Source organism: Heptranchias perlo, chromosome 7 (assembly GCF_035084215.1).
Source record: "Heptranchias perlo isolate sHepPer1 chromosome 7, sHepPer1.hap1, whole genome shotgun sequence".
Classification (NCBI taxonomy): domain Eukaryota; kingdom Metazoa; phylum Chordata; class Chondrichthyes; order Hexanchiformes; family Hexanchidae; genus Heptranchias; species Heptranchias perlo.
In genome coordinates, this window is record NC_090331.1 from 3,466,248 (window position 1) to 3,610,426 (window position 144,179).

The following is a 144,179-nucleotide window of genomic DNA, read 5'->3' on the forward strand; positions in this document are numbered from 1 at the left end:
TGGTGAGAAGATGGGTAGGTGGGATTGAGGGATATGGTGAGAAGGTGGGTAGGTGGGATTGAGGGATAAGGTGAGAAGGTGGGTAGGTGGGATTGAGGGATATGAGGAGAAGGTGAGTAGGTGGGGTTGAGTGATTTGGTGAGAATGTGGAATTGATGTATTAAAACAGGAACCAGTTGCAGCTGTGCTACTCAGAGCAAGGCCTGGGCCTCTCGAGAGGGGCCTGCAGGGGCTTCCGTTGTTCTGTCAGTGCTCTTGTGGTTAAACAGCCCCATCCAGTGGTTTCAGTCGAGCACATAGAGGAAGCTCAGGGTCGAGGCAACACTGATACAGCATACTGACACTCCTCCAATATCTCATTCTTGGCACTGATTCACATTCAACATTTCAGCCACACAGAAAAAAAGCAGTTTCAAAATGGACGTTTCCTTTTACTGGGAGCGGACATTTTGTCACCTCATGAGATGTCATAGCCCCTGTTGTTGCCCCGAGACTGGGAGTGTTTGAAGAGGAGGGAGTTTATGGTAATATATCATTTTTTTTAAACTGGTGATTAATCAAAGACAAGCAGCAACCAAAAAGGTTTAGGAATTGAGATGAAGGGCTGAGGTCACAGTTCCATACACCACCAAGGATGGAGAGATTAGATGAGGCCAAGTTTGCGATTTTAAAAGCCTGCAGATGGTAGGAGGAATGAAAGACTGAGGGAGGGGAGGAGTCCCACAGTTTGAGGGGTGACTGAGGGAGGGGAGGAGTTCCACAGTTTATGGGGAGACTGAGGGAGGAGAGGAGACCCACAGTTTGAGGGGAGACTGAGGGAGGGGAGGAGTCCCACAGTTTGAGGGGAGACTGAGGGAGGGGAGGAGTTCCACAGTTTATGGGGAGACTGAGGGAGGAGAGGAGACCCACAGTTTGAGGGGAGACTGAGGGAGGGGAGGAGTCCCACAGTTTGAGGGGCGACTGAGGGAGGGGAGGAGTCCCACAGTTTGAGGGGAGACTGAGGGAGGGGAGGAGTCCCACAGTTTGAGGGGCGACTGAGGGAGGGGAGGAGTTCCACAGTTTATGGGGAGACTGAGGGAGGAGAGGAGACCCACAGTTTGAGGGGAGACTGAGGGAGGGGAGGAGTCCTACAGTTTGAGGGGAGACTGAGGGAGGGGAGGAGACCGACAGTTTGAGGGGAGACTGAGGGAGGGGAGGAGACCGACAGTTTGAGGGGAGACTGAGGGAATAAATTTGCGATCAGCACCAACAGAACAGGGAGGTTAATAGTAATGTTTTATACAGAGGGAAGGAGAATCTATAATAACTTTTAAAAGGAAAGTGGATAAATCTTTGAAAAATAAAAATTAAAAAGTGTTTGCGGAATGGGCAGGGGAACGGGACTGAGGGGAGAGCACATCAATGAGAACAGAAGAAGAGATTCACAGAAAGAGATTGTGAGCTGCAAGTGTTAATTTCTTACTAAACTGGACAGGGTTTGACTGCTCGCAATCGCCAACCTGTGGGCTTCATTGGCACTGCAGCCCTGACAGCTCAAGGCTGCCCACGCTGGGAGGCCACACTCGATCACTGGGGTCAATTATAATTCTCGGGAAGCGGGAGGGGAAGGAAACCCATGCGTGGGGAGCTCAGCGCGAGACCCCGGCCATTTTAATCCCCGGGCCATAGGGCGGGGGCCGAAATCAAGCTGGGTGCCTCGAGACGCCTGGGACCAAAGGAACGGTCACCAGACACGGTTAATGCTGGGGTGAAGGGCTTTCTCGGGACTGGGAGGGAGAAGGACAAGGCCGGGAGGGGCTGGGGAGGTCCAAGGACTCCCCGCGGGACCAGGGCTGAGCATTCCCGCTCCTCCTTAGCCACAAGGAATCTGCAGAGAAACTAATTCATGCACTATAACGAGGGGGCATAGATTTAAGGTGAGAGGGGAGAGATACAAAAGGGTCCAGAGGGGCAATTTTTTCACTCAAAGGGTGGTGAGTGTCTGGAACGAGCTGCCAGAGGCAGTAGTAGAGGCGGGTACAATTTTGTCTTTTAAAAAGCATTTGGACAGTTACATGGGTAAGATGGGTGTAGAGGGATATGGGCCAAGTGCGGGCAATTGGGACTAGCTTAGTGGTATAAACTGGGCGACATGGACATGTTGGGCCGAAGGGCCTGTTTCCGTGTTGTAACTTCTATGATTCTATGATTCACTTACCTTCACCTCTTCCATAACTCCCCACCATGGTGCAATTGGCGGGATTGGCACCAGATATGGGCCTCCCGATTTCAGCAGCCAAAATTGCATTGCGGCACAGGTGACATCATCAGCTTGTGATTTCTGATTGCAAAGTAGGCCGCCGCTTGCCCGGGGCAGGCGGCCAGCCCGTGCCTATTCTGGAGTAAGATGGCGGGAGATCTGTTTCCTTCCCCTTTGTGCTGTTTGTGGTGAGTTCGCTGATCCCAGCTGGGAGCAGAGTTGGACCCTGGAACAGGCCCTTGAAATTGGGAGGTGGGGGGAGTCACGATCAGCTAGGGTTCCCCACTGCCGATCACGATGCGCAGGCCCCTTCTGGATAGTGTACGTGAGGGGAAGTCGGGGTGAGGACAGGATCAGGCTCGTTTGTGAGGCTTCGGTAGTCGAATATTTGGTCAGCCCGCAATGTCTGGGCTCGCACGTGACGAAGGGACCGTAGGCTGCCGTAGCACCACTGGAGATGAGGGGCTGGAGCTGGAAAAATAACATAAAACCAGCCCCACAGCTTGTATGCAATCTGCGCAGTGATCATAAGCCCATCAACTGCCCTCTCAGCCCCCTCCCCTCAGGAGAATCGGAGCGGCAGGTCAGCTATGAACAGTTGGGGAACAATCTTCTGTTGATTTATATTTCTCCCTTTCAGTTCTGGTTAATGATTTACCTGCTTCAAGCCTCAGTTACCAATTAATCCGGCCATCAATGATTTATTAATTCACTTGTTTTGATAAAACAAATCAGAAGTCTGTAAGAGTACAGAGTGTGGCTCCCTCTCACCCTACCCCAACCCCCCTCACCCTACCCCAACCCCCCTCACCCTACCCCAACCCCCTTCACCCTACCCCAACCCCCTTCACCCTACCCCAACCCCCCTCACCCTACCCCAACCCCTCTCACCCTACCTCAACCCCCCTCACCCTGCCCCAACCCCCCTCACACTGCCCCAACCCCCCTCACCCTACCCCAACCCCTCTCACCCTACCCCAACCCCCCTCACCCTACCCCAACCCCCCTCACCCTACCCCGCCCCCCTTCACCCTACCCCAACCCCCCTCACCCTACCCCAACCCCCCTCACCCTAACCCAACCCCCCTCACCCTACCCCAACCCCCCTCACCCTACCCCAACCCCCCTCACCCTACCCCAACCCCCCTCACCCTACCCCAACCCCCCTCACCCTACCCCAACCCCCCTCACCCTACCCCAACCCCCCTCACCCTACCCCAACCCCCCTCACCCTACCCCACCCCCCTCACCCTACCCCAACCCCCCTCACCCTACCCCAACCCCCCTCACCCTACCCCAACCCCCCTTCACCCTACCCCAACCCCCCTCACCCTACCCCAACCCCCCTCACCCTACCCCAACCCCCCTCACCCTACCCCAACCCCCTTCACCCTACCCCAACCCCCCTCACCCTACCCCAACCCCCTTCACCCTACCCCAACCCCCCTCACCCTACCCCAACCCCCCTCACCCTACCCCAACCCCCTTCACCCTACCCCAACCCCCCTCACCCTACCCCAACCCCTCTCACCCTACCCCAACCCCCTTCACCCTACCCCAACCCCCCTCACCCTACCCCAACCCCCCTCACCCTACCCCAACCCCCCTCACCCTACCCCAACCCCTCACCCTACCCCAACCCCCCTCACCCTACCACAACCCCCTTCACCCTACCCCAACCCCCTTCACCCTACCCCAACCCCCTTCACCCTACCCCAACCCCCCTCACCCTACCCCAACCCCCTTCACCCTACCCCAACCCCCCTCACCCTACCCCAACCCCCCTCACCCTACCCCAATCCCCCACACCCTACTCCAACCCCCCTCACCCTAGCCCAACACCTCTCCCCCTCCCCAACCCCCCTCACCCTGCCCCATCCCCCTTCACCCTACCCCAACCCCCCTCACCCGACCCCACCCCCCTCACCCTACTCCAACCCCCCTCACCCTACCCCAATCCCCTTCACCCTACCCCAACCCCCCTCACCCTACCCCAACCCCCCTCACCCTACCCCAACCCCCCTCACCCTACCCCAACCCCCCTCACCCTACCCCAACACCTCTCCCCCTCCCCAAGCCCCCTTCACCCGACCCCAACCCCCCTCACCCTACCCCAAACCCTCTCCCCTTCCCCCAACCCCTCTCCCCATCCGCCTGCCCTAAACCCCCCTCACCCTACCCCAACCCCACTCCACCTCCCCTGCCCCAAACCCCCTTCACTCTACCCCAACCACCCTCACCCTACCCCAACCCCACTCCCCCCTCCCCCAAATCCTCCTCACCCTAAGCCAACCACCCTCACCCTATCCCAAATCCCCTCCCCCTCCCCAAGCCCCCAATCCCTCAATCTACCCCAACCCCTCTCCCCCTCCCTCTGCTCCAAACCCCCCTCACCCTATCCCAACCCCTCTCACGCTACCCCAACCCCACTCCCCCTCCCCACCACAAAACCCCCTCACCCTAACCCGACCCTCCTCACCCTCCCACTCCCCCAAGCCCCCCTCTCCACCCCAAACCCCCTTCAACCCCTCCTCCTACACCAATCCCCTCCCCTACCCCAAGCTACCCAACCCCTACCTCAAACCCACCACCCCCTTCCCCAACCCCCCATAACCTACCCCAACCCTCCTCCCCCATGCCAAACTCCCTCCTCCCCTGCTCTCCTATGCTCTCCCTTCGCTCTCCCACTGCCCCAACCCCCACTCCTCACCCTCCCCCTACCCCAACCCCGCCCCCTGCCCCAATCCACACCCTTCCTCCTGCACCACCCCCACTTCTCCCCTGTCCCACCCCCCACCCCACTCCCTGCCCCATCTCCCACCCTCCTGCCTCACCCAAGCCTTGTTAGAATGGACAAATCAAACAGGGGTGCAGGATCTCTTGCCCGGGTCCCAGTCGAACTGAGACAGAGCATCCAACCTGTGCTGTACATGCCCTGGGAGTGTTTGATGGGACAGTGTAGAGGGAGCTTTACTCTGTATCTAACCCGTGCTGTACCTGCCCTGGGAGTGTTTGATGGGTCAGTGTAGAGGGAGCTTTACTCTGTATCTAACCTGTGCTGTACCTGCCCTGGGAGTGTTTGATGGGACAGTGTAGAGGGAGCTTTACTCTGTATCCAACCTATGCTGTACCTGCCCTGGGAGTGATTGATGGGTCAGTGTAGAGGGAGCTTTACTCTGTATCCAACCTGTGCTGTACCTGCCCTGGGAGTGTTTGATGGGACAGTGTAGAGGGAGCTTTACTCTGTATCTAACCTGTGCTGTACCTGCCCTGGGAGTCTTTGATGGGACAGTGTAGGGTGTGGCCTGGTGTGTGTGTAGAGTGAGGCCTGGTGTGTGTGTAGAGTGAGGCCTGGTGTGTGTCTACTGTGAGGCCTGGTGTGTATGTGTGGAGTGAGGCCTTTATTAGAGTTCTTTGAGGAAGTAACGAGCAGGGTGGATAAAGGGGAACCAATGGATGCAGTATATTTGGATTTTCAAAAGGCATTCGATAAGGTGCCACATAAAAGATTACTGCACAAGATAAGAGCTCATGGTGTTGGGGGCAATATACTGGCATGGATAGAGGATTGGCTAACTAACAGAAAACAAAGAGTCGGGATAAAAGGGTCATTTTCAAAATGGCAATCTGTAACTAGTGGGGTGCTGCAGGGCTCAGTGCTGGGGCCTCAACTATTTACAATATATATCAATGACTTGGATGAAGGAACAGAATGTCTTGTGGCCAAATTTGCTGATGATACAAAGATAGGTGGAAAAACAAGTTGTGATGAGGACACGAAGTGTCTGCAAAGGGATATTGACAGGTTAAGCGAATGGGCAAAAATTTGGCAGATGGAATATAATGTGGGAAAATGTGAAGTCATCCACTTTGGGAGGAAAAATAAAAAAGCAAAATATTATTTAAATGGAGAAATACTACAAAATGCTGCGGTACAGAGGGATCTGGGTGTCCCCTACATGAAACACAAAAAGTCAACATACAGGTGCAGCAGGTAATCCGGAAGGCAAAAGGAATATTGGCCTTTATTTCTAGGGGGATGGAGTATAAAAGCATGGAAGTCATGCTACAACTGTACAGGGTGCTGGTGAGACCACACCTGGAGTACTGCGTACAGTTCTGCTGCCCTTATTTAAGCAAGGATATAACTGCATTGGAGGCAGTTCAGAGAAGGTTCACTCGGTTGATTCCGGGTATGGAAGGGTTGTCTTATGAGGAAAGACTGAACAGGTTGGGTCTATACTCATTGGAGTTTAGAAGAATGAGAGGAGATCTTATTGATACGTATAAGATTCTGAGGAGATGCTGAGAGGATGTTACCCCTCATGGGGGAATCTAAAATTAGGGGGCGTAGTCTCAGAATAAGGGGTCGCCCGTTTAAGACGGAAATGAGGAGGAATTTCTTCTCCCAGAGGGTCATGAATCTTTGGAATTCTTTACCCCAAAAAGCTGTGGAGGCTGAGTCATTGAACACATTCAAGGCTGAGTTAGACAAATTTTTGATCAGCAAGGGAATCAAAGGATATGGGGAAAGGTGGGAAAGTGGATTTGAAGTAAAAATCAGATCAGCCATGATCTCATTAAATGGGGGAGCAGGCTCGAAGGGCCAAATGGCCTACTCCTGCTCCTATCTCTTATGGTCTTATGGTGTGTGTGTGTAGAGTGAGACCTGGTGTGTGTGTGTAGAGTGAGGCCTGGTGTGTGTGTGTAGAGTGAGACCTGGTGTGTGTGTGTAGAGTGAGGCCTGGTGTGTGTGTGTAGAGTGAGGCCTGGTGTGTGTGTGTAGAGTGAGGCCTGGTGTGTGTGTGTAGAGTGAGGCCTGGTGTGTGTGTGTAGAGTGAGACCTGGTGTGTGTGTGTAGAGTGAGACCTGGTGTGTGTGTGTGTAGAGTGAGGCCTTGTGTGTGTGTGTGTAGAGTGAGGCCTTGTGTGTGTGTGTGTAGAGTGAGACCTGGTGTGTGTGTGTAGAGTGAGACCTGGTGTGTGTGTGTGTAGAGTGAGGCCTTGTGTGTGTGTGTAGAGTGAGGCCTTGTGTGTGTGTGTGTAGAGTGAGGCCTGGTGTGTGTTTGTAGAGTGAGGCCTGGTGTGTGTGTGTAGAGTGAGGCCTTGTGTGTGTGTGTGTAGAGTGAGGCCTTGTGTGTGTGTGTGTAGAGTGAGGCCTTGTGTGTGTGTGTGTGTAGAGTGAGACCTGGTGTGTGTGTGTAGAGTGAGGCCTGGTGTGTGTGTGTGTAGAGTGAGGCCTTGTGTGTGTTTGTAGTGTGAGACCTGGTGTGTGTGTGTAGAGTGAGGCCTGGTGTGTGTGTGTGTAGAGTGAGACCTGGTGTGTGTGTGTGTAGAGTGAGGCCTGGTGTGTGTGTGTGTAGAGTGAGGCCTTGTGTGTGTTTGTAGTGTGAGACCTGGTGTGTGTGTGTGTGTAGAGTGAGACCTGGTGTGTGTTTGTAGTGTGAGACCTGGTGTGTGTTTGTAGTGTGAGACCTGGTGTGTGTGTGTGTAGAGTGAGGCCTTGTGTGTGTAGAGTGAGACCTGGTGTGTGTGTGTGTAGAGTGAGGCCTTGTGTGTGTGTGTGTAGAGTGAGGCCTGGTGTGTGTGTGTAGAGTGAGACCTGGTGTGTGTGTGTAGAGTGAGACCTGGTGTGTGTGTGTGTAGTGTGAGACCTGGTGTGTGTTTGTAGAGTGAGGCCTGGTGTGTGTGTGTAGAGTGAGACCTGGTGTGTGTGTGTGTAGAGTGAGGCCTGGTGTGTGTGTGTAGAGTGAGGCCTGGTGTGTGTGTAGAGTGAGGCCTGGTGTGTGTGTGTGTAGAGTGAGGCCTTGTGTGTGTTTGTAGTGTGAGGCCTGGTGTGTGTTTGTAGTGTGAGGCCTGGTGTGTGTGTGTGTAGAGTGAGGCCTGGTGTGTGTTTGTAGAGTGAGGCCTGGTGTGTGTGTGTAGAGTGAGGCCTGGTGTGTGTGTGTGTAGAGTGAGGCCTGGTGTGTGTGTGTAGAGTGAGGCCTGGTGTGTGTGTGTGTAGAGTGAGGCCTGGTGTGTGTGTGTAGAGTGAGGCCTGGTGTGTGTGTGTGTAGAGTGAGGCCTGGTGTGTGTGTGTAGAGTGAGGCCTGGTGTGTGTGTGTGTAGAGTGAGGCCTGGTGTGTGTTTGTAGAGTGAGGCCTGGTGTGTGTGTGTAGAGTGAGGCCTGGTGTGTGTGTGTAGAGTGAGGCCTGGTGTGTGTGTGTGTAGAGTGAGGCCTTGTGTGTGTGTGTGTAGAGTGAGGCCTGGTGTGTGTTTGTAGTGTGAGGCCTGGTGTGTGTGTGTGTGTAGAGTGAGACCTGGTGTGTGTTTGTAGAGTGAGGCCTTGTGTGTGTGTGTGTGTAGAGTGAGACCTGGTGTGTGTTTGTAGAGTGAGACCTGGTGTGTGTTTGTAGTGTGAGGCCTGGTGTGTGTGTGTGTAGAGTGAGACCTGGTGTGTGTTTGTAGTGTGAGGCCTGGTGTGTGTTTGTAGTGTGAGGCCTGGTGTGTGTGTGTGTGTAGAGTGAGACCTGGTGTGTGTTTGTAGTGTGAGGCCTGGTGTGTGTGTGTGTGTAGAGTGAGACCTGGTGTGTGTTTGTAGTGTGAGGCCTGGTGTGTGTGTGTGTGTAGAGTGAGACCTGGTGTGTGTTTGTAGAGTGAGACCTGGTGTGTGTTTGTAGTGTGAGGCCTGGTGTGTGTGTGTGTAGAGTGAGACCTGGTGTGTGTTTGTAGAGTGAGGCCTTGTGTGTGTGTGTGTAGAGTGAGGCCTGGTGTGTGTGTGTGTAGAGTGAGGCCTTGTGTGTGTGTGTGTAGAGTGAGGCCTGGTGTGTGTGTGTAGAGTGAGGCCTTGTGTGTGTGTGTGTAGAGTGAGGCCTTGTGTGTGTGTGTGTAGAGTGAGGCCTGGTGTGTGTGTGTAGAGTGAGGCCTTGTGTGTGTGTGTGTAGAGTGAGACCTGGTGTGTGTTTGTAGAGTGAGGCCTTGTGTGTGTGTGTGTGTGTAGAGTGAGGCCTGGTGTGTGTGTGTGTAGAGTGAGGCCTTGTGTGTGTGTGTGTGTGTAGAGTGAGACCTGGTGTGTGTTTGTAGTGTGAGGCCTTGTGTGTGTGTGTGTAGAGTGAGACCTGGTGTGTGTTTGTAGAGTGAGGCCTTGTGTGTGTGTGTGTAGAGTGAGACCTGGTGTGTGTTTGTAGTGTGAGGCCTTGTGTGTGTGTGTGTAGAGTGAGACCTGGTGTGTGTTTGTAGAGTGAGGCCTGGTGTGTGTGTGTGTAGAGTGAGACCTGATGTGTGTTTGTAGAGTGAGGCCTTGTGTGTGTGTGTGTAGAGTGAGGCCTGGTGTGTGTGTGTGTAGAGTGAGGCCTGGTGTGTGTGTGTAGAGTGAGGCCTGGTGTGTGTGTGTGTAGAGTGAGGCCTGGTGTGTGTGTGTAGAGTGAGGCCTGGTGTGTGTGTGTGTAGAGTGAGGCCTGGTGTGTGTGTGTGTAGAGTGAGGCCTGGTGTGTGTGTGTAGAGTGAGGCCTGGTGTGTGTGTGTGTAGAGTGAGGCCTGGTGTGTGTTTGTAGTGTGAGGCCTGGTGTGTGTGTGTGTGTGTAGAGTGAGACCTGGTGTGTGTTTGTAGAGTGAGACCTGGTGTGTGTTTGTAGTGTGAGGCCTGGTGTGTGTGTGTGTAGAGTGAGGCCTGGTGTGTGTGTGTAGAGTGAGGCCTGGTGTGTGTGTGTGTAGAGTGAGGCCTGTCATTGTTCTACAGTTTGGCTTTAAGACTCTCCCCTCTCTTGTTCTGATCATAGAATCATAGAAAGTTACTGCACAGAAGGAGGCCGTTCGGCCGATCGTGTCCGCGCCGGCTGAAAAAGAGTTATCCAGTTTAATCCTACTTTCCAGGCTCCTGTCCCTGCAGACCACACTCAGTCTCCTTTCAAACACTGATAGTAATCGTGTAGGAGATTCTACTGCACCCTCTCACTCTCTGTACCCTTGCCAAAGGTTGTTCCTTCCCTTTCTGTTACAGGGCGTGCCGTGGTGTGACGATATCTGGATAGGCTGGGCCCACCCAGGCAGGTGCAACTCGATATGAAAAGAAATTTAAAGGGACACTCCACTGAAATGGACTGGACTCAGTCAACATAACAAGCGAGCTGGTTCTACAGGAAGTCTTCGCCACCCAGAGATCTCACTCAGAGAAGGATGGGTCTCTCCTCAGAGGCCCGGTGATAAAGAGCGTCTCACCACCAGGGCCCGTATCGCTGCAACATGATCACCAACCATTTCACTGTTCGGTGAGAGGTGAGTGTGAAAATCCTAAAGGACCTTCACAAGAGACGGGATTGAACATGGATGATGTTCCCCTCTCCGTCACGCGCAGCATACCACGGCATAAGCCAATAAACCCCATAACCACCGTGCTGCCAAGGAGAGGCCAACAGCTGTTGGTAGAAAGTGGCAACCATTCCATGGTCACTGGGACAGATGCTGAACCAGTTTAGTGACCAGACCTGGCCTGAACGGACACTGTGTGAAACCTGCCGGGCGTCTCCTGTTTCTCTAAGTGTCTTATTAGGAGCAGTGGGGGGATCCATGTTGTGTTAGCTGCTCTCAGCCATTGGAGTAGGGGCTACAACTGGGCTGGAGAGGCGAAATCAGCCAGGGTTCCTGCTCCTGATCACTGTCCAGTGACCCCTGGGTTAGAGAGAGGGGAATTCAGCCAGGGTTCCTGCTCCTGATCACTGTCCAGTGACCCCTGGGTTAGAGAGAGGGGAATTCAGCCAGGGTTCCTGCTCCTGATCACTGTCCAGTGACCCCTGGGTTAGAGAGAGGGGAATTCAGCCAGGGTTCCTGCTCCTGATCACTGTCCAGTGACCCCTGAGTTAGAGAGAGGGGAAATCAGCCAGGGTTCCTGCTCCTAATCACTGTCCAGTGACCCCTGGGTTAGAGAGAGGGGAATTCAGCCAGGGTTCCTGCTCCTGATCACTGTCCAGTGACCCCTGGGTTAGAGAGAGGGGAAATCAGCCAGGGTTCCTGCTCCTGATCACTGACCAGTGACCCCTGGGTTAGAGAGAGGGGAATTCAGCCAGGGTTCCTGCTCCTGATCACTGTCCAGTGACCCCTGGGTTAGAGAGAGGGGAATTCAGCCAGGGTTCCTGCTCCTGATCACTGTCCAGTGACCCCTGGGTTAGAGAGAGGGGAATTCAGCCAGGGTTCCTGCTCCTAATCACTGTCCAGTGACCCTTGGGTTAGAGAGAGGGGAATTCAGCCAGGGTTCCTGCTCCTAATCACTGTCCAGTGACCCTTGGGTTAGAGAGAGGGGAATTCAGCCAGAGTTCCTGCTCCTGATCATTGTCCAGTGACCCCTGCTGGAACGTCTACGTGTGCATACTGCATAAAGACAGGATCGAGCTTGGCTGTGATGCTTTTGACGGCCCAATAGTCCATGGACATTCACAAATGAAGACTGGCCCTTGTGTGAGGTACATAAGAACATCAGAACATGGGAACATAAGAAATAGGAGCAGGAGTAGACCATATGGCCTCTCGAGCCTGCTGTGCCATTCAATCAGATCATGGCTGATCTTCGACCTCAACTCCACTTTCCCACCCGATCCCCATATCCCTTGATTCCCCTAGAGTCCAAAAATCTATCGATCTCAGGTACGGGTGAGCTGTTTCTACCACACCCCAGCAAGATTCAGTGTACTTGGGTTGGAGGGGGAACATAGAATTACATAGAATGTAGAGCACAGAAATAGGCCATTCAGCCCAACACATGCTTATGCTCAACACGAGCCTCCTCCCTCCCTACTTCATCTCACCTAATCAGCATATCCTTCTATTCCTTTCTCCCTCATGTGTTTATCTAACTTCCCCTTAAAAGCATCTATGCTAGTCGCCTCAAATACTCCTTGTGGGAGCGAGTTCCACATTCTATCCACTCTCGGGGTAAAGAAGTTTCTCCTGAATTCCCTATTGGATTTATTAGTGACTATCTTATATTTATAGCCTCTAGTTCTGGTCTCAAGTGGAAACATCTTCTCTACGTCTACCCTATCAAACCCTTTCATAATCTTAAAGACATCTTTCAGGTCGTCCCTCAGTCTTCTCTTTTCTAGAGAAAACAGCCATAGCCTGTTCAATCTTTCCTGATTGGTATAACCTCTCAGTTCTTGTATCATCCTAGTAAATCTTTTTTTCACCTTCTCCAGTGCCTCTATATCTTCTATATAATATGGAGACCAGAACTGTTCACCGTACTCTAAGTGTGGACTAACCAAGGTTCTATACAAGTTTAACGTAACTTCTCTGCTTTTCAATTCTATCCCTCTAGCAAGGAACCCCAGTGCTTGGTTTGCGAGGAAAAAAGTGACCCCAGAATTATTCCTCTACACATCGTTGTTTCTCTGCGGCCTGTTGGTGACGGGATGGAGGAAGCATTGTTGGACTATTGATGCCCACAGTCCAGGCCTAAGGCACTGACACTACAACAGGAGACTGCAGGGTGGGAAGGGTTAATGGACTGCGGGCGGATGTTCTTTCAAATTGGAACACTTCCTGTGTCTGTACACGACTTCTGCAAACATACAGGAGCAGCGAGTGAAGCCTGATGAGATCTCCGGTCACCAGACTGTCGCATTCAACCAATCCCCCATCACTGCCACAGCACCAGGTAGAAGGTAGGAAGCTGTGTCTGAGGTGGGACACACACCAAGTGAAGAGGAGGTAAAGAGACTCTGTCCTCAGCCTCTGCGACTGCGCAAAAACAGCACAGTGTGAGTGGTGGATTAAGGCAAGGTGAAGATAAAAGAACTCACAGACAGACTGAGAATCAGACACAGACAGACAGACTATCAGATAGAGAGAGACAGACTATCAGACACAGACAGACAATCAGATAGAGAGAGATAGACAATCAGACACAGACAGACAATCAGATAGAGAGAGACAAACAATCAGACAGAGAAGAGAGAATCAGACACAGACAGACTGAGAATCAGACACAGACAGACTGAGAATCAGGTACAGACAGACTGAAGATCAGATACAGACAGACTGAAGATCAGATACAGACAGACAGATAGAAAGAGACAGAGAGAGACAGACATTCAGACAGAGAGAGAGAAACAGACAATCAGATAGAGAGAGACAGACAAAGACAGAGAGAGACAGCCACAGGGATTGACTTGGAGTGCCCTCACCTGGCATTAACGGGGTGGTAACGGCCTCAAAACAGGGATAGTAACCATACTGCCACGTTAAGTAACTAGAAGAAAGAACTTGCATTTATATAACATCTTTCAGGACGTCCCAAATCACTTTACAGCCAATGAAGTACTTTCAAAGTGTAGTCACTGTTGTAATGTAGGAAACACGGCAGCCAATTTGCGCACAGCAAGATCCCACAAACAGCAATGTGATAAATGACCAGATAATCTGTTTTAGTGACATTGGTTAAAAGATAGATATTGGCCCCAGGACACTGGGAAGAACTCCCCTGCTCTTGTTCAAAATAGTGCCATGGGATCTTTTAGATCAACCTGAGAGGGCAGTCGAGGCCTCAGTTTAACGTCTCATCCAAAAGTTGTTACCTCCAACAATGCAGCACTCCCTCAGTACTGATCGTCCGACAGTACAGCACTCCCTCAGTACTGACCCTCCGACAGTACAGCGCTCCCTCAGTACTGACCCTCCGACAGTGCAGCGCTCCCTCAGTACTGACCCTCCGACAGTACAGCGCTCCCTCAGTACTGACCCTCCGACAGTGCAGTACTCCCTCAGTACTGACCCTCCGACAGTGCAGCGCTCCCTCAGTACTGACCCTCCGACAGTGCAGCACTCCCTCAGTACTGACCCTCCGACAGTGCAGCACTCCCTCAGTACTGACCCTCCGACAGTGCAGCATTCCCTCAGTACTGACCCTCTGACGACAGTGCAGCGCTCCCTCAGTACTGACCCTCCGACAGTGCAGCACTCCCTCAGTACTGACCCTCCGACAGTGCAGCACTCCCTCAGTACTGACCCTCCGACAGTGCAGCGCTCCCTCAGTACTGACCCTCCGACAGTGCGGCGCTCCCTCAGTACTGACCCTCCGACAGTGCAGCACTCCCTCAGTACTCCCTCTGGAGTGAGACTTGAACCCACAACCTTCTGACTCAGAGACGAGAGTGCTACCACTCGGGGAGGGGGATGGAATCGATAGTGCGGATACGAAGTTTGTGGCACAGAGTTCTGTACCAATACCCATGCTGGCATTGAATTCTACACCAATATCAACATTGAATTCTACATCAATATCAACGCCGGCTTTGAATTCTACATCAATATCAACGCCGGCATTGAATTCTACATCAATATCAACGCCGGCATTGAATTCTACATCAATATCAACGCCGGCATTGAATTCTACATCAATATCAACGCCGGCATTGAATTCTACATCAATATCAACGGCGGCATTGAATTCTACATTCGCACCAAGTCACGTTCACCCATTATTCCTGTGCTCACTGACCTACATTGTCTCCCGGTCCGGGAATGCCTTGATTTTAAAATTCTCATCCTCGTGTTCAAATCCCTCCATGGTCTCGCCCCTCCCTATCTCTGTAACCTCCTTCTGCCCTACGACCCTCCGAGATCTCTGCACTGCTCCAATTCTCGCCTTTTGTGCATCCTTGATTTTAACCGCTCCACCATTGGCGGCCGAGCCTTCAGCTGCCTAGGCCCTAACTCCAGAATTCCCTCCCTAAATCTCTACCTCTCTCTCCACCTTTTAGACACTCCTTAAAACCTACCTCTTAGACTAAGCTTTTGGTCACCTGTCCAAATATCTCCTTATGTGGCTCAGTGTTAAATTTTGTTTGATGATTGCTCCTGTGAAGCATACGTTAAAAGTGGTGTATAAATGCAATTTGTTGTTGTACACTGGTCGCAGAGCCATCATTGAGTTCAATATTGACACAGATAGAGTCGAAATGTTCTGCCAATTTGTTTTTAAAAAGCAACATTACAGCTTAGGTTCAGTGAAAAGCCTGGAGGCTTTATCCTGTCAGAATATCAAGCTCACAACCAGAAATTCCTGTTTATGAAGCTAGCAGTCCAAATTGTGAGGGAGATGAAAGAGGTAGGAGGAGAGCCAGAAATGAACGTAGCATTGAAGTATTTGTCCATTTGTACTGATCTCTTGTACTGATGGGCTTCTTTCTGAAATTCTTTTCTTATTCATCTATCAAAATACTAATCTCAATCCTAACCAGATCTTCAACCAGCTCCCTTCTTAAAGCTATAAATTAACATAGCTTCAACTGCTTTAGCTTGGAGTCAATGCCATAAAGATGGTGTCCCTTAAATTATTCTTGTGCTCCAACTGATTGACCTGACAGGTACAACCGCAGACAGTAATCAGTGCTAACACTGTACAAATTCACAGTGGGTGTAAGGTGTTTATAGTATAAATACAATCGGAGGTATCGTCTATGCTGAGACATTAAACCGAGGCCCCATCTGCCATCTCAGGTGGATGTATTAATTTTTCAAAATTCCCTAGATTCTGGAAGGGTCCCACCAGATTGGAAAATAGTGAATGTAACTCCTCCATTCAAGAAAGGAGGGAGACAGAAAGCAGGAAACTACAGGCCAGTAGTGGTTGTTGGAGGCCAATCATCTCAGCCCCAGGACATTGCTGCAGGAGTTCCTCAGGGCAGTGTCCGAGGCCCAACCATCTTCAGCTGCTTCATCAATGACCTTCCCGGCATCATAAGGTCAGAAATGGGGATGCTCGTTGATGACTGCACAGTGTTCAGTTCCATTCGCAACCCCTCAGATAATGAAGCAGTCCGTGCCTGCATGCAGCAAGACCTGGACAACATCCAGGCTTGGGCTCATAAGTGGTAAGTAACATTCGCACCAGACAAGTGCCAGGCAATGACCATCACCAACAAGAGAGAGTCTAACCACCTCCCCTTGACATTCAACGGCATTACCATCGCCGAATCCCCCACCATCAACATCCTGGGGGTCACCATTGACCAGAAACTTAACTGGACCAGCCACATAAATACTGTGGCTACAAGAGCAAGTCAGAGGCTAGGTATTCTGCAGTGAGTGACTCACCTCCTGACTCCCAAAAACCTTTCCACCATCTACAAGGCACAAGTCAGGAGTGTGATGGAATATTCTCCACTTGCCTGGATGAGTGCAGCTCCAACAACATTCAAGAAGCTCGACACCATCCAAGATAAAGCAGCCCACTTGATTGGCACCCCATCCACCACCCTAAACATTCACTCCCTTCACCACCGGCGCACAGTGGCTGCAGTGTGTACCATCCAAGGGATGCACTGCAGCAACTCGCCAAGGCTTCTTCGACAGCACCTCGCAAACCCGTAACCTCTACCACCTAGAAGGACAAGAGCAGCAGGCACATGGGAACAACACCACCTGCACGTTCCCCTCCAAGTCACACACCATCCCGACTTGGAAATATATCGCCGTTCCTTCATCGTCGCTGGGTCAAAATCCTGGAACTCCCTTCCTAACAGCACTGTGGGAGAACCTTCACCACATGGACCGCAGCGGTTCAAGAAGACAGCTCACCACCACCTTGTCAAGGGCAATTAGGGATGGGCAATAAATGCTGGCCTTGCCAGCGACGCCCACATCCCATGAACGAACAAAAAAAAGTTTGCTTAACACCTGTCATAGGGAAAATGCTAGAATCTATTATTAAGGAGGTTATAACAGGGCGCTTGGAGTCAACACGGCTTTGTGAAAGGGAAATCTTGTTTGATTAATTTATTCGAGTTCTTTGAGGAAGTAACAAGCAAAGTGGATAAAGGGGATCTAATGGATGTGGTGTACTTGGATTTCCAGAAGGCTTTTGACAAGATGCCACATCAAAGGCTACTACACAAAATAAGAGCTCATGGTGTAGGGGGTAACATATTAGCATGGATAAAGGATTGGTTAGCTAACAGGAAACAGACAGTAGGCATAAATGGGTCATTTTCAGGTTGGCAAGATGTAATGAGTGGAGTGCCACAGGGATCAGTGCTTGGGCCTCAACTATTTACAATCTATATCAATGACTTGAATGAAGGGACCGAATGTATGGTTGCTAAATTTGCTGATGACACAAAGGTAGGTAAGAAAGTAAGTTGTGAAGAGGACATGAGGAGTCTGCAAAGGGATATAGATAGGTTAAGTGAGTGGGCAAAAATTTGGCAGATGGAGTATAATGTGGGAAAATGTGAACTTGTCCACTTTGGCAAGAGGAATAGAAAACCAGTATATTATTTAAATGGAAAGAGATTGCAGAACTCTGAGGTACAGAGGGATCTGGGTGTCCCAGTACACGAATCACAAAAAGTTAGTATGCAGGTACAGCAAGTGATTAGAAAGACAAATGGAATGTTGTCATTTATTGCAAGGGGAATGGAATATAAAAGTAGAGATGTTTTGCTCCAGTTGTACAGGGCATTGGTGAGACCACGTCTAGAATACTGTGTGCAGTTTTGGTCTCCTTATTTAAGAAAGGACACGATTGCTTTGGAGGCAGTTCAGAGAAGGTTCACTCGACTGATTCCTGGGATGAGGGGGTTATCTTATGAGGAAAGGTTGGACAAGTTGGGCCTGTATACACTGGAGTTTAGAAGAATGAGAGGTGATCTTATTGAAACATATAAGATCCTGAGGGGACTAGAAGGGGTAGATGCTGAGGGGATGTTTCCCCTTGTGGGAGAGACTAGAAATAGGGGCCACAATTTAAAAATAAGAGGTCTCCCATTTAAGACGGAGATGAGGAGAAATTTTTTCTCTCAGTGCGTCATGAGTCTGTGGAACTCCCTTCCCCAGAGAGCGGTGGAGGCAGGGTCATTGAATATTTTTAAGGCTGAGTTAAATAGTTTCCTGATTAACAAGGGAGTCAAAGGTTGTAGTAGATAGACGGGAAAGGAGGGTTGAGGTCACAATCAGCTCAGCCATGATCTTATCAAATGGCAGAGCAGGCCCGAGAGGCCAAATGGCCTACTCCTGCTCTTAATTCGTGTGTTCATATGTTCGTATCCCATGGCACTATTTGAAGAAGAGCAGGGGAATTCTCCCTGGTGTCCTGGTCAATATTTATCCCTCAACCAACATCACTACAAAACAGATGATCTGATCGTTATCACATTGCTGTTTGTGAGACCTTGCTGTGCGCAAATTGGCAGCCACGTTTCCTACATTACAACAGTGACTACACTTCAAAAAAGTATGTCATTGGCTGTAAAGTATTTTGGGACATCCTGGAGTCGTGAAAGGTGCTATAGAAATGTAGGTTTCTTCTTTCTTTCTTGCTGAGTGAGTGCACAGCAGCAGGGAAATGGCAAGAGCTGGTACAGATGATGGAGATGGTTTGTTGCCTCCCTGGTGCCAGGGTCATGGATGTCACTGAGCGGCTACAGGGCATTCTCAAGGGGGAGGGTGAGCAGGCAGAGGTCGTGGTCCACATTGGGACTAACGACATAGGTAGGAAGGGAGATGAGGTCCTGCATCAAGAATTTAGGGAGCTAGGTAGCAGATTAAAGAGCAGGACCTCAAAGGTTGTAATCTCTGGATTACTCCCAGTGCCACGGGCTAGTGAGTATAGAAATAGGAGGATAGAACAGATGAATGCGTGGCTAAAGAGTTGGTGCAGGAGGGAGGGTTTCAGTTTCCTGGATCACTGGGCCTGCTTCTGGGGAAGGTGGGACTTGTACAAGTCGGACGGGTTGCACCTGAACCAGAGCGGGACAAATATCCTTGCGGGGAGGTTTGCTAGCACTGTTGGGGGGGGTTTAAAGTAACTTGGCAGGGGGATGGGATACAGAGTGGAGCTACAATAGGGGGTGATGTGCAGCCAAATATAGAGAAAAAAACAAGTCAGCTTGGAAGACAGGGCAAATATGTGAGGGCAAGGCTGGATGGCATCTATTTTAATGCAAGGAGTCTTGCGAATAAGGTGGATGAACTGAAGGTGTTGATAAACACATGGGAGTATGATATTGTTGCTGTCACAGAGACATGGTTGAGGGAGGGGCAAGACTGGCAGCTCAATATTCCGGGGTACAGAATCTTCAGGCGAGACAGAGGGGGAGGTATTAGAGGAGGGGGGGTCGCAATATTAATTAAAGAATCAATTACTGCCATAAGGAGGGATGATATATTAGCAGGTTCCTCTAATGAGGCCATATGGGTGGAGCTTAAAAACAAAAAGGGGGCAAGCACTTTGATGGGAGTGTACTATAGGCCCCCAAACAGTCAGGGGGAGATAGAGGAACAGATATGTAGGCAAATCTCAGAAAATTGTGCAAATAATAGGGTAATAATAGTGGGGGATTTCAACTTCCCCAATATTAACTGGGATACTCAGAGTGTAAAAGGCTTAGAGGGTACAAAATTCTTAACGTGCATCCAGGAGAGCTTTTTGAGCCAGCATGTAGAAAGTCCTACAAGAGAGGGGGCGGTACTGGACCTAATTCTAGGGAATGTGGCCGGCCAAGTGGAAGAAGTGCTAGTAGGTGAGCACTTTGGTGACAGTGACCATAATTCGGTGAGATTTAAGGTGGTCATGGAAAAGGATAGGGAGGGGCCGAAAATAAAGGTTTTAAATTGGGGGAAGGCCAATTTTAATAGGATAAGGCAGGATCTGGCCAAAATGGACTGGGATCAGCTGCTTGTAGGAAAATCCGCATCGGAGCAATGGGAGTCTTTCAGAAGGGAGATTGAGACCATACAATGGCAACATGTTCCCGTAAAGGTCAAGGGTGGTTCCAAGAACTTCAGGGAACCTTGGATGTCAGGGGATATACGAGAATGGATTAGGAAAAAAAGGAGGGCTTTTGGCAGATACAAAAGGCTAAAGACGGAGGAAGCCCTAGAGGAGTACAAAAAGTGCAGGGGGATACTTAAAAAAGAAATTAGGAGATCAAGGAGGGGCCATGAAATAACACTGGCGAGCAAAATAAAGGAAAATCCTAAGATGTTTTATAAGTATATTAAGGGTAAGAGGATGACTAGGGAAAAAATAGGGCCCATTAGGGACAAAAATGGCAATCTGTGTGTGGAGCCGGCAGATGTAGGAGGGGTTCGAAATGAATTTTTTGCATCTGTTTTCACTATGGAGAAGGACGATGTAGACATAGAAATACGGCAGGGGGACTGTGATATACTCGAACATATTAACATCGAGCGGGAGGAGGTATTGGCGGTTTTAGCAGGCCTAAAAATGGATAAATCCCCAGGCCCGGACGAAATGTATCCCAGGCTACTGTGTGAGGCAAAGGAGGAGATTGCGGGGGCTCTAACACATATATTCAGAACCTCTCTGGCCACAGGGGATGTGCCAGAGGACTGGAGAACCGCTAATGTAATACCATTATTCAAGAAGGGGAGTAGGGAAAAACCGGGGAACTACAGGCCAGTGAGCCTAACATCAGTGGTAGGAAAATTATTGGAAAAAATTCTGAAGGACAAAATTAGTCTCCACTTGGAGAAGCAAGGATTAATCAGGGATAGTCAACATGGCTTTGTCAAGGGAAGATCATGTCTGACTAATTTGATTGAATTTTTTGAGGGGGTGACTAGGCGTGTGGATGAGGGTAACGCAGTGGATGTGGTATACATGGATTTCAGTAAGGCCTTCGATAAAGTCCCCCACAGGAGACTGGTCAAGAAGGTACGAGCCCATGGAATCCAGGGTGCCTTGGCACTTTGGATACAAAACTGGCTTAGTGGCAGAAGGCAGAGGGTGATGGTCGAAGGTTGTTTTTGTGACTGGAAGCCTGTGGCCAGTGGGGTACCACAGGGATCGGTGCTGGGTCCCTTGCTGTTTGTGGTCTACATTAATGACTTGGATATGAATGTAAAAGGTATGATCAGTAAGTTCGCTGATGATACAAAAATTGGTAGGGTGGTAAATAGCGAGGAGGATAGCCTCAGTCTGCAGGACGATATGGATGGGTTGGTCAGATGGGCGGAACAGTGGCAAATGGAATTTAACCCGGAAAAGTGCGAGGTGATGCACTTTGGAGGGACTAACAAGGCAAGGGAATACACAATGAATGGGAGGACCCTAGGCAAGACAGAGGGTCAGAGGGACCTTGGTGTGCAAGTTCACAGATCCCTGAAGGCGGCGGAACAGGTAGATAAGGTGGTAAAGAAGGCATATGGGATACTTGCCTTTATTAGCCTAGGCATAGAATATAAGAGCAAGGAGGTTATGATGGAGCTGTATAAAACACTGGTTAGGCCGCAGCTGGAGTACTGTGTGCAGTTCTGGTCGCCACACTACAGGAAGGATGTGATCGCTTTGGAGAGGGTGCAGAGGAGATTCACCAGGATGTTACCAGGGCTGGAGCGCTTCAGCTATGAAGAGAGACTGGGAAGATTGGGTTTGTTTTCCTTGGAGCAGAGGAGGCTGAGGGGGGACATGATTGAGGTGTACAAAATTATGAGGGGCACAGATAGGATGGATACTAAGGAGCTTTTTCCCTTCATTGAGGGTTCTATAACAAGGGGGCATAGATTCAAGGTAAAAGGCGGGAGGTTTAGAGGGGATTTAAGAAAGAACTTTTTCACCCAGAGGGTGGTTGGAGTCTGGAACTCACTGCCTGAAAGGGTTGTGGAGGCAGGAACCCTCACAACATTCAAGAAGCATTTGGATGAGCACTTGAAATGCCATAGCATACAAGGCTACGGACCAAATGCTGGAATATGGGATTAGAGTAGACAGGGCTTGATGGCCGGCGCGGACACGATGGGCCGAAGGGCCTCTATCCGTGCTGTATAACTCTATGACTCTATGACTCTAACTCTATGAGATGTTTCTCAGGGTCATGACACATCCATAACATCAAACTGGTTATTGCAGACAGACATAGCCAGGCAGCCAATACAGGGCTCCTGTGATTACATCGAAAATAGAAAATAGGAGCAGGAGTAGGCCATTCAGCCCTTTGAGGCTGCTCCGCCATTCAATATGATCATGGCTGATCCTCTGTCTCAATAACATATTCCCGCTCTCTCCCCATACCCCTTGATGCCTTTTGTGTCCAGAAATTAATCTATCTCCTTCTTAAATATATTCAGTGACTTGGCCTCCACAGCCTTCTGGGGTAGAGAATTCCACAGGTTCACCATCCTCTGAGTGAAGAAATTTCTCCTCATCTTAGTCCTAAATGTCCTACCCCGTATCCTGAGACTGTGACCCCTCATTCTAGACCCCCCAGGCAGGGGAAACATCCTCCCTGCATCCAGTCTGTCTCGCCCTGTCAGAATTTTATACTTTTCAATGAGATCCCCTCTCATTCTTCTAAACTCGAGTGAATACTGGCCTAGTCAACCCAATCTCTCCTCATACGACAGTCCTGCCATCCCAGGAATCAGGCTGGTGAACCTTTGCTGCACTCCCTCAATGGCAAGTATATCCTTTCTTAGGTAAGGAGACCAAAACTGCACACAATACTCCAGGTGTGGTCTCACCAAGGTCCTGTATAACTGCAGTAAGACATCCTTGCTCCTGCACTCAAATCCTCATGCAGTGAAGGCCAACATACCATTTGCCTTCCTAACTGCTTGCTGCACCTGCATGTTTGATTTCGGTGACTGGTGTACAAGGACATCCAGGTCCCTTTGTACATCAACATTTCCCAATCTATCACCATTTAAATAATACTTTGCCTTTCTGTTTTTCTTTTCGAAGTGGATAACTTCATTTATAGGACATTACACTGCATCTGCCATGTATTTGCCCACTCACTCAACTTGTCTAAATCGCCTTGAAGCCTCTTTGCATCTTCCTCACAACTCACAATCCCACCTAGTTTTGTGTCATCAGCAAACTTGGAAATATTACATTTGGTTCCCTCATTCAAATTATTGATATATATTGTGAATAGCTGGGGCCCAAGCACTGATCCCTGCGGTACCCCACTAGTCACTGCCTGCCACCCCGAAAAAGATCCATTTATCCCTACTCTCTATTTCCTGTCTGTTAACCAATTTTCAATCCATGGCAGTATATTACCCCCAATCCCATGTGCTTTAATTTTGCACACTAACCTTTTATGTGGGACTTTATCAAAGGCCTTCTGAAAATCCAAATACACCACATCCACTGGTTCTCCCTTATCTATTCTACCAGTTACATCCTCAAAAAACTCCAGTAGGTTTGTCAAACATGATTTCCCTTTCATAAATCCACGTTGACTTTGTCTAATCCTGTTGATATTTTCTAAGTGTCCTGTTATCACATCCTTTACAATAGACTCTAGCATTTTCCCTACTACTGATATTAGGCTAACCGGTCTGTAGTTCCCTGTTTTCTCTCTCCTTCCTTTTTTAAATAGTAGGGTTACATTTGCCACCCTCCAATCTGCAGGAACTGTTCCATAATCTATAGAATTTTGGAAGATGACAACCAATGCATCCACTATTTCCATGGCTACCTCTTTTAGTACTCTGGGATGCAGATTATCAGGCCCCGGGGATTTATGAGCTTTCAGTCCCATTAATTTCTCCAGCACTATTTTTTTACTAATACTAATTTCCTTTAATTCCTCCTTCTCACTGGTCCCTTGGTTTCCTAGCATTTCTGGGAAGTTATTTGTGTCCTCTTCCGTGAAGACAGAACCAAAGTATTTGTTTAATTGCTCTGCTATTTCCTTATTCCCCATTATAAATCTCCCATTTCTGACTGTAAGGGACCTACATTTGTCTTCACTAATCTTTTTCTTTTTACATAATTGTAGAAGCTTTTACAGTTCGCTTTTATGTTCCTTGCAAGTTTACTCTCATATTCTATTTTTCCTCTCTTAATCAATCTCTTGGTCCTTTTTTGCTGAATTCTAAACTGCTCCCAATCCTCAGGCTTGCTACTTTTTCTGGCAACTTTATATGACTTCTCTTTGGATCTAATACTATCCTTAATTTCTTTTGTTAGCCATGGTTGGGCTGCTTTTCCTTTTGTGTTTTTGCGCCAGAAAGGAATGTATAACTGTTGCAATTCATGCATTCATTCCTTAAATGTTAGCTATTGCCTATCCACCATCATGCCTTTTAGTGAAGCTTCCCAATCTATCATAGCCAACTCACTCCTCATACCTTCGTAGTTTCCTTTGTCTAGATTTAGGACCCTAGTTTCAGATTGGACTACTTCACTTTCCATCTTAATGAAGAATTGCAGGATCACCTACTGCCCCAACACAAGGAGGTACTGCAACACCTCCGTCGCCACTGTCAATCACTGATAACGAATACCCATTTACCTCACTTTCTCTTCCCCTTAGATGAAGCATATGGTTAGTAAGTAGAATTGGCACAAAATGGAGTCGATTTTATCCCCAAACGGGAGACACGTTGAGTATGAACCTCACTCGCTGGCCTAAATTTCAGGCCCAGGATATTTTAACTCTCAGGCCTCGTTTAATTCCATCTTGCAGATAAATGGCGGGGAGGGGATTTTGGAAGGGTCTCACGGGAGGGAAGGGGGAGGGGGGAGTCCAGGGCAGAGGAGGCCAGAGGCGCCCACCTTTCCAAAAAGGAAATGTTCTCTCTACCTGCAGGGCCTCTTCATCCTTCCCACCAGCTGCTGACCTCTTCCCCTCTCAGGCCCCGGTTAAAATTCCCATCACCCCCTGTGCTCACTGACCTGCATTGGCTCCCAGTCCAGCAATGCCTCGATTTTAAAATTCTCATCCTTGTTTTCAAATCCCTCCATTGCCCTGCCCCCTCCCTATCTCTATAACCTCCTCCAGCCCTGCAACCCTCTGAAATCTCTGCACTCCTCTTCTGACCTCTTGCACATCCCCAATTTCCTTCACTCCATCATTGGCAGCCGTGCCTTCAGAGGCCTAGACCTAAGCTCTTGAATTCCCTCCCTAAACCTCTCCGCCTCTCCACCTCTCTCTCCTCCTTTAAAACACTCCTTAAAACCTACCTCTTTGACCAACTTGTGGTCACCTGTCCTAATATCTCCTTATGTGGCTGGGTGTCAAATTTTGTTTGACAATCGCTCCTGTGAAGCGCTCTGGGACATTTTACTACATTAAAGGTGCTACATAAATGCAAGTAGTAGTAGTAGTGGTAGTAGTAGTAGTTGTTGTTGTTGTAAATGCCATCGGGGTCCTATTGACATCATAAGGCATGAGGCCCCCGCCTGAGACCAGCGTGCACCTCATCCACCGCCAAAATCAACGGAATTAAAATCAGAGACCGACGGGAATGGAGCTGGATAGGGAACCGTTCCAGTTAACTGCTTCCCCGCTCTGTTCCCGCCCAACGGGGGAAATTAAAATTCCCCCCAAGTGTCACAAAGGGGAAACATCAGGATCTAAAAAAAAACTGAAAACCCTGAACCTCACACACTGGTAAAGTGATTAAATCTGGGTCAATCGACACTGTGGCGTATGATGAAAGTTTGAGTGGGATGGGGCAGAATTTGGGTCTTGAGGTAATACCAAGGATTATCGATAGGATAGATATAGAGAACATGTTTCTGCTCGTGGGGAGTCCAAAACTAGCACTATAAATATAAGATAGTCACTAATAAATCCAATAGGGAATTCAGGAGAAACCTCTTTACCCAAAGAGTGGTGAGAATGTGGAACTTGCTACCACAAGAAGCATGGACCAGTTGGGCTGAATGGCCTGTTTCTGTGCTTAAATGCTACGTAATTCTATCTTGTAGGATATACATAAGAATGGGAGGTGACGTGTAGCCAACTGGTTCAGGAGCAGCGAGGAGGGTGAGGGGATTCTGGGGTATACATCAGTGATGGGGGCTGGGCCTTGGTAGCAACGGGACTGGTTCTCAGGTTTGGCCACCCTTTGGAGGAGGAAGGCCATGTTTAACTGCACTGGGGGAATTCGTGAGGTGGAGTGATAGTCGGGAGGGGGGATAGTCTCGGGATGTGGCAGGACTGGGGATGGTATCAGGGTCTATAAGAACTCCAGTGTGGGGAGAGTGAGCTCCTGTGGTTTGTAAATACTTGGGGGGGTTGTCTGAGGTGCAGTAGCAGTAGAGAGGGAGGCTCCCAGATTCGGGGTACGCTGGGCATCAGAAATCAAGGTACTGAAAATCCCTGGCCCTTTTACTTCAACCCTGGATACACCTGATCCTGGCCCTGATATCAAAGTTCCTGCCCTTGGGGCCTTGTAAGTGAAAGAGTCCCTTATATCAATAGCAGTGTCAGAGGGGGCGGGGCTGGAGGTGGGGTATTCCCAAAATTGGGAATTCCCACCATTCCAGCAAGATTGGCGGCCGGATTGCGTATTCGGAAGAGGCGGAGCGGTTAGATGTGGGCCCCACTTTGGGGTTCAAGCTGCGATTTTAGCCTTGACCCTCAAAGAGGAACATTTTTTAAAGCGTGGTCCCCATACTAAGGGGGCTACTGGGGACACTTAATAATTATTTTGTAGGGGAGGGGTACCATCAACCCCTCTGCCCTAATCCAGGCACAGAATATCATATAGTATGACCCCTAAAGGGGCCAGCAAGGCCCGAGTGGTCCCATTAAACTCCATTACAACTGACCGGGCGCAGGGTCCCAGTGGGCACAGTCCCGACATAATTTGTTGGATTTCGGTGCTGGGGATTTTCTGGGCTCTGGTGTTTGGTAGCACTGGAGTTGGGTTGTGGGGTTTGCTTTTTTAGGTATCTGGCAGTAGCAGGGGGGGGGCAGGATTTAGGAGCAGTGGGAAGGGAAGTGTTCAAAATTATGAGGGGTTTTGATGGAGTAAATAAGGAGAGACTGTTTCCAGTGGCAGGAGGTCACTAACCAGAGGACACAGACTGAAGATAATTGGCAAAAGAAGCAGAGTGGAGATGAGAAGAATTTATTTTATGCAGCAAGTTGTTATGATCTGGAATGCACTGCCTGAAAGAGAGTGGAAGCAGTTTCAATCCTAACTTTCAAAAAGGAATTGGATATATACTTGAAAGTGAAAAATTTGCAGGGCAATGGGGAAAGAGCGGGGGAGTGGGACCAATTGGATAGCCCTTTGAAAGCTGTATCATAACAGTAGGGCCAGTTGTCTCCTTATCGTCTTGTAAGGAACGGGTTAATCAGACTGTCTTGAAATCTGTTAATGTTATACTGCTATTGATTATTCTGTATATTGTAGTAATGTTAGATTTTAGCTTTTGCCTGCTCAGTGAGGAAGTATGAGTCAATTTAGATGTAGTGACCACTGAACTGTTGAGTTAAAACTGACCTGAAAGCAATGGTCAGTTTAGACAATAAACTTAATTAAAAGATATTCCAGTTAGAGATCATTAGTTGATAACAAGTTCTGCAGAAGGGAACATCTGTGAGAACAGAACAGGCAGAAAAGCTTCCTTTGTTAGGAAGGCCTTGAGCCTTAATTGAAAATAAGGACCTGCCTGAGAAAGTTAGGGAGTGTATTGGCCTATGGCAAAAGAACTTGTTGAAACTAAAGTTATTGATAAGGGAAAAGGAAAGTAGCTAATTGTATTAGGTAATCCAGCAATGTGTGGTCTGTCACATACAAGTGGTGAAAATGGGTCTAAAAAGTGAGTGTTAGGTCAGATGCTTTGGAATTCGATTAAGGTCTGATCAGCCTAATATACACTGAGCTCAGAACTGTAAAACTTCGAATTTCCTGGCTAAAACATGCAAGGTTTTGTCATAAGTGATGCTGTTAAATGTATGTTTAATTATTGTTAATATTGTATGCTTAATAAATCTGTGAACATGTGACATCTAATGCTGTGAACTCTATTATTGTGAGAAGTAAGTTATAAGTAAGAACACCCATATTCTAACAGTCTGATCACTAACACTGGTAAGTCCTTCCGTCAGGTCACAGAGGGTTCTGGTGAACAGATTACTGCCCAGGGATGGCAGGAAACACTGACATTCAGCTCCTGAAGGTCATCAAAGATCTACAAAGTAAGACAACTTCATTCACCCTGAATTCTCCTTCGCTGTCTTTCTGTGTTCCCTTTACAGTCACTGACGCTGTTCTGGGGCATTGGGACCAGTTCTGGGGGAGGTGGGACCTGTACAAGCTGGACGGATTGGACCTCAACAGGGCCAGGACCAATATCATTGCGGGGAGGTTTACTAGTGCTGTTGGGGAGGGTTTAAAGGAGCTTGACAGGGGGGTGGGAACCTGAGCGTAGATTCAGATGGGACAGAATTTATAACTGGACATAGAAGGCAGAAAATTAGTGAGTGACTTAGGAAGGCAGAGGAAAAAAAGGCTAGAAAATAAACTCCAAGGGAATTTGGCAGTGCTTCAAGGTATATACCTCAATGCAAGGGTATATACCTCAGTGAATAAGGCAGATGAGCTGAGGGCACAGATAGACACGTGGCAGTACGATATCTTAGCTATTACAGAAACATGGCTTAAAGAGGGACAGGAATGGCAGCTGAACGTTCCTGGTTACAGGGTTTTCAGACGAGATAGAGAGGGGGATAAAAAAGGAGGGAGGTGGCAAATTCGGTTAAAGAAACAATTACAGCTGTGAGGAGGAATGATATGTTAGAAGGATCATCAAATGAGGCCATATGGGTTGAGCTAAGGAACAAAAAAGGGGCAGTCACACTGCTGGGAGTGTACTATAGACCCCCAAACAGTCAGAGGGAGATAGAAGAGCAAATATGTAGGCAAATTTCTGAGAAGTGCAAAGACAATAGGGCAGTAATAGTGGGAGATTTCAACTTCCCAAATATTAACAGGGATAAAAGGGTGTGAAGGGTAGAGAGGGACCAAAATTCTTAAATTGCATTCAGGAAAACTTTTTTAGCCAGTACGTAGCAAGCCCAACAAGAGAGGGGGCAGTTCTGGATTTAGTTTTATGAAATGAGAATGGGCAGATGGAAGGAGTATCAATGTGAGAGCATTTTGGTGGTAGCTATCAAAATTCAGTTAGTTTTAGCATAGTTATGGAAAAGGACAAAGATAGAACAGGAGTTAAAGTTCTCAACTGGGGAAAGGCCAATTTTACTAAGCTAAGAAGTGATTTAGCAAAAGTGGACTGGAAACAGCTACTCGAAGGTAAATCAGTGTCAGAGCAGTGGGAGGCAGTCAAGGGGGAGATTCAAGGGTGCAGAGTAAACATGTTCCCACAAAGAAAACGGGTGGGACTGCCAAATCTAGAGCCCCCTGGATGTTGAGGAGCATACAGGGTAAGATAAGGCAAAAAAGGGAAGCTTATGTCAGACACTGAGAACTCAATACTACAGAAAGCCTAGAGGAGTATAAAAAGTCAGGGGTGAAATTAAAAAGGAAATTAGGAAAGCAAAAGAAGGCATGAAAAAATATTGGCAAGTAAAATCAAGGAAAACCCAAAGATGTTTTATAAATACATTAAGAGCAAGAGGATAACTAAGGAAAGAGTAGGGCCAATGAGAGACCAAAAAGGTAACCTATGTGTGGAGGCGGAAGATGTGGGTATGGTTCTTAATGAATACTTTGCGTCCGTCTTCACAAAAGAGAGGGACGATGTAGACATTGTAGTTAAGGAGGAGGAGTGTGAAATATTGGATGGGATAAACTTAGTGAGAGAGGAAGTATTAAGGGGTTTAGCATCTTTGAAAGTAGATGAATCACCAGGGCCGGATGAAATGTATACCTGGCTGTTAAAAGAAGCAAGGGAGGAAATAACGGAGGCTCTGACCATCATTTTCCAATCCTCGCTGGATACAGGCGTGGTGCTGGAGGATTGGAGAACTGCTAACGTTGTGCCATTGTTTAAAAAGGGAGAGAGGGATAGACCAGCCCTCTGAGGTGGGCAAATTATTGGAATCAATTCTGAGGGACAGGATAAACCGTCACTTAGAAAGGCACAGAGTAATCAAGGACAGTCAGTATATTCAAGCCCACGGAATCTAAGGGAGAATGGCAATTTGGATCTAAAATTGGCTCAGTGGCAGGAAGCAAAGGGTAATGGTCGACCGGTGTTTTTGTGACTGGAAGGCTGTTTCCAGTGGGGTGCCGCAGGGCTCAGTACTCGGTCCCTTGCTTTTTGTAATATATATTAATGATTTGGACTTAAATGTAGGGGGCTTGATTAAGAAGTTTGCAGATGATACAAAAATTGGCCGTGTGGTTGATAGTGAGGAGGAAAGCTGTAGACTGCAGGAAGTTATCAATGGACTGATCAGGTGGGCAGAAAAGTGGCAAATGGAATTCAATCTGGAGAAGTGTGAGGTAATGCATTTGGGGAGGGCAAACAAGGCAAGGGGTTACACAATGAATGGGAGGATACTGAGAGGTGTAGAGGAAGGGAGGGACCTTGGAGTGCATGTCCACAGATCCCTGAAGGTAGCAAGACAGGTAGATAATGTGGTTAAGAAGGCATATGGAATACTTCCCTTATTAGCTGAGGCATAGAATATAAGAGCAGGGAGGTTATGCTGGAACTGTATAAAACATTGGTTAGGCCACAGCTTGAGCACTGTGTACAGTTCTGGTCACCACATTACAGGAAAGATGTAATTGCATTAGAGAGGGTACAGAGGAGATTTACGAGAATGTTGCCAGGACTGGAGAATTTTAGCTATGAGGAAAGATTGGATAGGCTGGGGTTGTTCTCTTTGGAACAGAGGAGGCTGAGGGGTGATTTAACTGAGGTGTACAAAATTATGAGGGGCCTAGATAGAGTGGATAGGAAGAATCTATTTCCCTTAGCAGAGAGGTCAATAACCAGGGGGCATAGATTTAAAGTGATTGGTCGAAGGGTTAGAGGGGAGCTGAGGAAAAATGTTTTCACTCAGAGGGTGGTGGGGGTCTGGAATTCACTGCCTGAAAGGGTGGTAGAGGCAGAAACCCTCAACTCATTTAAAAATTATCTGGATGACCAAGTGCTGAAAAGTGGGATTAGGCTGGGTGGCTCATTTTCGGCTGGCACGGACACGATGGGCCGAATGGCCTCCTTCTGTGCTGTAAAGTTTCTATGATTCTATGATTCTGTCTCCATGTTCCCATTACAGTCACTGACCCTGTTTTGCTTCTATATGTTCCTAATAGTCATTATCCCTGTTCTGTCTCTATGTTCCCTTAACAGTCACTCTCCCTGTACTGTCTCTGTGTTCCCTTTATAGTCACTGACCCTGTACTGTCTCTGTGTTCCCTTTACAGTCACTTACCCTGTACTGTCTCTGCATGATTCCTTTGCAGTCACTGACCCTATTCTGTCTCTATGTTCCCTTTACAGTCACTGACCCTGTGCTGTCTCTGTGTTCCCTTTGCAGTCACTGATCCTGTTCTGTCTCTATGTTCCCTTTACAGTCACTCTCCCTGTTCTGTCTCTATGTTCCCTTTACAGCCACTTACCCTGTTCTGTCTCTATGTTCCCTTTACAGTCACTGATCCTGTACTGTCTCTGTGTTCCCATTACAGTCACTGACCCTGTTCTCTCTCTATGTTCCCTTTACAGCCACTTACCCTGTTCTGTCTCTATGTTCCCTTTACAGTCACTGATCCTGTACTGTCTCTGTGTTCCCTTTACAGTCACTGACCCTGTTCTCTCTCTATGTTCCCTTTACAGTCACTTACCCTGTACAGTCTCTGTGTGATTCCTTAACAGTCACTGATCCCATTCTATTTCACAGGTTCGATCCAAGAGCTTTGCGAAGACCATGAAAGGAATCAGCTACCAATCACTGACGCCAGCCCTGCCCTCCACAGGCTGTGTACCAGGCTCGAATACCTGCTACAGGTAGGAGACCTCACTCTCCAGCGCTCTCCCAATCCGAATGACATTTTCAATTGTATCTTTTCTGTTTGTGAATTCTTGTACATAAGGGTGACAGGTATTAATGCTGAGAAATGAAAACCATCCATTTTAGGGACCCAGTATCTGCATCAATGTGTGTGTGTGTGTGTGTGCCTCTGACTCTCTGAATCTCTGTCTCTAATTACCTCTCTGTCTCTTTCTGTCTCTCTCTATCTCACTATCTCTCTGTCTGTATCTCTGTCTCTGTTTATCTTTCTCTGTGTCTCTACCTCACTCTGTCTCCCTGTGTCTGTCTCTCTGTCTGTCTTTACCTCACTTTGTCTCTCTGTGTCTACCTCTATCTCTACTTACCACGATGTGGAGATGCCGGTGATGGACTGGGGTTGACAATTGTAAACAATTTTACAACACCAAGTTATAGTCCAGCAATTTTATTTTAAATTCACAAGCTTTCGGAGATTTTCTCCTTCCTCAGGCAAATGTTTCAAGATCTCCTTGAAGCCTACGCATTTATACATATTGAACAATACATGGTGTTTACAGACTGCCCCTGCAACTGCCCGTTGCCAAGGCAATCACCGTGTTCAGACAGAGAGGTGTTACCTGCAGAACCCCCGAATACACATTCAACAAAAAAACAAACAGGGAAAAAAAACAGAGAAAAAAAAACACAGAGAGAGGCAGAAACATCCGGAAGGCAGAGAGAGCCAGCAAATGACCCATTATATTAAAAACAGATAACATTTGTTCGCTGGTGGGGTAACGTGTAGCGTGACATGAACCCAAGATCCCGGTTGAGGCCGTCCTCATGGGTGCGGAACTTGGCTATCAATTTCTGCTCGACGATTTTGCGTTGTCGTGTGTCTCGAAGGCCGCCTTGGAGTACGCTTACCCGAAGGTCGGTGGATGAATGTCCATGACTGCTGAAGTGTTCCCCGACTGGGAGGGAACCCTCCTGTTTGGCGATTGTTGCGCGGTGTCCGTTCATCCGTTGTCGCAGCGTCTGCATGGTCTCGCCAATGTACCATGCTCTGGGGCATCCTTTCCTGCAACGTATGAGGTAGACAACGTTGGCTGAGTCACAGGAGTATGAACCATGCACCTGGTGGGTGGTGTCATCTCGTGTGATGGTGGTATCTGTGTCGATGATCTGGCATGTCTTGCAGAGGTTACCGTGGCAGGGTTGTGTGGCGTCGTGGACGCTGTTCTCTTGAAAGCTAGGTAGTTTGCTGCGAACGATGGTCTGTTTGAGGTTGGGTGGCTGTTTAAAGGCGAGTAGTGGAGGTGTGGGGATGGCCATAGCGAGGTGTTTGTCCTCATTGATGACATGTTGAAGGCTGCGGAGAACATGGCGTAGTTTCTCCGCTCCGGGGAAGTACTGGACGACAAAGGGTACTCTGTTGGTTGCGTCCCGTGTTAGTCTCCTGAGGAGGTCTATGCGATTTTTTGCTGTGGCCCGTCGGAACTGTCGATCGATGAGTCGAGCGTCATATCCCGTTCTTACTAGGGCGTCTTTCAGCGTCTGTAGGTGTCCATCGCGTTCCTCCTCGTCTGAGCAGACCCTGTGTATTCGCAGGGCCTGTCCATAGGGGATGGCCTCTTTGACGTGGTTAGGGTGGAAGCTGGAAAAGTGGAGCATCGTGAGGTTGTCCGTGGGCTTGCGGTAGAGTGAGGTGCTGAGGTGCCCGTCTTTGATGGAGATTCGTGTGTCCAAGAAAGAAACTGATTCTGAGGAGTAGTCCATGGTGAGCTTGATGGTGGGATGGAACTTGTTGATGTTATCGTGTAGTCTCTTTAGTGATTCCTTGCCGTGGGTCCATAGAAAGAAAATGTCGTCGATGTATCTGGTGTATAGTGTTGGTTGGAGGTCTTGTGCAGTGAAGAAGTCCTGCTCGAACTTGTGCATGAAAATGTTGGCGTATTGGGGTGCGAATTTGGTCCCCATGGCTGTTCCACATTCTCTATTCTCTGTCTCTCTATATCTCTGTCTCTACCTCACAGTCTCTCTCTCTCCCTCACACTGTCTATCTCTGCCTCTGTCTCTGTTTCTACTTATCTCTGTCTCTATTCTCTCTATCTGTCCGTCATTTTCACTTTATCTGTCTTTCTATCTCTTTTTCTGTTTATATTTCTCTCTCTAGCTCAATGTTTCTTTCTCAATCTGTCTCTCTCTGTCTGTCTTTCCTTTTCAGGTGAATTTATTCCTATTTCTCTCTCCCCAGTATGATCAGAAGGAAAAGAAAACTATTTTTGGGAGTCGGAAGGATTACTGGGATTATTTCTGTATGTGCCTGAACAGTCACAAGTGTGGAACAGATGGCCTGAAATTTATTAACTATACACCAAGAGTAAGTACTGATGGAATATGTTTCATTGAAACTTTCTGGCTGGAGTTTCCTGTCTGGGAACTCTACAAACATAAAATATATACGAAAACATACGGAAAAGGGCAGGAGACCAACTGTTCATTGAACCTGTCCCATCCTGACATATTGTAACCTGTTCACATCACCATATCCATCTGACCCCCACCCGACCCCTGCGGTCTACTGGGGGAGACAGAAAAAGAGAAAATAAACCATCAGCCAAAATAACTGCGAAATTCCTCTCTGACCCCCGCAAGTGATAAAGCAAGTTCCAGGAGACCCTGGTGACTGGTTTCATTAGTTCCCATTAACCTGTCGTGATGGAGTCTGGGCCTTCCTGCACTGTATAGCTCACCACACCAGGTGAGATCAGCTAACTCAGCACAGGCCAGGGATGGAGCCTGGGTTTTTGGCTCAGTTACATGTTGCCTTTAACACCTGATGCATCACAGAAAGCTAGATGTGTATTTCTATACACTGAATATCAGAGTAAGTAGCAGCACCTGTTTACTATAGTAACCAGCTGGTATAACCCTCTGCCCTCTCTCTTCGTGACCTGCAGCTGAACACCTCACTGGGGAAAGGACGAGCTTTCATCCGATACTGTCTGGTGCAACAGCAGCTGGCGGACTCCCTGCAGCTCTGCTTCCTCAATCAGCAGCTGGCCAGGTAAGGTGAAGGTGGTGGGGGTTAGTAATGAAGGGCCTGAGAGACAAATCACAGACTCAAAACAAACTCATCTTCCTCTATCTGTGGCATGTATTCACTGCAGCCGCTGTCAGTCTGTAACTGAGTCCCCCATTCACTGCACTGGGTGCCAGTCAATCCTTTAGTGTCTCTACCCCTCCATCTCCAATCTCTCAGTGTCTCTATCCCTCCATCCCAATCCTTTAATGTCTCTATCCCTCCATCCCCAATCGTTCAGTGTGTCTAACTATGTTAGATCCTTCAACATGATCCCTCCAATGTGATCCCTCCATCTCCAACCTAACTAACTTCCTCTCTGGGCGAACAGTATTTGTCCTCCTGTTCTCTGGTTAACCATTTTATTGAGCAAATGGTTAAACCTTCACACTCTCTCTGGCTTAGATTTCCGCTCAGTCGCTACACTGGCCGACACACAAGGTTCTGCCCGCAAGACAAATATCATTCCTGGTGGGGTTCCCCAGTCTCTGCCCGGGAGACTCCTGGGGAGAGGCTGAGGTGGGTCTCAGATTCCTTCTGTAGTGTCGTGTGTCAGATGGCCTCAGGGCTAGGTGCACGGTGCAAATTTATAAATTTAGTTTTAATAAAAAGCCCATACAATCTGTCACCCTGAGATACGATGTGGAGATGCCGGTGATGGACTGGGGTGGACAAATGTAAGGAATCTTACAACACCAGGTTATAGTCCAACAAATTTATTTTAAAATCACAAGCTTTCGGAGATTATCTCCTTCGTCAGATGAATGAATGAAAAAGTTCTCAAATCGCATATCTTATACTATGTTGGGACAGCATCACACCAATCAAAAGGTGTCGTTGTTATTCAAACAGGCCAGTCACGGAGAACAGCACGTCCCAGTACACTCGATATACATTGTGTCTATTACACAGGCAGGCAGAAAGAAACTCAAAATGGCAGAGAGAGAGAGAGAGAGAATTTTAAAAAACATATAAATTTTTTCCCCCTTTTTGCTGGTGGGGTTACGTGTAGTGTGACATGAACCCAAGATCCCGGTTGAGGCCGTCCTCATGGGTGCGGAACTTGGCTATCAACTTCTGCTCGACGATTTTGCGTTGTCGTGTGTCTCGAAGGCCGCCTTGGAGAACGCTTACCCGAAGATCGGTGGCTGATACATTAGGGCTTCCCGGCCCTTTATTTGTTAACCCTCTCTGCAACGCCCATAGCAACACTGGACAACAGGCCTATACTGGAGCTCCTTGTGCCCGGCGTTGCTGTGGCACCAATGACGGTTACGTATTCGGTTAAGTCCGACTTATATTTCATGGGACATATTATAGGCCCAAAAGAAAATATGGTAAGTGGTGGGGGTGAGCGAGCAAGGAGCTGTCAAAGTGCTTCCCAGAGAATGTTCGGGCCCACTCCTCTCAAATTACGTCAGAGAGCTGGAGTAACTCAAGCCTAAAGCCTAAACCTCCGTGTCTCCCTGACACTGCAGTACCTGTAAATATCAGTAGGTAGCAGTGCGTAGCCTATTGGCTCAACAAAGCCCCGAGCAGGTTGTTAATAGATTGCATGCCATTCTCAGCTTTAAGGAAGAGGATGACAGTAGTTATGTGGAGAGACTGGAGAAGCTGGGTTTGTTCTCCGTGGAGCAAGAAGAAGGTTAAGGGAGATGTCATAGAGATAGAGGTGTTCAAAATTATGAGGTTTTTTGATAAAGTAAATAAGGAGAAACTGTTTTCACTGGCAGAAGGGTCGGTAACGAGAGGACACAGATTTAAGGTAATTGGGAAAAGAACCAGGGGGGAGATGAGGAGAAATGATTTTACACAGTGAGTTGTTATGATTTGGAATGCACAGCCTGAAAGGGTGGTGGAAGCAGATTCAATAATAACTTTTTACATAGAATTACATAGAATGTGCAGCACAGGAACAGGCCATTTGGCCCAACTGGTCTATGCCGGTGTTAATGCTCCACACGAGCCTCCTCCCACCTTTCTTCATCTCACCGTATCAGCATATCCTTCTATTCCTTTCTCCCTCATGTGTTTATTTAGCTTCCCCTTAAATGCATCTATGCTACTTGCCTCAACTACTCCTTATGGTAGCAAGTTCCACATTCTCACCACTCTCGTGGCAAAGAAGTTTCTCCTGAATTGCCTATTGGGTTTATTAGTGACTATTTTATATTTATGGCCCTTGTTCTGGTCTCCCCCACAAGTGGAAACCATCTTCTCTATATCTACCCTATAAAACCGTTTCATAATCTTAAAGACCTCTATCAGGTCACCTCTCAGTCTTGTCTTTTCTAGAGAAAAGAGCCCCAGCCTGTTCAATCTTTCCTGATAGGTATAACCTCTCAGTTCTGGTATCATCCTAATAAATCTTTTTTGCACCTTCTCCAGTGCCTTTACATCCTTTTTACAACATGGAGACCAGAACTGTGCTTAGTACTCCTAGTGTGGTCTAACCAAGGTTCTATACAAGTTTAACATTACTTCCCTGCTTTTCAATTCAATCCCTCTAGAAATGAAACCCAGTGATTTGTTTGTCTTTTTTATGGCCTTATTAAGTGATTTCTGTATCTGTACCCTGACTTTCAAAAGGGAATTGGATATATTCTTGAAAAGGAGAAATTTGCAGGGCTATGGGGAAAGAGCAAGGGGAGTGGGACTAATTGGATAGCTCTTTCAAAGAGGCACCACAGGCACGATGGGCCGAATGGCCTTCCTCTGTGCTGTACGATTTTATGAATCTATGGAGTGTGAGCTGGGATAGTGTTGGAGCTTATGGGCCCACAGTTCTCTGCATTGCGTCATGAGTGTTGGGGGTTTTACCAGCGCCTTCCGCTGCAGACAGGCTGATTCAGATTAATCCGGCTCAGATATGCGAGGAACACCCACAGCCGTGCCCACTGACACCCTCTGACGGGCAGGCTGTGGGTGTTCCTCGCATATCTGAGCCGGATTAATCTGAATCAGCCTGTCTGCAGCGGAAGGCGCTGGAAGGTGTTGCACGAGATGTCACAATTTGTCATGCCGTTACTTTGACAAGCATTACATGGACTGCTCTCTTTCAGCGACTGGTACTATGCCAGCAGCCCCTTCCTGTCAGAAAGGCTCAGGTCTGACATCACGGCACACTTGTACTCGTTGAACGGAATAACCTTTGACCTGGCTATAAAGGGTGTTGACCTGGATACATCGTGGCCATCAGGCAGAGGGTAAGGAGATAGAGAGAATGACGGAATAAAAGTTATAGAAACCATCTGATTTGCATTTCCATTGAAATCTCACTGGGGTACAGTTCCACAGGCACTGACTCTCACTGGGGTACAGTTCCACAGGCACTGACTCTCACTGGAGTACAGTTCCACAGACATTGACTCTCACCGGGGTACAGTTCCACAGGCACTGACTCTCACTGGGGTACAATTCCACAGGCACTGACTCTCACTGGAGTACAGTTCCACAGACATTGACTCTCACCGGGGTACAGTTCCACAGGCACTGACTCTCACTGGGGTACAGATTCCGTCCAGGTCAGCTTCCCTCCGATACCTCACTCAAACGGCCAGTCTTCCTGTACAGCTCTAGACTATCAGAACTGGCAGGCTATTCAGCCACGTGGAACCTCACAGATAAGCTGTATCTTGTGCTCAGCCAATGTTCACACTTGCTAGCAGGAGTCACAGGGCAGTGATCAGGAGTGGGGACCCTGTCTCACTTTCCCCTTCGCACACCTAGGACACTGAGGTGAATTGTGACTCTCCTAATGCCTTATTAGGTGAGATCAGCTAACTGAGTGTAGATCAGACAATGGACCTGAGGCCTTCCGGGATCAGGGGAAGCAACATCAACATCTTTCAACTATTTAATAAAAAATTAAATGTTTTGTGCCTCATCAAGCAATTATTCTTAAGGAAACCATTTTTCGCTTTAAAATGGGAAACAAAACCATCGACACAGAGAGAACTGAGCTCATTCAGTCACACAGAACCCGGAGTACGGGAGGCAATCAACAGCCCAATAAAAGAGAAACAACACCAAACAAAGTGAGTCATTAACCAAATAAAACTCACCCCCAGGTATAAGAACAAAAGAAATAGGAGCAGGAGTAGGCCACACGGCCCCTCGAGCCTGCTCCGCCATTCAATCAGATCATGGCTGATCTTCGACCTTAACTCCACTTTCCCACCCGATCCCCATATCCCTTGATTCCCCTAGAGTCCAAAAATCTATTGATCTCAGTCTTGAATATACATTTCCCTTTAAAAAGGGAAACAAAACCATTGATACAGAGAAAGCTGAGCTCATTCAGTCACATGGAACCCAGAGTACGGGAGGGAAACCAGAACAAAAAGGCAATCAACAGCCCAATAAAAGAGAAACAACCAGAAACAAAGTGAGTCATTAACCAGATAAAACTCTGCTCTGTGTATGTTACTCTATATATATATATATATATATATATATATACATACATATCATCCGAACCCCTTGATTAGATTCCAGTCTGTAACTCACTCCCGGGTATCTGTTATTCTTTATATAACCCCCCCGAACCCCTCGATTAGATTCCAGCCTGTAACTCACTCCTGGGTATCTGTCATTCTATATATAAAGCCCCCGAACCCCTCGATTAGATTCCAGCCTGTAACTCACTCCTGGGTATCTGTTATTCTATATATAACCCCCCTGAACCCCTCGATTAGATTCCAGCCTGTAACTCACTCCTGGGTATCTGTCATTCTATATATAAACCCCCCGAACCCCTCGATTAGATTCCAGCCTGTAACTCACTCCCGGGTATCTGTTATTCTATATATCATCCCCCCGAACCCCTTGATTAGATTCCAGCCTGTAACTCACTCCTGGGTATCTGTTATTCTATATATAACCCCCCGAACCCCTCGATTAGATTCCAGCCTGTAATTCACTCCTGGGTATCTGTTATTCTATATATAACCCCCCCGAACCCCTCGATTAGATTCCAGCCTGTAACTCACTCCTGGGTATCTGTCATTCTATATATAAACCCCCCGAACCCCTCGATTAGATTCCAGCCTGTAACTCACTCCCGGGTATCTGTTATTCTATATATAACCCCCCCGAACCCCTCGATTAGATTCCAGCCTGTAACTCACTCCCGGGTATCTGTTATTCTATATATAACCCCCCCGAACCCCTCGATTAGATTCCAGCCTGTAACTCACTCAGGCCTTGAGATCCTTCCTAACGTGCGGTGCCCATAATTCGACACCATACTCCAGCTGAGGCCTAACCAGTGATTTATAAAGGTTTAGCATAACTTCCTTGCTTTTGTACTCCATGCCTCTATTAATAAAGATCTTCACACATAGTAGCACGGTCCCTGATACTAAGAATGTTTATAAGAACAGCCAGGAGTATTAAGCTATTTGTATAATTAACTTTTAATATGCAAATATATTAATAAGTAACTTATTGTACCATAACTTTCTTCACTGTTTTGTTGACTGTAGTGAATTTAAAACTCCTAGAAGGACATCGGGGAGTGAAGCTCCATCCAACAAACCCTTAAAGGTATCGTACACCTTCAAAACGGTTTCTGGTGCAATGAATTTTGGTGCTGTTTGAGGCGGAGGGAACAGTGCAAAACTCCATTTCTGGTCCTTAGTGTCAGGTACAGTAAGGGTTAGATACAGAGTAAAGCTCCCTCTACACTGTCCCATCAAACACACCCGGGGCAGGAACAGCATGAGTTAGATACAGAGTAAAGCTCCCTCTACACTGTCCCATCAAACACTCCCAGGGCAGGAACAGCATGGGTTAGATACAGAGTAAAGCTCCCTCTACACTGTCCCATCAAACACACCCGGGGCAGGAACAGCATGGGTTAGATACAGAGTAAAGCTCCCTCTACACTGTCCCACATCAGACACTCCCAGAGCAGGTACAGCACGGGTTAGATACAGAGTAAAGCTCCCTCTACACTGTCCCATCAAACACTCCCAGGCAGGTACAGCACGGGTTAGATACAGAGTAAAGCTCCCTCTACACTGTCGCATCAAACACACTCCCAGGGCAGGAACAGCATGGGTTAGATACAGACTAAAACTTCCTCTACACTGTCCCATCAAACACTCCCAGCTAGGCTTAGATGCAGAGTAATTGCTTAATGTGTAGATACAAATGCTGATTGATGACCTTCCTGTCGATCACTCCTCATTTTACTTCTGATTTTTGGCCTCCCATGTTAGATAATGTGGAGGTAGTAACCTCCCAAGGATATTGCTTAATGTCTGATTCTATTGAGTAGAATGGGCCTATATTCTCTGGAGTTTAGAAGAATGAGAAGTGATCTCATTGAAACATATAAGATTCTAAGAGGGCTTGACAGGGTAGATGCTGAGACGCTGTTTCCCCTGGCTGGAGAGTCTAGAACTAGGGGTCATAGTCTCAGGATAAGGGGTTGGCCATTTAGGACTGAGATGAGGTGGAATTTCTTCACTCTGGGGGTCATGAATATTTGGAATTCTCTACCCCAGAGGGCTGTGGATGCTGAGTCGTTAAATATATTCAAGGTTGAGATCAATAGATTTTTGGACTCTAAGGGAATCAAGGGATATGGTGATCAGGCGGGAAAGTGGAGTTGAGGTCAAAGATCAGCCATGATCTTAATGAATGGTGGAGCAGGCTCGAGGGGCCGTATGGCCTACACCTGCTCCTATTTCTTATGTTCTTATGTCTGATGTTTAACCCTTGTGCCAATCAATTCATACTTAGGAAAAGTACAAGAATACAAATAATGGGCCAGAGAAGAACACGAAGAACCAAAAGCCAGTGATCATCAGAGGAATAAAGGAATCTATGAAGTCCGTTGTACAAGGAATACCATCAGGTGCATCAGCATCACATGGTGCTTCACAGAGTAGCAGTAAGCTACGAGTGAGCGAAGAACCAATTCTTGGAATGTCTGCTGAGTCCGATGGCTCCAGGTCAATTCCAGGTCAACTGGTGCAATCTGAACAGGACGTGCCAATGTTGCAACATGAAAAAAAGAATGTAGGATTGGTGAGCAACTTGGAACAAGTGTCTAACGGGTCAGCGCAGCCAAGAGAGAGAGGCCAAGTTGACGCTCAGAGGTGTGAGGAATTTGTGACCACCTTGACTGCAGGTGAGAAGAGAGAGATTGAACTGAAGGTAAAAGCAGAGCAGCAATCTCTAATAGAGAAACTCAACAGGGATCTAAAGGAGAAAGAGCATGTCATTGAGGAATTCAAGGGTCTTCTCAAAGAGAAAGAGAAGATCCATAGGGAGGAGTCCTCCAAACTTCAGCAAGAGGTCTCAAACCTGAGGGAGATGCAGAGGAAAAGTGAGGAACAATCCAACAGGGTTGGGCTGCTGGAGGACAGTAATAAGTTCTTGAACGAAACCATCGAGGAAATGGATAGTATCCTTGATGGTGTGAAACAAGCAATGGTCGAAAAAGATCACGAGAATATGTTACTGAAAAAGGAGCAGGAGGAGAAGATGTCAGAGGCACAACAAGTACACAAGGAAGAGTTGGAAAAACTGAAGCTCGAGCTCAGAGAACATCAAAAGGAACATGATGAAATGAAACAGGATACTGATGAAAGGCAGAAGAAAGTGATGGAGCAGCTAAAAAGCAAAGAGTCAACCCTGGCTGCGGTTCAGAGTGAGAAAGAGCAGGAGCAAGACAAGCTGTTGGCCGAGATGGAAAAACAACGGTCCAAGCTGCAATGCCTGGAGTCTCTCAACAATTCACTAGAAGAGAAACACAAGGAGAGCCAACAGAAGGTCAAAGATTTACAAGTGTCTGTCATCTCACTTCAATCAGAAGTCAGCAGGCTCCAAGCTTCTGAGAAACAGCTGCTTCAACAGAGCAGTGATGCCATCCTCTCTCCTGATGGAAAGGAACTAAAGCTGAGGGAGGACAATGGGACTCTTGAAGAAGACCCGAGGAAGGTCCAAATGCAGAATGAGTTGGTCAATCAAAAGCTGGAGAAGTGTCAGCTGGAAAGGGATGAACGTGCACAAGGGAAGACTATGTGCTCAGATTCTCTCACTGCTTTGAAGCAGGAATACCAGCAGGCCCAGGTGCAAATTTCTGACCTTGGTCAACAGCTGGCAAAATACAAAGAACAAGAGTTGACCTCCAAAAGCCCCGTTGAAGAAAACGCAAACACTGTAGCAAAGAAAGGGCAAGATCTAAAGGTCTTGATGGACAAACTTGAAGAAATTACTCAGAAATTAGAGTCATCAAATGCAGAGAAGTCAGAAACTGAACGGAAACTAGAGGAAACCATTGCCCAACTCCATATATTAACAGCAGAACGGTCAAGTACAGAAAACTGGTCAACAGAATTGAAAGGCCAATATGAGGTTCTTGCAGAGGAGACGAAGACTAAGCTGGCAACATTTGAGAGTAGCCAGGTGGAAATGGCCAAGGTACAGAATGAAAACGCTGAACTGAAATGCAGTTTACAAGAGATTTCCAAGGAGAACGAATCCGCCCAGAGGAAACTGACATCTGTGCTTTCTGCTCTGGAGGAGTCTACTCAGGAACTTGCCAGAGTCGAGAAGCAAATGGAAGAGCTGGAGAACAGCCGTGGTTCAGAGGTTCAAAGAATGAAAGAAAGAATTGAGGCCATACGAGCTGAGACAGAAACATTGGAGCAACAGAAGGAAGAGCTGAAGCAAAAGGCTTCCACTCTGGATGAGGAACTTCTGCAATTGAAGGAGAGTGCTGCAAAACTGGTGCTGGGCAACACCAAGGCAAAAGCTGAGATGGAGAGGGCACAGGCCGAGGTGGAGCAGTTACGCACACAAATGGTACACCTGTCATCCGAGAAGGTTGCACTGGAGCAAAAAGTTGCGACGATGGGACAGCAGCAACAGGACGACGAGAGGCAGTCTCAAGTCGTTTTGCAGTCCGAGCTGGAGAGTGCACGGGAAGGGAAGGAGAGAGCACAAGGGCAGCTGTCTTCCCTCGCAAAGGAGAACGAGGAACTTCACGCCGAGCTGCAGGCCACGCGGGAGCAAGTGAGCTCACTGCAGCGATTGATGGCGCAGGAGAGCTCTGACTTCGAACAAGGGATGGCCAAGAAAACAGCTGAACATGACAGGCTAACAGAGGTACCAAATCAACCCTGGAATGGCTGTGTCAAACAGTTATTTTTAATTTGTCGAAAATTTTTCCGTTTTTCTTTCTTGGCTTGGTCCGTGATCAAAAGGCAAAACCTGCATTCACATTGCTCGGAGTATTTCAAATATTGTGAAATACCTTGAACTGCAGGGACTGTTGTGCAGCCAAACACAGCAACTATTTTGCACAAAGCAAGAGCCCACAATTGGTTAGAATCATAGAATCAAACAAGGAGACCATTCGGTCCATCGTGGCTCTTTGAAGAGCTATCCAATTATCTTTTGCTCTTTCCCCATAGTCCTGTAATTTTTTCCTTTCCAAGTATTTATCTAATTCCCTTTTGAAAGTTATTATTGAATCTGCTTCCACCGCCCTTTCAGGCGGCGCATTCCAGATCATAACAGCTCGCTGCGTAAAAAAATATTCTCCTCATCTCCCCTCTGCTTCTTTTGCCAATTATCTTAAATCTGTGTCTTCTGGTTACCGACCCTCCTGCCAGTGGAAGCAGTTTCTCCTTATTTACTCTATCAAAACCCCTCATAATTTTGAACACCTCTATTAAATCTCCCATTAACCTTCTCTGCTCCAAGGAGAACAATCCCTGGATGAGGGAGGAATGTTGGCCAGGAGACCAAGAAAACCCACTGCTCTTCTTTAAAACAGTGCCTTGGGATGTTTAACCAACATCTGAGCCACTGGCAGGCACTGACCGCAGTTTTACAACTCATCCAAAAGACAGCACCTCCGACAGTGCAGCATTCCCTCAGTACTGCACTGAAGCGATGGCCTAGATTATGTGCTCAAACCTCTGGAGTGGGACTTGAACCCGCGACCTTCTGAAAGACAGAGCCAAGCTGACACTGCCAGATGGACAACTTGTTCCTTGGCCTTTGCCGATGTCACTCTGTACCTGGCTCCTGTCAGATGTTTGAGAATGGTCCCAGGGTGAAGTTTCTCTCCAATCTCCCTCTCTGGGTCAAAGTGCCTCGTCACTGTTTATTACCTCGTTGCCAAAGCATGGCTGATGCACGCCATTCGGGGAATCACAGGCTTGGATTTGCGTCCTGTCGCTGCATGATGCAATAATTGAGCGTGCAAGGTAAGAGTAAGTGTGCAAAGATAGAGCGAATATATGAGGAGAGTGAGTGTGAGATAAGAGTGAATGTACGAGGAGAGATTGAGTGTGAAGATAGAATGAGGGGACAGTGGATGAGAGGTAAGAGTGAGTGTGCAAGAAGAGAGTGAATATATGAGGAGAGTGAGTGTATGAGGTAAGAGTGAATGTGTGAAGTAAGAGTGGAAAGTGAGGAAAGAGTGTGTGAGGAAAGTGTGAGTGTGTGAAGTAAGAGTGAGAATGTGAGGAGAGAGTGAATAATTATGAATGAATAATCAAGTGTGTTGTGAAAATGTACATGTGCGGGGAGAATGTGAGTGTTACCAACTGACTTTGGGTTTGAGTTAATCTCCTTGTTTGTTGCCAGTTTTCTCCCCTTTTTTGCTCCATGCCCCTCCCCCTCCTGAATGTGGCTGGGTTAAGGTTGGGCCCCTGCTGGAAAGTAATTGCATGAGGACAGGATCAGGCTCAGATGTGATGCCTCGCAGTTGAATATCCAGGTGACACTTGCTGCCTAGGCTCACCCATTAGGAATGGGTACTTGGGTGAGTTACTGGAGGGATACCAGTGCCCTTGAAGCCTGTACCCAGTGAGAGTCAGCACCTTCAGGGGAAAGGCTTGTTGTGTATCAAGTGAGATTTGATAGTGAGCTGTGAGTTCCCCTTTGTGATGAATTCCTCTTTATTTTCTGCCCATCGCCAGGCCCTAAATGAAGATTTACTGACTGGCAGGAAGGACATCCAATACAAGGCGGACGAACTAAAGTCCAAAGATGCTGAGCTGCTGTCATTAGCTGAATCGCTAGCACAGTAAGGAACTCTCAGTCCCACTCCAAACATTCCGCGTCGGTCTTTCTAATTGTCTTTTACCACCTGCAATATTTTACAACTTCCATGCTTAACACGTTCACTGGAGCGAGTCTTTCATAGTGGCAGCATTCCCGCCTCTGAATCAGAAGGTGTAGGGTTCGAACCCCACTTCAGACAGTCCCAGTGAGTGGAGACCAGAGCTCCAGACAGTCCCGGTGAATGGAGACCGGAGCTCCAGACAGAACCGATGAGTGGAGACTGGAGTTCCAGATAGTCCCTGGGGAGTGGAGACCAGAGCTCCAGACAGTCCCGGTGAATGGAGACCGGAGCTCCAGACAGAACCGATGAGTGGAGACTGGAGCTCCAGATAGTCCCCGGGGAGTGGAGAAAGGAGCTCCAGACAGTCCCGGGGAGTGGAGACCAGAGCTCCAGACAGTCCCGGTGAGTGGAGACCAGAGCTCCAGACAGTCCCGGTGAGTGGAGACCAGAGCTCCAGACAGTCCCGGTGAGTGGAGACCAGAGCTCCAGACAGTCCCGGTGAGTGGAGACCAGAGCTCCAGACAGTCCCGGTGAGTGGAGACCAGAGCTCCAGACAGTCCCGGTGAGTGGAGACCGGAGCTCCAGACAGTCCCGGTGAATGGAGACCGGAGCTCCAGACAGAACCGATGAGTGGAGACTGGAGTTCCAGATAGTCCCCGGGGAGTGGGGAAAGGAGCTCCAGACAGTCCCGGGGAGTGGAGACCGGAGCTCCAGACAGTCCCGGGGAGTGGAGACCGGAGCTCTGGCTCTGAATGCTGGGTTGATATCCAGCAGGAGACTCATGTCTGGTGGGTGTGGTTGGCCCCCCCCTCATCATACAGGTTGTGGGAGCCCATACAACAATCCCGCCGTTTAAGACTAACCCCCCTATCGGCTGGTATAAAGATGATTACGGCCGTGGAAGAAGCGTTCATGTCATGGCCTGTCAGACTGAAAATCAGCCTGCGAATCCTTGCACTACTTCATATTATTCTCCAAGGGAAGAGTGTGAAGATAAGAAAAACAAACAAGTCCAGTTCTCTGGAGCATTAGGAAAGCCAGGCCCAGGTTACACTCACACTCCTGACTGCTATGGAATCTGCAATGTGTTGTAAAGGTGGAATGGGGCAAGTGTTTTTCTGCAGATTCAGCAATGCCAAACTTAACAACTAAACCATGACGGGAGTTTAGAGTCAGTACTTGATACTGGAAAGAGCTATGCCCTGTCTGTAGGTAAGACAGTGAGCATCATCTCCCTCATACAGTCTCCTACTGTTAAATATCAGCTACTCCTTGACGAGTATACAGAGCATGTACAGGAGCTGACACTGAGACACACACGGGCCATACAGTACCAGACAGGAGTGAATCGTTCCCTTTTACCCGCCGTGTACTACACACTATATACAGGAGCTGACACTGAGACACATACGGGCCGTACAGTACCAGACGGGAGTGAATCATTCCCTTTTACCCACTATGTACTGTACATGTACAGGAGCTGGCACTGAGACACACACAGTCTGTACAGTACCAGAACATAGGACCATTTCTGTCACCAGGTCCAGAAGTCATGGAGTGGTTCTGGTCCCAGACTAGCAGCCCGGAGGTTGTGAGTTCAAATCCAACTGTGGCAAGTTGTGAAACTGAATTCAATAAATCTGGTTATTTGTGGGCCAGAACCAGATACAGTGACCATGAAGCTGTTGAATTGTTGTAAAAATCCAACTGGTTCACTGATGTCTTTCAGGGAAGGGAACCTACTGTCCTTACCCGGTCTGGCCTACGCGTGACTCCACTCCCACACTGCAGAGGCCTAAACCCAGGCTGTCCACTGCTTCACTTGTACGGTGTTGCTGGGCTGCCCTTTAAGGTGGGAATAGTGCCAACGTCTCATTCTGACCACGTTAAATCTCCTCGTGATACAGCTGCCTCCTTCCTCTGTGTGGCATCGAGAGGTGTAGAACTGTGTTCCATTCACTCGTTGAATAAACAAAACCAGAAACAGGGGCGGGGCACTGAGGAGTCCTTCAGTCTGACATGAATCTGCTCCCTTTCAACATTTTAATAGTTTCATTCTCCATCATCCAATTACGCCAAAAGGCCCAGACACAATTGGCATGACGCCACAATGAGGCTAATCACTATTACAGTGCATGTGAAGGTCGTTCTCACCATATCCCCTCCACAAGTGGGCATGCGACACATTGAGACAGCGCGTCTGGTGGAGCAGGGCATTCGGATCCGACATTTCAGGGCTAAGTATCCCGAATGTGCAGATTATCTGATTATCTCACGCCAATCCAACAATCCAGATAAGCTCTCTGGTGTTACTGCAATTGCTGTGACTTTATTTTACATTAAGCATGAGGTCAGTTTCACCACCACAACAACAACTTACAACAACGTGCATTTATATAGTGCCTTTAACGTAGTAAAATGTCCCAAAGCACTTCACAGGAGTGTAATCAGACAGAAATTGACACCGAGCCACGTGAGGAGATTTTAGGACGGGTGGCCAAATGCTTTGTCAAAGATGTAGGTTTTAAGGAACGTCTTAAAGGAGGAGAGATAGAGTGACAGAGAGGTTTTGGGAGGGAATTGCTGAGCCTAGGGCCTAGGCAGCCGAAGGCATGGCCGCCAATGGTGGGGCGAAGAAAGTGGGGGATATGCAAGAGGCGAGAATTGGAGAAGCACAAAGATCTCGGAGGGTTGTAGGGCTGGAGGCGGTTACAGAGATAGGGAGGGGCGAGGCCATGGAGGGATTTGAACACAAGGATAAGTATTTTGAAAGTTACTATTGAATCTGTTTCCACCACCCTTTCAGGCAGTGCATTCCAGATCATACAATTCGCTGCGTAAAAAAAATTTCTGCTCATCTCTCCCCTGGTTCTTTTGCTAATTACCTTAAATCTGTTCCCTCTGGTTATCGAACCTCCTGCCAGTGGAAACAGTTTCTCCCTATCTACTCCATCAAAACTCCTCATGATTTTGAACACCTCTATTAAATCTCCCCTTCACCTTCTCTGCTGTAAGGAGAACAATCTCAGCTTCTCCAGTCTCTCCACATAACTGAAGTCCCTCATCCCTGGTACCATTGTAGTCAATCTCTTCTGCACGCTCCCCAAGGCATTTACAACCTTCCTGAAGTGTGGGGCCCAGAAATGGACACAATACTGCAGCTGAGGCCTAACTAGTGAATTATAAACGTTTACCATAACTTCCTTGCTTTTGTACTCTATGCCTTATTTATAAAGCCAAGGATTCCACACGCTTTTTTTTTTAACAGCCTTCTCGACTTGTCCTGCCACCTTCAAAGATTAGTTTCTCTCCCTCCTTCCTTTCCCACTCTCTTCTCTCTCTCTGCCTCCTTTCTTTCCCACTCTCCCCTCCTCTCCCACTCAATTTCTCTATCTCTCCCTCATTTTTTTCCCATTCTCTCACTCTCTCTCCCTCCCCACTCTCTGTCCCCCCTCTCCCACTTTCTGTCTCTTCCTCCTTTCTCCCACCTCTCTCCCTCTCCCTCCTTTTTCTCCCACTCTCTCTGTCACCCCTCTCTCCCACTAACTCTGTCTCTCCCACTCTCTCCCTCCTTTCTTCCCTCCCCCACTCTGTCCCTCTCTCCCACTCACACTCTCTGTCTCTTCCTGCTTTCTCCCCCCTCTCCCTCCTTTCTCTCCTACTCTCTCTGTCACGCTTCTCTCCCACTAACTCTGTCTCTCCTGCTCTCTCCCTCCTTTCTTCCCCCCCCACTCTGTCCCCCTCTCCCATTCACACTCTCTGTCTCTTCCTGCTTTCCCCCCCCTCTCCCTCTACCTCCTTTCTCTCCCACTCTCTCTGTCACCCCTCTCTCCCACTCACTCTGTCTCTCCCACTCTCTCCCTCCTTTCTTTCCCTCCCCCACTCTGTCCCCCTCTCCCACTCACCCTCTCTGTCTCTTCCTCCTTTCTTCCCATCTCTCTCCTCTCTCCCACTCACTCTCCCTCCTTTCTCTCCCACTCTCTCTGTTCCCCCTCTCTCTGTCTCTCCCACCTTCTCTCCCTCCCCCACTCTGTCCCCCTCTCCCACTCACACTCTGTCTCTTCCTCCTTTCTCCCCATCTCTCTCCACTCTCCCTCCTTTCTCTCCCACCCTCTCTGCCCCCCCACCTCTCCAACTCAATCTGTCTCTCCCACTCTCTCTCCCCCCCTCTCCCGTTCTCTCTCTCTCCCTCCTTTCTCTCCCCCGCTCTCATCCATTCGCATTCACTGTCTCTTCCTCCTTTCTCTCCCCTCCTCTCTCTGTCTCTCTATGTATCTCTGCCAGCCTCTGTACATCTCAATCTCACGTCTCGTCTCTACTGCTGGATGAGGTTCAATGGGTCGAGGGGTATATTGGGGCGGGGATTAAAAATCTTGGTGAGAAACTAACATAAAATGAACAGTGGCTACAGCTCTGTTTAATCACCAGTATCTGTGATGTTTACTCTTCTCATTCTCAGAGCCAAGAGAGTTGAAGAAGATTTGAAAGAGACATTGAAAAAGGCACAAAAAGATGCGAAAAGCAGGGAGGAGGAATTTCACCATGAAATCCAGGATCTCAGGGAGATGGTCAGGTCACTGAAGGAGAAGACAGTGGAACTGCTCAGGTGAGGGTCTGAGAAGCAAGAATCACTGAACCGAGAGCAGTGAGTAATCACCTGAAGAGGGCAGCATCTAAGTCTTATTATTGTAATTATGAGTGTGATGAGATCTGTGTGTAGTAAGTGTGACAGGCTGTGTGTAGTGTGTGATGAAATAAGTGTGTAGTGAGTGTGACAAGATCTATGTGGTGAGTGTGATGAGATATGTGTGTAGTGTGTGACAGGATCTGTGTAGTGAATGTAATGAAATCTGTGTGTAGTGGATGTGATGAGGTGTGTGCAGTGTGTGACAAGATTTGTATGTAGTAGGTGTGACAGGAATTGTGTGTAGTGAGTGTGATGAAATTTGTGTGTAGTGAGTGTGATGGGATTTGTGTAGTGAGTGTGATGGGATTTGTGTAGTGAGTGTGATGGGATTTGCGTAGTGAGTGTGATGGCCAGGTTCATGGCACCGTGGCTGGCTCTGCTGCACAGGAGGGCAGGAAAAAGAGTGGCAGAGCTATAGTGATAGGGGACTCGATTGTAAGGGGAATAGACAGGCGTTTCTGCGGACGCAACCGAGACTCCAGGATGGTATGTTGCCTCCCTGGTGCAAGGGTCAAGGATGTCTCGGAGCGGCTGCAGGACATTCTGGAGGGGGAGGGTGAACAGCCAGTTGTCGTGGTGCATATAGGCACCAACGATATAGGTAAAAAACAGGATGAGGTCCTACAAGCTGAATTTAGGGAGTTAGGAGTTAAACTAAAGAGTAGGACCTCAAAGGTAGTAATCTCAGGATTGCTACCAGTGCCACGGGCAAGTCAGAGTAGGAATGACAGGATAGCTAAGATGAATACGTGGCTTGAGAGATGGTGCAAGAGGGAGGGATTCAAATTCCTGGGCCATTGGAACCGGTTCTGGGGGAGGTGGGACCAGTACAAATTGGACGGTCTGCATCTGGGCAGGACTGGAACCAATGTCCTAGGGGAAGTGTTTGCCAGTGCTGTTGGGGAGGGTTTAAACTAATGTGGCAGGGGGATGGGAACCGATGCAGGAAGTCAGTGGGAAATAAAATGGTGACAGAAACAAAAGGCAGTAAGGGAGAGTGTACAGAACATGACCGGACAGATGGTCTGAGAAAGCAGGGCAAAGACCAAGGGAAGTCTAGATTAAACTGCATTTATTTCAATGCAAGAAGTCTGATGGGCAAGGCAGATGAACTCAGGGCATGGATGGGTACATGGGACTGGGATGTTATAGCTATTACTGAAACATGGATAAGGGAGGGGCAGGACTGGCAGCTCAATGTTCCAGGGTACAGATGCTATAGGAAAGATAGAGCAGGAGGTAAGAGAGGAGGGGGAGTTGCGTTCTTGATTAGGGAGAACATCACGGCAGTAGTGAGAGGGGATATATCCGAGGGTTCGCCCACTGAGTCTATATGGGTAGAACTGAAAAATAAGAAGGGAGAGATCACTTTGATAGGATTGTACTACAGACCCCCAAATAGTCAACGGGAAATTGAGGAGCAAATATGTAAGGAGATTACAGACAGCTGCAAGAAAAATAGGGTGGTAATAGTAGGGGACTTTAACTTTCCCAACATTGACTGGGACAGCCATAGTATTAGGGGCTTGGATGGAGAGAAATTTGTTGAGTGTATTCAGGAGGAATTTCTCATTCAGTATGTGGATGGCCCGACGAGAGAGGGGGCAAAACTTGACCTCCTCTTGGGAAATAAGGAAGGGCAGGTGACAGAAGTGTTGGTGAGGGATCAATTTGGGACAAGTGATCATAATTCCATTAGTTTTAAGATAGCTATGGAGAAGGATAGGTTTGGCCCAAAAGTTAAAATTCTAAATTGGGGAAAGGCCAATTTTGATGGTATTAGACAGGAACTTTCAGAAGTTGATTGGGAGAGTCTGTTGGCAGGCAAAGGGACGTCTGGTAAGTGGGAAGCTTTCAAAAGTGTGTTAACCAGGGTTCAGGGTAAGCACATTCCTTATAAAGTGAAGGGCAAGGCTGGTAGAAGTAGGGAACCTTGGATGACTCGGGAGATTGAGGCACTAGTCAAAAAGGAGGAGGCATATGACATGCATAGGCAGCTGGGATCAAGTGGATCCCTTGAAGAGTATAGAGATTGCCGGAGTAGAGTTAAGAGAGAAATCAGGAGGGCAAAAAGGGGATATGAGATTGCTTTGGCAGATCAGGCAAAGGTGAATCCAAAGAGCTTCTACAAATACATAAAGGGCAAAAGGGTAACCAGGGAGAGAGTAGGGCCTCTTAAGGATCAACAAGGTCATCTATGTGCGGAACCACAAGAAATGGGTGAGATCCTGAATGAATATTTCACATCGGTATTTACGTTTGAGAAAGGCATGGATGTTAGGGAACTTGGGGAAATAAATAGTGATGTCTTGAGGAGTGTACATATTACAGAGAGGGAGGTGCTGGAAGTCTTAACGCGCATCAAGGTAGATAAATCTCAGGGACCTGATGAAATGTATCCCAGGACGTTATGGGAGGTTAGGGAGGAAATTGCGGGTCCCCTAGCAGAGATATTTGAATCATCCACCGCTACAGGTGAGGTGCCTGAAGATTGGAGGGTAGCAAATGTTGTGCCTTTGTTTAAGAAGGGCGGCAGGGAAAAGCCTGGGAACTACAGACCAGTGAGCCTGACATCTGTAGTGGGTAAGTTGTTAGAGGGTATTCTGAGGGACAGGATCTACAGGCATTTGGAGAGGCAGGGACTAATTAGGAACAGTCAGCATGGTTTTGTGAGAGGAAAATCATGTCTCACGAATTTGATTGAGTTTTTTGAAGGGGTAACCAAGAAGATAGATGAGGGCTGTGCAGTAGACGTGGTCTACATGGACTTCAGCAAAGCATTTGACAAGGTACCGCATGGTAGGTAGTTACATAAGGTTAAATCTCATGGGATCCAAGGTGAGGTAGCCAATTGGATACAAAATTGGCTTGACGACAGAAGACAGAGGGTGGTTGTAGAGGGTTGTTTTTCAAACTGGATGCCTGTGTCCAGCGGTGTGCCTCAGGGATCGGTGCTGGGTCCGCTGTTATTTGTTATTTATATTAATGATTTGGATGAGAATTTAGGAGGCATGGTTAGTAAGTTTGCAGATGACACCAAGATTGGTGGCATTGTGGACAGTGAAGAAGGTTATCTGGGATTGCAACGGGATCTTGATCAATTGGGCCAGTGGGCCGATGAATGGCAGACGGAGTTTAATTTAGATAAATGTGAGGTGATGCATTTTGGTCGATCGAATCGGGCCAGGACCTACTCCGTTAATGGTAGGGCGTTGGGGAGAGTTATAGAACAAAGAGATCTAGGAGTACAGATTCATAGCTCCTTGAAAGTGGAGTCACAGGTGGATAGGGTGGTGAAGAAGGCATTCGGCATGCTTGGTTTCATTGGTCAGAACATTGAATGCAGGAGTTGGGATGTCTTGTTGAAGTTGTACAGGGCATTGGTGAGGCCACACTTGGAGTACTGTGTACAGTTCTGGTCACCCTATTATAGAAAGGATATTATTAAACTAGAAAGAGTGCAGAAAAGATTTACTAGGATGCTACCGGGACTTGATGGTTTGACTTACAGGGAGAGGTTAGACAGACTGGGACTTTTTTCCCTGGAGAGTAGGAGGTTAAGGGGTGATCTTATAGAAGTCTATAAAATAATGAGGGGCATAGATAAGGTCGATCGTCAAAATCTTTTCCCAAAGGTAGGGGAGTCTATAACGAGGGGGCATAGATTTAAGGTGAGAGGGGAGAGATACAAAAGGGTCCAGAGGGGCAATTTTTTCACTCAAAGGGTGGTGAGTGTCTGGAACGAGCTGCCAGAGGCAGTAGTAGAGGCGGGTACAATTTTGTCTTTTAAAAAGCATTTGGACAGTTACATGGGTAAGATGGGTATAGAGGGATATGGGCCAAGTGCAGGCAATTGGGACTAGCTTAGTGGTATAAACTGGGCGACATGGACATGTTGGGCCGAAGGGCCTGTTTCCATGTTGTAACTTCTATGATTCTATGATATGTGTGTAGTGAGATTGACAAAATTTGTGTGTAGAATCTTTGTGTGACAAGATATGTGTGTAGTGTGACAGGATGTGTTTGTGGTATGATGAGATTTGTTTGTATTGAGTGTGACGAGATCTGTCTATAGAGCGCCAGGATGTGTGCAGTGAGTAAGAGGATATGTGTGTAGTGTGACAAGATGTATGTAGTGACAGGAAATGTGTGTAGTAAGTGTGACAGGATATGTGTAGTGAGTGTGACGGGATCTGTTCACTGTGACTGAATCTGTTTGTTGTGTCTCACAGGGAGAAGGACGTTCTATGGCAGAAATCAGATGAGTTGGAGTTTAATCAGCGGCAATCGGATCATAAACGTTCGTCAAGAAGAGATCGATTCAGCAGCAAGAAGGGACTTTAATAACTGAGCTGCCGAACCAGATAAATATTCAAAGGGCATATGTTTTGGAGGAGCCTGAGTGGGTGGAATTCTCGATTTGTGGGATGTTAGTGATGGGGATTCTGCTTTGGATACCCAAGGGTGGAATTTCCATAACCGATGTAAATATTCAGGAGCAGTGGTGGAGATCTGTGTCACACCAGATCCCACTATTTTGTATCCAAGTTTACAGCTGCAATTTCCAAGCCAGCGACGAGCCTGCCAATGGATTCATGCAAATGTTGGCAACATGACCTCAACTACTTGTGCCCATTTTCAGGGGACTTGATCCCTCCATAGCCAAAATCAGCGTGGCAATATTCAGTGTCTGCTCCTAAATGCATTTACCTAACTAGCGCCGCACGCTCCTGCAGTGATCGATTCCTGTCGGATGGCATTGCATTTCTTCTGTAAACCTCTCTGGGTACGGTGCCATTTTGTCCTTCGATAAACACTGTAGATACTGAATAAAACCCATATGTGAATGTGAAGGAGGGCACTTCACACAGGGTTTAAACCCTGTCTAAGGTGTAGACATCTTGAGATGATTCTGCTTTGCACAAAATACAATAGAGAAAGAGAAAGAAATCTCCAAATTGTTGAGTGCCCCAACTGCTGACAATGGGGAAATAAGCTGGCAGGTCAGGGAACCATCTTTGCGTTGCTAAAAGTTTGGATGGGCTCCCTCTTAAAGTAAGAATTCCAACTCTTCTGTTCAGCTAAGTTTTCTCATCACATCTAATTCTTCTTAAAATTAGCAGGTTTACTGGATTTTTTAATATCCTCAGTGGACCATCTCTTGTGTGGTCTTCGTTTTATTTTGACAGATTAAATACCCTGGAACTATTAAATAATGAATTTTTAGTCGTCTCTGGTCCTTGTCCCGTTTCCCACTCTCTTCACCTCACCCCCCGACTCTGCAGCCCCTCGGACGCCCCTTTCTCTCTCGGCTCGCGCCCTGACAAGTTTCCAGGCGCCCCGCTCTCACTGAGCGCCTCCCCGGGCTCGCGCCCTGAGAAGTTTCCAGGCGCCCCGCTCTCGACTGAGCGCCTCCCCGGGCTCGCGCCCTGAGAAGTTTCCAGGCGCCCCGCTCTCACTGAGCGCCTCCCCGGGCTCGCGCCCTGACAAGTTTCCAGGCGCCCCGCTCTCGACTGAGCGCCTCCCCGGGCTCGCGCCCTGAGAAGTTTCCAGGCGCCCCGCTCTCGACTGAGAAGTTTCCAGGCGCCCCGCTCTCGACTGAGCACTTTTCATCCTTCCGTTCGAATTTGAAACTAACGGCCATTTCTAACGAATGATTCGAAGGTCCCGGGAATGAGCAGCTTCCCCAGTCAGCGTTAGTCCAACTGAGGATAATAATATGGGCATATGGATTTAGAGAGGGAAATGTTCGGAGTGATATTCGAGAACAGCAGCAAAGCATAGTTTATAGAAGCATAGAAAGATTGCAACACGGAAGGAGGCCATTTGGCCCATCGAGTCTGTGCAAGGGCAGTCCAGCGAGCCCCACTGCCTCCTCCTATCCTGGTAACCCTGCAGTTTATTTTTCTTTCAAGTACTTACCCAGTTCCCTTTTGAAGGCCACGATTGAATCTGCATCCACCACCCCCTCGGGCAGCACATGCCAGATCATAACCACTCGCTGTGTAAAAAAAGTTTTTCCTCATGGCACATTTGAATTAAGAGCAGGAGTAGGCCATTCGGCCCCTCAAGCCTTCTCTGCCATTTGATAGGATCATGTCTGATCTGATTGCGACCTCAACCTACTTTCCCGTCTACCTACTATAACCTTTGACTCCCTCGTTAATCAGGAATCTATCTAACTCAGCCTTAAAAATATTCAATGACCCTGCCTCCACCGCTCTCTGGGGAAGGGAGTTCCACAGACTCACGACGCACTGAGAGAAAAAATTTCTCCTCCATCTTAAATGGGAGACCCCTTATTTTTAAACTGTGGCCTCTAGTTCTAGAGTCTCACACAAGGGGAAGCATCCTCTCAGCATCTTCTAGTCCCTTCAGGATCTTATATGTTTCAATAAGATCACCTCTCATTCTTCTAAACTTCAGTGTATACAGGCCCAACTTGTCCAACCTTTCCTCATAAGATAACCCCCTCATCCCAGGAATTAGTCGAGTGAACTTTCTCTGAACTGCCTCCAAAGCAATTATGTCCTTTCTTAAATAAGGAGACTAAAACTGCACACAGTATTCTAGACATGGTCTCACCAATGCCCTGTACAACTGGAGCAAAACATCTCTACTTTTATATTCCATTCCCCTTGCAATAAATGACAGCATTCCATTTGCCTTCCTAATCACTTGCTGTACCTGCATATTAACATTTTGTGATTCATGTATTAGGACACCCAGATCCCTCTGTACCTCAGAGTTCTGCAATCTCTCTCCATTTAAATACTATACTGCTTTTCTATTCCTCCTGCCAAAGTGGACAAGTTCACATCTTCTCACATGATACTCCATCTGTCATATTTTTGCCCACTCACATCACCTATCCATAACCCTTTGCAGACTCCTTGGGCGCTAAATTGGGCCGTGTAACGCCCGTTATTTCGGCGCTACATGGCCTCTCCGACATCTAAGATGGTATCATGTAAAGTAGGGAGAAAATGGCTTCAATCAGTGTACAACGCTGATTTAAAGTGATACACACGATTTTGGGACTTAACGCTCAACTCAACGCACAATCTTAACCCCGACCATCTGAACGTGTCTTAGAGTGCCTGGAGGACCCCTACCAGCGCTATTTAAAGGGACTATGCAGGATTTACAGGTTAGTGGCTGGATTATTACTTCTGGCTGCCCACACATTTACAACTGTTTTTGGAGGTCTCCTACACTTGAATATGAGGACGCAGGGACATAGCCTAATATTTAGAGCCAGGACGTGCAGGAGTGAAGTTAGGAAATGCTTCTACATGAAAAGGTTGGGAGAAGTTTGGGAAGCTCTTCTGCAAACGGCAGTTGATGCTAGCTCAATTGTGAACTCTAAATCTGAGATTGATAGATTTCTGTGAACCAAGGATATTAAGGGATATGGGGCTAAGGCGGGAATATGGAATTAGGTCACAGCTCCACCATGATCTCATTGAATGGCGGAACATGCTCGAGGGGCTGAATACCACTACCACTTGTTGCCTACTGATATGCGCTACCTTCTCCTGCAAGAAAGCGGGACGTGGGTCTGGGCAATGTGCCTGTCATTTATGAAGAGCTGCCAGTGTGTGTGGCCTGTGAGTTGTGATTCGGCGGCTTGCAGCAGTAGCAATGTGTGAGGGTGAGAGGAAGCATCTGATTTGAGTTCCGATGGAAAGAATTTGTTGGTAGGTGGGTGTTGGGGGGTTTAGTGCGTGGAGGAGTGGAGGCGGCTCATGGTGCAGTTGGTAGGAGACGCCACTTAACAGTTGACCTCACACACTTTGACCACTCGTCAAAACATTGAACTTCTTCCTGTACTGCATTCATGTTCATGATGCTGTGCGCCTGGCATTCATTTAATCCCCTACTGCCTCCCACTGCCTTTTGGGTGTATGTCTGGAGGGCCTCTTGCTCCCCCCGCCCCCCAGCGGATATAGCATGCCCCTCCTTCTGTCCACCTCTTGCACCATGGCCTCTGGTGCATTAGCAGTGAACCTTGCTGTACGGACTCTCAGATCGGCAGATTGGTGAGGTCTGGCGAGCAGATTGGGGATGTGGGATTTTTGTTGCGCACAACCTTTATTCAATGTTTTAACATAACTCATCAGTATGTAAACATAGGAATGGGATCTGTGCTTTACGTGTACAATGTCTCCGTTCAGACTCCGTGCAGACAGCAGGCTGTTATATTCAGTAAATAGCAGGTACCAGCTCCCTTTAAGAGATTTCCAACAGACAGCCTGCCTTTAAGAGATTGGAGCTCCCCCTGCTGGTGGAAAGTGCGAATTGCATGGAATGCTCGTTCAACGCTGATTTCCAACGCAGATTGCAGGTGAGTCCTAAGGCCTGACGAAAATCTCGTCCTGCCTGCGCAGGGACCATTGCACGCGGGGTAAGAGTGGATTGTGCTGCTCCCGCCCAAAAACAGGCCCGAGCCAATTTTCCCCCCCTTATATCCTCTTCACAACTTATTTTCTGACTTACCTTTGTATCATCAGCAAATTTAGCAACCATACATTCGGTCCCTTCATCCAAGTCATTGATATAGATTGTAAATAGTTGAGGCCCCAGCACTGATCCCTGTGGCACTCCACTCATTACATCTTGCCAACCTGAAAATGACCCATTTATGCCTACTCTCTGTTTCCTGTCAGTTAACCAATCCTTTATCCATGCTAATATGTTACCCCCTACACCATGAGCTCTTATTTTGTGTAGTAGCCTTTGATGTGGCACCTTGTCAAAAGCCTTCTGGAAATCCAAGTACACCACATCCACAGGATCCCCTTTATCCGCTTTGCTTGTTACTTCCTCAAAGAACTCTAATAAATCAGTCAAACATGATTTCCCTTTCACAAAGCTGTCTTGACTCTGCCTGATTGCATTGAGATTTTCTAAGTGCCCTGTTATAACCTCCTTAATAATAGATTCAAGCATTTTCCCTATGACAGATGTTAAGCGAACTGGCCTGTAGTTTCCTGCGTTCTGTCTCCCTCCTTTCTTGAATAGAGGGTTATATTCGCTATTTTACAATCTGATTTTAGGGAATTTTGGGAATTTTGGAAAATTAATACCAATGCATCTACTATCTCTGCAGCCACTTCTTTTAAGACCCTAGGATGAAGTCTGTCAGGACCTGGGGACTTGTCAGCTTTTAGTTCTGGTATTTTTTCAGAACCCTTTCCCTGGTGATTGTAAATGTTTTAAGTTCCTCCCTCCCTTTAACCCCTTGATTCACAATTATTTCTGGCATGTAATTTGTATCCTCTACAGTGAAGAAGGATGCAAAATATCTGTTCAATTCATCCGCCATTTCCTTGTTCTTCATTATTAATTCCCCAGACTCATCTCTAGAGAACCAACACTCACTTTACTTACTCTTTTCCTTTTCAAAAACTTGTAGAAACTCTTATTATCTGTTTTTATATTTCAAGCTAGCTTTCTCTCGTACTCTAATTTCTCCCTCTTTATTATTCTTTCAGTCATTCTTTGCTGTATTTTATATTCTGTCCAATCTTCTGGCCTGCCACTAATCTTCGCGGAATTGTATGCTTTTTCTTTCAATTTGATTCTATCTTTAACTTCCTTAGTTAGCCACGGATGGTACGCCCTTCCCCTAGAGTCTTTCTTTCTAAGTGGAATGCACCTTTGCTGAGTGTTATGAAATATCTCATTAACTGTCTGCCACTGCATCTCTACTGCACCCTACTGATTGGAGGGTGGCAAATGTAACCCCACTATTTAAAAAAGGAGGGAGAGAAAAAACAGGGAATTACAGACCAGTTAGCCTAACATCAGTAGTGGGGAAAATGCTAGAGTCTATTATAAAAGATGTGATAACAGAACACTTGGAGGGCATTAACGGGATTGGACAAAGTCGGCATGGGTTTATGAAAGGGAAATCATGCTTAACAAATCTACTGGAGTTTTTTGAGGATGTAACTAGTAGAATAGATTGGGGAGAATCAGTAGATGTGATGTATTTGGATTTTCAGAAGGCTTTTAATAAGGTCCCACACAAGAGGTTAGTGTGCAAAATTAAAGCACATGGGATTGGGGGGAATATACTGGCATGGATTGAGAATTGGTTGACAGACAGGAAACAGAGAGTAGGAATAAACAGGTCTTTTTCCGGGTGGCAGGCAGTGACTAGTGGGGTACCGCAGGGATCAGTGCTTGGGCCCCAGCTATTCACAATATATATCAATGATTTGGATGAGGGAACTAAATGTAACATTTCCAAGTTTGCAGACGACACAAAGCTGGGGTGGAATGTGAGCTGTGAGGAGGATGCAAAGAGGCTCCAATGTGATTTAGACAAGTTGGGTGAATGGGCAAGAACATGGCAGATGCAGTATAACGTGGATAAATGTGAGGTTATCCACTTTGGTTGTAAAAACAGAAAGGCAGATTATTAACTGAATGGTGAATTGGGAAAAGGGGAGGTGCAACGAGACCTGGGTGTCCTTGTACACCAGTCATTGAAAGCGAACATTCGGGTGCAACAAGCAGTCAGGAAGGCGAATGGTATGTTGGCCTTCATTGCAAGTGGTTTTGAGTACAGGAGCAGGGACGTCTTACTGCAGTTATACAGGGCCTTGGTGAGACCACATCTGGAGTATTGTGTGCAGTTTTGGTCTCCGTATCTGAGGAAGGATGTCCTTGCCACGGAGGATTGCAACAAAGGTTTACCAGACTGATTCCTGGGATGGCAGGACTGACGTATGAGGAGAGATTGGGTGAACTAGGCCTATATTCACTCGCGTTTAGAAGAATGAGAGGTGATCTCATCGAAACATATAAAATTCTAACAGGACTAGACAGACTAGATGCAGGGAGGATGTTCCCGATGGCTGCGGAGTTCAGAACCAGGGGTCACAGTCTCAGGATACGGGGTATGCCATTTAGAACCGAGATGAGGAGAAATTTCTTCACTCAGAGGGTGGTGAACCTGTGGAATTCTTTACCACAGAAGGCAGTGGAGGCCAAGTCATTAGATGTATTCAAGAAGGAGATAGATATATTTCTTAATGCTAAAGGGATCAAGGGATATGGGCAAAAAGCAGGAACAGGGTACTGAGTTAGATGATCAGCCATGATCATTTTGAATGGCGGAGCTGGCCCGAAGAGCTGAATGGCCTACTCTTGCTCCTATTTTCTATGTTTCTATGTTTCTATAACCTATCCCTTAACCTAATTTCCCAGTTCACTTTAGCCAGCTCTGTCTTCATGCCCTCATAATTGCCCTTATTTAAGTTTAATACACTAGTCCTAGACTTTTCTCTCCCTCAAACTGAATGCAAAATTCAATCATATTGTGATCACTGCTACCTAGAGGCTGCTTTACAATGTGGACATTAATTAATCCTGTCACATTACACATTACCAGATCTAGAATACCCTGCTCTCTGGTTGGCTTTCGAACGTGATGCTCTAAGAAACTGTCCCGAAAGCATTCTATGAACTCATCTTCCAGGCTACCTTTGCCAATCAGATTCTTCCAATCTATATGTGGATTAAAATCACCCATGATTTTCGCTGTTCCTGTCTCACAAGACCCCATTATTTCTTCCTGTATACCCTATCCTACAGTGTGGTTACTGTTAGGGGGCCTATAAACTACTCCCACAAGTGACTTCTTTCCTTTTCTATTTCTTGTCTCCACCCAAACTGATTTTACATCTTGGTCTTTCTAACTAAGGTCATTTCTCTCTATTATACACGTCATTCTTAATTAACAGAGCTACCCCTCCACCTTTTCCTAGCTTCCTGTCCTTTCGAAATGTCAAGTACCCTTGAATATTCAGGTTCCAGCCTTTGTCATCTTGCAGCCATGTCTCTGTAATGGCTATCAGATCGTACATATTTATTTCTATTTGAGCTGTCAGTTCATTCATTTTGTTATGAATGTTACAAAGCCTTTACTGCTGTCTTTTTACTATCTTTGCAACCTCTAGCCTTATCTGCTGGCGCAGTCTTAAGTTTGCATGCTCTGTCCCTTACTGCCACTCTATGATTATCATTTCCCTTATTGCTACCTGGCTCTCTTGCCTTGTTTTCTTTCTTTAATTTATCACATCATCCCTTACTTGATCCCTCGCCCCCACTATTTAGTTTAAAGCCCTCTCTACCGCCCTAGTTATACGATTCGCCAGAACAGTGGCCCCAGCATGGTTCAGGTGAAGCCCGTCCCAACGGTACAGCCCCCACTTTCCCCAGTACTGGTGCCAGTGCCTCATGAATTGAAACCCATTTCTCCCACACCAATCTTTGAGCCACGAATTTAACTCTCTATTCTTATTTACCCTGTGCCAATTTGCTTGTGGCTCAGAGATTATTACCCTTGAGGTTCTGTTTTTTAATTTAGCCCCTTGCTGCTCATACTCTCATAAGAACATAAGAACATAAGAAATTGGAGCAGGAGTAGGCCAATCGGCCCCTCGAGCCTGCTCCGCCATTCAATAAGATCATGGCTGATCTGATCCCAACCACAAATCTAAAGAACACAAGAAGTCGGAGCAGGACCCGGCCACATAGCCCCTGGGCCCTCTCCGCCACCCACAGGGCATTGACCGATCCGAACTCAGCTTCATGTCCAATTTCCTGCCCGCTCCCCATAACCCCTAATTCCCTTTACTTCTAGGAAACTGTCTATTTCTGTTTTAAATTTATCTAATGATGTAGCAGAACCTCTTCCCTCATCCTACCTATGTCGTTGGTACCTACGTGGACCACGACTACTGGATCCTCCCCCTCCCACTGCAAGTTCCTCTCCAGCCCAGAGCAGATGGCCCGAACCCTGGCACCGGGCAGGCAACACAGCCTTCTGGACACTCATTCTCGGCTGCAAAGAACTGTGTCTATCCTGCTGACTATACTGTCCCCTACTACCACTATATTCCTACTAACTCCCCCCGCTTGAACGGCTTCCTGTACCACGGTGCCACGGTCAGTTTGCTCATCCACCCTGCAGCCCCCGCTTTCGTCCATACAGGCTGCAAGCACCTCATACCTGTTGGACAATTGCAAAGGCTGAGGCTCCTCCACTTCTACCTTCTCGATCCCCTTACCTGCCTTGCTCTCAGTCACATCCTCCTGTCCCTGACCACTGACCAATTCAGACAACCCTATCCTTAGGGGTGTGACCGCCTCCTGGAACCGAATGTCCAGGTATTTTTCTCCCTCCCTGATGTGTTGCAGTGTCTGCAGCTCAACAAGAGCAGAAGGACAAGAGCAGCAGGTACATGGGAACAACACCACCTGTGTGAGACTGAACCAGACCATTCGCAACCTTGGCGTCCTGTTTGACCCTGAGATGAGCTTCCAACCACATATCCATTCCATCACCAAGACCGCCTATTTCCACCTCTGTAACATCGCCCATCTCTGCCCCTGTTTCAGCTCATCTGCTGGTGAAACCCTCATCCATGCCTTGGTTACCTTTAGACTCAACTATTCCAATGCTCTCCTGGACGGCCTCCCATCTTTCACTCTCCATAAATTTGAGCTCATCCAAAACTCTGCTGCCCATATCCTAACTCGCACCAAGTCCCATTCTCCCATCACCCCTGTGCTCGCTGACCTACATCGGCTCCCGGTCCGGCAACGCCTCAATTTTAAAATTCTCATCCTTGTTTTCAAATCCCTCCATGGCCTCACCCCTCCCTATTTCTGTAACCTCCTCCAGCCCTACAACCCTCCGAGATCTCTGCACTCCTCCAATTCTTGCCTCTTGCGCATTCCCCGATTTTAATCGCTCCATTGGCGGTGTGCCTTCAGCTGCCTAGGCCTTAAGCTCTGGAATTCCCTCCCTAAACCTCTCCACCTCTCACTCCTCCTTTAAGATGCTCCTTAAAACCTATCTCTTTGACCAAGCTTTTGGTCACCTCCTAATATCTCATTATGTGGCTCGGTGTCAAATTTTGTCTGATAACGGCCCTGATGCTTTATTATGTTAAAGGCGCGATATAATTGCAAATTGTTGTTGTTGTTGGTTTGATGGGATAGACGTAGAGAAGATGTTTCCACTTGCAAGGGAGACCAGAACTAGAGACCATAAATATAAGAGTCATTAATAAATCCAATACGGAATTCAGGAGAAACTTCTTTACCCAGAGAGTGGTTAGAATGTGGAACTTGCTGCCACAAGGAGTAGTTGAGGCGACTAGCGTAAATGCATTTAAGGGGAAGCTAGATAAACACATCTGGGAGAAAGGAATAGAAGAATATGCTGATAGGGTTAGATGAAGTAGAGAGGGAGGAGGCTCATTAGGAGCATAAACACCGGCATGGACCTGTTTGACCAAGTGGCCTGTTTCTGCGCTGTTCATTCGATGTAATTACCATCTCAGTCAGGTTGGGACTTGAACCCATAACCTTCTGACTCAGAGGGCTGTTACTGAGCGACAGCTGGCACAGAGCCTGACATTCCACACCACAGAGTACTACTAGTGCCTGAAATTATTTTATTTGTTCTCAGGAAGTAGGTGGTGTTGGCAAGGCTGGCATTTATTGCCCATCCTAGTTGCCCTTGAGAAGGTGGTAGTGGGCCTTCTTTTTGAACCGCTCCATTCCGAATGGTGATGGTGCTCCCACAGTGCTGTTAGGGAGGGATTCTGACCCAGCGATGATGAAGGAACGACAATATGTCCAAGTCGGGATGATGTTTGAGCTGGAGAGGAAGTTGGAGGTGATTATATTCTTCAGCATTGCTGCCCTTGTCCTTCTTGATGATCAAGGTCACAGAGATTCCATAACCTGAGCACTGCCAGTGCCTGTGATTCCAAAACAATTGCCGGTGCCCATGGTTCCGTACCCCAGTGGATTGCTGTGCCCATGGTTCCATACCCCAGTGGATTGCCAATGCCTGTGGTTCCATACCCCAGTGGATTGCCAGTGCCCATGGTTCCATACCCCAGTGGATTGCCAGTGCCCATGGTTCTATACCCCAATGGAATGCCGGTGCCCATGGTTCCATACCCCTGTGGATTGCCGGTGCCCATGGTTCCATACCCCAGTGGATTGCCAATGCCTGTGGTTCCATACCCCAGTGGATTGCCAGTGCCCATGGTTCCATACCCCAGTGGATTGCCAATGCCCATGGTTCCACACCCCAGTGGATTGCCAATGCCCATGGTTCCACACCCCAGTGGATTGCCAGTGCCCATGGTTCCATACCCCAGTGGATTGCCAGTGCCCATGGTTCCATACCCCAGAGGATTTCCAGTGCCCATGGTTCCACACCCCAGTGGATTGCCAGTGCCCATGGTTCCATACCCCAGTGGATTGCCAATGCCCATGGTTCCATACCCCAATGGATTGCCAGTGCCCATGGTTCCATACCCCAGTGGATTGCCAATGCCCGTGGTTCCATACCCCAGTGGATTGACAATGCCCATGGTTCCATACCCCAGTGGATTGCCAATGCCCATGGTTCCATACCCCAGTGGATTGCCAGTGCCCATGGTTCTATACCCCAGTGGATTGCCAGTGCCCATGGTTCTATACCCCAATGGATTGCCAGTGCCCATGGTTCCATACCCCAGTGGATTGCCAGTGCCCATAGTTCCATACCCCAGTGGATTGCCAGTGCCCATGGTTCCATACCCCTGTGGATTGCCGGTGCCCATGGTTCCATACCCCAGTGGATTGCCAGTGCCCATGGTTCTATACCCCACTGGATTGCCAGTGCCCATGGTTCCATACCCCAGGGGATTGCCAGTGCTCCTGGTTCCATACCCCAATGGATTGCCAGTGCCCATGATTCCATAGCTAGTAGCTGCTAGTGCCGGTAATTCCATATTTCACAGCGGTGCTTGTGCCCATGGCTCCATTCCCCAGCAAGAGGCTGAGCCTTCCCAAGAGGAGAGGAGAGAAGGGGGAAGAAACAGGAAAAAAGAGGAAGAAGTCAGTTTATTTGTTTTGACTGCAGTATCTGCCATGACTGATAAGGCCTGCCTGCCTGACCTGTTTCGAAAGCCTTGTTGCTTTCACGACACTGTAGCCCAGCGAAGTTTGCCTATTTATTGACCAAAGTCTCGTAAACGAATGTCAATATTTCATAACCTTACACAAGCAGTTGTAACATTGGTCTGTCCTGTTCCACAACTCTGCGGTAAACCTCAAAATTACACAAACCTTTGTGTGATGCTGTGAGCAACCTGCTGTGCAAAGCTCCCTCTACGCTGTCCCATCAAACACTCCCAGGGCTGGTACAGCACGGGTTAGAAACATAGAAACGTAGAAAATGTACGGCACAGAGGAGGCTATTCGGCCCATCTTGTCTGTGCTGGTCGAAATAGAGCCACCCAGCCTAATCCCAGTTTCCAGCACTAGGTCCGTAGACCTGTAGGTTACGACACTTCAAGTGCACATCCAAGTACTTTTCAAATGTGTTGAGGGTTTCTGCCTCTACCACCCTTTCAGGCAGTGAGTTCCAGATCCCCACCACACTCTGGGTGAAAAAAATTCTCCTCAGCTCCCGTCTAATCCTTTCACCAAATACTTTAAATCTATGCCCCCTGGTCACTGACCCCTCTGCTAAGGGAAATAGGTCCTCTCTATCCACTCTAGTCCTATCATAATTTTATAGACCTCAATTAAATCACCCCTCAGCCTCCTCTGTTCCAAAGAAAAGAACCCCAGCCTTTACAATCTTTCCTCATAGCTAAAATTCTCCAATCCTGGCAACATCCTTGTAAATCTCCTCTGTACCCTCTCAAGTGCAATCACATCTTTCCTGTAATGTGGTGACCAGAACTGTACATAGTATTCAAGCTGTGGCCGAACCAATATTTTATACAGTTCCAGTATAACTTCCCTGCTCTTATATTCTGTGCCTCAGCTAACAAAGGAAAGTCTCCCATATGCCTTCTTAACCACCTGGTCTACCTGTCCTGTTACCTTCAGGGATCCGTGGACATGCGTTCCAAGGTTCCTCACTTCCTCGACACTTCTCAGTATCCTCCCATTTATAAGAACATAAGAAATAGGAGCAGGAGTAGACCAATCGGCCCCTCGAGCCTGCTCCGCCATTCAATAAGATCATGGCTGATCTGATCCTAATCTCAAATTTAAATTCATGTCCAATGTCCTGCCCGCTCCTGTCTTTCTGTTTTAAATTTATTTAATGATGTAGCTTCCACAGCTTCCTGGGGCAGCAAATTCCACAGACCTACTACCCTCTGAGTGAAGAAGTTTCTCCTCATCTCAGTTTTGAAAGAGCAGCCCCTTATTCTAAGATTATGCCCCCCCTAGTTCTAGTTTCACCCATCCTTGGGAACATCCTTACCGCATCCACCCGATCAAGCCCCTTCACAATCTTATATGTTTCAATAAGATCGCCTCTCATTCTTCTGAACTCCAATGAGTAGAGTCCCAATCTACTCAACCTCTCCTCATATGTCCACCCCCTCATCCCCGGGATAATCCGAGTGAACCTTCTTTGTACTGCCTCGAGAGCAAGTATGTCTTTTCTTAAGTATGGAGACCAAAACTGTATGCAGTATTCCAGGTGCGGTCTCACCAAAACCTTATATAACTGCAGCAATACCTCCCTGTTTTTATATTCTATCCCCTTAGCAATAAAAGCCAACATTCCGTTGGCCTTCTTGATCACCTGCTGCACCTGGATACTAACTTTTTGATTTTCTTGCACCAGGACCCCCAGATCCCTTTGTACTGCAGTACTTTCCAGTTTTTTGCTATTAAGATAATAACTTGCTCTCTGATTTTTCCTGCCAAAGTGCATAACCTCACATTTTTCAATATTGTATTGCATCTGCCAAATCTCCGCCCACTCCCCCAGCCTGTCTATATCCCCTTGTAGGTTTTTTATGTCCTCCTCACTCTCTACTTTCCCTCCCATCTTTGTATCATCTGCAAACTTTGATATGTTACACTCGGTCCCCTCCTCCAAATCATTAATATAGATTGTAAAGAGCTGGGGACCCAGCACCGACCCCTGCGGAACACCACTGGCTACTGGTTGCCAGTCTGAGAATGAACCATTTATCCCAACTCTCTGCTTCCTGTTAGATAACCAATCCTCCACCCATGCCAGAATATTACCCCCAATCCAGTGATTCTTTATCTTGAGCAATAATCTTTTATGTGGCACCTTGTCGAATGCCTTCTGGAAGTCTAAATACACTATGCCCACTGGTTCCCCTTTATCCACCCTGTACGTTATGTCCTCAAAGAACTCAAGCAAATTTTTCAGACATGACTTCCCCTTCGTAAAGCCATGCTGACTTTGTCCTATTAAATTATGTTTATCCAAATGTTCCGCTACTGTCTCCTTAATAATAGACTCCAAAATTTTACCCACCACAGATGTTAGGCTAACTGGTCTATAATTTCCAGCCTTCTGCCTACTACCCTTTTTAAATAAGGGTGTTACATTAGCAGTTTTCCAATCTGCCGGGACCTTTGCCGAGTCCAGAGAATTTTGGAAAATTATTACCAAAGCATCCACAATCCCTACTTTATTATGTATTCTGTTGCCCTGTTTGCCCTCCCCAAATGCATTACTTCACACTTCTCCGGATTGAATTCCATTTGCCACTTTTCTGCCCTCCTGACCAGTCCATTGATATCTTCCTGCAGTCTACAGCTTTCCTCCTCACTATCAACCACACGGCCAACTTTTGTACCATTTGCAAACTTCTTAATCATGCCCCTTACATTTAAGTCCAAATCATTAATATATATCACAAAAAGCAAGGGACCTAGTACTCAGCCCTGCGGAATCCCACTGGAAACAGCCTTCCAGTCACAAAAACACCCGTCGACCATTACCCTTTGCTTCCTGCCACTGAGCCAATTTTGGATCCAATTTGCCACTTTCCCTTGGATCCCATGGGCTTTTTCTTTTTTGACCAGTCTGCCATATGGGATCTTGTCAAAAGCCTTGCTAAAATCCATGTAGACTGTATCAAACGCACTACCCTCGTTGACCCTCCTTGTCAACTCATCGAAAAATTCATTCAAGTTAGTCAGGCACGACCTTACCTTGACAAATCCATGCTAACTGTCCTTGATTACTCCGTGCCTTTCTAAATGTCGGCTTATACTGTCCCTCAGAATTAATTCCAATAATTTGGCCACCACTGAGGTTAGACTGACTGGCCTATAATTACCAGGTCTATCCTTTTCTTCCTTTTTAAACAATGGTACAACATTAACAGTCCTCCAATCCTCTGGCACCATGCCTGTAGCCAGGGAGGATCATAAAATGATGGTTAGAGCCTCCGTTATTTCCTCCCTTGCTTCTTTTAACAGCCAGGGATACATTTCATCCGGGCCTGGTGCTTTACCTATTTTCAAAGATGCTAAACTCCTTAATACTTCCTCTCTCACTATGTTTATCCCATCCAATATTTCACACTCCTCCTCCTTAACTACAATGTCTGCATCATCCTCCTCTTTTGTGAAGACGGAAGCAAAGTATTCATTAAGAACCATACCCACATCTTCCGCCTCCACACATAGGTTACCTTTTTGGTCTCTAATCGGCCCTGCTCTTTCCTTAGTTATCCTCTTGCTCTTTATGTATTTATAAAACATTTTTGGGTTTTCCCTAATTTTAGTTGCCAATATTTTTTCATGCCCTCTCTTTGCTTTCCTAATTTCCTTTTTAATTTCACCCTTGCACTTTCTACACTCCTCTAGGCTTTCTGCAGTATTGAGCTCTCGGTGTCTGACATAAGCTTCCCTTTTTTGCCTTATCTTACCCTGTATGCTCCTTGTTATCCAGGGGGCTGTAGATTTGGCAGTCCCACCCGTTTTCTTTGCAGGAACATATTTGCTCTGAACCCTTTGAATCTCCCCCTTGAATGCCTCCCACTGCTCTGACACTGATTTACCTTCAAGTAGCTGCTTCCAGTCCACGTTAGATACAGAGTAAAGCTCCCTCTACAGTGTCCCATCAAATACTCCCAGGGCAGATACAGCACGGGTTAGATACAGAGTAAAGCTCCCTCAACACTGTCCCATCAAACACCACCAGGGCAGGTATAGCACGGGTTAGAAACAGAGTAAAGCTCCTTCTACACTGCCTCATCAGAACACGCTGCTGCAGGATGTGAGATCAGAGCAATGCAGTATTCAGATTTTGAGATGCCCTGCCAATAAATTACCGATTTTGTCACAAAATATTGTATTATAAACTGAATTACAGTAACATATCTGAACAGAAGGCATGCATCACATAATAGTTTAAGTGGTTGAGATAAATGTAAGGGGGAGGTGACCTCCTCGTGTGTAACACACCCTCTTCTTTGCACTGGTGTGATCAGTTGATAAGCAGTTTCCCGTCTGCACTGCAAGCTGACAGTCACAGTTGTGAAATCTGTTTATGTTGATCTGTGTTTATCTCTTGGACCCTTCTGGAACCATTGCACATGCAGCTCTACTCGTAATGCTTATGTTTATTCTTTTTGAATTATCCAGTAACATGAATTAAGAACTTTTAAATAAACCATCACTGCAAGAACATCGAGACAGGAGTAAGAAAAAAAGAAAGAACTTGCATTTCTATAGCGCCTTTCACCACCTCAGGAAGTCCCAAAGGGCTTTACAACCAATTAAATACTTTTTGAAGTGTAGTCACTGCTATGATTTAGGAAACACGGCAGCCAGTTTGCGCACAGCAAGATCCCACAAACAGCAATGAGGTAAATGACCAGATCATCTGTTTCTTTTGTTACGTTGGTTGAGGGTTAAATATTGTCCTTTTACATTCCCTGTTCAGGCTGCCCTCTTCAGCAGAACACTGGGGGATAAGAAGGAAAGTCAGTAAGACTGCTTGGCCCTCAGATTACTCTTGCTGCCTGTCTTACCAATATCTTTTATTACACTGCGGCAAAAATATGAATACTGAATAAGCAGCATCTGTACCGAGCGGGCAGCAGGGCATGGTACCAAACCAGAGAAGTGGAGGGCACAACTTTACTCATTCAGACCGTCAAACTATCCTGGAGGGCATTAAGGACAGGATGAATAGACTTCTGGGTGTAGGTGCCACCAAGTCACCCAGACTTATCACTAGTACCACCTGGAAGGAGGTGGCACTGTCCCTGATTGCCAGCTTCACCATCCCCAGGGTTGCCAGAAGTTCCACACCCTCCTCAGAGTGGGCAAGGTAACATGTTGCACATCCTCTCCCTTTTCTTCATTGCCCATCGTGGGCACCAGCACACTCTTCACCCTCTTAAAGTAACACTTGCACAATTAACCCTTCACAATGCACTCGGGGGCTCCAACTCCCCACCCCATGGTTACACAGCTCCCCTAACACACACAACTACCTCGCACAATCACATAACCTCTTCCTCCGCTCTAACACTCTCACACCCCACACATCGCTCACTTCACCTCTCCTATGCTGTTTGCCACACATTCAACTGCCAGCCTTAGCCTCGTTGCAGGAGAACTTGGCGCACACAATGGCTGCCAAAGGCAGGGTACCAGAGAGGGCTTCCCCATCTTTACTCCCCTCACCTCTTCCAGGAGATGCCAGGTCGCTGGTGGAGACGGCACTGAGCTCATGCTGTGGTCGGCAGCACCTTGCCAGCGCCAGGTTACTGACCGAGCACCGACACTGTCGCCCTGGCAACCCTGTGTAGCACCACACAGACACAACCTTCCACTCCCGTCTCTGTCTCCTTAATCCCAAGGGGGTGATGCTCACCCATTGTTGGATTCTACCGTCCCTTCCTGCAGACCCACCACAGCAACAGGTGGAGGAAGATGATGGTGAAAATCACCATGAGCACTCAATCAGCCAGTCACCATGAGTACCAAACCAGCCAGTCACCATGAGTACGAAACCAGCTAGTCACCATGAGCACCCAAATAGCTGCACAATTCTGCCATTATCCCCTGAAAAGGCGAGAACCCACATAAATATTCAAACCAGGGTCCTACACCCTCTGTGGGGACCCCCATAAAATGTTAGTGTCCCACTGGATTGAATGTTCCTCCTGGCCCCACATAAATCTCTCCCACTTCCGTGACCCCCCGGGATTGCTTCCCTCCCCTTTCAGTGCCCACTCTGGCTCAGCTCCTGAGTTTTGGGCCTCTCACTGCTGCCATTGGCCAGATAATGTGATCACTCCACCCACCACCATTGGCCAAATAATGTGATCGCTCCACCCACCACCATTGGCCAAATAATGTGATCGCTCCACCCACCATCATTGGCCAGATAATGTGATCGCTCCACCCACCATCATTGGCCAAATAATGTGATCGCTCCACCCACCATCATTGGCCAAATAATGTGATCGCTCCACCCACCATCATTGGCCAGATAATGTGATCGCTCCACCCACCACCATTGGCCAGATAATGTGATCGCTCCACCCACCACCATTGGCCAAATAATGTGATCGCTCCACCCACCATCATTGGCCAAATAATGTGATCGCTCCACCCACCATCATTGGCCAGATAATGTGATCGCTCCACCCACCATCATTGGCCAAATAATCTGATCGCTCCACCCACCATCATTGGCCAGATAATGTGATCGCTCCGCCCACCACCATTGGCCAGATAATGTGATCGCTCCACCCACCACCATTGGCCAGATAATGTGATCGCTCCACCCACCACCATTGGCCAGATAATGTGATCGCTCCACCCACCACCATTGGCCAGATAATGTGATCGCTCCACCCACCACCACTGCCAAATGTGCACCGAAAGCCAAAACTAACCCCTAGGAGTTAAGGGCAGTTTTTCAGAGTGGTTGGAAGTGGGTAGTGGGGTCCCACAGGGTTTAGTTCTGGGGCCACTTCTGTTCACTGTTTGTATCAGTGACTTTAGACCTCGAGGGAGCAGGGTTGAAATTTGCAGATGATACCAAAATAGAGTTGATTCTTTAGAAGACCAAAGGAAGCTGCAAAGAGATATTGATAAGATGGGGGGAATGGGCTAAAAAGTGTCAGATGGAATTCAATGTCAGTAAGTGTGAGGTGATGTATTTTGGTGAAAGAAATAACAGCAGTAATTATGCTTGGAATGGGAGTCAGCTCAGTGTGTGGGAGAGCAGAGGGATTTGGGGGACAGGTTCACAGGACATTAAAGGCAGCACCTCAGGTTGATAAGGTTGGAAAAAAAATGCGAATGGAATTCTAGGTTTTATTATGAAGTATAGAATATAAAAGCCACAAGATAATGATGAGCCGATATAAACCTTAACAAGACCTCAGTTAGAATATTTGTGTACAGTATTGCTCTCTGCACTGAGGCTTCAGAGATGGTACAGCACAGATTCACCAGGATACTCCCTGGTATGAGGAAATATAAATATGAAAAAAGGCTTGAAAACTTGGGTCTTTTTTCATTAGAATAACACAGATTAAGGGGTGATATAATAGAAGTTGCAGTGTGTTAGTACGGCTGGCATAATCCAACAATGCTGAGAAACAAAAACATCTGAGGCCGGATTTTGCTGTGAGCGCCCATTCAACGCGGCCATCTCTACAGGGCATCTGCGATCTTTGTGAACAGGACAAGCAACTGGATATCTCTTTAACCAATCAGATTGAAGAATGGTTAATAACAGTGCAGAGTCAGAAACCAGGACGTGTAAGTTAGAATAATGAATTCAATGTCAAACCAGGGACAGAAAGGGAACTAAAGAACATAGGAACAGGAGTAGGCCATTCAGCCCCTCGTGCCTGCTCTGCCATTTGATAAGATCATGGCTGATCTGTGATCTAACTCCATATACGCGCCTTTGGCCCATATCCCTTAATACCTTTGGTTGCCGAAAAGCTATCTATCTCAGATTTAAATTTAGCAATTGAGCTAGTATCAATTGCCGTTTGTGGAAGAGAGTTCCAAACTTCTGCCACCCTTTGTGTGTAGAAATGTTTTCTAATCTCGTTCCTAAAAGGTCTGGCTCTAATTTATAGACAGTGCCCCTTACTCCTAGAATCCCCAACCAGCGGAAATAGTTTCTCTCTATCCACCCTATCCGTTCCCCTTAATATCTTATAAACTTCGATCAGATCACCCCTCAACCTTCAAAACTCCAGAGAATACAACCCCAATTTGTGTAATCTCTCCTCATAACTTAAGCCTTGAAGTCCGGGTATCATTCTAGTAAACCTACGCTGCACTCCCTCCAAGGCCAATATGTCCTTCCGAAGGTGCGGTGCCCAGAACTGCTCACAGTGCTCCAGGTGCGGTCTAACCAGGGTTTTGTATAGCTGCAGCATAACTTCTGCCCCCTTGTACTCCCGTCCTCTAGATATAAAGGCCAGCATTCCATTAGCCTTATTGATTATTTTCTGCACCTGTTCATGACACTTCAATGATCTATGTACCTGAACCCCTATGTTCCTTTGGACATCCACTGTTTTTAACTTTTTACCATTTAGAAAGTACCCTGTTCTATCCTTTTTTGATCCAAAGTGGATGACCTCACATTTGTCTACATTGAATTCCATTTGCCACAGTTTTGCCCATTCACCTAATCTATCAATATCCCTTTGTAATTTTATGTTTTCATCTATACTGCTTACAATGCCACCAATCTTCGCGTAAGCGTTCTCCAAGGCGGCCTTCGAGACACACGACAACGCAAAATCGTCGAGCAGAAGTTGATAGCCAAGTTCCGCACCCATGAGGACGGCCTCAACCGGGATCTTGGGTTCATGTCACGCTACACGTAACCCCACCAGCAAATGGGCGGAGTGTGCAGCGGTCTTTAAAGGGACCTCTGGAAAGGGCTCAGCCATTTTTGGGGGCAGAGTTTTGGTGGCACCAGGGGGAGCAGGAGTGCTACTGGCTCTGGTCCTGCTGGCTCCCCAAAAACTGTTGAGAAAATGGGGTGACCAAGATAACTGCTGCAATCAGACTGAAAACAGATTTGTGACCATTGACCCCTTAGGTATCCTTGATTGCAACCAGCCAGTCTCCTGGACACACTGCATAGATAAGGTGAGACTATGTTACCAATTCAAACGATTCTGTAGAATCTGTTAAGTGCTTGAAAATGTAGGAAGGGGCAAGATCAGATCACGTTGGAAATTGTGGGGATTGGCACTAAAATGTAGCGAGCACCACTGCTGTTTGCCTACCAAGCATGTCTGGTGATCCTCCTCCCTCTGCTCGGAAAGTTGTCAAGCAATTTTCTACCCTAATACATCATTGGTGGGAAAAATATGAGTCTGCTGGAAAGATGGGTATGGACCTCATTCCATGAGATGTCTATGGTGAGAATCATGAGGTCTGGGTTCCAGTTGAGAATTCTGGACCCCAGTGGCGGTAGGTACATTGCTAAGAAACTTTGGGCAAAACCACAAAATGACTTACTCTGCTGCGATACCTGGCTAGATCTTTAATCTAGGTGGATAGTCCCACAGTGATAAACTCTGCCCCTTGGTGTCAGTCGAAGAATGCCTTGAAGATCTTAACAGTTATTCAACTTGCCTGCCAAAAAATCTTCTTGCATTCAAAGGCATGTTTAACAGCAGCTGCTGGAGTTTTTGCAGCCAAGTAAGCTAACTGGACAGTTTTCTGCAAGATGTCATTTGACTTCTGCAGGTGGGACTGTCAACCACTTTCCAGAATTCACCCTTTTAGTGTTTTCCAGAGATATCTCTGAAGGCTGGGACAAAGGCGATGGCTTGCAAAAGGTCTTAACTAACTCATCCTAATTCACACCATCAGAGATCCAGGAAGCGTGGAAGAAAATCAGGGGAGTTCTCCCAATCAATCAACATCACTGATTATCGGGACATTATCATTCAGCTCTTTGTGGAATCTTGCTGTGTGCAAATTGGCTGCGGCATTTCCTACTTTACAACCGTGACTACACTAGGTCGGAAAATATAATGCAAATATACTAAAAACAACAAGCCAGCAACACCAAATCAAAATCTGCAGTATCTCAGGCTGAGGGCCAGCACAGACTGGACTCGGAGCCAGGAAAATGGGCAAGAGACTAAATTGAAATAAATGTACCCACTGTACCAGTTGAATCAGACCAGGCAATGGTTGAAATAAATTGTGGTGTATATGGACTTTCAAAAGGCGTTTGATAAAGTGCTACATAATAGGCTTGTCATTAAGATTGAAGCCCATGGAATTAAAGGGGCAGTAGCCGCATGGATACATAATTGGGCAAGTGACAGGAAACAGAGAGTAGTTTTGAACGGTTGTTTTTCAGACTGGAGGGAGGTGTACAGTGGTGTTCCCCAGGGGTCGGTATGAGGACCACTGTTTTTCTTGATATATATTAATGACTTGGACTTGGGTGTACAGGGCACAATTTCAGAATTTGCAGATGACACAAAACTTGGAAATGTAGTGAACAGTGAGGAGGATAGTGATAGACTTCAAGAGGAGATAGACAGGCTAGTGGCATGGGCGGACATGTAGCAGATGAAATTTAACGCGGAAAAATGCGAGGTGCTGCATTTCGGTAGGAAGAATGAGGAGAGGCAACATAAACTAAAGGGCACAATTCTAAAAGGTGTACAAGAGCAGAGAGATCTGGGGGTATCTGTACACAAATCGTTGTCAGGGCAGTTTGAGAAAGCAGTTAAAAAAGCATATGGGATCCTGGGCTGTATAAATAGAGGTATGGAGTACAAAAGTATGGAAGTCATGAAGAACCTTCATAAAACATTAGTTCGGCCAGTGCTGGAGTATTGTGTCCAGTTCTGGGCACCGCACTTTAGGAAGGATGTGAAGGCCTTAGAGAGGGTGCAGAAGAGATTTAGTAGATGATTCCAGGGATGAGGGACTTCAGTTATGTGGATAGACTGGAGAAGCTGGGGTTGTTCTCCTTGGAACAGAGACGGGTGAGAGGAGATTTGATAGAGGTGTTCAAAATCATGAAGGGTCTCGACAGAATAGATGGAGAGAAACTGTTCCCATTGGCAGAAGGGTCAAGAACCAGAAAACACAGATTTAAGGTGATTGGCAAAAGAACCAAAGGTGACATGAGGAATAACTTTTTTACACAGCAAGTGGCCTTCAAAAGGGAACTGGATAAGTACTTGTAAGGAAAAAAATTGCAGGGTTACCAGGAAAGGGCGGGGGAATGGGACTCGCTGGACAGCTCTTGCATAGAGCCGGTGCAGATTCGATGGGCCAAATGGCCTCCTTCCGTGTTGCAATCTTTCTATGCTTCTATAAGCTATGCTGGTTCTTTGCTTATTCTCTGCCACTGTTCTCGAATATCACTCCTAACATTTCCCTCTCTAAATCCATATGCCCATTATTATCCTCAGTTGGACTAACGCTGACTGGGGAGCGCTGCGAAGAAGGAACGGGGAAGCTGCTCATTCCCGGGACCTTGGAATCAGTCGTTAGAAATGGCCGTTAGATTCAAATTTGAATGGAAAGGTGAAAAGTGCTCAGTGAGAGCGGGGCGCCTGGAAACTTCTGCGGGCGCGAACCCGGGGAGGCGCTCAGTGAGACCGGGGCGCCTAGAAACTTCTGCGGGCGCGAGCCGAGAGAGAAAGGAGCGGGAAAAAGGGCGTCCGAGGTGCTGCAGAGTAGAGGAGCGAGGTGAAGAGAGTGGGAAACGGGACAAGGAGCAGAGACGAGCAAAAATTCATTATTTAATAGTTCCAGGGTATTTAATCTGACAGAATAAAACAAAAGGAAGACCACACAAGAGATGGTCCATTGAGGACATTAAAAAATCCAATAAACCTGCTAATTTTAAGAAGCATTAGATGTGATGAGAAAACTTAGCTGAACTGGAGAGTTGGAATTCTTACTTTGAGAGGGAGCACATCCCAACTTTTACCAATGCAAAGATGGCTCCTTGACCGGCCAGCTTATTTCCCCAATGTCAGCAGTTGGGGTACTCAACAATATTTCTCCATTGTATTTTGTGCGATGAAGAAGAATCTCAAGATGTCCACACCTTTTTAAACACTGTGTGTGAAGTGCCCTCCTTCACATATGTTAATAAAGGAAGGAATCACTGTAATACAGAGAAATGATATTGGGACAAAGCATCAAGATAATGAAACAGTTTGGGTGGAGATAAGGAATAATAAGGGAAAAAAAACATTAGTGGGCGTAGTATATAGGCCTCCTAATAGTTGCAACTCTGCTGGAAGAAGTATTAATCAGGAGATAGTCGGGGCATGTAATAAGGGAACAGCCATAATTATGGGGGATTTTAATTATCATATTAACTGGACAAATCAAATTGGGCAGAGCAGCCTTGAGGACGAGTTCATTGAGTGCATCAGGGATGGATTTCTTGAGCAGTATGTAACTGATCCTACAAGGGGGCAGGCAACCTTGGACCTGGTCCTGTGTAATGAGTCAGGATTAATTAATAATGTCCTAGTTAAGGATCCCCTTGGAACGAGCGACCACAACATGGTTGAATTCCATATCCAATTAGAGGGTGAGAAGGTTGATTCTCAAACAAGCGTACTGAGCTTGAATAAAGGAGACTATGATGGTATGAGAGCGGAATTGATTAAAGTGGACTGGGAAAATAGATTAAAGGGTAAGACGGTACATGAGCAGTGGTGTTCATTTAGGGAGTTATTTTACAACTTTCAAAATAAATATATTCCACTGAGGAAAAAAGGGTGTAAAAGAAATGACAGCCATCCGTGGCTAAGTAAAGAAATCAAGGATAGTATCCGACTAAAAACAAGGACATATAAGGTAGCCAAACTTAGTGGGAGGATAGAAGATTGGGAATTCTTCAAAAGACAGCAAAAAGTAACTAAAGGATTGATTAAGAAAGGGAAGTTAGATTATGAAAAGAAATTAGCAAAAAATATAAAAACAGATAGCAAGAGTTTCTATAGTTATATAAAAAGAAAAAGGGTGGCTAAGGCAAACATAGGTCCCTTAGAGGATGAGACCGGGAAATTAATGGTGGGAAACATGGAGATGGCAAAAATGCTGAACAAATATTTTGTTTCAGTCTTTACAGTAGAGGACACTAAGAATATCCCAACACTGGACAAACAGGGGACTCTCGGGGGGGAGGAGCTAAATACGATTAAAATCACTCAGGAGATGGTACTCAGTAAAATAATGGGACTCAAGGCGGATAAATCCCCTGGACCTGATGGCTTCCATCCTAGGGTCTTGAGGGAAGTGGCAGTAGGGATTGTGGATGCTTTGGTGATAGTTTTCCAAAATTCCCTGGACTCAGGAGAGGTCCCGGCAGATTGGAAAACTGCTAATGTAACACCGTTATTTAAAAAGGGTAGTAGGCAGAAGGCTGGAAATTATAGGCCAGTTAGCTTAACATCTGTGGTGGGTAAAATTTTGGAGTCTATTATTAAGGAGACAGTAACGGAACATTTAGATAAGCATAATTTAATAGGACAAAGTCAGCATGGCTTCATGAAGGGGAAGTCATGTCTGACAAATTTGCTTGAGTTCTTCGAGGATATAACGTATAGGGTGGATAAAGGGGAACCAGTGGACGTAGTGTATTTAGACTTCCAGAAGGCATTCGACAAGGTGCCACATAAAAGATTATTACTTAAGATAAAAAATCACGGGATTGGGGGTAATATTCTGGCATGGGTGGAGGATTGGTTATCGAACAGGAAGCAGAGAGTTGGGATAAATGGTTTATTTTCGGACTGGCAACCAGTAACCAGTGGTGTTCCACAGGGGTCGGTGCTGGGTCCCCAACTCTTTACAATCTATATTAACGATTTGGAGGAGGGGACCGAGTGCAACACATCAAAATTTGCAGATGATACAAAGATGGGAGGGAAAGTAGAGAGTGAGGAGGACATAAAAAACCTGCAAGGGGATATAGACAGGCTGGGTGAGTGGGCGGAGATTTGGCAGATGCAATATAATATTGGAAAATGTGAGGTTATGCACTTTGGCAGGAAAAATCAGAGAGCAAGTTATTTTCTTAATGGCGAGAGACTGGAAAGTACTGCAGTACAAAGGGATCTGGGGGTCCTAGTGCAAGAAAATCAAAAAGTTGGTATGCAGGTGCAGCAGGTGATCAAGAAAGCCAACGGAATGTTGGCTTTTATTGCTAGGGGGATAGAATATAAAAACAAGGAGGTATTGCTGCAGTTATATAAGGTATTGGTGAGACCGCACCTGGAATACTGCATACAGTTTTGGTCTCCATACTTAAGAAAAGACATACTTGCTCTCGAGGCAGTACAAAGAAGGTTCACTCGGTTAATCCCGGGGATGAGGGGGCGGACATATGAGGAGAGGTTGAGTAGATTGGGACTCTACTCATTGGAGTTCAGAAGAATGAGAGGCGATCTTATTGAAACATATAAGATTGTGAAGGGTCTTGATCGGGTGGATGCAGTAAGGATGTTCCCAAAGATGGATGAAACTAGAACTAGGGGGCATAATCTTAGAATAAGGGGCTGCTCTTTCAAAACTGAGATGAGGAGAAACTTCTTCACTCAGAGGGTGGTAGGTCTGTGGAATTTGCTGCCCCAGGAAGCTGTGGAAGCTACATCATTAGATAAATTTAAAACAGAAATAGGCAGTTTCCTAGAAGTAAAGGGAATTAGGGGTTATGGGGAGCGGTCAGGAAATTGGACATGAAGCTGAGTTCGGATCGGTCAATGCCCTGTGGGTGGCGGAGAGGGCCCAGGGGCTATGTGGCCGGGTCCTGCTCCGACTTCTTGTGTTCTTTAGATTTGTGGTTGGGATCAGATCAGCCATGATCTTATTGAATGGCGGAGCAGGCTCGAGGGGCCGATTGGCCTACTCCTGCTCCAATTTCTTATGTTCTTATGTTCTTACATTCACATATGGGTCTTATTCAGTATCTACAGTGTTTATCGAAGGACAAAATGGCACCGTACCATGGCCAGACTTTCGCAGCTTTTGCCCAGAGAGGTTTACAGAAGAAATGCAATGCCATCCCACAGGAATCGATCACTGCAGGAATGTGCGCCGCTAGTTAGGTAAATGCACAGAATATTGCCCTGCTTATTTTGGCTATGGAGGGATCAAGTCCCCTGGCAGTTGTCTTTTTGGTTTGGTTGGAGGCAATGTGAATACTTTTTATGTAAAATACCAGCAGATCCCCAATGGCATTGGTCACTGTGAATCAAGAGGTTTAAAAAGGACAGGGGTGTTTATGCCAAACAGTGTTACCAGGACACTGACTTGCTAGCGCTGGGGGTGGCCCATAGGATCTGGGAGCAACTGGGAAGGGAGGTTGGGGTCTGGCAGTGCTGAAATTGGGTCTTGGGGTGCAGCAGTATTTTAGAATCATAGAATGGTTACAGCAGGGAAGGAGGCCATTCGGCCCATCGAGCCCGTGCCGGCTCTTTGTAAGAGCAATCCAGTTCATCCAATTCCCCCCGCTCTTTCCAGTAGCCCTGCAAATTTTTTTCCCTTCAAATGTTTATCCAATTCCTTTTTGAAAGCCACGATTGAATCTGGTTCCACCACTCTTTCAAGCATCGCATTCCAGATCATAACTACTCGCTGCGTAAAAAAGTTTTTCCTCATGTCGTCTTTGGTTCTTTCGCCAATCACCTTAAATCTGTGTCCTCTGGATCTCGACCCTTCCGCCATTGCGAACAGTTTCTCTTCGTTGACTTTATCTAAACCCTTCATGATCTTGAACATCTCGATCAGATCTCCTCTTAACTCTCTGCTCTAAGCGGAACAACCCCATCTTCTCCAGTCTCTCCACATAACTAAAGACCCTCATCCCTGGAACCATTCTAGTAAATCTCTTCTGCACCCTCTCTAAGGCCTTCACATCTTTCCTAAAGTGCGGTGCCCAGAATTGGACACAGTTGTGGCCGAACTAGTGATTTACTATAACCTCCTAGCTTTTGTACTCTATGCCTCTATTTATAAAGCCCAGGATCCCGTATGCTTTTTGAGGGAGGCTCCCAAGGTTGGGAGCCCTGGGTGGCAAGGTTGCAGGGTTCGAGAATCTTGGGGTAACTGCGAAAGAGATCCTACGATCTGGGGGTATTGGAGTAGTTTCTGGGATCAGGGAGCTCTGGATATCTGGTACAGGGCTTTTTGAGCATGGGGTGGTGAGGGAGAGTCTGAGATCTGGGAGTGGGAGGTGGTGAATCTCGGGAGGTGTCATATGGGGTGGGGAGGGGGTGTTGGAGCATGGTGGGGCTATGGTGAGATTGGGGGGAGCAAGGTCTAACAGTCTTGGGAAGAGGGCTCAGGAAAATGGAACACAAATTGCCATTGGTCCCTTTAGTATTTTCAGACCCTGACCCACTGTGTCCCCACCTGACCCATTCGCAGCTCCTTTGTACCCTCAGCTATTCACACCACCATTTTCCCAATCACCAGCCGCTTTCTGTTTTTAGGTTGCTGTATTAAAGCGTCGAAGTAGAAATTTTGTGCTTTTTAAAATTAATGGATGGAAAATCACAATCTGGGAGTATGTAAGGGGAGGAGAAGTGGAATGGTCAGTGCACTATTAATAAGTTTGCCAGCTTATACGGTCTTCAATGAACGTAAATTTCCAGAAACAAAAAACAAATATTCAAAAGTTCATTGTTTATGCAGTTTACACGTTTTTAAATTTGAAAAATTCCTTAAGCCTCAAAAACGGTTGAGAAGAGAGAGATACAATCATAGAATGGTTACAGCACGGATGGAAGCCATTCGGCCCATCGAGCCCGCGCCGGCTCTATGCAAGAGCAATCCAGCGAGTCGCACTCCTCCACCCTTGTTCAATGATGGACCTGGTGGTGATGTGACTGTTGTCATTCCACTGTTGTGCCTCGTCGATGCAGTTTCTCACAGGTGTCATGAGCCACATCTGCAGGGGGTATCCCTTGTCTCCGAGGAGCCAGCCCTTAAGTCTGTCTTGTGCGTGGAAGAGGGCCATGATGTTGGACTCGCGCAAAATGAAGATATCATGGTAACTGCCAGGAAATTTGGCGTACTCCGGTGGTGGCAGACCAGCTGCGCATTGATGGAGCGATATCCCTTTCGGTTGATGAACAGCCCTGGCTCATGTGGAGGTCCTCGGATTTCTACATATTTGCAATCAATTGGGCCTTGCACCCATGAGAAGTCAGCCAGAGAGTTGAAACCCACTGCCCTCTCAGTCTGGCTGATGTCATCGATGGGGAAGTTGACATCGTTGGATGCCCAGGCGAACGAGCCATCAATGACCTGTCGTATACACTTACGTGCAGATAACTGAGAGACCCCGAAGATGTCGCCAGTGATGCCCCGGAAGGATCGAGAAGTGAAGAAATTGAGGGCAGTGGTGACTTTAACTGTGATGGGCAATGCTTGGCCACCAGGCCCAGCCAGGAGCAGCTCTGCATGAAGAAGCCTGCAGATGTCTGTGACCACCTGGCGACTCAATCTGAGCCTACGTAGGCACTGCTCCTCAGAGAGGTCCAGGAAGCTCAGCCTCTACCTGTACACCCTCTCATGTGGGTAGTGCCTCCTGCGATCTCAGCCCCTCCGTTGGTCCCCTCTCTGTTCTCCTCCAGGTCCTTGTGGCATACCTCTGTCTTGTGCACCTGCAACTGCCAGACCTGCACGCTGTGCCTGCCGCGGATGGTGATGTGTCTCCTCCTCAGGTGCACTGTTCAATAGATCCATTGCGCACCGCCACCCCCCCCCCCCCCCCCCACCATCCTGATGTTGTCAGTTTGAGGGTGTCCAAATGTAGGTAAATATGTCTGAACTCGAGAATTCTCAGTGCGAACAAAGAAATCTCAGCCGAAACACAAAGAACTCCCAGCTAAAGGTTTGTCTGAGGGAACTGGAGTGCCCAACTGCAAAAAAAAATCACCCTTTGTTCACGTGTTAATCACTGGTTTAAAGGCCCAAATGAGGGTTGGCTAGAAATTGCCTCCGTTTCCATGGCGTGCTTCAGAGGCCACGGGAGACACGTTCAGGAGAAGTTAAAATGGTTCGTGTATCCCTGCAACCCTGCAAGGCCAATATATCCTTCCTGAGCTTCGGCGACAAGAACTGAATGCAGTTCTCCAGGTGAGGTCTAACCAGAGCTCTGTACAGCTGTAACATAACTTCCAATCTGGCAGGAGGCAGAATTGTCTCCAATTCAAGCCCAGGTATCTGTAACCTTTAGATTTTTTTAAGGATTCCCTGTGGGCCCGGTGGTGCAGGAGTGATTCTCTTTGCCCCACAAGGAAACTTTGGGCTGCCCTGCCCCGGGCTTTCCCCCCCCCACCTCCCAATCGTCCTCCCAACCACTCACCTTATGCTGGGGACCATTCCCTCGTGTCCTCGGCGGCGGCCTCCTGCCACTCGACATCTTGCTCCCGCCTACTGGCCACCTCTTCATTCCTGCTGGGTTTGGGCAGGAGTCAGCATTGGAAAATGGCAATGAGGTCCGGGGGTTAAAATCGCCCGGACCTCACACTGACACTCCTGCCCGCCCCGGCCTCTGCATGCTACACTTCCACCCCAGTTAAAATCGGGGCAATAGTTTCTTCCTCAACCACTAACCCTGGAAGTTAATTTCACAACCTTACATCTCTGTGTAATCTGTTTCTCTGTTCTAAATTTAACCTTGTATCTATGGCCTGTCGTTTTAATCCCCTCAGCTACGGGAAACAATCTGCTTCTATCTAAGACAAGGATGTCTTACTGCAGTTATACAGGGCCTTGGTGAGACCACACCTGGAGTATTGTGTGCTGTTTTGGTCTCCTTACCTAAGAAAGGATATACTTGCCATAGAGGGAGTGCAGCGAAGGTTCACCACACTGATTCCTGGGATTGCAGGACTGTCGTATGAGGAGAGATTGGGTTGACTACGCCTGTATTCACCAGAGTTTAGAAGAATGAGGGGGGATCTCATTGAAACGTATAAAATTGTGACAGGGCTAGACAGACTGGATGCAGGGAGGATGTTTTTCCTGGCTGGTGGGTCTAGAACGAGGGGTCACAGTCTCAGGATACGGGGTATAAGACCATAAGAGATAGGAGCAGGAGTAGGCCATTCGGCCCCTCGAGCCTGCTCTGCCATTCAATGAGATCGTGGCTGATCTGATTTTTACCTCAACTCCACTTTCTCACCTTTCCCCATATCCTTTGACTCCCTTGCTGATCAAAAATTTGTCTAACTCAGCCTTGCATGTATTCAATGACTCAGCCTCCACAGCTTTTTGGGGTAAAGAATTCCAAAGATTCATGACCCTCTGGGTGAAGAAATTCCTCCTCATTTCCATCTTCAACGGGCGACCCCTTATTCTGAGACTCTGCCCCCTAATTTTAGATTCCCTCATGAGGGGTAACATCCTCACAGCATCTACTCTATCGAGTCCCCTCAGAATCTTGTATGTTTCAATAAGATCTCCTCATTCTTCTGAACTCCAATGAGTATAGACCCAACCTGTTCAATCTTTCCTCATAAGACAACCCTTCCAGACCCAGAATCAACCGAGTGAACCTTCTCTGAACTGCCTCCAATTCAAGTATGTCCTTCCTTAAATAAGGGCAGCAGAACTGTACGCAGTACTCCAGGTGTGGTCTCACCAGCACCCTGTATGGTGTAGCATGACTTCCCTGCTTTTATACTCCATCCCCCTAGAAATAAAGGCCAATATTCCATTTGCGTTCCGGATTACCTGCTGCACCTGTATGTTGACTTTTTGTGTTTCGTGTACGAGGACACCCAGATCCCTCTGTACCACAGCATTTTGTTGTGTTTCTCCATTCAAATAATATTTTGCGTTTTTATTTTTCCTCCCAAAGTGGATGATTTCACATTTTCCCACGTTATATTCCATCTGCCAAATTTTTGCCCATTCGCTTAACCTGTCAATATCCCTTTGCAGACACTTCGTGCCCTCATCACAACTTGCTTTTCCACCTATCTTTGTATCATCAGCAAATTTGGCCACAAGACATTCTGTTCCTTCATCCAAGTCATTGATATATATTGTAAATAGTTGAGGCCCCAGCACTGAGCACTGCAGCACCCCACTAGTTACAGATTGCCATTTTGAAAACGACCCTTTTATCCCGACTCTTTGTTTTCTGTTAGTTAGCCAATCCTCTATCCACGCCAGTATATTACCCCCAACACCGTGAGCTCTTATCTTGTGCAGTAATCTTTTGTGTGGCACCTTATCGAATGCCTTTTGGAAATCCATTGGTTCCCCTTTGTCCACCCTGCCCGTTATTTCCTCAAAGAACTCTAATAAATTTGTCAGACACGATTTCCCCTTCATAAAACCATGTTGACTCTCCTTGATTGTATCATGAATCTCCAAATGTCCTGCTACTACTTCCTTAATAATGGATTCTAGCATTTTCCCAATGACAGATGTTAGGCTAACTGGTCTATAGTTACCTGCTTTCTGTCTCACTCCCTTCTTGAATAGAGTTGTTATGTTTGCGGTTTTCCAATCCGCTGGAACCTTTCCAGAATCGAGTGAATTCTGGAAGATTACAACCAATGCATCCACTATCTCTGTAGCCACTTCCTTTAAGACCCTTGGATGCAAGCCATCAGGTCCAGGGGACTTGTCAGCCTTTCGACCCATTAGTTTACCTAGTACTTTTTCTCCAGTGATAGTGATTGTTTTTAGTTCCTCCCTCCCCTTTGCCCCTTGATTTTCTACTATTATTGGTATATTATTAGTGTCTTCTACTGTGAAGACGGTTAAAAAATATCTGTTCAATTCCTCTGCCATTTCCTTGTTTTTCCATTGTTATTTCCCCAGTCTCATCCTCTGAAGGACCAATGTTTACTTTAGCTACCCTCTTCCTTTTTATATACTTGTAGAAGCTTTTACTGTCAGTTTTTATATTTCTTGCTGGTTTACTCTCACAATTTATTTTCTGCCTCTTTATTATTCCTTTCGTCATACTTTGCTGGTTTTTAAAGTTTTCCCAATCTTCGGGCTTACCAGTAATCTTTGCCATGTTGTATTCTTTTTCTTTTAACCCAATACCATCCTTGACTTCCTTAGTTAGCCATGGTTGGTTCACCCTTTTTGTGGGGTCTTTCCTCCTCACAGGGATATATTTTTGTTGTGAGTCATAAAATATCTTTTTAAATGTCTGCCACTGCTTATCCACCATCATCCCATCTAATCTGTTTACCCAGTCCACTTTAGCCAATTCCGCCCTCATTTCTTTATAATTGCCCTTATTTAAGTTTAATACAGTAGTTTCAGACCCAAGATCCTCGCTCTCAAACTGGATGTGAAATTCTATCATGTTATGATCACTGCTTCCCAAGGGATCCTTTACTGTGAGATCATTAATTAATCCTGTTTCGTTACCCATTACCTGATCCAAAATGGCCTGTTGCCTGGTTGGTTCCTCGACGTATTGGTCTAAGAAACAGTCTCTGATACACTCTATGAACTCCTCCTCAGGGCTGTTTTTGCCAATTTGATTTGTCCAATCTATGTGAAAGTTAAAATCGCCCATGATTATTGCATTACCTTTTTGACAAGCCCCCCTTATTTCCTGATTAATATTTTGCCCTACAGTGTAGCTACTGTTAGGGTGCCTATATACTACTCCCACCAGTGATTTCTTTCCCTTGCTATTTCTTACCTCCACCCAAATTGATTCGACATCTCGATCTTCTGAGCCAAGATCATTTCTCACTATTGTACCAATTTCATCCGTTATTAACAGAGCTACCCCACCACCTTTACCTTTTTTCCAATCCTTCTGAAATGTTAAATAACCCTGAATATTTAGCTCCCAACCTCTGACACCTTGCAACCACGTCTCTGTAATGGCCACGAGATCATACCCATTTGTTTCTATTTGTGCCGTCAATTCATCTATCTTATTACGAATGCTGTGCACATTCAGATAAAGAACCTTTAATTTTGTCTTTTTATCTTTTTTTCTTACCCCGGCCCCATTTGCTCCTGCACTCTTGTGTTTGTATGCTCTGTCTCTTCCTGACACACTCTGTTTATCATTACCCCCATCACTTTCCTGTACTACTTCCTTGTCTTTTCTCTTTATCAATCTAAACTTCGCCCCACCTGAGCCCTCCCCCCCTCTTTTTAGTTTAAAGCCTTCTCTACTGCCCTAGTTATTCGGTTTGCCAGAACATTGGTTCCTGCATGGTTCAGGTGAAGCCCGTCCCAACGGAACAGCTCCCTCTTTCCCCAGTACTGGTGCCAGAGTGGTGCATTCATCTCTCTGATCCGATTGACCATTTTAAGGTTGAGATGAGGAGACATTTCTTCACTCAGAGAGTGGTGAACCTATGGAATTCTCTCCCACAGAAGTCTGTGGAGGCCAAGTCACTGAATATATTTAAGAAGGAGCTGGATAGATTTCTAGACACAGAAGGCAACAAGAGGTATGGGGAGAGAGCGGGAATTTGGTATTGAGATAGAGGACCAGCCTTGATCATGTTGAATGGCGGAGTAGACTGGAAGGGCCAGAAGGCCTGTGCCTGCTCCTATTTTCTGTTTCTAACTAGGGGGCATAGTCGCAGGATATGGGGTTGGCCATTTCGGACTGAGATGAGGAGAAATTTCTTCACTCAATGGGTTGTGAATCTTTGGAATTCTCTCCCCCACAGGGCTGTGGATGCTGAGTCGTTGAATATGTTCAAGACTGAGATCGAAAGATTTGTGGACTCTAGGGGAATCAAGGGGTATGGGGATCAGGCGGGGAAAATGGAATTGAGGTCGAAGATCAGCTATGATCTCATTGAATGGCGGAGCTGGCTCGAGGGGCTGTATAGCTTACTCCTGCTTCTATTTCATATGTTCTTATCTGTCTGCTTCTTTCATAATTTTGATGTGGAGATGCCGGTGATGGACTGGGGTTGACAATTGTAAACAATTTTACAACACCAAGTTATAGTCCAGCAATTTTATTTTAAATTCACAAGCTTTCGGAGGCTTCCTCCTTCGTCAGGTGAATGATGTGAAAAAACATCGTTCACCTGACGAAGGAGGAAGCCTCCGAAAGCTTGTGAATTTAAAATAAAATTGCTGGACTATAACTTGGTGTTGTAAAATTGTTTACAATTCATAATTTTGAACACTTCTGTTATGTTGCCCTGTAATCTGCATTGTTCAAATGGAAAAGGCTCAATTTTTCAATTGTTTCTTTACATTTGTATTTCAGATTAACTCCAAGGTAAGAAATGCTGAGACCTGATGGTGAATGCTTTTTGTGAGGAGTGAGTAACATAGACTGAAGGACATTAGCTTGTTGAAAGGTTTTGATGGTAAAAAAGTAAATTCAGAGATGGCCCTGTTTGAGTGCTCTCCAATAAAACTGGGTCAAGTTCCTCTCAAGAGAAAAGCCATGTAGAGGAGGAGCTCATTGTAAGAACACTGTTGCTGGAGGGTTTCAGTCTGAATAAATGAGACCACCCTGGAGAACTGGAGCACACGGGCAACCTGTCTGCAGCAAAATAAAGGTGGAACAAGGTCAGTTCTGAGAGTGGTGTGAATGAAGAAATATCCTATTCCGAGCTTCGAGTCTGCCTCAGATGCTCTCTTCGGTACATTGAGGTTGGTCACTCTCATATTTGATCTGAATATCTTCAGGAGTGTACCTGTGCTGCCCAATATTTATCAAAATGATAGCATAGCCCAGGGGTGTAACATTAGGACCTCATTATGATCTGGATATCATGGGCATGATTTTGACTTGGAGCCAGGAAGAGAGCTGGGGGAATGTTTCTCGGCCTTGAAAGCCAGAAATAAAGTTGGCTGGTCGGAATGTGCGATCGCAACCTAATTGAATGATGAAAATTTTACTTCCGGGCTTCGTGCCCAGCAGCCAGCCTGATTGACAGGCTGGTTAAAACTCCCCCCCCCACCATGGCTTTCATATGTACCCTTGTGTGGAGGACATCGGGAGAAGAGTGGCCATTGAGAAGATTGTGAGAAGAGGCCGTGGAGGACATCAGGAGAAGAGTTGGTGATCGGTGGTGGGGCAGTGTCTCAGACATGGGGAGCAGGTCAGACATGGGAGGTAGGAGGTTGGATATCTGGGGGCGTCTCCAACATTGTTGGGGGGGGGGTCAGCCGATCACGGGGACCCAATCGCGGCTGGTAAGCTTGTTGGGCTGAGAGCAAACATTCCTGCTTCTCCTGGTCCACAAGTAGTACAATAAAGGCACTCACCTGATGATCCGACCTTTCTCACTAGCAAGAATCAGAAGCCCCCGGAAACCCATGCTCGAGAAGTTAAAATTTGAACTTATGTTAAATTTAATCAAGAACAGGTTCTTGACATCTCATAACGACATTAATTGCCCCGCTTGCGACCCGCCCGCTGGCACTAATTGGGGACACGACCTCGGCGAGCACATTTCACACACGGATCCAAACGTGCCCACGTTAAAAAGTTGGCGCGTTGGAGCCGGGTTCCAGTCGGGATCAAAAGAACTTTGATTTTCACCTTCCACCCCGTTCTTTGGCGTTAAAATTCCCCCTCCTTGTCTTTAACGTGTCCTTGTGTGCTCCTCCACTCTTTTTTGAAGGCAAACTGAACAACTTGGTGAGACAAGGCCAGACATGAATTGTTAAGCTGCTTTATTTCACAGACAGGAAATGAACATACAGAGTATAAGTCAAAGCAAATTCAATACTTAATTCAATCACACTTCTCTGAACAAAAAATGGGGAAAAGTATTAAACTACACACCATGTCCTTTCATGGCCTGGCTTACTTGTTTTTGGCATACATCCCTCTCTAGAGAACTTCTATTGCAAGACTTGACTTCCTGCATATTTAGCTTTCAGCACCAGGCCAAGAGCTGTGTCTCACAGTCCTTTGTTTAAAACCTGACTGCTTCCTTTATTTTACTGTTCATTATGACCCCAGGAAGTAGATCATTGGTACCAGCTCAGCTGTGCTGGGACTATCATGCATCAGGTACTGGCCACCTTTGTATGCCAGCAAGCTGATCCTGTTCGATAATGCGAGCTCAGCTAATTTAAATGCGTAGACAGCGGTCCCTTTGCATAGCACATGATGCACTGGTGCAGTGCCAAACGTCACAGTGATGGGTCATTGTTAACCAGTATTTCTCAAGTGGTTGCTAGCGTTGTGCCTTTTCTTTCAAAGGGGAGGAAGAAAGGCCCAATCCTTCGAATGATGCAGAGGCCATGGTGCAAATTGGAGATTCATTTTTATATGGCTTCTCTTGAAACTCCCATTTTAACTGGGTGTTGAGCATCTTGAGCACTGCTCAGGAGCTTGAGGTGCATTTTTGGGTTTGCCCTTAATTTAAATAAAATTTGTCTCCATAATTGATCAAAGTGCTTCTGAATTGCAATGCAATGTACAAGTGTGCATTGGCTCTGCTCTCGATAATTAGAATCACTGCCTCCTGAAGCGCAGCAGTGCTTTGGGTAGCAAACTGTATTGTTAGCTCCTGTGTGACTAAGAGCCCACAGGTCACACTTTGAAAAACTCAAAGCCTTCTTTTCTGACCATTGTGGTTGGTCACCAATACATCATATCATCTCGTAACCACTTAGTATTTACTGTGTTCAGACCTGAAACTTATATGGCACTGTTAATCAATTAGGTCTGAAATAGTTCATTCCTTTCATTTATTAATGTTTTGTATTTGCCGTCTTACTGATTGGTTGAACTATCTCTAACACAAGCAGCCTGTATTGTGGTTGAAGTAAGTCCAAATTTAGAGGACGATGCAGATCTCTCGTACTGTGACTCTGCACTTTGTTTAATGATTCCTTTCATAGTCAAGAGTTTGACCAGGTTCCTCCTGAATTTCACCCCAATGAATGCGTATAAGATTGGGTTAATGCAGCTGTGCAGGAATCCCAAACTTTGGGTTGCAGACAGAGCCCTATCGATATGAGTGCGCATGTCACAAGTCTCATTAATGAATTTGCTCCTCATCAGCGTGTCGACGAACACAGTGATATTGTACGGCAGCCAACAAATGAGAAAAGCCAGCACTACTGCTATGATGACCTTCATGGCTTTCTGTTTCTGGAATCCCTTCGTTTGACACAGTTTCTGGATTGTCACGCTGTAGCAGAAGATCATGACAACCAGAGGGATGAGGAACCCAATAAAGTGTCGCAAAAACCTGGTGGTTACTCTCCATGTTTCAGCCGATTTACCCTCGAGTATCTCATGACACATGATTTTGCTGGATCTGGGTGGTATATATTCACCCTTGTATAGACTAGGTAAAGATAAAACAATGGCCAGCACCCAGACAACAGCACAGACCAGCTTGATTAGAAATGGTCTCTTGTGCTTGTGAGCCTGAGCAGAGTAGACAATGGCCAGATAGCGGTCAATACTGATACAAGCCAGCAACAGAATCCCACTGTAAAAGTTAACTTCCTGTAACATGCTGATAATCTTGCACATGACATCACCAAACACCCACCCAGATATGGCATCCACTGCCCAAAAGGGCAAGGTCACGGCAAAGAGGAGATCGGCTACTGCCAGATGAAGCAGGTAGATGTCTGTGGATGATATTGTGCATCGATTATAAAGTATGACAATCATTACGATCATGTTCCCTGTCACAGCGAGGAAACAGAACAGGCTATAGACAGCAGTAATTGCAGCGTTGATTGCCTCATTTATCTCTGATGGACAGATAATTTTCGTCAGATCAACAATGAAGCTGTCAGTGACGGCAATTTCATCAGTGTCAAGTTTGAACTTTTGAGCAGCCATTTTCTGAAAGAAACAAAAATTAGATCAGGTAATTAGAGTTATTTCTACAAGTATGCTAAATACATATGTTAAACGTGGACGGGTAAAAATTTCATGGGGGTTCTCCCGATCTCCCATTTCTCTAGGGTGCCCGCTGAATGACCGCTGAAGTTACAGTGGGAGATCAGGAGAATCCCCATGGAAACAAGACTTTTTTCCCTGGAGAGTAGGAGGTTAAGGGGTGATCATATGGAAGTCTATAAAATAATGAGGGGCATAGATAAGGTAGATAGTCAAAATCTTTTCCCAAAGGTAGGGGAGTCTATAACGAGGGGGCATAGATTTAAGGTGAGAGGGGAGAGATACAAAAGGGTCCAGAGGGGCAATTTTTTCACTCAAACGGTGGTGAGTGTCTGGAACGAGCTGCCAGAGGCAGTAGTAGAGGCGGGTACAATTTTGTCTTTTAAAAAGCATTTGGACAGTTACATGGGTAAGATGGGTATAGAGGGATATGGGCCAAGTGCAGGCAATTGGGACCAGCTTAGTGGTATAAACTGGGCGACATGGACATGTTGGGCCGAAGGGCCTGTTTCCATGTTGTAAACTTCTATGATTCTATGATTCTAAGTGCTTTTTGTTATCCTCTAATCATGTGTTATATGCCCGTATCCACTGATAATGGGAATGATTTTGCTCTCATCTCTTGGAAACAGTTAGGGAAATTTTAACCCTTCCCACCCGGTGGGATCCTTGCAGGTTCCTCTACATTCTCGCCCACCACCATCTTAACAGGGCCCTTTCGTTGGTGGCTGAGGTATCCACCTGACTTGGTTGGGAGCCTCATTATTACATGCCATTCGGGGTCCTATTCTGTCATCGGAACATAGGAACAGGAGGAGGCCATTCAGCCCCTCCAGCCTGTTCCCCCATTCAATTGGATCACGGCTAATCTGTTACACAACCCTATTTATCCGCTGTTGCTCCAGATTCCTTGATACCCTTAGCCAACAAAAATCTATCAATCTCAGTCTTGAAAATTTCAATTGACCCCCAGCATCCACAGACTTTTGGGGAAATGAGTTCCAAATTTCCACTAACCTTTGTAGGAAAAAATGGGACAGATGGTTTAAAAGATATTGTGCCATAGGTTTTGGCCTTGCCATTATTTGTTTCAGTTCGATGCGAATCCTTCCACATTTATGTTTTTTGGAGGAACAAAAGAAGCAATGGAAGGATATCAGGCAGGTGAGATGGCATCAGAGGAGAACTATACCTACCTGCTGTTACCCACCAATGCACATATACAAACTATCAGAGGCACACTTGAATTTGTCTCAGGAACTGCATCTCCATAAGCAGCACTTCACATGTTGGAGTGTCACCAAGATGTGCCATATGCTGCAAACTGACTTCCAGCCAAACTGCACCAACGTCATTGCCAGTGGCTCTCAAGATCATTACAGCCCTCAGTGTGTATGCCTCAGAATCCTTCCAGGCTCATCAATCAATCTACAATACTCAGATGGATCAAGAAAGTGACTCATACTTTATTTGCTAGAGCAATCAACTTTATCACTTTCCCCACTGACAACTAACAAAGGCATAAAAGGCATTGCAGTTTTTCCAAATTGCAGGATTGCCCGCATCTTTAGTGACGTCAGTGTGGTTCTACATCCTGCACACAATAGCTGTGCATTCTTGAATTGCAAGGGTTAACATTTGTGACTATCTGCGCAGGATCATTCAGCTGAATGTCTGCTTCTCAGGCAGCAGTAATTATGTAGTTAATTTAAGACAATGTATTGTGCTCCTATTATAATACCACCAAGGAAAAGTGCATGGTTGGCTCCTAGGAGAGTAACACCACCTCAGAAACCATATATACCTGCCAAGCTCAAGTGCAATGAGGTGCATTTAGCTCCCATAGGCATGTGAAAGCAGTGCTTTAGATGTTGAGCCAAAAAAGGGTATCCGACAATGATGCCTGGCCAAAGTGTTCAGGATCATCATTGTCTACTGCATGCTCCACAACTTTGCTATCCAGTGAGGCAGCAACACAGAACACCCAAAGGAGAATGTCAACCAACTACAGAAAGAAGATGACCAAGAAACCAGGAGGAGCCAAAAGACCCTGCTGTTGAAGCACTTTTGCCAGATGTTCCAGCCATAAGATAGGTCACAATGATGAGACCTTCTGCTAAGTACCTCAACCACTCATTTCATCAACCGCCCTCTGCATCTTCATCATGTAATCAAGTAATAAAACTTCACCGACATTGTCCTTAGGTGATTGCATTTACCTTTTATCATCGCCCGTCTCCGACTCTGCCTCAGCTTATCTGCTGCTGAAACCCTTATGTTACCTCCAGACTTGACTATTTCAATGCTCTCCTCTTCCACCCTCTCCTCATCCAGGCCTCCCAACTTCCACCCCCCATAAACTTGAGCTCATCGAAAACTCCGCTGCCCGTATCCTAACTTGCACAGAATCCCATTCATCCATCACCCCTGTGCTCACCGACCTACACTGGCTCCTGGTCCGGGAACACATCGATTTTAAAAGTCTCATCCTTGTTTTCAAATCCCTCCATGGCCTCGCCCCTCCCTATCTCTGTAACCTCCTCCTACCCTACAACGCTCCATAAGACCATAAGAAATAGGAGCAGGAGTAGGCCATTAGGCCTCTCGAGCCTGCTCCGCCATTCAATGAGATCATGGCTGATCTGATTTTTACCTCAACTCCACTTTCCCGCCTTTTTCCCATATCCTTTGAATCCCTTGCTGATCAAAAATTTGTCCACCTCAGCTTTGAATGGATTCAATGACTCAGCCTTCACAGCTTTTTGGGGTATAGAATTCCAAAGATTCACAACTCTCTGGGAGAAGAAATTGCTCCTCATTTCCATCTTAAACGGGCGACCCCTTATTCTGAGACTATGCCCCATAGTTTTAGATTCCCCCTTGAGGGGTAACATCCTCACAGCAGCTACCCTATTGAGTCCCCTCAGAATCTTGTATGTTTCAATAAGATCTCCTCTCATTCTTCTGAACTCCAACGAGTATAGACCCAACCTGTTCAATCTTTCCGCATAAGACAACCCTTCCATACCCGGAATCAACCGAGTGAACCTTCTCTGAACTGCCTCCAATGCAATTATGTCCTTCCTTAAATAAGGGCAGCAGAACTGTACGCAGTACTCCAGGTGTGGTCTCACCAGCACCCTGTATGGTGTAGCATGACTTCCATGCTTTTATACTCCATCCCCCTAGAAATAAAGGCCAATATTCCATTTGCCATCCGGATTACCTGCTGCACCTTTATGTTGACTTTTTGTGTTTCATGTACGAGGACACCCAGATCCCTCAGGACCGCAGCATTTTGTAATATTTCTCCATTCAAATAATATTTTGCTTTTTTATTTTTCCTCCCAAAGTGGATGACTTCACATTTTCCCACGTTATAGTCCATCTGCCAAATTTTTGCCCATTCGCTTAACCTGTCAATATCCCTTTGCAGACACTTTGTGTCCTCATCACAACTTGCTTTTCCACCTATCTTTGTATCATCAGCAAATTTAGCCACAAGACACTCTGTTCCTTCATCCAAGTCATTGAGAGATATTGTAAATAGTTGAGGCCCCAGCACTGATCCCTGCAGCACCCCACTAGTTACAGATTGCCATTTTGAAAATGAACCTTTCATCCCGACTCTTTGTTTTCTGATAGTTAGCCAATCCTCTATCCACGCCAGTATATTGCCCCCAACACCATGAGCTCTTATCTTGTGCAGTAATCTTTTATGTGGCACCTTATCGAATGTCTTTTAGAAGTTCAAATATACTGCATCCATTGGTTCCCCTTGATCCACCCTGCCCGTTAATTCCTCAAAGAACTCTAATAAATTTGTCAGACACGATTTCCCCTTCATAAAACCATGTTGACTCTCCTTGATTGTATCATTAATCTCCAAATGTCCTGCTACTACTTCCTTAATAATGGATTCTAGCATTTTCCCAATGACAGATGTTAGGCTAACTGGTCTATAGTTACCTGCTTTCTGTCTCACTCCCTTCTTGAATAGAGTTGTTACGTTTGCGGTTTTCCAATCCGTTGGGACCTTTCCAGAATCGAGTGAATTCTGGAAGATTACAACTAATGCATCCACTATCTCTGTAGCCACTTCCTTTAAGACCCTCGGATGCAAGCCATCAGGTCCAGGGGACTTGTCAGCCTTTCGACCCATTAGTTTACCTAGTACTTTTTCTCCAGTGATAGTGATTGTTTTTAGTTCCTCCCTCCCCTTTGCCCCTTGATTTTCTACTATTATTGGTATATTATTAGTGTCTTCTACTGTGAAGACGGTTACAAAATATCTGTTCAATTCCTCTGCCATTTCCTTGATTTCCATTGTTATTTCCCCAGTCTCATCCTCTCAGGGACCAATGTTTACTTTAGCTACCCTCTTCCTTTTTATATTCTTCTTGAAGCTTTTACTGTCAGTTTTTATATTTCTTGCTAGTTTACTCTCATAATTTATTTTCTGCCTCTTTATTATTCTTTTCGTCATCCTTTGCTGGTTTTTAAAGTTTTCCCAATCTTCGGGCTTACCAGTAATCTTTGCCATGTTGTATTCTTTTTCTTTTAACCCAATACCATCCTTGACTTCCTTAGTTAGCCATGGTTGGTTCACCCTTTTTGTGGAGTCTTTCCTCCTCACAGGGATATAGTTTTGTTGCGAGTCATAAAATATCTTTTTAAATGTTTGCCACTGCTTATTCACCATCATCCCATCTAATCTGTTTACCCAGTCCACTTTAGCCAATTCCGCCCTCATTCCTTTATAATTGCCCTTATTTAAGTTTAATACAGTAGTTTCAGACCCAAGATCCTCGCTCTCAAACTGGATGTGAAATTCTATCATGTTATGATCACTGCTTCCCAAGGGATCCTTTACTTTGAGATCATTAATTAATCCTGTTTCGATACCCATTACCAGAGCCAAAATGGCCTGTTGCCTGGTTGGTTCCCTGACGTATTGGTCTAAGAAACAGTCCCTGATACACTCTATGAACTTCTCCTCAGGCTATTTTTGCCAATTTGATTTGTCCAATCTATGTGAAAGTTAAAATCGCCCATGATTATTGCATTACCTTTTTGACAAGCCCCCCTTATTTCCTGATTAATATTTTGCCCTACAGTGTAGCTACTGTTAGGGTGCCTATATACTACTCCCACCAGTGATTTCTTTCCCTTGCTATTTCTTACCTCCACCCAAATTGATTCAAAATCTTGATCTGAGCCAAAATCATTTCTCACTACTATACAAATTTCATCCTTTATTACCAGAGCTACTCCACCACCTTTACCTTTTTTCCTATCCTTCCGAAATGTTAAATAACCCTGAATATTCAGCTCCCAACCTTGGTCACCTTGTAACCACGTCTCTGAAATGGCCACGAGATCAGACCCATTTGTTTCTATTTGTGCCGTCAATTCATCTATCTTATTACGAATGCTGTGCGCATTCAGATAAAGAACCTTTCATTTTGTCTTTTTACCATTCTTTCCGACCCCGGCCCCATTTCCGAGTGCACTCTTATGTTTGCACGCTTTGTCCTTTCCTGACACACTCTGTTTAACATTACCCCCATCACTTTCCTGTACTACTTCCTTGTCTTTTCTCTTTATCAATCTAAACTTCGCTGCAACTGAGCCCTCCCCCCCTCTATTTAGTTTAAAGCCTTCTCTACCGCCCTAGTTATTCGGTTTGCCAGAACATTGGTTCCTGCATGGTTCAGGTGAAGCCCGTCCCAACGGAACAGCTCCCTCTTTCCCCAGTACTGGTGCCAGCGCCCCACGAATTGAAACCCACTTCTCCCACAATTATCTTTGAGCCACGCATTCATCTCTCTGATCTGATTTACCCTGTGCCAATTTGCTCATGGCTCAGGTAATAATCCGGAGATTATCACCTTTGTGGTTCAGCTTTTTAATTTACTCCCCAGCCGCTCAAACTCCCTCAACAGAACCTCTTTCTTAGACCTACCTATGTTGTTGGTACCGACATGGACCATGACAACTGGATCCTCCCCCTCCCACTCCCAAGTTTCTCTCCAGCCCTGAGGAGATGTCCTTAACCCTGGCACCGGGTAGGCAGCACAGCCTTCGTGACTCCTGGCTGCAGAGAACAGTGTCTATCCCTCTAACTATACTGTCGCCTACGACAACCATGTTCCTTTATACTTCCCCCACTTGAATGGCCCCCTGAACCACGGTGCCGTGGCCAGTTAGCTCATTCTCGCTGCAGTCCCTGCACTTGTCCACAAGGGCTGCAAGAACCTCGTATTTATTGGAATCATAGAATCATAGAAGTTTACAACATGGAAACAGGCCCTTCGGCCCAACATGTCCATGTCGCCCAGTTTATACCACTAAGCTAGTCCCAATTGCCTGCACTTGGCCCATATCCCTCTATACCCATCTTACCCATGTAACTGTCCAAATGCTTTTTAAAAGACAAAATTGTACCCGCCTCCACTACTGCCTCTGGCAGCTCGTTCCAGGCACTCACCACCCTTTGAGTGAAAAAATTGCCCCTCTGGACCCTTTTGTATCTCTCCCCTCTCACCTTAAATCTATGCCCCCTCGTTATAGACTCCCCTACCTTTGGGAAAAGATTTTGACTATCTACCTTATCTATGCCCCTCATTATTTTATAGACTTCTATAAGATCACCCCTAAACCTCCTACTCTCCAGGGAAAAAAGTCTCAGTCTATCCAACCTCTCCCTATAAGTCAAACCATCAAGTCCCGGTAGCATCCTAGTAAATCTTTTCTGCACTCTTTCTAGTTTAATAATATCCTTTCTATAACAGGGTGACCAGAACTGTGCACAGTATTCCAAGTGTGGCCTTACTAATGTCTTGTACAACTTCAACAAGACATCCCAACTCCTGTATTCAATGTTCTGACCAATGAAACCAAGCATGCTGAATGCCTTCTTCACCACCCTATCCACCTGTGACTCCACTTTCAAGGAGCTATGAACCTGTACTCCTAGATCTCTTTGTTCTATAACTCTCCCCAACGCCCTACCATTAACGGAGTAGGTCCTGGCCCGATTCGATCTACCAAAATGCATCACCTCACATTTATGTAAATTAAACTCCATCTGCCATTCATCGGCCAACTGGCCCAATTTATCAAGATCCCGTTGCAATCCTAGATAACCTTCTTCATTGTCCACAATGCCACCAATCTTGGTGTCATCTGCAAACGTATTAACCATGCCTCCTAAATTCTCATCCAAATCATTAATATAAATAACAAATAACAGCGGACCCAGCACCGAACTCTGAGGCACACCGCTGGTCACAGGCCTCCAGTTTGAAAAACAACCCTCTACAACCACCCTCTGTCTTCTGTCGTCAAGCCAATTTTGTATCCAATTGGCTACCTCACCTTGGATCCCGTGAGATTTAACCTTATGTAACAACCTACCATGCGGTACCTTGTCAAAGGCTTTGCTGAAGTCCATGTAGACCACGTCTACTGCACAGCCCACATCTATCTTCTTGGTTACCCCTTCAAAAAACTCAATCAAATTCGTGAGACTTGATTTTCCTCTCACAAAACCATGCTAACTGTTCCTAATCAGTCCCTGCCTCTCCAAATGCCTGTAGATCCTGTCTCTCAGAATACCCTCTAACAACTTACCCACTACAGATGTCAGACTCACCGGTCTGTAGTTCCCAGGCTTTTCCCTGCCGCCCTTCTTAAACAAAGGCACAACATTTGCTACCCTCCAATCTTCAGGCACCTCACCTGTAGCTGTTGATGATTCAAATATCTCTGCTAGGGGACCCGCAATTTCCTCCCTAACCTCCCATAACGTCCTGGGATACATTTCATCAGGTCCCGGAGATTTATCTACCTTGATGCGCGTTAAGACTTCCAGCACCTCCCTCTCTGTAATATGTACACTCCTCAAGACATCACTATTTATTTCCCCAAGTTCCCTAACATCCATGCCTTTCTCAACCGTAAATACCGATGTGAAATATTCATTTAGGATCTCACCCATCTCTTGTGGTTCCGCACATAGATGACCTTGTTGGTCCTTAAGAGGCCCTACTCTCTCCCTAGTTACTCTTTTGCCCTTTATGTATTTGTAGAAGCTCTTTGGATTCTCCTTTGCCTTATCTGCCAAAGCAATCTCATGTCCCCTTTTTGCCCTCCTGATTTTTCTCTTAACTCTACTCCGGCAATCTCTATACTCTTCAAGGGATCCACTTGATCCCAGCTGCCTATGCATATCATATGCCTCCTTCTTCTTTTTGACTAGGGCCTCAATCTCCCGAGTCATCCAAGGTTCCCTACTTCTACCAGCCTTGCCCTTCACTTTATAAGGAATGTGCTTACCCTGAACCCTGGTTAACACACTTTTGAAAGCCTCCCACTTACCAGACGTCCCTTTGCCTGCCAACAGACTCTCCCAATCAACTTCTGAAAGTTCCTGTCTAATACCATCAAAATTGGCCTTTCCCCGATTTAGAATTTTAACTTTTGGGCCGGACCTATCATTCTCCATAGCTATCTTAAAACTAATGGAATTATGATCACTGGTCCCAAAGTGATCCCTTACTAACACTTCTGTCACCTGCCCTTCCTTACTTCCCAAGAGGAGGTCAAGTTTTGCCCCCTCTCAAGTCGGGCCATCCACATACTGAATGAGAAATTCCTCCTGAATACACTCAACAAATTTCTCTCCATCCAAGCCCCTAATGCTATGGCTGTCCCAGTCAATGTTGGGAAAGTTAAAGTCCCCTACTATTACCACCCCATTTTTCTTGCAGCTGTCAGTAATCTCCTGACATATTTGCTCCTCAATTTCCCGTTGACTATTTGGGGGTCTGTAGTACAATCCTATCAAAGTGATCTCTCCCTTATTATTTTTCAGTTCTAGCCATATGGACTCAGTGGGCGAACCCTCGGCTATATCCCCTCTCACAACTGCCATGATGTTCTCCCTAATCAAGAACGCAACTCCCCCTCCTCTCTTACCTCCTGCTCTATCTTTCCTATAGCATCTGTACCCTGGAACATTGAGCTGCCAGTCCTGCCCCTCCCTTAGCCATGTTTCAGTAATAGCTATAACATCCCAGTCCCATTTACCCATCCATGCCCTGAGTTAATCTGCCTTGCCCATCAGACTTCTTGCATTGAAATAGTTATCTTAGGAAAAAGAGGGTGGTCAGGAGCAGTGTTGGCCCCTTAAAAACTGAAAGTGGGGATATTGTAATTGACAATGGGGAAATGGCGGACATGTTGAATAATTACTTTGCGAGAGTATTTACAGTAGAAAAAGAGGATAGCATGCTGGAAATCCCAAGAAAACTAATATTGAATCGGGGACAGGGACTCGATAAAATTAACATTAGTAAAGCAACAGTAATGAAGAAAATAATAGCACTAAAGAGTGACAAATCCCCAGGACCAGATAGTTTCCATCCCAGGGTTTTAAAGGAAGTAGGTGAGCAGATTGCAGATGCCCTCACTATAATCTTTCAAAGTTCTCTAGATTCAGGAACTGTCCCTCTAGATTGGAAAATTGCACATATCACTCCGCTTTTTAAGAAAGGAGAGAGAGGGAAACCGGGGAATTATAGACCACTTAGCCGAACATCTGTTGTGGGGAAATTGCTGGAGTCTATAATTCAGGATAGGGTGACTGAACACCTCGAGAATTTTCAGTTAATCAGAGCGAGCCAGCATGGATTTGTGTAAGGTAGGTCGTGCCTGACAAACCTGATTAAATTTTTTGAAGAGGTGACTAAAGTAGTGGGCAGGGGAATGTCAATGGATGTTATTTATATGGACTTCCAGAAGGCATTTGATAAGGTCCCACATAAGAGACTGTTAGCTAAGTTAGAAGCCCATGGAATCGAGGGAAAAGTACGGACTTGGTTAGGAAATTGGCTGAGCGAAAGGCGATAGAGAGTAGGGATAATGGGTAAGTATTCACATTGGCAGGATGTGACTAGTGGAGTCCCACAGGGATCTGTCTTGAGGCCTCAATTCTTCACAATATTTATTAACGACTTAGATGAAGGCATAGAAAGTCTCATATCTTATTTTGCCGAAGACACAAAGATTGGTAGCATTGTACGCAGTGTAGATGGAAACATAAAATTACAAAGCGATATTGATAGATTAGGTGAATGGGCAAAACTGTGGCAAATGGAATTCAGTGTAGACAAATGTGAGGTCATCCACTTTGGATCAAAAACGGATAGAACAGGGTACTTTCTAAATGGTAAAAAGTTTAAAACAGTGGATGTCCAAAGGGACTTATGGGTTCAGGTACATACATCATTGAAGAGTCATAAACAGATGCAGAAAATAATCAATAAGGCTAATGGAATGCTGGCCTTTATATCTAGAGGACTGGAGTACAAGGGGGCTGAAGTTATGCTGCAGCTTTACAAAACCCTGGTTGGACCGCACCTGCAGTACCGTGAGCAGTTCTGGGCGCTGCACTTTCGGAAGGACATATTGGCCTTGGAGGGAGTGCAGCGTAGGTTTACTAGAATGATATCCGGACTTCAAGGATTAAGTTACGAGGAGAGATTACACAAATTGGGGTTGTATTCGCTTGAGTTTAGAAGGTTAAGGGGTGATCTGATCGAAGTTTATAAGATATTCAGGGGAACGGATCGGGTGGATAGAGAGAAAGTATTTCCGCAGGTTGGGGATTCTAGGAGTAGGGGGCACAGTCTAAAAATTAGAGCCAGACCTTTCAGGAGTGAGATTAGAAAACATTTCTGCACAAAACATTTCTGAATAATTGAGGCCTCAAGACAGATCCCTGTGGGACTCCACTCGTCACATCCTGCCAATGTGAATACTTACCCATTATCCCTACTCTCTATCGCCTTTCGCTCAGTCAATTTCCTAACCAAGTCCGTACTTTTCCCTCGATTCCATGGGCTTCTAACTTAGCTAACAGTCTCTTATGTGGGACCTTATCAAATGCCTTCTGGAAGTCCATATAAATAACATCCATTGACATTCCCCTGCCCACTACTTTAGTCATCTCTTCAAAAAATTTAATCAGGTTTGTCAGGCACGACCTACCTTTCACAAATCCATGCTGGCTCTCTCTGATTAACTGAAAATTCTCGAGGTGTTCAGTCACCCTATCCTTAATTATAGACTCCAGCAATTTCCCCACAACAGATGTTAGGCTCACTGGTCTATAATTCCCCGGTTTCCCTCTCTCTCCTTTCTTAAAAAGCGGAGTGATATGGTGGTAGAAGTTTGGAACTCTGTTCCGCAAATGGCAATTGATACCAGCTCAATTGCTAAATTTAAATGTGAGACAGATGGCTTAATGGCAGCCAAAGGTATTTCGGGATATGGACCAAAGGCAGGTATATGGAGCTAGATCACAGATCAGCCATGAACTTATCAAATGGCGGAGCAGGCACGAGGGGCTGAATGGCTTACTCCTGTTCCTATGTTCCTATGATGTGTTTTCATCACTTGTTTAGCATTACAATATACCCACTCATTATCTTCCATCAGAAAATTCTGGAAGTTGCATAAGACATCAGGGAGCTAGTAAAGTGATTCCTAAAGACATTTTCCATCCCAGTCCACTCAAGTCACACCAGGAAACTGGCGTTACTCCAGCTGAAATTCCTGCCCATTATCCTACATCATAAAACCAAGAACATTCTCAGCACACAGTGCAACTTCACTGCAACCAAATTTTATTCTCGAAAATGTGATGTGGATCATGTGTGCTACTGCTCGCACTCTCGTGGTTTCCGTGGTGAAAATGTATGACTGAAGTGCTCTAAAACCTAACCTAATGCTTTTTCTAGGTGTTCTCCCAGTGTCAGGAGAACAGGAACTGCCTGATTGTGGTCTGTCGATGAGAGTCTCTTGGGACTGAGGTGACCCTTGCCCTCCAGGAGCCCAACCCTGAGGTAATCTGGCTACTTGCTCTGCTACTTCTTCAGATCTGGGTTGTCCTGACCTGTTGCTTTCTGCTGCTCGTGCAGCATTGGAAGAATGGCAAATGAGTTCAGATGTGTTGTTATCTTGAAAGAGAGCACCAATATCCATGCCCATTTCAAGCACATGCTGCTGGGCATTAGCTATTGCCACTAATACATGTGAGAGCAGATCTGATGGAACAAATTAAATTGGTGTAGCCTCAAACAACAGCTCTCTCAATCAGATCCCCAAACTTACCAAAGCTGAAAAGAATATGTTGCACATTAGAGCCCAAAGCCTCTGCGGCAGCTCTATGAGCTTTCATCAGAGATGCAATGACTGGCCTAAGGACCTCTGCCACAATGTGCTCTGCTGTCGATGTACCTGGAATTCCCAAATGATCTATGCTGGATTGCAGTGTTGTAACCCTATCCACTAACATTATTTAGATATGAGTAGTGGACCCTCCCATATTAGCCTCATCATCTGTTGTAGATTGCTTGGTGCGGTATTCAATGATTGTATTAATCAATGATGCTCAGAAAGCATTCTTCTTTTAAAAGAAGGTCATGTAAGGTCCAGATCCCTGGCCTCATCACCCAAGGATGGAGGAAGGCTGGCCTGCTGGAGACCAAGTTCCTTCTCCTCCATTGCCACCTGCTCATTCATGCTTTGTGCATCATCTAGTGTGCCCTCCTGTGCCTCAGTTTCAAAATCCTATTGGTTTGCTGTCCTTGACCTGCTGCTTTGGAGGGTGAGAGTGCGTTACGCTGCATGCTGAGAGGTATTGACTTGTTTAATGTCACTGGTTATGCTTCCTGTGACACACCTGGAGAAAGAGAAAAGAAACTTCTGTCTACTATGCTACTGTCACAGAAAAACCTCAGATATAGCTTACAGCAGAACGAGGCACATGTTATTGTGCTTCAGTGCATGTTTTGGTGCTAATCAATGAATGAGTGAATAGGATAAGAAAAAGATGTGAAGCACCTTGGGACGTTTTGCTGCATTAAAGGCGCTATATAAATGCAAGTTGTTGTTGTTGAAAGAGGAAGAGAAGGCTAGTACTGACACTGAACTGGTGATGGGCCTTCAACTTCTCTATCCCCTACTCCCCCCTACTCCCTCGGTCTCTTTGCTTAGTATCTCAAGTGTCACCACCTCAAATGGGGCAACAGTGCATAGTTTGGGGGACTCTCCTGTGTGTGTTTATGCTTTCCTTTTATGTGCAGTCTTATACACGCAAAGCTTAAAAGTTCAAATTATTTGGGGTACATACAGGAATACCCTTGTGTTGTTGTGCAGCCCATCGTGGATATGATTACATGTACATGCCTCATGCAGTTAAATTAGATTAAAGCATTTGTCTTGGATGAATGTAGCTAAGAAGGTGACTGAAAGAACGCTTAAGGGTACGACTGAAGGTGTAATTTGCTGGTGCAAAATGTACCCTGTCGCATAATGGACATTCAAGGTAAGCAGAGTAAAGGGGGTGGAAATTCTATTGTTGGGTATACTTTGGACACTGGCGTAATATAAAGTAATGGTGGATAATGCTACCTTAGCTAGCCTGGTTAAGTTATTAAAACTTTTTGCAGCATAGCTTCCAGAGCCACTGAATGGTCCACTGTGCATTTATACTCACTGCCATCTCCTCTCACGTATTTTGTGAAGCTCAACTGTGAGCTCAGAGTCATTCAATCCCAAACAGGACCACTTTCCTCTGGCGCACTTGTTCCAATAACATTGTTGTACCTGCATAAGTGAGCCAGGCATTTTAGATCCCGCTCAACTTCTTCCAGACATCTTTTAATATGTCAGGAACTTGCAATTCAATTTAACTGGCAAAAAACAGACTTCCATTTAAGCTGCTGCAGACTTTTAAATTCAGGTGTTATTCACACTGGGAGTGTGCTGATTCTTTTATAATTAGGTTGGAACCAGTGGACTATTATTGTGAATTTTTATTCACCTTTCTTCTGGTTTACTCTTTTCATCAATGTACTTGACAACAGCATCTGCATGTTCTCGGTGATGTTGTTGCTGAACTGTTTTAATTGAAAGACTATTTCAATTTGACTGGGGTACAGATCCATGGGTATCGGACACTCTTCAGCACCTTTCCCCAGCAGCCATTATTCACGTGTGAGTCTTGACAGTGTTGGGGTGGTTTTCAACTGCCGACCCCTGAAAAATGAGGGGCACCTTGGATGCCCCATTGATGCCCAGGCCTGTAAATGGGCAAGCAGCCCATTCGCCTGAAACAGTTGCTACAGATGAACCCCTCCACTTGGTTTGTCAATTTTAATTCATCTATAGCAACTGCAAGCTGATTAATACACTTAAGACTGAAGTGGTCGGCCTTAGTGAGTAATTGGATACACATCAAAGTATTAGGGAGGGGAAAGTTTTTATGAATGAGGTATTAGAGAATTTCATACCGGGGGTCAAAGAAGGAGAGGAGTCCCCAATACCTAGGGAGTCAGAAGTTGTGGTCAGGGAGTGGGCCAGGAGCAATCAGCCCTGGTGCTCTCCAACGGTTTCTCTCTGGAGGGAGATAATTTGGAGACTCAAGAGATGGCTGTGTCAGGTGAGAATGTACCATTTAGTGAGGCAATCAGCAGTCCACCAGGGAAGGGGGCAAAAAGAGAAAGAGTAAAGAAAGACTTGTATGTATATTGCTCCTTTCACAACCTCAGGACGTCCCAAAGCGCTTTACAGCCAATGAAGTACTTTTGAATTTAGCCACTGTTGTAATTTAGGAAACATTGAAGCCAATTTACGCACAGCAATGCTCCACAAAGAGCAAGGAAATAATTTACCAGATCATCTGTACTTAGGTGTTTATTGAGGGATAAATATTGGCCAGGTCACTGGGAAAGCTTCCCTGCTCTTCTTCGAATAGTACCATGGGATCTTTTACGTCCACCTGAGAGGGCAGATGGGGCCTCAGTTTAAAGCCTCATCTGTAAGTTTGCACCTCGCACAGTGCAGCGTTCTCTCAGTACTGCACTGAAGTGCTGGCTGAGATTATGGTCTCGATATTAGGAAGGAGGCGGGTTGGCAGCGGGGGGTCAACTGGGCGCATGGGTAACGTGCCCAGTGAATTCGGGGTGCTCCGCACGCGATTGCAGCCTAATTGAAGGCACTTACCTTGGCTTCCGGGTTTCGCGCTGGAAAGCTGTGCAGCGGGCGGACTGTGCACCCGCATCATAGGCTGTCAGCTGGAGGAGCCCTATTTCAAGGGGCAGTCCTCCACTGACTGATGCTGCAGAAAATAGACAGAATTACAGCATGGAGCAGCGCAGGGGGAAGCCTGCTCCCAGGTTTAATGATGCCTCATTCCAGGTCCTACTGGATGGAGTGAAGAGGAGGGGGAGAACAGAGATCTTCTCTCCGGCGGACGGGAGGAAGTGGCATGCCTTTGCCACCACGAAGGCCTGGCTCAAGGTGGCAGAGGAGGTCACCTGCACCACCAACATATCACACACCTGCATACAGTGCAGGAGGTGCTTCAATGACCTAAGTAGGTCAGCCAAATTGAGTACACTTACTCATTCCCCTACACTCCGTCTGCCACATCACTTCCCCCACCCCACATCTCCTTCTGCACTGTCAACACTTCTCTATCACATCACTCCTCACACCCACTCAAGGCTCATCCTCATCTTACCCGCTCTTACTCACCTCGCCAGTACTCATCCCGCCACTACCACTCAACCCAATCCTCATAGAATCTCATGGCTCTATCTCATACTCATCCTCTCGTGCATCTCTTTCATAGTCAGCCACATCCAACCTGCCACTACCTGTGCTGCAGCCACAGGGCATGCATCATATATGTATAGTAGGAAGCGTAAGGCAAATGTGTCGTGAGCATGAAGGAGATGCACAAGGGTGTTTGAGGGTTTGTCATGGTTTTTACTTACATTTGATTTCTGATCAACTCACATTACATATATTGTCACCACTACTACCACATCTTTGCAAATCTTGTCTGGTTTGTGCAATAATGCCCTTTCTTGAGGATCACCATGAAGATCCACAACTGATGCCACCCATTGTGTCACTGCAGAGGGGTGTAGGTGTATTTGCAGGGCTCTTTTGTGCAGACGACTGAAAGACACCGGCAATGTCCCCGGTGGCACACTGGAAGGATGCGGAGGAGAAGTAGTTGAGAGCAGTGGTGACTTTGACATCGACAAGTAAGAAGATGGTGCACGGGCCAGCCGGGAGCAGCTCGGCATCAAGGAGGCTGCAGATGTCCACGACTACATGTCAAGTGACTCGGAGCCTCCATGTGCACTGTTGCTCAGAGAGGTCCAGGAAGCTGAGCCTCGGTCCTCAACCTCGAGGGTAGTGCCTTCTGCGACGCATCTCTCTCTGCGGTTGCCCTCACTCCTGCTGTGCAGGTGGATGTGTCACAGCACTGTGTTGTGGAGCTCCACGTGTCAGAGGTGGACAGCGTGGCCAGCAAGGCTGGTGATGCTGTTCATCCTCCAAGGAGGTCATGACTGCAGCTATGGCGGCCCCCATCCGCAAGATGTACGTTTGAGGGGGTCCGCAAGGTAGGTAAATGTGTCTGCTCAACGGGGTTGAGATTGCAAGTTGGTGAATTTCAGTGTTAGGAGGAGGGTGGTGCAGGCCAAACTTTGTCCAAAGTGACAGAGTGGCCTCCTGCAACGAATGAGGGTCTCAACCCCCACCTGTCAAATGGACCTTTGCAGCTGCCACAGGCTGGTGGCTGCAACACGTCCACTTCAACTGGAAGTGACTCCCCCAGTACGGGAAACACTCTCAGTTTAGATGAAAATCCCACCCCTCCTAAAATATCCTACAAATCAGGTCTGCTAATGACCTGAAGTATCAAATTAATTGATTTAAGTGGGATCCCGCCGGCTTTAATTGCCGGCAGGAGTCCTGCATACGGGGGCTGCGCGCGCATCTAAGCGCGTCACTGGGGAACCTGGAAGTGGGCGGGTTGGAGCCGGGCTCCGGACCCGCCCTGGGAATCCCCAATTTTCGGAACCCCCGCCACGAACGCACCCGCTCGGACATCCGAAAATTAAGACCTATGTGCTCAAGTTTTTAGAGTGGAGCTTGAACCCATAGCCTTCCGACTCAGAGGCAAGAGTGCTACTACTGAGCAAAGACTGACACAGACAAGTTGTGATATTAGGAGATTCGATTATTCGGTGCACAGATAACAGATCGGCAAACTGGACCCAGAAAGACACCTGGGGCTCGACGTTAGCAGGGCTACGGGCTCGCGGCGGGGGGGGCTATCGGGCGCGTGGGTAACGCGCCCGGTGAAATTAGTCAGCCACCCGCGCGATCGCAGCCCGATTGGATCCACTTACCTTGTCTTCCGGGTTCCCCACTGCTGATCTGCGCGTCGGGCGGGCTGCGCATGCGCAGTAAGATCTGTCAGCTGGAGGAGCTCTATTTAAAGGGGCAGTCCTCCACTGACAGATGCTGCAACAAATAGAAAAAATTACAGCATGGAGCAGCCCAGGGGGAAGGCTGCTCCCAGTTTAATGATGCCTCACTCCAGGTATCAATACATGGGGGAGGAGGAGGGGGAGGACAGAGATCTTCCCCCCGGCGGGCGGAGGAAGCGGTCTGCCTCTGCCACCAGGAAGGCCTGGCTCGAGGTGGCAGAGGAGGTCACCTGCATCACCAACATATCGCCCACCTGCATACAATGCAGGAGGCGCTGCAATGACCTCAGTAGGTCAGCCAAAGTGAGTACACTTACTCATTCCCCTACACTCCATCTGCCACATCACCGCCCCCACCCCACACCTCCTTCTGCACTGCCAACACTACACTGTCACATCACCCCTCATACCCACTCAAACCTCATCCTCATCTTACCTGCACTTACTCACCTCGCCAGTACTCATCCTGCCACTACCACTCAACCCAATCCTCATACAATCTCATGGCTCTATCTCATACTCACCCTCTCGTGCATCTCTTTCACGGTCAGCCTCACTCAACCTGCCACTACCTGTGCTGCAGCCACAGGGCATGCATCAGATATGTGCAGTCGGCAGCGGAAGGCAAACGTGTCGTGAGCATGAAGGGGATGCACAAGGGTGTTTGAGGGTTTGTCATGGTTGTTACTTATGTTGAATTTCTGACCAACTCACATTACATATATTGGCACCACTACTGCCATGTCTTTGCGAATCTTGTCTGGTTTGTGCAATAATGCCCTTTCCTGAGGATCACTATGAAGACCCACAACTGATGCCACCCATTGTGTCACTGCAGAGTGGGTGTAGGTGTATTTGCCGGGCTATTTTGTGCAGACGGCTGAGAGACGTCGGCGATGTCTCCGGTGGCACCCTGGAAGGATGCGGAGAAGTTGTTGAGGGCAGTGGTGACTTTGACAGCGACAGGTAAGAAGATGGTGCTCGGGCCAGCCAGGAGCAGCTTGGCATGAAGGAGGCTGCAGATATCCACGACTACACGTCGAGTGACTCTGAGCCTCCGTGTGCACTGCTGCTCAGAGAGGTCCAGGAAGCTGAGCCTCGGTCTGTGGACCCTGTGGCGAGGATAGTGCCCCCTGCGACGCATCTCTCTCTGCGGTAGCCCTCCCTCCTGCTGTGCAGGTGGATGTGTCACAGCACTCTGTTGTGGAGCTCCACGTGTCAGAGGTGGATGGCGAGGCTGGTGATGCTGTTCGCCCTCCAAGGAGGTCATGACTGCAGCTTCGGCGGCCCCCAGCCGGAAGTTGTACATCTGAGGGGGTCTGCAAGGTAGGTACATGTCTCTGGACCCCGGGGTAAGTGTGCAAGTTGGTGACTTTGATTGTCAGGAGGAGGGTGCTGGAGGCCAAACTTTGTCCCAAGTGACAGAGTGGCCTCCTGCAATGAGTGAGGGTCTCCCCCCGCCACCTGTCAAATGGACTTTTGCAGCTGCCACAGGCTGATGGCTGCAACAGGTCCATTTGAACTGGGAGTGTTTCCCCCAGTGTGGGAAACAGCCCCAGTTTGCTATAAAATCCCACCCTTCTCACATAATCCCTTCATCAGGTCAGTTAATGACCTGAACAAGCAAAATAAATACCTTCAAGTGGAACCCCGCTGGCTTTAATTGCCTGCTGGATTCCCACCAGCGGGGGCTGCGCGCGCACGCCGGCGCGTCAGTGGGGAACCCGGAAGTGGGCGGGTTGGAGCCGGGCTCCGGACCCGCTCCGGGATTCTCCGATTTTCGGAGCCCCCTGCCAGGAACGCACCCGATAGCGGGTGCTAAAATGATGCCCCTGGTATCTTGCATCCTGGGTGCATTGGTTGAAGAGCTGACATCCTGAGTTAAGAAAATGCTAGAGGGAACAGTTATTGTCATCCACGTTGGAACGAATAACAGATAGAAGTAGACCAGAGGCTGTTCAAGCTAAATTTCGGGCATTAGGAAGGAAGCTTAAGGAAAGGACCTCACGTGTAGTATTTTCTGAAATACTACCTGCATCACATACAAGTGAAGAGAGACAGAGGGTAATTAGGCAGGCCAATGTATGGATATGGATTTGGTGTAGGGAATCTGGAAAAAGGCAGATGTTACTTCAATTTTTTTTTAAAGTAACAGAAGTGACCAGGAAACTACAATCCAGTGACGTCCATTGTGGGTAAAGTTATGGAGACCCTTATTAAAAATAAAATAATGGAGCACCTAGACAGAAGTGAAATCATAAGGGATAGTCAATATGGGTTCATGAAGGGAAGTTCTTGTCAATTAAATTTACTTGGTTTTTTTGAGGGTGTGACAAAGGAGCTTGATTAGGGTAACGCAATGGATGTTCTATAGTAACATCCTTTTTGTACTGTGGCGATCAAAACTGTACACAGTATCCCAAGTGCAGTCGCACCAGTGATTAATAAAACGACAGGATTACCTCACTATTTTGGCTCAATGTTGACCTTTAATACATCCCAACATCTGATTTGATTTACTCACTGCCACTGAGCGTTGTTGCGATGGCTTCAATTTGTTGTCAGTCGGGACCCCCAGATCTTTTTCATTTTCCATACATGTTATTTTCTTTCCATTTAAATAATAATCCTTTCCTGGATATTTAGAAAGGCCTTTGATGCAATTCCTCTAGAGAGGCTGGTAATAAAAATAAAGAAAGGGGAAATCTGCAGATATATCTTACAATGGATATGTAATTGGTTGACTGATAGAACCCAGAGGATGGTGTACAGGAACCATCTTACTGGGGGAATGTTACCAGTGAGGCTTTGCAGGGGTCTGTTTCGGGACCTGTTATGTTCTACATTTTCATAAACAGCCTGGAACTTGGGGTCACAAACGCAGTGGCTAAATTTGCAGATGATACAAAGCTAATGAAGGTGGCAGACTCCAAATCTGAAGATTTTGAGCAAAATGCTGCACACAGGGTCAAAATATCCAGGAAAGGATTATTATTTAAATGGAAAGAAAATAATATGTATGGAAAATGAAAAAGATCTGGGGGTCCCGATTGACAACAAATTGAAGCCATCACAACAACGCTCAATGGCAGTGAGTAAAGCAAATCAGATGTTGGGATGTATTAAAGGTCAACATTGAGCCAAAATAGTGAAGTAATCCTGCCGTTTTATTAATCACTGGTGCTACTGCACTTGGGATACTGTGTACAGTTTTGTTCGCCACAGTACAAAAAGGATGTTGCTATGATCAAGAGGATACAGAAGAGTGCAACCAGAATGACAGGGGATGGAGGGACTGGATTACAAAGACCGATTATGCAGCTTCGGCATGTTCACACCGGAGAAAAGAAGGATTGAGGGATGATGTAATTACTGTTTTTAAAATTCTAAAGGGAATAGATAATATAGGTCATGACGAGTTGTTCCAGCTTTCTGGGTAGAACTAGAGGACAATTCAAATTCATCAGGCCGCGACTTTGGTATGTTAATTAGGCCCCCACCTGCCTTTTGCAGCAGCCTTGTCCATGGCCTGATTCCTGCATTTTAAAATTGAAAGGGCCGGGAATTAGGTTACCCGATCCTGATATTTTAATCCCACACCCCACCCTCACGCCCGTCGGGGGAGGGGGAGTTAAAATTGAGGCCATTATTTAAGTGAGTGAGTGGTCAATCTATGGAACAGGCTCCCTGGGGAGATGGTGGACGCAGGAAGTATTGATTCATTCAAATGCAAATTAGATAGATTTCTTTCAGAAAATAATATTTTGGGATTATGAGTAATCCGAGGCATGAAATATTTGAGAAAAATTAGTGACTTTGAACCTATGGTTCCTAAAGCTCTCCACCACTGGGGGTTTTCCTCGCGTCTGGGTCTGTTGTAGACGAATTGATAGGGATTGTAAGCCATGATTAGTCAATAACTCCATTATCGTTGTATCATGCTACTACCAGGATAACGAACTAGATGCACCTTGGTCTTTTTTCATCTAACAATTCCGATGTTCCTATCTTTCTACGAATTATTCTTCTTTTCAAAACTGGGTCCCGAGGATTCTTAACAGAGGGCGGTTGTTTCCTCACCCTCCATGGAAGAATAGTACACTTCCCTTCTTCCATTCCCAAGTTCTTATGCTCACTAGTGCTCAATGCTTCACTCAGTGAAACCCCTTCAGACTCATTAGGTACTTCTTCCGGAGAGGGTGTATGTGACCTGGTGCTTGGGCAGGTAAGATGTCCTAATGAAATTGGTGAGAATGGGGCAAGAGTTATGGATCTTGACGAACCCTGCTGTTCCTCTGAGCAACTGGCCTCTTCCTCCAAAACATCCCCAAGGATTTCAAAAACACAAAAGTTTGTTTAGGTTACATCACTTCTTGAAGAAATAGACAGCATGACAATTACTATTACTTTAACAATTCATGTGAAGTTGAAATGGCTAAGCTCTGTCTTTACCAACCTGATCTTAGCACCTCACCTCCTATAGCCTCTCCTGTTTGTACACCTACGAGCTGGAAAGCCTCTTCTTTGTATTGCACTTGTAGTTTTCCTCCTCCAGTTATAATTCTTCGGTGCTCGTTATGTGCTGCCTTTTCCTTTGAAAATGGCGAACACAATTTTAGAGAAACCTGGTTATCACTCACACTTGTTTTCACTCAGATGTCTGCATCCATACCATGATTAATACTCACATATTCACTGAAGAATGTGTGAACCTTAATCAGCTGCAGCATTTTAAAAGCTGCAACAAAACTCAATTCCTCTCCCTCCCAGCAGCAGTAAACTAATAACAAGCAGCATTATCACCCTGAACCTGCTCCGCATAATTAATGATTGCTAGTTCAAGAAATTTGAGTGGGTTGGCGGCAGTGTCACTTGGGCAGAGGAAAGACCATTGGAAACCTGACGAGGGTGGCGAATTGATATCAAATAATAATTAAAATATCAAAAACATGCTGATTCAGTGAAACAAAAAACTATTAAAATTAACATAGAAATGTAGAAAATACAAATGTTAAAAACATGAACAAAATCAAAACAGGAAACAATAAACAAATGAAACTGGATAATATTAACAACGAAACTAGAAACACAGAAAATTTTAACGTGGAAAAAAAGCTTGAAATCCAAAAAAAATAAAATGTAGTAAATAATAAACACAGGAACGTAAACATAGAAAAAACAGAACACTAAATAGCAGAAAATATGAACAATAAAAACCCAGCAAAAATAAAGCGAGAAATGCAGCAAAGTTGATAGTGAAACATGGAAAAGTAAATCCAGAAGTGCAGAAAAATAAACACCAAAATTGGATAAAAATAAACACAAGAGTCTGAAAAAATAAACCCAGAATTCTGGCAAAATAAACAACAAAACATGAAGAATAAAGACAGTAAAATCTGGGGGACCACATTACCATGAAAAAAATAAACTGAGAAACATGGAAAGGTACAACAAAACCCGAAGAAAAAATACAGCAAAACCTTGGGAAAAACACAGAAACGTGAAAAAAATAAATAACAAAATCTGCAATAAAATAAACTCAGGAATCAAGAAAAAAATAAACAACATAACCTCTAAAAAAGGCAGCAAAACTTTGGGGAAAAACACAGTAACCTAGAAAAAAATAATCAATCAAACAAGGAAAAAAACACAGAAAATGAGCAACAAATCTTTAAAAAACAAAAAGTCCAAAAAAACAAATGGCCAAATAAAAGAGAACCCCAGAAACTCTGAAAAATATACATGGAGAAAAGAGACAGCGGAACCTGGGAAAAACACTGGAATCTGGAAAACATAGTGTTCAAGATCGGAAAAAAATATCAAATCTTAGATAAAAATGCATTAACCTGGAAAACATAAACATCAGAGCTGAAAAAATATGGAAAATAAAATTAAATCCAGAAAAATAAAAATCAAAGAATGGAAAAAAATAAAGAGCAAAACTGAGTAAATATAAAAACTTAAAATTCGCCAAAAATTAAAACCTGAAAAAGCAACAAAGGATCTGAAAAAAGATACAGGAACCTAGAAAAAAGAACAAAACCTGAGAACAAATAAACATAGAAGCTTATTAAAAATAATCACAGGAACCTGTGTAAGATTACTTTTCTCTGTTCAAAATACAAAAGGCTAAGAAATCAAACGATACACTGTACTTATTTTCTAACTTTAAAGAATTTAATTTGACATACAACGCGACAGCTTGTACCAGTAAGAAATAATAATTTTCATACAACCTTTCCTTTCGAGCAAGTACAGCTCGAGCCAAAGAATTGATCGGATTCTTTATCTTGGGGAGAAAACAAAGGCTTCTTTCCCACACCATCTGGTTCTGATGTCGTCCCGAGCCCTTCTGAAAAGCCTTGTAGATTGAGCTGTTTTGTAAAGTTTCCTCTCCAAAATCAGCTGTTGAATTATCAAACATCAAAGAATTTTTTAACAGTTTACGGGCCTTGCTTCCTTATCTCGGCAACTGATCCGCCTGGTTTAGACCTTGTATTGTGCAATGAAGACAGGGTTATTTAGCAGTCTCACAGCAAGCGATCCTCTGGGGAACATTGATCACCATATTTCACATTGAGTTTGAGAGTGACGTACTTAAGTTAGAAACTAGAGTCTTAAACTTAAATAAAGCCAATTACAGAGGTATGAGGGGCGAGTTGGCAAAGGTAGATTGGGATATCAAATTAAAGGGTGTGACGGTTGAAAAGCAATGGCAAACATTTAAAGAAATATTTCAATATTCTCAACAAATAGACATTCCATTGAGAAATAAAATCTCCACGGAAAAAGTGATACACCCGTGGCTAACGAAAGAAGTTAAGGATAGTATTAGATTAAAAGAAGAGGCCGATAATAAGAACATAAGAAATAGGAACAGGAGTAGGCCAATCGGCCCCTCGAGCCTGCTCCGCCATTCAATAAGATCATGGCTGATCTGATCCTAACCTCAAATCTAAATTCATGTTCAATTTCCTGCCCGCTCCCCGTAACCGCTAATTCCCTTTACTTCCAGGAAACTGTCTATTTCTGTTTTAAATTTATTTAATGATGTAGCTTCCACAGCTTCCTGGGGCAGCAAATTCCACAGACCTACTACCCTCTGAGTGAAGAAGTTTCTCCTCATCTCAGTTTTGAAAGAGCAGCCCCTTATTCTAAGATTATGCCCCCAAGTTCTAGTTTCACCCATCCTTGGGAATATCCTTACTGCATCCACCCGATCAAGCCCCTTCACAATCTTATATGTTTCAATAAGATCGCCTCTCATTCTTCTGAACTCCAATGAGTAGAGTCCCAATCTACTCAACCTCTCCTCATATGTCTACCCCCTTATCCCCGGGATTAACCGAGTGAACCTTCTTTGTACTGCCTCGAGAGCAAGTATGTCTTTTCTTAACTATGGACACCAAAATTGTATGCAGTATTCCAGGTGCGGTCTCACCAATACCTTACATAACTGCAGCAATACCTCCCTGTTTTTATATTCTAACCCCCTAGCAATAAAAGCCAACATTCCGTTGGCCTTCTTGATCACCTGCTGCACCTGCATACTAACTTTTTGATTTTCTTGCACCAGGACCCCCAGATCCCTTTGTACTGCAGTACTTTCCAGTTTCTCGCCATTAAGATAACAACTTGCTCTCTGATTTTTCCTGCCAAAGTGCATAACCTCACATTTTCCAATATTGTATTGCATCTGCCAAATCTCCGCCCACTCCCCCAGCCTGTCTATATCCCCTTGTAGGTTTTTTATGTCCTCCTCACTCTCTACTTTCCCTCCCATCTTTGTATCATCTGCAAACTTTGATATGTTACACTCGGTTCCTTCCTCCAAATCGTTAATATAGATTGTAAAGAGTTGGGGACCCAGCACCGACCCCTGCGGAACACCACTGGCTACTGGTTGCCAGTCCGAGAATGAACCATTTATCCCAACTCTCTGCTTCCTGTTAGATAACCAATCCTCCAACCATGCCAGAATATTACCCCCAATCCAGTGATTCTTTATCTTGAGCAATAATCTTTTATGTGGCACCTTGTCGAATGCCTTCTGGAAGTCTAAATACACTACGTCCACTGGTTCCCCTTTATCCATCCTGTACGTTATGTCCTCAAAGAACTCAAGCAAATTTTTCAGACATGACTTCCCCTTCATAAAGCCATGCTGACTTTGTCCTATTAAATTATGTTTATCCAAGTGTTCTGCTACTGTCTCCTTAATAATAGACTCCAAAATTTTACCCACCACAGATGTTAGGCTAACTGGTCTATAATTTCCAGCCTTCTGCCTACTACCCTTTTTAAATAAGGGTGTTACATTAGCAGTTTTCCAATCTGCCAGGACCTTTGCCGAGTCCAGAGAATTTTGGAAAATTATTACCAAAGCATCCACAATCCCTACTGCCGCTTCCCTCAAGACCCTAGGATGTAAGCCATCAGGTCCAGGAGATTTATCCGCCTTGAGTCCCATTAATTTACTGAGTACCAATTCCTTAGTGATTTTAATCGTATTTAGCTCCTCCCCCCCTAGAGCCCGCTGTTTGTCCAGTGTTGGGATATTCTTAGTGTCCTCTACCGTAAAGACTGAAACAAAATATTTGTTCAGCATTTTTGCCATCTCCATGTTTCCCACCATTAATTTCTCGGTCTCATCCTCTAAGGGACCTACGTTTGCCTTAGCCACCCTTTTTCTTTTTATATAACGATAGGAACTCTTGCTATCTGTTTTTATATTTTTTGCTAATTTATTTTCATAATCTATCTTCCCTTTCTTAATCAATCCTTTAGTTACTTTTTGCTATCTTTTGAAGACTTCCAAATCTTCTATCCTCCCACTAAGTTTGGCTACCTTATATGTCCTTGTTTTTAGTCGGATACTATCCTTAATTTCTTTACTTAGCCATGGATGGCTGTCATTTCTTTTACACCCTTTTTTCCTCAGTGGAATATATATTTTTTGAAAGTTGTAAAATAACTCCTTAAATGAACACCACTGCTCATGTACCGTCTTACCCTGTAATCTATTTTCCCAGTCCACTTTAATCAATTCCGCTCTCATACCATCATAGTCTCCTTTATTCAAGCTCAGTACGCTTGTTTGAGAACCAACCTTCTCACCCTCTAATTGGATATGGAATTTAAGCATGTTATTGTCACTCATTCGAAGGGGATCCTTAACTCGGACATTATTAATTAATCCTGGCTCATTACACAGGACCAGGTCCAAGGTTGCCTGCCCCCTTGTCGGATCAGTTACATACTGCTCAAGAAATCCATCCCTAATACACTCAATAAACTCTTCCTCAAGGCTGCCCTGCCCAATTTGATTTGTCCAGTTAATATGATAGTTAAAATCCCCCATAATTATAGCTGTTCCCTTATTACATGCCCCGACTATTTCCTGATTAATACTTCTTCCAGCAGAGTTGCAACTATTAGGAGGCCTATGTACTACGCCCACTCGTGTTTTTTTCCCCTTATTATTCCTTATCTCTACCCAAACTGTTTCATTGTCCTGATCCTTTGTCCCAATATCATTTATCTGTATTACAGTGATTCCTTCCTTTATTAACATAGCCACCCCACCTCCCCTTCCTTCCTGCCTGTCCTTCCTGATTATTAAATACCCTGGCATATTTAATTCCCAGTCGTTGTCACCCTGCAGCCATGTTTCTGTAATGGCCACAAGATCATACCCATACGTAGTTATTTGTGCCGTTAACTCGTCCATTTTGTTACGAATGCTACGTGCATTCAGATAAAGAACTTTCAAATATGTTTTGTGACACTTAGTTCCTGCTTTTTCCTTTTTTAACACTTTACCTTTTACTCCATACCTTCTGTCCCTTCCTGACACTCTTTCCTCTGTCTGCCTGCTCAGGTTCCCAACCCCCTGCCACAGCTTTGATGCTGGGTTAATCGCCTTACGCCTTCTAGTTTTTATTTTATCTGTCGTGCCTAAAGTACACTTTCTTTCCCCTGCTCTACGCTTTTCCCTTTCACTTGTTCTTGAACAACTGTTTGTACTATTTGTATTGTAGATTTCCCCTGGGTCTTCCCCTCTCTTGCTGCTCTCAACTTTATTCTTTTCTGACTCCCCGCTCAGGTTCCCATCCCCCTGCCACTCTAGTTTAAACCTTCCCCAACAGCACTAGCAAACATCCTCGCGAGGACATTGGTCCCGGTCCTGCTCGGGTGTAACCCGTCTCGCTTGTACAGGTCCCACCTTCCCCAGAACCGGTCCCAATGTCCCAGGAATCTAAATCCCTCCATCCGACACCATCCCTGCAGCCACGCATTCATCCTGTCTATTCTCCTGTTCCTATACTCACTAGCACGTGGCACCGGTAGTAATCCTGAGATCACTACCTTTGAAGTCCTGCTTTTTAATTTATCTCCTAACTCCTTAAATTGACCTTGCAGGACCTCATCCCTTTTTTTACCTATGTCGTTGGTACCAATATGGACCACGACTACTGGCTGTTCACCCTCCCCCTCCAGAATGCCCTGCAGCCACTCCGTGAGATCCTTGACCCTAGCACCAGGGAGGCAACATACCATCCTGGAGTCACGTTTGCGGCCGCAGAAACACCTATCTGTTCCCCTTACAATTGAATCCCCAATTACTGCAGCCCTGCCACTCTTCTTCCTCCCCTCCTGTGCAGCAAAGCCACCCGTGGTGCCCGGAACCTGGCTCTTGCTGCTTTCCCCTGATAAGCCATCTCCCCCAACAGTATCCAAAGCGGTATATCTGTTTGAGAGGGCGATGGCCCCAGGGGACTCCTGCTCTACCTGCCTAGTCCTTTTACTCTGCCTGGCGGTCACCCATTTCCTTTCTGCCTGCGTAATCTTTACCTGCGGTGTAACCACCTCACTGAACGTGCTATCCACGATAGTCTCAGCATCGCGGATGCTCCACAGTGAATCCACCCACAGCTCCAGCTCCGAAAGACAGTTAGCCAGTAGCTGCAGCTGGACACACTTCCTGCACACATGGTCGCCAGGGACACTGGTAGTGTCCATGGATTCCCACATAGTGCAGGAGTAGCATATCACGGGTGCGAGCTGTGCTGCCATGACTTGCCTTGGACTCTCAGACTCTCCTCCCACTCTAGGTCTCTCCTTTAATACTGTGCTCACCTCTCGGACTCTCCTGCCTCACCTGTGACCTCTCACAGTAGTTGTCTCTTGTTGCAGGTCTGCTGCTGCTTTTATTCCCCAATCTCAGTCTTCTACTCTCAGGTCCACTGCCGCTCTGGGGAAAATGTTCGGCAAAGCAAGGCAAAGCAGCACCTCCTTCCCCCACTTCATCGAACTCCCACACGCACCAAACTCTCAGCAGTTCACACTGTGTTGTCCGCCAAGAAGAGTCGTAAGCCTGAGGATTGGGAGAGTTTTAGAAACCAACAAAGGACGACCAAAAAATTGATCAAAAGAGAGAAAATAGAATATGAAAGTAAACTAGCAAGAAATATAAAAATGGATTGTAAAAGATTCTACAAGTATGTAAAAAGGAAGAGAGTAGCAAAAGTAAACGTTGGTCCCTTCGAGGCTGAGACAGGAGAAATTATAATGGGGAATCAGGAAATGGCAGATGCATTCAACAGATATTTTGTATCTGTCTTCACAGTCGAAGACACAGAAAGCATTCCAGAAATAGTGGGGAACCAAGGGTCTAATGAGTTTGAGGAACTTAAAGTAATTAATATCAGTCGAGAAAAAGTACTTGAGAAACTAATGGGACTAAAAGCTGATAAATCCCCTGGACCTGATGGCCTACATCCGAGGGTTCCAAAAGAGTTGTCTGCAGAGATAGTGGATGCATTGGTATTGATCTTCAAAATTCCCTAGATTCTGCAACGGTCCCAGCGGGTTGGAAGGAAGCAAATGTAACCCCACAATTCAAGAAAGGAGAGAGAGAGAAAACAGGAAACTACAGGCCAGTTAGCCTGACATCAGTCGTTGGGAAAACGCTGGAATCCATTATTAAGGAAGTGGTAACAGGGCACTTAGAAAATCATTATATTATTAGACAGAGTCAACATGGTTTTATGAAAGTGTAAGTGGTTTGCCTCGGTGGTTAGAATCACCTCCCCCCTTACACAGTTCAAAACGACGGGAATTAGGGCGAACAGAATCGACTCACGGACAAGTTTTTCATACTCAATCGTACAGTGTTTATTAAGGTTAACACACACCGCCGTCTTCAATATATCAAAAAAAACGGTGGCGTAAGACAATACAGTGCACTACGTCACTACCCAGAGTCGAGTATACGCTATACCCCACCCACTAAACCCCTATGGCTTGTTGGGAACACACAACACCCCTTCACACAATACCAGCAGTCTTAAGGATGTAGACTTGGACAATGCCCACCCCAAGTGTCCCTTGACTTTTTTGCTGCTTCCCCTTGTAGAAAACATGTCTCCTGGTTCCGGACCACCGCGCAGTATTCAAGTCTTAGTTTGAGGTTCGTCCATACAGTTCAAGAGTGAGGCTCTGCTTCTCGTGGTGGTTTCTTCTCTCCGCCCCAGGTGGAGTGCTCGGTTCTTGTTGTGAAGGTGAGGACAAGTGAAGATGAGAGCAGGCGATGAAGCAAGAGAGCGAAAAGCCCCAAAACTGCCTCCTCTTATACCCCCCAAAGTTCCAAACTTCTTCGCGCCAAAAAAAAGAAAAGTTCCTTTTCCTGTGGTGCTGTTTTCGCAGCCTGCTGTTTTTGTGTAGTCAGTAATCTTACAGTGATGTCCTTTTGCTTCCAACCAGTCTGGGATTTTGATGGCCCTCCTTTGTTTGGTTTCCCGCCCTTCGGGGTTACCTCAGCTAGGGAATGGTGGTAATGGCTGATAGTGGGTTTCAATTCGCACCCGGTCCTGGGTTAAGTGGTTTAACATTGATTAACAATGGTGTCTCCATCTCCTGCCAATTACCGTTTGCATTGTCCTTCCTGCCTCATTGTGTTCCGAGAGAAAATCTGTCCGCTCAGACATTTCCCTTAATTGGCTTAGGGGTCTGGTCGGAATCCCTTGTCCATTACACATACCTGAGCCACACCCACTTTTCAAATGGGCTGCTGTTTTTTTTCAGCAGAAAAATCTTAAATCACAAAAGTCCACAAAATGTCTGTTTGTAAATCCCTGGGGCCTGCACCGATGCTTACAAAAGGGAAATCATGTTTGACAAACCTATTCAAGATTTTTGAGGATGTAACAAGCAGGGTAGATAAAGGGGAACCAGTGGATGTCATATATTTGGATTTTCAAAACGCATTTGATAAGGTGCCACATAAAAGGTTGTTACACAAGATAAGGGCTCATGGGTTTGGGGGTAACATGTTAGCATGGATAGAGGATTGGTTAACGGACAGAAAACAGAGAGTCGGGATAAACGGGACATTTTCAGGTTGGCAGGCTGCAACTAGTGGGGTGTCGCAAGGATCGGTGCTTGGGCCTCAGCTATTTACAATCTATATTAATGACTTAGATGAAGGGACCGAGTGTAATGTATCCAAGTTTGCTGATGATACAAAGCTAGGTGGTAAAGCAAGCTGTGAGGAGGACACAGAGAGTCTGCAAAAGGATACGGACAGGTTAAGTGAGTGGGCAGGAAGGTGACAGATGGAATATAAAGTGAGGTTATTCACTTTGGTAGGAAGAATAGAAAAACAGAATATTTTTTAAATGGTGAGAAACTATTAAATGTTGGTGTTCAGAGAGACTTCGGTGTTCTCGTACAAGAAACCCAAAAAGTTAGCATGCAGGTACAGCAAGCAATTAGGAAAGCAAATGGCATGTTGGCCTTTATTGCAAGGGGGTTGGAGTACAAGAGTAAGGAAGTCTTATGACAATTGTACAGGGCTTTGGTGAGACCTCACCTGGAGTACTGTATACAGTTTTGGTCTCCTTATCTAAGGAAGGATATACTTGCCTTAGAGGCGGTGCAACAAAGGTTCACTAGATTAATTCCTGGGATGAGAGAGTTGTCCTATGAGGCGAGGTTGAGGAGAATGGGCCTATACTGCCTGGAGTTTAGAAGAATGCGAGGTGATCTCATTGAAACATATAATATTCTGAGGTTGTTTCCCGTGGCTGGAGGGTCTAGAACTAGGGGACATAATCGCAGGATAAGGGGTCGACCATTTAAGACTGAGATGAGGAAGAATTTCTTCAATCAGAGGGTTGTGAATCTTTGGAATTATCTATCCCAGAGGGCTGTGGATGCTGAATCATTGAATATATTCAAGGCTGAGATCAATAGATTTTTGGACTCTAGGGGAATCAAGGGATATGGGGATCGGGCAGGAAAGTGGAGTTGAGGTCGAAGGTCAGCCATGACCTGATTCAATGGCGGAGCAGGCTCGAGGGGCCATGTGGCCTACTCCTGCTCCTATTTCTTATGTTCTTATGTTTCTTCTTACCAGTTACTTCCTAGCATTGCTTTTCCCGAGCCACAGGAAGCGACATGAGGAAACATTTTTTTACGCAGCGAGTTGTAATGATCTGGATTGCACTGCTTGAAAGGGCGGTGGAAGCAGATTCAATAGTAACTATCAGAAGGGCATTGGATAAATACTTGAAGAGAAAAATTTACAGGGCGATGGGGAAAGAGCAGGGGAATGGGCCTAATTGGATAGCTCTATCAAAGAGTCAGCACAGGCACAATGGGCCGAATGGCCTCCTCCTATGCTGCACCTACAATGATACTATGGGAGGCCAGCCAGCAGAGCATTGCAATAGTCAAGTCTAGAGGTAACAAAGGCATGAATGAGGTTTTCAGCAGCAGATGAGCTGAGGCAGGGGCGGAGATGGGCAATGTTACGGAGGTAGAAGCAGGTGGTCTTGGCGATGGAGCGGAAATGTGGCCAGAAACTCATCTCGATCAAATAGGACGCCAAGGTTGTGACTGATCTGGTGGCTAGGGAACAGAGTTTGTGGCCAGGACTGAAGACAGTGGCTTCAGTCTTCCCAGTATTTAATTGGAGGAAGTTTCAGCTCATCCGGTACGGGATGTCAGACAAGCACTATGACAAATCAGAGACAGTGGAGGGGTCAATAGAGTTGGTGGTGAGGTAGAGTTGGGTGTCATCAGTGTTAATGTGGAACCTGACGTGTTTTTGGATCATGTCACCGAGGGACAGCATATAGATGAGAAATAGAAGGGGGCCAAGAGTAGATCCTTGGGGGACTCCAAAGGTAACGGTGTGGGAGCTGGAATAGAAGCCTCTGCAAGCGATGAATTGCTAAACCAGTAGTCCACCATGAACGTTCAAGTCTGCGTCCCTTGGCCTTAAGGGAGTGGAGATGAGGGTCGGACCAGTGGGAAAAGCCAGTGGGGGTTAAATTGGATAAACCCTGAAAATGGGCATGGGGATTGTGGTCTGCCATTAACCCACACCCGTTCATTATGTGTAATGTATCTAAGTTTGCTGATGATACAAAGCTTGGTGGGAAAATAAGCTGTGAGGAGGACACAAAGAGTCTTCAAAGGAATTTAGATAGGTTAAGTGAGTGGGCAAGAAGGTGGCAGATGGAGTATAATGTGGGGAAATGTGAGGTTATTCACTTTGGTAGGAAGAATCGAAAAATAGAATATTTTTTAAATGGTGAGAAACTATTCAATGCTGGTGTTCAGAGTGATCTGGGTGACCTTGTACACAAAACTCAGGAAGTTGACATGCACGTACAGCAAGCAATTCGGAAGACAAATGCCATGTTGGCCTTTATTGCAAGGGGGTTAGGGTATAAGAGTAAGGAAATGTTGCTGCAATTGTACAGTGCTTTGGTGAGACCACACCTGGAGTACTGTGTACAGTTTTGGTCTCCTTATCTAAGGAAATATATATTTGCCTTAGAGGCGGTGGAACAAAGGTTCACTCGATTAATTCTTGGGATGAGAGGGTTGTCCTATGAGCAAAGATTGAGTAGAATGGGCCTATACTCACTGGAGTTTAGAAGAATGAGAGGTGATCTCATTGAGACACATAAGATTCTTGAGGACTTGACAGGGTATGCTGAGAGGATGTTTCCCATGGCCGGAGAGCATGAACTAGGAGGCATAGTCTCAGGATAAGGGGCCGGCCATTTCGGACTGAGGTGAGGAGGAATTTCTTCACTCAGATGGTTGTGAATCTATGGAATTCTCTACCCCAGAGGGCTGTGGATGCTCAGTTGTTAAGTATATTCAAGGCTGAGATTGATAGAATTTTGGACTCATGTGGAATCAAGGGATCTGGGGATCGGGCGGGAAAGTGGAGTTGAGGTCGAAGATCAGCCATGATCTTATTGAATGGCGGAGCAGGCTTGAAGGGCCAAATGGCCTATTCCTACTTCTTTATCTTCAGGGCGTTAAATTCGTGTGCCTGCTGTTTTCCATAATTGCTGCATGCAGCCAATGCTACCCATGCTGTTCATTGGCTGCATGCATCAGCAGAGCCCCGACATCGCGTGTGGCTCGCACTTCTTAAAGGCAACCTGCACGTCTTAAAGGGGAGGTGCACTGTGGCTGATGGAATTCGTGTTAGGAACTGGATTGCTTTGGAAGAAGTTTTGTGAAGATGTCTCAACCTGCGAGAGAGCACGCACCAAAGTTTTCTGATAAAGGATTGGAGGCGTTGGTGCAAGAGGTGGAAAGAAGGAGAGACATCCTGTATCTGCAGGGGGGCAGGAGGTCCTCAAGTCATGTGTTCAGGAGACAGTGAGAAGAAGTAACAGCAGAGGTCAATGCCAGGAGTACAGCTCCAAGAATGCGGAAGCAGTGCAGGAAGAAGTTTAATGATCTGACGCGAGTTGTCAAGGTGAGTAAGTTCAATCTTCAAAGAGCATATCCAACCAACTGAGGTGGGGGGGTGGAGGAAATGATCGTGAAGGGGGGATGAGGGGAGCCCGGGGTAGTAGTGGCCACATTATTCTTAAGGAGCACAGAGGAGCATTCCGGCTTCTCCTGGTGCCACAAAAACATTTTTTCACTTACCTTTCTGGGGCTTCTTCCTCGTTACCACCTGGTACAACTGGGTGGAGCACACATGGTGCATGCTCCATCCAGTTATCCCTCAAAATTGCATCAGGGTCCTATGTGTATGTTTGCATAGTGTTGAGTCTCCTGCCTGATTCAGGTGGGCACCTGGGCTTTCCAGCAGAATACCCCAGTAAATATGGTGGAGGAATAGGAACAGGGTAACCTGTGTGTGGAGGCGGAAGACATGGGTATGGTTCTTAATGAATACTTTGCGTCTGTCTTCACAAAATAGGAGGACGATACAGGCATTGTAGTTAATGCGGAGGAGTGTGAAATATTGGATGGGATAAACATAGTGAGAGAGGAAGTATTAAGGGGATTTGCATCTTTGAAAATAGATAAATCGTCAGGCCCGGATGAAATGTATCCCAGGCTGTTAAAAGAAACAAGGGAGGAAATAGTGGAGGCATGGTGTCGGAGGATTGGAGGACTGCTAACGTTGTACCGTTGTTTAAAAAAGGAAAAAGAGATAGACGAGTAATTACAGGCCTGGCAGTCCAACCTCGGCGGTGGACAAATTATTGGAAACAATTCTGGCCTTTATATCTAGAGGACTGGAGTACAAGGGGGCAGAAGTTATGCTGCAGCTATACAAAACCCTGGTTAGACTGCACCTGGAGTACTGTGAGCAGTTCTGGGCACTGCACCTTCGGAAGGACATATTGGCCTTGGAGGGAGTGCAGCGTAGGTTTACTAGAATGATACCCGGACTTCAAGGGTTAAGTCACGAGGCGAGATTACACAAATTGGGGTTGTATTCTCTAGAGTTTAGAAGGTTGAGGGGTGATCTGATCGAAGTTTATAAGATATTAAGGGGAACGGATAGGGTGGATAGAGAGAAAGTATTTCCGCTGGTTGGGGATTCTAGGAGTAGGGGGCACAGTCTAAAAATTAGAGCCAGACCTTTCAGGAGTGAGATTAGAAAACATTTCTACATTCAAAGGGTTGTAGAAGTTTGGAACTCTCTTCCACAAATGTCAATTGATACCAGCTCAATTGCTAAATTTAAATGTGAGATAGATAGCTTTTTGCAACCAAAGGTATTAAGGGATATGGGCCAAAGGCAGGTATATGGAGCTGGATCACAGATCAGCCATGATCTTATCAAATGGCGGAGCAGGCATGAGGGGCTGAATGGCCTACTCCTGTTCCTATGTTCCTAGGACAGTATTAATTGTCATTTAGAAAGGCATGGATTAATCAAGGACAGTCAGCATGGATTTGTTAGGGGAAGGTCGTGTCTGATTAACGTGATTGAATTTTTTGAGCAGGTAACAAGGAGGGTCGATGAGGGTAGCGCGTTTGATGTGGATTTTAGCAAGGCTTTTGACAAGGTCCCACATGGAAAACTGGTCAGAAAAGTAAAAGCCAATGGGATCCAAGGGAAAGTGGCAAGTTGGATCCAAAGTTGGCTCAGTGGCAGGAAACAAAGGGTAATGGTTGTCGGGTGTTTTGTGACTGGAACATAAGAACATAAGAACATAAGAAATTGGAGCAGGAGTAGGCCAATCGGCCCCTCGAGCCTGCTCCGCCATTCAATAAGATCATGGCTGATCTGATCCCAACCACAAATCTAAAGAACACAAGAAGTCGGAGCAGGACCCGGCCACATAGCCCCTGGGCCCTCTCCGCCACCCACAGGGCATTGACCGATCCGAACTCAGCTTCATGTCCAATTTCCTGCCCGCTCCCCATAACCCCTAATTCCCTTTACTTCTAGGAAACTGTCTATTTCTGTTTTAAATTTATCTAATGATGTAGCTTCCACAGCTTCCTGGGGCAGCAAATTCCACAGACCTACCACCCTCTGAGTGAAGAAGTTTCTCCTCATCTCAGTTTTGAAAGAGCAGCCCCTTATTCTAAGATTATGCCCCCCTAGTTCTAGTTTCACCCATCTTTGGGAACATCCTTACTGCATCCACCCGATCAAGACCCTTCACAATCTTATATGTTTCAATAAGATCGCCTCTCATTCTTCTGAACTCCAATGAGTAGAGTCCCAATCTACTCAACCTCTCCTCATATGTCCGCCCCCTCATCCCCGGGATTAACCGAGTGAACCTTCTTTGTACTGCCTCGAGAGCAAGTATGTCTTTTCTTAAGTATGGAGACCAAAACTGTATGCAGTATTCCAGGTGCGGTCTCACCAATACCTTATATAACTGCAGCAATACCTCCTTGTTTTTATATTCTATCCCCCTAGCAATAAAAGCCAACATTCCGTTGGCTTTCTTGATCACCTGCTGCAACTGCATACCAACTTTTTGATTTTCTTGCACTAGGACCCCCAGATCCCTTTGTACTGCAGTACTTTCCAGTCTCTCGCCATTAAGAAAATAACTTGCTCTCTGATTTTTCCTGCCAAAGTGCATAACCTCACATTTTCCAATATTATATTGCATCTGCCAAATCTCCGCCCACTCACCCAGCCTGTCTATATCCCCTTGCAGGTTTTTTATGTCCTCCTCACTCTCTACTTTCCCTCCCATCTTTGTATCATCTGCAAATTTTGATATGTTGCACTCGGTCCCCTCCTCCAAATCGTTAATATAGATTGTAAAGAGTTGGGGACCCAGCACCGACCCCTGTGGAACACCACTGGTTACTGGTTGCCAGTCCGAAAATGAACCATTTATCCCAACTCTCTGCTTCCTGTTTGATAACCAATCCTCCACCCATGCCAGAATATTACCCCCAATCCCGTGATTTTTTATCTTAAGTAATAATCTTTTATGTGGCACCTTGTCGAATGCCTTCTGGAAGTCTAAATACACTACGTCCACTGGTTCCCCTTTATCCACCCTATACGTTATATCCTCGAAGAACTCAAGCAAATTTGTCAGACATGACTTCCCCTTCATAAAGCCATGCTGACTTTGTCCTATTAAATTATGCTTATCTAAATGTTCCGTTACTGTCTCCTTAATAATAGACTCCAAAATTTTACCCACCACAGATGTTAAGCTAACTGGCCTATAATTTCCAGCCTTCTGCCTACTACCCTTTTTAAATAACGGTGTTACATTAGCAGTTTTCCAATCTGCCGGGACCTCTCCTGAGTCCAGGGAATTTTGGAAAACTATCACCAAAGCATCCACAATCCCTACTGCCACTTCCCTCAAGACCCTAGGATGGAAGCCATCAGGTCCAGGGGATTTATCCGCCTTGAGTCCCATTATTTTACTGAGTACCATCTCTTGAGTGATTTTAATCGTATTTAGCTCCTCCCCCCCGAGAGTCCCCTGTTTGTCCAGTGTTGGGATATTCTTAGTGTCCTCTACTGTAAAGACTGAAACAAAATATTTGTTCAGCATTTTTGCCATCTCCATGTTTCCCACCATTAATTTCCCGGTCTCATCCTCTAAGGGACCTATGTTTGCCTTAGCCACCCTTTTTCTTTTTATATAACTATAGAAACTCTTGCTATCTGTTTTTATATTTTTTGCTAATTTCTTTTCATAATCTAACTTCCCTTTCTTAATCAATCCTTTAGTTACTTTTTGCTGTCTTTTGAAGAATTCCCAATCTTCTATCCTCCCACCAAGTTTGGCTACCTTATATGTCCTTGTTTTTAGTCGGATACTATCCTTGATTTCTTTACTTAGCCACGGGTGGCTGTCATTTCTTTTACACCCTTTTTTCCTCAGTGGAATATATTTATTTTGAAAGTTGTAAAATAACTCCCTAAATGAACACCACTGCTCATGTACCGTCTTACCCTTTAATCTATTTTCCCAGTCCACTTTAATCAATTCCGCTCTCATACCATCATAGTCTCCTTTATTCAAGCTCAGTACGCTTGTTTGAGAATCAACCTTCTCACCCTCTAATTGGATATGGAATTCAACCATGTTGTGGTCGCTCGTTCCAAGGGGATCCTTAACTAGGACATTATTAATTAATCCTGACTCATTACACAGGACCAGGTCCAAGGTTGCCTGCCCCCTTGTAGGATCAGTTACATACTGCTCAAGAAATCCATCCCTGATGCACTCAATGAACTCGTCCTCAAGGCTGCTCTGCCCAATTTGATTTGTCCAGTTAATATGATAATTAAAATCCCCCATAATTATGGCTGTTCCCTTATTACATGCCCCGACTATCTCCTGATTAATACTTCTTCCAGCAGAGTTGCAACTATTAGGAGGCCTATATACTACGCCCACTAATGTTTTTTTTCCCTTATTATTCCTTATCTCCACCCAAACTGTTTCATTATCTTGATGCTTTGTCCCAATATCATTTCTCTGTATTACAGTGATTCCTTCCTTTATTAACATAGCCACCCCACCTCCCCTTCCTTCCTGCCTGTCCTTTCTGATTGTTAAATACCCTGGCATATTTAATTCCCAGTCGTTGTCACCCTGCAGCCATGTTTCTGTAATGGCCACAAGATCATACCCATACGTAGTTATTTGTGCCGTTAACTCGTCCATTTTATTACGAATGCTACGTGCATTCAGATAAAGAACTTTCAAATCTGTTTTGTGACGCTTAGTTCCTGCTTTTTCCTTTTTTAACACTTTACCTATTACTCCATACCTTCTGTCCCTTCCTGTTACGCTTTCCTCTCTCTCCCTGCTCAGGTTCCCAACCCCCTGCCACTGGAAGGCTGTTTCCAGTGGCATTCCGCAGGGCTCAGTGCTTGGTCCCTTGCTTTTAGTGGTAAATATTAATGATTTGGACTTAAATGTGCGGAGGCATAATTTAGAAGTTTGCAGATGATACAAAAGTTGGCCCTGTGGTTGATAGTGAGGAGGAAAGTTGTAAACTGCAGGAAGATATCAATGTCTGGTCAAATGGGCAGAAAAGTAGCAAATGGAATTCAACCTGGAGAAATGTAAGTTAATGCATTTGGGGAGGGCAAACAAGGCAAGGGAGTACAGAATAAGTGGGAGGATACTGAGAGGTGTAGAGAAAGAGAGGGACCTTGGAGTGCATGTCCACGGATCCCTGAAGGTAGCAGGAGAAGTAGATAAGGTGGTTAAGAAGGCATACGGGATACTTTCCTTTATTAGCCGAGACATAGAATATATGATCAGGGAGGTTATGCTAGAACAGTATAAGATACTAGTTAGGCCACAGCTTGAATACTGCGTACAGTTCTGGTCACCACATTACAGGAAAGATGTGATTGCACTGGAGAGGGTGCAGAGGAGATTTACGAGGATGTTGCCAGGACTGGAGAATTTTAGTTATAAGGAAAGATTGGATAGGCTGGGGTTGTTTTCTTTGGAACAGTGTGATTTAATTGAGGTGTATAACATTATGAGGGGCCTAGATAGAATGGATAGGAAGGACCTATTTCCCTTAGCAGAGATGTGGAGATGCCGGTGATGGACTGGGGTTGACAATTGTAAACAATTTTACAACACCAAGTTATAGTCCAGCAATTTTATTTTAAATTCACAAGCTTTCGGAGGCTACCTCCTTCCTCAGGTGAACGATGTTCACCTGAGGAAGGAGGTAGCCTCCGAAAGCTTGTGAATTTAAAATAAAATTGCTGGACTATAACTTGGTGTTGTAAAATTCCTTAGCAGAGAGGTCAATAACCAGGTGATATAGATTTGAAGTAATTGGTAGAAGGACTGGAGGGGAGCTGAGGAGAAATTTTTTCACCCAGAGGGTGGTGGGGGTCTGAAACTCACTGCCTGAAAGGGTGGTAGAGACAGAAACCCTCATCGCATTTAAAAAGTACTTGGATGTGCACTTGAAGTGCCGTAACTACAGGGCTATGGACCAAGTGCTGGAAAGTGGGATTCGGCTGGATAGCTCTTTTTCGGCCGGCACAGATACGATGGGCCGAATGGCCTCCTTCTATTCCATAAATTTCTATGATATGAAATGCTTCATGCATTCAGATAAGGCGCCTTTAATTTTAACATTTTACTATTTTTCCCTGATTTGTCCTTATTCTGACTGTCCCATCCTGACATACTCTGCTTATCTTTACACAATCACTGCACTACTCTGTGGCCTTGACTTTTTACTTTAGATTTATAAATTTACCCTTCCCTGAACCCTTGCACCCCACTTTTTAATTCAAAGCCCTATTCCTAAAGTCCTAAAACCAATGCTTTCTTTCTATGTGATTGAGACAACAACCAAGACTTGCACTGATATAGTACCTTGAACACAGAGAATGTCCCAGGGCACCTCACATTATCACATTAACATTTCAAGCAGCAACTTTCTTCACAGCTGAAAACTGAACGATAAACAAACATTTTAATAGATTCAGAAAATAAAGGGAGAGGAATGGGGAAAAGTCCCCCATATTGTATGTTAACGATTCCGGCCACAGGGAGGAAGTTACTGGGTGGAGTGATCTGCAGTCAGTTGTTTTAGGCAAATTGCAGGTCACTCAACCCAGTAACTTCCTCTTAGTCTCCGGAATATCTGGTGCTTTTCCACATTGCTCTCCCTTTATTTCCTGATTCTATTAAATTTTTTAGCTTTCAGTTCCGCAATGGCCGCCTGTAACTTTTGCGGCCTGGATGAGACTGTTCCACATATTTGCTGAATGTGAGAGGTTGCTGCCCCCGTTCGATTATTTGAGGGGGCTGCTCTTGAACTTCTGGCTCCACTTCAGTCCCATGCTCCCGATCATTGGTCGCCTGGTGTGGAAGGTGGGGGGCGGGTAAGTTCAAGGATGTGCTCCTGAGTCTGGTCCTGGACCTGGCCAAGGTGGCCATCCATAGGTCCAGGATGGACACAGCCTCGGGGGTGGGGGGGTGCACTCTGGCTGCCTGCCTTTTATTCGGGGTCTTGTCTGTGCCTGGGTGGCCCTGGAGAAGGAGCGTGCGGTGTGCACTGGTACACTTGGAGCCTTCCGCAACCGGCCAGCACTGCAAGGACTGGAGTGTCTTATCGACAGGATCAATGATATTATGATTTAGCCTAATATGTTTGCTTTTGTTTTGTTGAAAGCACATTTTATATTTGAATCCCTTTAATAGCTGCGCCTCTTAAGAAGGATGTGGAGATGCCGGTGATGGACTGGGGTTGACAATTGTAAACAATTTTACAACACCAAGTTATAGTCCAGCAATTTTATTTTAAATTCACAAGCTTTCGGAGGCTTCCTCCTTCCTCAGGTGAACGTTTGTTGGAAATGAAATCCTCGAAAGAAGGAGGGGGAGGGTGCAGGTGGAAATTTGTTTTACCTGTTGATGACACTGGGGCAACCCAATGTATGGATTGTTTGGAAAAAGGTGTTCCTGTTATGAAGAATAGTTCTGGTTAAATTCTTCCCATTAACCAAGGACCAAACAAATAAACACTCATAAAATTTCAATGATCCACACAAGTTCCATTGGGCAGTACAACAGGAAATGTCTCAGCTCTGCTTCTGAAACCCTCATCCATGCCTTGGTCACCTTTAGACTATTGTTCCAATGCTTACCTGACCAGCCTCCCATCTTCCACCCTCCATAAACTTGAGTTCATCCAAAACTCTGCTGCTCTTATTCTAACTCGCACCAAGTCCCGTTCACTCATCACCCCTGTGCTCGCTGACCTACATTGGCTCCTGGTCTGGCAATGCTTCGATTTTAAAATTCACATCCTTGTTTTCAAATCCCTCCATGGCCTTGCCTCCTCCAGCTTCCATTCTAGAGCGAAATGGCTGAGAAACTCCCTGGCCTACTTGTGCCTGCCTAAATGTGGGACTTTAAATGCTTGTTTAAGCTGGTCTGCCTAAAAACCACCTCCAATATTTATTAGCCAGTTCACTGTGCAGGTTGGAGGTTTCTACATGGAGCTAAGAACAGTGATATCAGGGGTTAACAGGGAAGCAAGAAATTGGCCAAAATCTTTAGTGCCCACGATTATCCCCATATTAGCACAGCACCAGCAAATTCTAGGTTTGTACTCGAATTAACGGGTTTTTGTATAACTTTATTTCCTCCCAACAAATTCAACAGCAACAATGGATTTTCAGATCTCTGCGTTTACCATGGTTTATGACCTGAGGATTAACCGTAGTTTTGTGCTATAATTAGCACTTTCTTCAATTTGGTTGAACATTAATTCTTTTCATAAAAATTTAATTTTTGGGATGTGGTGAAGGGAATTTATGGTCTTTCCCAAAGATTTGTGGATCTGGACGTTAGTTCAGGCAAAGAAAGCGACTTGACGGGGCAGTTTTGTGAATCAAAGTGATTCTTTTTTTAGTAATTTAAAAAGGGTACATAGCAAGCATGAAGCAACTCAATTAATACAAGGATTACTCTACCCGATGATACAAGTTGGGGGATTTGCAACGTTTCTTATTTAATGATTTAAAGGAGCACATGAGCAGGCACAAAGCAAAGTGAGCAAGTAACGGATACAATCTTATGCATCAAAGTTGCTGTCTAGGTCTAGAAGTAGGGTGTCAATGCTGCAGTAACAGGTGCATCGTTGAGAGATGTGTTGAGTGATGTGTCGAGATTCTTCTCATCAAGGTTTGTCTTTTCATCAAAGTTTTGAGACAAAGTGGTTCGGTCAAAGCTCAGAATTAAAGTCTTTTTGTCAAAGTTCAGAAACAAAGTCTCGCTGGAGGAATTCATGCTACAGTCGTTAACTCTTGAAGCTTCTTCCAGCTTCTCCGATGTTGTCTGTTGTCTGTCTGTTTTGACTGCTACGATGTCTTGTCTTTATATGCTTCTGAGCAAATAGGTGTGAACTGTAGGGTGTTTCCGATAGTGTGAAGGTCGTTCAGCCTTGCTGGTCACAACCGAACTCATTTATTTATGTTCGAAGGTCTGGGCTTACCCTTAGGAATCACACTGAAGGATGATGAATAATGCAATCGACACAGGTTTCAGATTTTGAACAGTAAAAGTATGTTTAATATGTACAGCAAATCTCAATATGGCAAAACCGATGCTAACGTTCCTATAGGACTACGAACAAATAGATTACTTCCCCTTGGATTTCTTAAACTAAGCCCCTCCGTGTTCCCTTACTCACGGCTGTTAACTCCCAACACTACACTGCCAAGGTTTGGTCGGGACATGCAGAGGTAACTCTCCACACGACTGTGAGTTGAGTATTCTGCAGGCTGCGGTTGAAATCCTCACCCTGCTGACTTTGGCTGCCGGGTCGTGTCTTCTATGATCGAATACCTTGGGGCTGTACCCGTTCCTTGGGGCATGCGACTTCCTTCGGTCCTGGTTGTAGAAAGAGCGGCCTGCTCTGATCTTCTGATGTTGAAGAGCTGTGTGGCTGGTGTCCGTTTGACATCCACTGTTCGACCCCTCCTTCCTGAGGCTGCAACCGTTTTCTGGCTGATCTAGTCAGACGGTGCAAAATGCTACGATTGGTCCCTGGAGAGAAAGCTTTGTTTGAATGTGTATTATTTTCCCGCCTCTCATCTAGCTGGTTTTGGGGGACAATGGGAACTGCTGATCTTGCGTACTACATGAGGTGTGAACTGTTTTCAGATGGGTTCTGTTGTCCCGACCGACTGACTTAATTATATCAACCGGTGGATTTCATTGTCTCGTTAGCCAACTTGGAGCTGGTGATGATGTAAGGCAATGTCATCGTTGGGTGGGGTGGGTTTTAGTTCAAAAGCTTGTCCTTTCTGGTCTGGGAACTGTGTTTTAAACAGGGTCCTTTTCGTAGCCATTTTCCCAAAACTGGGGGTTTTCCCCTGGCGAATAAAATCTTGGATTAAAAAGGATAATCCTACAGAACCAAGTTATGAGAAAGCCCAATTTGTCCATAGCATTAAGATGGATGGCTGGTTGGACCACTCATGGACCGTATGAACCCTTAATATCCTCTTCTCTGTGCAAAGCCAGGTGTCATATCAGTTGTTTGTCCTTCGCAGTTGTTGACATCGAAAACCTTCTGGAAGCTTCTCCTTATCAGTTGTCATTGAAAGTCGCAGCCTGTTTACAGTTTCTGTACTTTATTGCTCCTGCAGTGTTAAACTGATGTCCACTGTCCAGTTAACCCTAGCTTTCAAATGTACTGTAAATGTACCGTCTAAGTGAATGTTCAAATCCTTAAAGGGACTGGTTAACCTTTTAAGTTGAATCATCCAGTAGTTCAAAAGAGTAAAATGGGGTTTGACCCAATGTCCAAAATCCTTACAGTGGGCGTGGCTTTGCCACTTCAGAGTCAACCACATTGGTGTGGGATTTGAGTCACATATAGGCCCAGACTGGGTAAGGACAACACATTTCCTTCCCGAAAGGACATTAGTGAACCAGTTGGGTTTTTATGACAAATTCTCACACTACCAATGGTGGGATTTGAACTCACGATCTCTGGATTATTGGTCCAGTAACATAATCATTACACTACTGTACCCACAGGTTAGTCCAAACTGTTTTACTCAGGATAAACTAATACATTTATTAACAAATTAAAACAAAAATATGTAGCACAAAATCTTTCAACAAATTCTGAAGAGTACATGTGTAAATAATACTAACACAAACATAGAGACAGCACAGTCTCTAATATTTCTCCGGAAAAAATATCAATGTCCTTTGGGTTTTGAAAGGTAAAGTTTGCGATTACTGTCAAGTTAATTCAATGGTTTGGTCTTCTCAATCCACTAGTGGTATATTCTCTGTATCAGCACCTCAAGCAGGTCACCGGAAACTGAACTCTCAGTAGGTTTATCCACCAGACACCACAAGAAGAATTAGAATGCCAACCGCCTATACCTATGTTCTGTCAAGTCTCTTCAGGTTAGGTTTCACAGAACAACATAGCAAAATTATTTACCAATATACAATAGACAGTGGTTGAAGATTTGGCATAGAACAAGGATAAATGTCTCAGTAGGTGAGAAAAGTTCACAGGATTGCTTCAGCCATATACACTTGGCCAAAAATCATGTCTCAGGCCGCAGAAACCGCGGGGGTCAAATTCAACTCTGGCAGGGGTGCAAAACGGGCCCAAGCGGAGTGACCGTCCATTGCACACCACTGGTGGAAAGGAAAATTGGCTGGGGTCCACTGCAACCTGTCATGCGCTCCTACCCTCCGCCCCCTCCCCCGTACATCTGTCTGTGCACCTCCCAAAACCCTTATAGTGCATCTCCATTAACAAAATACATCAATCGGTTAATTGATCTGTTTTAATCTATGAGATCACACAACCCAAAATTGCTCTGGGGAAACATGAGTCATATTTAACCCTGAAATGAAGTTAAGGAAAGAAAATTAAGGGATAATTTTCCACCTTTGTGCACTCAGTTGAAAATTGTCAGAAAATTGTGCACACCCAAAGTTCCAATCTGGTTTCTTGGTAAACAAGGTACCAGCCGAGAGTACCTAGTCGATAAATTTACCCTGTAAACTTTAACTTAAGTTAAAAATTAATTGATTAGATTCCACTTTTGTGGAGATCTGTTACACGTAATAATTCTCGTAAATATGACATGATGAAACACTCAGGTATCACTTTTACGTAACAGTAGCACTCTGTACAACACCCCTGTAGGGTCAATTTTCTGCCTCTGGGTCCCTGAATGGAACTTCACCCACCGGGATTGTATATTCGGAAGTCGGACGTCAGCAGCCTGTGATTTTCCATTCATTACAAAAATCATGAGCTGCATGTACGCAATTTCCCAACAACTGCTCCCAGTGACCATAGTTCTGTGCTGGAGCGCTGAAGTGGAATATTTACCTTTATATAACAAATCCACGGGCTGAGAACTCCAGTAGTCATTATGTATACTGAAATCGTGGAATTTATTCTTTTAGAATGTGTTTACAATTTTGCCAGAACCAGCAAGTGAGGAAATTGTCCGTCTCCATTGTCCAGCTCAACGGGACTGCCCCGATGGATTCCACTCTTACCTTTCTGATCGCAGCCACAGCATCTCCAGCAATGGCTTCTCTTTCCGCCCCCGCAACGTTATCTCCGGAGTCCCCCAAGGATATATCCTTGGCACCCATCTCTCCCTCATCTACCTGCTGTCCCTCAGTGACATCATCTAAGACATAAGCCGAGAAATTGGATCATGCTACAGCCGGGCAAAATGGCAGTCAGCGAGCGCTGCACCACGATCGTACCCTGATTCAGGCACAATCTAATTTCTAGGCCATGGAGTCAGTTTCTACTTGCACACTTGCGACTTGTCTCTCTACCTCCACACCGCCTCTCTTGACCCCTCCATTGCCTCTGGGAGGTCAGACTGCTTGTCCTACATCTAGTCTTGCATGAACTGCAATTTCCACCAGTTAAACATTAAGAAGACTGATGCCATTGTCTTCAGCCCCCAACATAAACTCTGTACCCTTGCCACAGATTCCATCCCCCTCCCTGGCCACTGGTTTCAGTTGAACCAGACTGTTCGCAACCTTGGCATCCTATTTCGCCCTGAGCCAAGCTTCTGTCGCAGGGCCATCAACCTGAAACGTTCACTGTTTCTTTCTCCACAGATGCTGCCTGACTTGCTGAGTGTTTCCAGCATTTTCTGTTTTTATTTCTGACCCCATATCCTCTCCATCATAAAGATCACCTACTTCCACCTCCGTAACATCCCCTATCTCTGCTCCTGCCTCAGCCAATGCAGAAAATCTCATCCATGCATTTGCCACCTCCAGACACGACTATTCAATGCTCTTCTGGCTGGCCTCCCATCTTCCGTGCTCTGTAAACTTTAGCTCATCCAAACTCTATTATCCCACACCAAGACCCGCTCATCCATTACTTCTGTTCTCACTGACCTACATTGGCTCCCGGTCAACTAATGCCTCAGAACCTTTTAGTATTCTCACCAACCTTAGCAAGGTCCCAGCACAGCTACACATTCTGGAGGAAGTAGATAACAGGGGAAGTTTTCTAATTGAGCATCAAATGGGTGTGATCGACCACCTTAGTTAGACCACACTAGGACCACTGAGCACAGTTCTGGTCTCCATATTATAAAAAGGATATAGAGGCACTGGAGAAGGTGAAAAAAGATTCACCAGGATGATGCCAGTACTGAGAGGTTATACAATCAGGAAAGACTGGACAGGCTGGGGCTCTTTTCTCTAGAAAAGTCTGAGGGGTGACCTGATAGGGGTCTTGAAGATAATGAAACGGTTCGATAGGGTAGACGTAGAGAAAATGTTTCCACCTGTGAGGGAGTACAAAACTAGTCATAAATATAAGATAGTCACTAATAAATGATGATTATGCTAAACCTTTATAAAACACTGGTTACGCCTCAGCTGGAATATTGTGTTCAATTCTGGGCCCCACACTTTAGGAAGGATGTCAAGGCCTTAGAGAGGGTGCAGAAGGGATTTACTAGAATGATTCCAGGGATGAGGGACTTCAGTTATGTGGAGAGACTGGAGAAGCTGGGATTGTTCTCCTGAGAACAGAAGGTTAAGGGGAGATTTGATAGAGGTGTTCAAAATCATGAAGGGTTTTGATAGACTAAATAAGGAGAAACTGTTTCCAGTGGCAGAAGGGTCGGTAACCAGAGGACACAGATTTAAGGTGATCGGCAAATGAGTCAGAGGCGACATGAGGAAACATTTTTTTCTCAGCGAGTTGTAATGATCTGGAATGCGCTGCCTGAAAGGGCGGTGGAAGCGGATTCAATAATAACTTTCAAAAGGGAATTAGATCAATACTTGAAGGGAAAAATTTACAGGGCTATGGGGAAAGAGCAGGGGAATGGGACTAATTGGATAGCTCTTTCAAAGAGCCAGCACAGGCATAATGGGCTGAATGGCCTCCTCCTGTGCTGTACCTAATATGATACTATGAAATCCAATAGGCAATTCAGGAGAAACTTCTTTACCCAGCGAGTGGTAAGAATGTGGAACTTGCTACCACAAGGAGTAGTTGAGGCGAATAACATAGATGCATTTAAGGGGAAGCTTGATAAACACATGAGGGAGAAAGGAATAGAGGGATATGCTGATAGGATGAGATGAAGTAGGGAGGGAGGAGGCTCGTGTGGAGCATGGACGCCAGCATAGACTGGTTGGGCCGAATGGCTTGTTTCTATTCTGTAGACTCGATGTAACTCGATGATATTAGTGGTGTGCCTGCGGCCTCTGCCCAATGTGGCAATCAAGGGGCCCTGACCGATTTCAGGTTCGTGCCTCATCATAATTTTTCCGGCGGGTCAAACGGGCAGTTCGCTGCAGCTTGCTGGTTTCCTGCAGCAGAAAATTGGCCTGACCTGACACCAACTAACATAAGGGCTCAATTTTACCAGAATGGCGGGTTGGCAGCGGGGGGGGGGGGGGGGGCGGGGGCGAGGGGAGGTGCGTGTGGCAAACCCATAAACCAAACTTACCGTTTCCGACGTGATCGCACGTTGATTGATAGTGGCTAACGTCCTCTCCAGATTTCGCAACCGGCAGCTAGCCTGATTGACAGGCCGGCTGCCGTCAGGAGCTGCAACACGAGGCGGGGGGGGGCGGGAAAGAGAGAGAGCGAGACGTCATCCGGTGCTGGAATGGAAGATCGGGGTGGGGGAAGAGGGGAAGATCGGGGGGGTGGGGGGAAGAGGGAAAGATCGGGGGAGGAGAGGGGAAGATCGGGGGGGAAGAGGGGAAGATTGGGGGGAGAGGGAAAGATCTGGGGAGGAGAGGGGAAGATCGGGGTGGAGGGAGAGGGGAAGATCGGGGGGAAAGAGGGAAAGATCGGGGGAGGAGAGAGGAAGATCGGGGGGGAGAGGGGAAGATCGGGGGGGAAGAGGGGAAGATTGGGGGGAGAGGGAAAGATCTGGGGAGGAGAGGGGAAGATCGGGGTGGAGGGAGAGGGGAAGATCGGGGGGAAAGAGGGAAAGATCGGGGGAGGAGAGAGGAAGATCGGGGGGGAGAGGGGAAGATTGGGGGAGAGGGAGAGGGGAAGATCGGGGGGGAAGAGGGAAAGATCGGGGTGGGGGAAGATCGGGGGAGAGAGGGGAAGATCGGGGTGGGGGGAGAGGGGAAGATCGGGGGGGGAAGAGGGAACGATCGGGGGAGGAGAGGGGAAGATCGGGGGGGAGAGGGGAAGATCGGGGGGGGAGGGAAAGATCTGGGGAGGAGAGGGGAAGATTGGAGGGAGAGGGAAAGATCTGTGGAGGAGAGGGGAAGATCGGGGTGGGGGGAGAGGGGAAGATCGGGGTGGGGGAAGAGGGAAAAATCTGGGGAGGAGAGGGGAAGATCGGGGGAGAGGGAAAGATCTGGGGAGGAGAGGGGAAGATCGGGGGAGAGGGAAAGATCTGGGGAGGAGAGGGGAAGATCGGGGTGGGGGAGAGGGGAAGATCGGGGGGAGAAGAGGGATAGATCGGGGGAGGAGAAGGGAAGATCGGGGGGGAGGGGGGAAGATCGGGGTAGTGGGAAAGATTGGGGGAGAAGAGGGGAAGATCGTGGGGGAGAGGGGAAGATCGGGGGGAAGAGGGAAAGATCTGGGGAGGAGAAGGGAAGATCGGGGGGAGAGGGGAAGATCGGGGGGGAAGAGGGAAAGATCTGGGGAGGAGAGGGGAAGATCGGGCAGGAGAGGGGAAGATCGGGGGGTGTAAGAGGGAAAGTTTGGGGGAGAAGAGGGGAAGATTGGGGGGAGAGGGGAAGATTGGGGGGGAAGAGGGAAAGATTGGGGGAGAATAGGGGAAGATCGGGGGAGAGGGGAAGATCGGGGGGCAAGAGGGAAAGATTGGGGGAGAAGAGGGGAAGATCGGGGGGGAGAGGGGAAGATCGGGGGGAGAGGGAAAGATTGGGGGAGAAGAGGGGAAGATCGGGGGGAGAGGGGAAGATCCGGGGGGAGGGGAGATTAGGAAAATCGGGGGAGGAGAGGGGAAGATCGGGGGAGGGGGAAGTAGGTTAGTTTCGTGTTTTAACTTTCTTGCTTGTTTTTTATTAAATTTATTTAGTTCCTTTTTCCCTGATCTGGCCCTTCACGCGGCGTGAATCAGAAACGGTGGGCAAGCTGCCCAGGTAAGTTAAATATCTTTCTAATCCCTTCATCTGTCACAAGTAAATGCCTTAAGTACCTCAATGAGGTACATTTGGCTCTTCAACTGTTACCCCGCCAGCTTTAATTGCCGGCGGGACTTCCGTTTTCGGGTCGCCCGCTCGCACACAAGTAGGTCCCTGGGAAATTTGGAAGTCGGCGGGTTGGAGCCGGCTTCCGAACCTGAACGGGAATTCCGTGATTTTCGGAGCCCCGCTGCCTCCAACGCACCCGCAATTGCCTCCTAAAATCACCCCCATGAAATCTGTTCAAACTATGTTTACCCTTCAGCAATGCATGACATGCCTTACATGGATATATTTTAACCAGATTCTTCAAGCAACAAAATTTCCTAAAAGTGGGAATGCATCCCTTCTATGTGCCTACACCTGTAGTTTACAGCAGATACTGGTGACAGTTGGTTTACTATTTCAAGTACCTATAGTATCTTCAGAGTGATTTCACCACTATATA

General features: G+C 46.3%; 2 protein-coding genes and 1 long non-coding RNA gene across 5 annotated transcripts; 2 read left to right on the top strand and 1 right to left on the bottom strand.

Moving 5' to 3' along the window:
- The first annotated feature begins 408 nt into the window (after nt 1-408).
- LOC137323458 (FYVE and coiled-coil domain-containing protein 1-like) lies at nt 409-55,966 on the top strand. 2 transcript variants are annotated; one of them, XM_067986948.1, is made up of 13 exons: nt 409-524; nt 10,217-10,491; nt 12,527-12,918; nt 28,032-28,121; nt 31,794-31,900; nt 34,141-34,266; nt 34,847-34,953; nt 38,031-38,174; nt 40,455-40,515; nt 41,719-44,091; nt 45,918-46,024; nt 50,523-50,669; nt 54,983-55,966. In XM_067986948.1, exons 4-13 carry the CDS (start codon nt 28,070-28,072, stop codon nt 55,092-55,094), a joined length of 3,336 nt encoding a protein of 1,111 aa, XP_067843049.1. In that variant the 5' UTR covers nt 409-524; nt 10,217-10,491; nt 12,527-12,918; nt 28,032-28,069; the 3' UTR covers nt 55,095-55,966. The 2 variants fall into 2 exon arrangements, with proteins under 2 accessions (XP_067843049.1, XP_067843051.1); XM_067986950.1 differs by lacking the exon at nt 12,527-12,918.
- Nucleotides 55,967-56,378: 412 nt separating this feature from the next.
- On the top strand, nt 56,379-91,943 carry LOC137323460 (uncharacterized). The gene is made up of 4 exons (XR_010963373.1): nt 56,379-57,900; nt 75,670-75,719; nt 81,539-81,679; nt 89,812-91,943. It is a non-coding gene; the product is annotated as an uncharacterized lncRNA (long non-coding RNA).
- Nucleotides 91,216-117,236, bottom strand: LOC137323459 (C-X-C chemokine receptor type 2-like). Of its 2 annotated transcripts, XM_067986951.1 has the most exons (3): nt 117,032-117,236; nt 115,270-115,387; nt 91,216-93,375 (listed from the first exon to the last, which is right to left on the bottom strand). In XM_067986951.1, the coding sequence occupies exon 3, from the start codon at nt 93,370-93,372 to the stop codon at nt 92,284-92,286; it is 1,089 nt and encodes a 362-aa protein (XP_067843052.1). In that variant the 5' UTR covers nt 93,373-93,375; nt 115,270-115,387; nt 117,032-117,236; the 3' UTR covers nt 91,216-92,283. The 2 variants fall into 2 exon arrangements, with proteins under 2 accessions (XP_067843052.1, XP_067843053.1); XM_067986952.1 differs by lacking the exon at nt 115,270-115,387.
- Nucleotides 117,237-144,179: the final 26,943 nt, after the last annotated feature.

Coding starts and splice junctions, on each gene's coding strand:
- LOC137323458 (XM_067986948.1), top strand. CDS start 28,070: ATGGCAGGAAACACTGACATTCAGCTCCTGAAGGTCATCAAAGATCTA. Junction 44,092..45,917: donor AACATGACAGGCTAACAGAG/GTACCAAATCAA, acceptor GCCCATCGCCAG/GCCCTAAATGAAGATTTACT. Junction 50,670..54,982: donor AAGACAGTGGAACTGCTCAG/GTGAGGGTCTGA, acceptor TGTGTCTCACAG/GGAGAAGGACGTTCTATGGC.
- LOC137323459 (XM_067986952.1), bottom strand. CDS start 93,372: ATGGCTGCTCAAAAGTTCAAACTTGACACTGATGAAATTGCCGTCACT.